This window comes from Argopecten irradians, chromosome 3 (genome assembly GCF_041381155.1).
Source record: "Argopecten irradians isolate NY chromosome 3, Ai_NY, whole genome shotgun sequence".
Classification (NCBI taxonomy): Eukaryota; Metazoa; Mollusca; class Bivalvia; order Pectinida; family Pectinidae; genus Argopecten; species Argopecten irradians.
The window spans coordinates 37,363,298-37,507,476 of NC_091136.1; the positions used below are offsets into that span (position 1 = coordinate 37,363,298).

Sequence of the window (144,179 nt, forward strand, 5' to 3'; positions counted from 1 at the left end):
CGTGCTCTAGGGTTATTTAGATGTATATAATTTGAAGAATCGATATCTGGGTTTAAAATGAGGTTAAAATCACCACAAATAATAGTGTGAGGAATATTGAATTTGTTTAGAATTTCTTGTAAGGAGTTAAAAAAAGTAGGGTCATCATTATTTGGACCATATCTATTTATAAGAGTAAATCTATTCTTTTCATTAGTTAAATCAACTGCTATCAAGTTACCCTGATTACCTTTTTGTGATTCATGTATTTTGAATTCAAAGTTATTTCGAAATAGTATACATACATCCCTGGCATTTGAACGGTAGGAACTAAAAAGGCACTGGAATCCCCATTTCTCTGTGATTTTCTTCTCTAACTTTTGTTTTGTTTTGATATATAAAGTAAACATATATAGACATATTTAAGCTATCACGTGACAAAATATCATTGTAATTATATATTTATTTGTTCGGAAAGGACGTCAGTAAGTTGTAATAACTTTTTCCCCAATCCATTTGTATTTTGTTACAATAAAATTGATTTAAACTAACTAAGTTCACAATTGATGTACTTAAAAGGTAGGGAAATAACATTTAATTTCTGGTCACCCGCCAATTAAGATCTTCGGTGAATATGTCGCCATGTCACAGCTATCAATAAAGTGTTTCTACTTCATTTCATGTATCTACACACAAATGTGTACTGTAACTTAAACCATTTAGGATAACATACTACACTGTAGAATTACTCTGAACTACAATGTAGGGGTAATCATCAGATGACTGAAAAGATTTATAAACTCCTCTTTACAGGGTGGGTGTGTTGTTTGATGTCTTCGGCGGCATGCTTCAATGACATGGCATTGTAAAAAGGGCAAGGGTTTCACTATACAAGAAGACACAACATATTCATACCACAGTCTCTTACGCAAAGCAAATGTAATAGTGTAAATCTTGTCTTTTTTTGTGCTCTCTCACTAAAGCACGCCGCCAAACCCACCCGGTTACATTAAACTGACAACATGCAAACCACTTGTCCCACTCCCTTAATGCTGAGCGCTAACCAGGAGCAGAAACTACCACTTAAAAAGACTATATGGTGTTTTCCGACCAGGAGATAGTTCTAACCCAGAACGTTATTCACGGGGACATGCCCTCAGCTGAAGGCCAAAACTGTGGTAGACGTCAGGAGAAAGTAGGAAGAAAGGAAAAAGAGAATATCCTAAATTTAGTCGCCTCTTACAATCATGCAATAGAGGCAGCAGGCAAATGTAAAAACAGCTTCGATAAATAAGGCGATTGTATCTCTTTTAAGCATTCACATACATTTTTTTTGAAAAACTGATCTAAATACAATATGTCATAGGGCAGTTACTAACTGACTACGGTACAATGCTAACGAAAATAATATCTGAAGGTTACTTGATAATATTTATCAAAAAAGTCTTTATAACTTTTCATTACACAATGATAAACATAACTGAATGTATTGATAAAAACCTTAAAGTTAAACCTTCCTTATTTTAATCAGACAAATATCAACCAACTTATTTTTGCGGCGACTCAGTTTCGGGCTTTATATTTAATGACATTCTCACGGCTAATTGATATGTAGTCGTTGTCAAAACTTTAAATATTTCACTGAGCGAATTTTAATTACATACAAAAACGTGAATTTTCATTTAACGCCAAAATCGTTTGGTTTATAGTACTGACTTTGATATTTTACTGTATATAGAGGTTCCTCAACAAGTGACTGTTGTTTATCATGTTTATCAAACCCGAGTTAATTAATTTTCAAACACACGAGTTTTAGCGAGTGTCTTTTAAAAATTTGAAGATTAACTAACGAGAGTTTAGATAAACATGATAAACAACAGTCACGCGTTGGGGAACTTATCTATCCCATAACTTTAACTCTATATTTATACCGTGGTGACCATTTTCTCGTCTTCATTCAGGGAAACTTACCACCATACTATGCGTAGTGATAACTTCCCTTCATAAAATATAGTGCATAAATAGAGAGCCAATATTCTATTGTTTAATACTTTGAATAAGCAACTACCTGTTAAACAGTAAATACAATGATATTTAAAAGAAAACGCGCTGTGAAAAGTAGCCCAAATTTGAGAACCAATCGGAATCAAGAGATGTTGGAGTTGACCAATCAGAGGCGCCGTAGGTGTTTACACACTGGGGTGTGTAAAGATAAACGATAACCAACTGCTATGAAATTTATCACATGGGTTTTCCATTGTGATACATGCATAGTTATGGGATACATGTCAATAGCGAATCTCTATTAGGATACATCCGGACACTGAACTGAAATATGCGACACTAGAAGATATAAACGATACTTGAACGCATAATTACATGTATGACTTATGATAGGGTACACACTTAATCTTTGCCTATGTATAATAATTGTCCATTGTTATAATCAGAAATGAATAAAGGATATTTGTATGTATAACGTTACAGCTTATTAGTAGATGTCAGGGTTAACACAAGCTCATGCACCATGGGAGAGACCTGAATGAAGCATTTGACAAGATGGTAAGCATATTCATTGGCATGAATTTAATATTTGACCGAATGCATGATCAAAAGTATAGAAACTACATGTATATTTTGATGATGCACTCATTTTCGTAGAAGTAAAACATAATTTTCTGAAACATTTTTATTTTTATTTTTCTCCCTCTATCAACCAATTCATAACAACCTGTTATTATATTTCTAAAACAAAAAGTGCCAAATTCCTTTAAAAAGACGAATGGTGCCGAATAGCTTATTTCTTATAGCATATATAAATGATGATATGCAGACCAGACAAAAGAGTTATTTAATGCTAGTGTTATTTAGCGACACGTCACACGGAATGATTTTAGACTCGGTACATTTGGGTATCGTGAACACTATTTTCATTCATTACTACATTCGGTAGAACCGTAAGATTGAATGATAAACACCAGAAAATGTTGCGAGTGAAAGGCCAATACAATAGGGATTGTAATAAAAGAAAACCCTTTAAAGTTATATGTGCCATAACTGGGCCAAAAATGATCTGTGTTTAGATCGATGCATGCCTGCAGAAATCTTTCCACGATTACTAAAAAATACTATAAAAATGTGAAATGAAATTGTAGACCACAACTTGGCTTCTTGGGCTGACCGTATACTCATTACACTCCGTGGTAGCTGTAAATATAATTTTCAACTCTTATCTGAACTTGTAAAATAAAACCTATCCATTGTAAGTATAATAATTCTGAAAATGCTGGTATCTCTTGGTGGTGAACAACAGGTTTAAAGTTCTTCTTTCTTCGTGAGTATGACAACTACGGCACATATAACTTTAAGATTAATAAAAACAATGATGAAACTAAAAGATGTAAAATTGAGAGAAATCTTTCAGATTTTCTTATGTATGAATGTAGTTCATTCAATTTAATTCAACTTAAATGTGAAAGTTTGATCAATATTACGATGGAAACCAATTTGTAATTTTTACGTACATGTATATATCGTGACGCCACCATAGGGTCACTGGCTTTAGGATTTGTATCTTTTTATCTGATGGTATTTAGTACACAATACACAAAACCGGATGACATTTCTACACATTTTCACTCCGTGTCGTAAAATAATGACCGAAACAAAACATTTGCATAATTTGTTTGCTGTATCCTCAAATAAATATTAATACAAAATATAAAATGAATGAACATTGTAATTTGCTTTGTTCGTGACCTAATTCTAAAACTTACAATATATTTACAAAATATTTTTCTGATAACGTTATGAACATATTGTTAAAACAATGTTGCAGCATTATAAAAACAATTCTCCTGCCCCATTATTAGCAGAAAACAGACAAATCAAAATATGCATTTATACGTACAATCATAGAATTGCAGAAGCGGAAACAGAACAATACATATTTTGTCTTGGGTAAATATATGATTAGCCAACAAGGTAAGAATTCGAGAAATAAAACAAATAGAAGGTTTAGTTTGGGTAAAATACGGGATTAGCCAACAAGGTAAGAATTCGAGATATAAAACAAATAGAAGGTTTAGTTTGGGTTAAATACGGGATTAGCAGACAAGGTAAGAATTCAAGAAATAAAATAAATAGAAGGTTTAGTTTAGGTAAAATACGGGATTAGCCAACAAGGTAAGAATTCGATATATATAACAAATAGAAGGTTATTTTGGGTAAAATACGGGATTAGCCAACAAGGTAAGAATTCGAGAAATAAAACAAATAGAAGGTTTAGCTTGGGTAAAATACGGGATTAGCAAAAAAGATAAGAATTCGAGAAATAAAACAAATAGAAGGTTTAGTTTGGGTAAAATACGGGATTAGCCAACAAGGTAAGAATTCGAGAAATAAAACAAATAGAAGGTTTAGTTTGGGTAAAATACGGGATTAGCCAACAAGGTAAGAATTCGAGAAATAAATCAAATAGAAGATTTAACTTGTGTTAAATACGGGATTAGCCAACAAGGTAAGAATTCGAGAAATAAATCAAATAGAAGCTTTAACTTGGGTAAAATACGGGATAAGCCAACAAGGTAAAAATTCGAGAAATAAATCAAATAGAAGGTTTTGCTTGGGTAAAATACGGGATTATCCAACACGGTAATAATTCGAGAAATAAATCAAATAGAAGGTTTAGCTTGGGTAAAATACGGGATTAGCCAACAAGGTAAGAATTCGAGAAATAAATCAAATTAAATTAAATATGGGATTCGACAGCAAGATAAAAAGTTAAGCTGAGTTAGGAATTGTGTACTTACGGCGACAGCACTGCCGCTACTAATGTTTCAGATGAGGGTGATAATGATGGCCGTTTTACATTACATGATTGCTACTCTCGACTCCATATACTGCTATAAGGACTATTGTTTTTCAGTACAACAACCGCTTACGAAAGGGATATTGGAAATGGACGTAAGTATTTACTATCACTATTTTCTACTTATGGCACACAAACATGTCTGCCTGTGTTATCACACTAATCTTGCGTTAAATGATAGCATTGGTATTCATAGGTACGCACTGTCAGGGCAATGTGCTCTTACGAACAGGATACCTTTCGGCATGACATTGACATTGCTTCTTAATGCAGTATCAGGATTTGAACATCTTTTTAAATTTAAATAGCCTGGACGTTAGTGTTGAAAGTCCCGACTGGTGTCCTGGCTCCCGGATACAACAGTATAGAGGACCTATGGAATTCGGGAAACATGTTGAACGAGAACGACATTGCAGCTGCGAATGACTTCAGCTCCAGTGGTTAAGTCTACAAAGGAAGCATTTCTAACGACTGGGGCACCAAAACAGTCGTCTCACATGTATGTAAATTATTACCAAGCAAAAATGATAGTAACTATTTACAGTTATCAGTGATCGTGTAATTTCATGTGCGGCAATGTTTAGCTTAAAACTAGCGAATTTCAGTAAATTTGACCTCAACAGTATGGTATTAGTCAGAGGAGCTGTATGATATCGGCTTAATTCTAGGATGAATAGTACCGATTCGCATATCGTCTGATTCATTTGATGAAAGACAACAGCGTTCAAAAAACGAAAGGCGGAAGGGAGATCATTCAATCTTAGTAACTTGACACACAAGAAATTAACGCTTGGTGGTGCGTGTGTTGATTTTATTTGTTATTTCAATGTTTACAGAATCAACCATTACCGGGAATAATTTTAACATCTTGAATATTATTCGAATATCAAGCATTCATTAAGACATGTGATAATTTTCGTTATTTTGAAATAGATCGTGAAATGACGGCTGTTTCATTTCCCCCGTAGTAATAATCTTATGATATGACCGATGGCAAACAAGACACGTTTTCTCCATTTTGGCTGAACATTTTTATATAAGTAATTCAAATAGTTGTCTGGACATTGATATTCAGTTCAATTTATTTCATTACACATAACTATTTTAAATATATCTTTGGAAAAAAATTCCACGTGGGTTTCGACTTACAGCCAACAAGTTGGGGTGAGGTGATGATGATGGAAACTATGTAAGTCGTATGATTTTAAGCCTACATAGGCCTATTGCGCAAGACTACAACAATCAATAAGTAGTAGGGGTACAACATTCATAGATAAGGATTGTCTTTTTTAAATGTTAAAACATTATGTAAACTTGCTAGGAACCGTGGCTTTTGGCAAATACACATGCATGACCATCTAGAGTCATACAAAGTCATTGTCAGTTAGTCAATATAAAGTGCATAAAACACGTGTCAACTGGTCCACTGGCGATATTTGTCAACTACAGAGATACTCGAGGTATCCCGAATACACACACCATTCCAATAATTGAGGCAACTCAATCAAACACTTTTTCACTAGAATATTGTTGTACACACACACACCCACACTACCACACACTCACAAACACTCTCACCATCCCTCACACACACATAGATAAACATTACGTTTTGTATGTCATGTCATAATAATTGTAGCATAGCATTAAATGATCAACCTGTATCGTTTATTATAATCGTCTTATAATAATACTACTAAACTAAGTATAGCCTAGACCTACATCTATAACAACTTGCACATTTTACGAATATGGTTTCATAACAAGAGTACAATACATATATAAGGTTTTATAGCGCGCTAATCAGATTGTTAGGGATCTTATTAATACCAATTTCACATTAATAGTGCATAAGTAATAAAGGCTTCTTCGAGGTTCGCTGATTCAAACTATCGTTAAATCCAATACTTGTATATAGAAATTTGTATAATGTCAAGAAAAATCGATACCACAATTATTATTATTATAGATTAATTTAAAATCTTCAAATGAGATTTAAAGGTACCTCAAAACTAAGGATGAATTTAAACTATTAATTCTGATTTTATCTTTCTGATTAACAGGTTAAACTGTCTGCCTTCAAAAATGGTATCGAGAAGGCTTACATTGTCTTTGATGCCTTCGGCAAATCAAAGACTACCTTCATGGATTGTAACAAGATTGTTCATTCTTCGTGGAACGATCTCAAAGGCAACAAATTTAACTATTGTAATATCCCGTAAAGTCACGAGGGTTCATTGTAACCTCGATTTTAATGAGATAACGCTTTATGACGTTATTTACAAATCACAATTAAAAAATATGGAATTTTCCTAATAAAATGTTTTTTTTTAATGTTCTACAATGTCATGTACTTTTGGTCAGTTGTATCATATTTAAATGCTAAAATGATTTCATTGTGTTGATATAATCAACCAACTCGATAGAGTACTTTGATGACAGGGTGGAAATTCTTTATTTTATACGGATACTTTGTTTGAAAAGATCGATTAATTCTTCCTACTTGAATAGACATTCTATTGACAGATCATTCAATATCCATTCTTGGTAAATTAGCTTTTAATATCTTGATAACCGTTAACTTTCCCGTTGTGCATATACCTAAACATGTATATGAAATTTGTCATCTTCATATATGCTGTTGATTTTTAAATTTCATAATCATTTAATTTGTTAAGTTTATCTTTTAACATCATTAACGAACTCTAAAAATATTTAAACTGAAATATAAAACGATAATATTTCAGAGGCGACACTAGGGGTGCTCGTACGTTTTTCATCAATAGAAGTTACGCCGGCTGTAACAATGACTTCGGATTTATACTTAAAGACAACAATTCATATATTGGCTGCAGTAACTTGGATCCTGCATCTGGCAACCCCAAGGTCATGTACTCTGGGGACACCACTTACATCAACTTACCTACATCAGCTAGCTGTCATAATAACTTTTTAAATAATACACTAAACGACGGGCTTAATTTTCACTTGTAACATATTTTTATAAAATGAATTCCAAAGTTGAAATATAATCAGGTCTCAAAAATTATAATGGATGTTTAAAAAAACACATTAAATACCCTAAAAAGTCTTTCATTACACAATAACACCTGGGAAGATATTCAAATTTCTCAAAAGACACATTGATAAGTAATTAATAGCTTTCATTTTCGAAAATATCATTTCAAATTTCAGGAAACAGACAGACAGGCGATTCTTTTGCCATATTCGTTCTCGGTGAGTACTTTTTCGTCAGTATCTGTTATTCTGTATTGAGAAATAACCGAGGTATCTGAGAATGCATCCTCAATATTCCAGGGGTTACTATCACTGACGTTACATCCACCCATGGACTATCTCGTAGTCTAGGTAAATCTGAAAGCAATGGAAGACACAGGTAATTTGAACCTTCGCCTTAAATGATGTTTGGGTTTTGGGTTTTGGCCCGATTAACAGCCATGATCATGGAAAGACGTGCCAGGTTTGGTGGTGGAGGAAAGCCGAGGTACCCGGAGAAAAATCACCGGTTGATATAGTACGTTAATAATTACTTTTAACTATACATTGTTCCGCTCAAAACATATCTTGTATCTTAGGAAAGGCCTATACGTGTGAAGTACATATATTAAACAAAGAAGTTTAAACAATATAATACATTGTATTCCTATTCTTTATAGAATGGAAAATGGTGTTCAAAGGTGTCGACGGGGTAGAGACAGCAGCTGGATCACTGTTGGAATTATGGGATAGTTCTAACACCGAAAACGGAAATGACGTCAATGCCATCACCGTTACCAAGGCACCAAGCAAAACCTACAAATCATCCTTGGTGGAGAACTGGTCTGCATAGCTTGTCGATCAAGTGAGACATGTTTTACTCTATTATGATTTCAAACTGAAAAGCTAATGAAGCAAACCCTGGTTTTTAAAAGGTCTAATTTATTTTAACTTTTGTTATCTTGTTTTTGAATAATAATATGGATACGTTCGTCCCTGTTGAAGGTCCGTTACTCCTACTTTACCGGTGGTAACGAAGTGGCCTACACTGTGTTCAACGGACGAGAATCTGGCAAAAAGTCATGGTTTTCAAATGCCAACATCATCTACTCTAAGTACACCGACATCCAAACCAAGACTAAGGTCGCCTGTTCAATCGACGGTTAAATTATTGCAATTTTAAAATATATATTTACATTCACTTGTCACTTCTACTATATAAACTAACCAAGGCAAATGAAGTCTGTGACGGTATAATTGACATCCAAATCGTCACCATTATGACGTCTCTAATGTTGAGATGGTAACGTCAACTTATCACCATCATAATGGCTGTTCCATCTAGTGAATTAAATCGTCGTTGATAAACGGTTTTCACGGTCTTATTCAAACAATGTTAGGCACCCAAAATGAGTTAATAATGTAAATATAATTTATTAATCTATCATCCTATGGAATCCATGGTCTATATAGATGCCAGAGCTTTCAGAAAATAATCTCATATTGCGCTAGCCCGCATTATGAAGATTGTCTGCAAAGCTGTGGCATCTATGTAGACCATAGATTCCATAAGAAGACAGTTCAATGCTTAATGTTAATGAAAAAAGGCATATCAAAGAAACAAAATTTAACAAAGGATGACAATTTATTGACTCGTGCCCTATCCGGGCCTCGAACTCACGATCTACGTCACCCAATCGCCTAGCCAAACATATCTACGGCTTCTACCACCGCGCCACATCCACGTCCCCAAAAAAGGACGTTTCTATGACGAAGTGTTAGTCGGTTAGATATGCTGACATAATCACTGTAGAAATTGTCAAATTCTACCTTTGGATCAACAACACATAGTACATATGATACGTTGTGTTTAGTAATTATGACATATTAAACAAACACAATTTTACCAAGAATGACAAATTATTTCGTAATGAAAATAACAACAAAATGTTCTCACGTTTTGATCCCAGGAACAGGAAAAGGGGCGCCACCACTCCGTGAAAAAAGGCATAGATATTCTTACGAAAAGTATGAAACATGTTCTTATATTAGGTTTGATTATAAACATATTTATTAATGTATTTGGTTTTTATCAATTTACTTATTTATTTCATTTACCTATTCTGTTGAAATATTTTCATCAACTATTTATTTATTATATACTAATTCCATACCAATTCCAATTACAGAGACAACAGCCGTAAGTTCTCCATACACCACATGACGGTTGTCCCAATGACGAAATCTGGATGCAGATTCTTGGTAACCAGGGTGGTGGCGTCCCCTGTTCATGGGATCAAAACGTGAGAACACGACCGTATTTCCTTCTACAGCGCTGGAACAACGGTCGCCAAGGCTCATTAAGGTATGAGTATCAAAGAAACAACCGTCGTCGTCATGGCTCAATTAAACACGTTGCTGAAACGATGCACTGATGTAAATTTTGTTGTTATTTTCATTACGATTTGTTAATCATTAATTAAAAAGAAAATGGTGGATGTCATTGTTTGAAATTATTTGTTTTCCTTGTTTCCAAGTTTCCTTGTTAAAAGAGCACTCTAACAACAAAAAATCTAATTCAATAAATGAAACAAAATTATCTTCACAGATAATGCTACGACAACTTGATTTACATATAAAAACTTTACTTACCAAATGCCTATTCATGATATTGTTCCATAGGAGGTAATTGGAACAGCGTAGGCTTCCCGGCAGCAGAGGCGATGGGCATATTCATCACAGATAAAAATTTAGTGTTTTCGTTTATATACATATACATGGACAGCTTTATCGGTAATAAATGATCTAATTGATGGCAAATGTTGGTATATTATTGCAATAAGTATATCTCAAATCCTTCTCTATTTCAAATGCTCGAAAACCGTGATTTTACATAACGTGATTTAAATTTTTAATTTGCTTGAATTTTCTTATTTTAACCCAACAAAAGTTTGACTTGACCACTTTCTACTATCATTTATTGTACCGTTAAAGGCTGGACTCCGGTGATGAAGCTGGCTCACGGACAGGGAGTTGGTGGAGCCGGTGACGTTCGGGACCTGTGGAAAGGCACCTACACAGTCAACGAAGGGGACGCTAACGCCATGTCAATAGCGGCAGGAACTAAGGCCTACAAGTCTTCAATCGTAGGTAACTGGTCCGACTACTACATTAGTGCTGTATGTCAACAACCTATTACAAATAAATGTTTTAGAACAAATTATAGGACGTATGTAATAAGTAATGATAAACTAATGATAATAATAGGAATGCTAATGATAATAATAGCAAAACTAAAATTCATAAAACATACTGTATGAAAAGAACACACATTTAAAATAAATTTTATCACATACTACAGCAACCTACATTTCGAAGAAACTCTAAATGTATAGGGAAAATCCAAAGGATGCCGCTATCATGACACGCTGTCCGCGAAATCCAGATGTCCTGCCATTTTTCCTGACGTCACTTTATTTTATTTGTCATGACATCATAATGATGTACAGCCGATGGAAAACTCTCTAGTTGACACTAGTGACATACGCGAAAACCTTTACACAGGCGAAATCACTAATTGATTGAAGACGATGATAATGAACTGTTATTGTTTACGACAGGTTCGTGTATCATTTATTACCGGTGGTAAAGAGAAAGCCTTTGCGGTATTTGATGCCCACGGTGCCGATAAGAACAGCTGGTTTTCCAAAGCCCGTGTTCTGTACTCGTCTTGGAATGATCTCAGTCCTACATCAACCACAAACTATGATGCTATAAGACGGGTAAGTTAATGATGATTAAATAATATATTATCAGGAATGTGATATTATGTCGGTTTCAAAAGATCTTGTTTACCAACTTTCTTGCGATTTCGCGATTATAGTAAACTTCGTAAAAATAAAATTTTAAACTTGAATAGGATTTATTAATATCGTCCGAAATAATAAGAGAGGATGATTTTATTCAGTTTTCGTAACACGTACAAGTAAAACTCCGCTTACGTGTTTTGCAACAGAAATAGCAAAACATATAAACCGCGCAAAAAAGCTGTATTCTTGTGTGCATTAATAATGCAATAATACACCAATTATATTTCAATTTTGAAAATAGTAGATCTATATGTTTTTGTTTAGCCATCAGCCCTATGGACGTAATTTCTACAGAACTATAGTAGTATCAAACCATACTTCTTATACAGTGACACAGCAGGATATGAATACTCGAACAGCGAGTTTTCCGCTTTTTCATAATTACAGAGTTACCACCTTTGTGGGTAGCTATCCATAGTGACGTCATTATTTTGTGTGCGAGACGTTTCGCTGCTAAACACATGATGTCTATATCAATATCTTCCCACAAGGGCAGATAACTATGTAATATGCAAATAGAGAATTAAATATCTTGACTGAAGACAACGAAATTACACTACTTAATAAAGATGTAGAACCAACTCGTTGCTTTTTTCGGGTTTGCCGCATGACTATCGAACAGGAAAATATGGAGTAAAATTACAATATATGTATATGATTGTTTAAGTAAGTAGTTAGAAAGTAAAGCGTGGATAGATAGCGGAGACATATTATACAGAAGTATAGTAAGTAAGATTACAAAACTCATTCAATCTGTCGATAGATAGATTGAGAATGCAGGTATTAGACTAGAGAATATATTGCAGTAATTATTTCAATAGATTTTTTGAGATTTTTTTTACATTGTTAAAACATATGAAGTAAAAACAAAAGAAAAACATTGTACCATGTGTCGGTTGTAATAACGAGTGATCTAAACTATCAAAATACTATTTAGTTAAACTTTTCCTATACACTATCAATGACACTTCCCACGCTTATAATGGTAAAAAAGTAATGAAAAAATGTAGTTAATCGTAATGTATCCGATATTGGTTTAATATTCGCATCAGGCTTGTATCCATTACATGACGGTGGCTAAGTGTTTTTAACTGCTTCAGATCTCTATTGTGAAGGGAAAAAAATAGAGAAAATGACATGTTTGCCTTTTTAGCCAATAAAACTTATTTTTCTGACTTTAATTACTTTACTTTTAATGGATTAAAGATGGCAAAATATTACAAATAGGATCGATATTCCGATTCAATAACTCTTTATCTTTATTATTTCTGCAGATCAAGTGATTGCTGAAGTGTTTGCAGTATCGGTTTGTGAGTATCAAATAATTGATGAACAAAACCTTTACACGGTTTTATTGTTAAAAACATTATTTGATTTGATAACTCCAGTAACTAAACGTTTGGCTCATTATATAACGTCATCAACAATAAATAATCATGGCCTTGTTTCGACCTATTTAATTCATGAAAATGAACTTAAATGACTAAAACTTCCTTATACAATTATGCAATGTATTTACACTATAACTATATCTCAAAGCTAAATATGATCACATATCTATACAGCAATGGACATGTGTAATCCAAATCGCGGTAGAAATGGCGCCACCTGCATTGATCTCGGAGCTACATACGAGTGCGCATGCGCCGGAAACTACTTTGGAATCAACTGCGAAAACTGTATGTTCTCAACTTTCAATCTTAGAAAATGAAAGGTGACCACATATTATAAGAAATGCATGAAAAATTCTAATCATTGTTATCGGTATGTATCGGTGTATCGGGACGACTTTATTGATTACTTGTCAAACAAACTTTTAAAATGTTTTATAATTCATTACATGTTTAATGGGTTATTTTAATGTATTACTTTCTTCAAACATCATTGTATTTCTATTATTATTTAACAGTAAACGGTGGATATTCAAACTGGGGAATTGTGGAAATCATGTACGGCGACCTGTGGAGGTGGAACCAAGACAAGAACAAGGTCATGTAACAATCCAACACCTGTGGGTTCCGGAGCAGCTTGTGCTGGCAGTTCCTCAGACACTACTTCCTGTAATACCGCGTCATGCACAAGTGAGTTTCTTAGGGTTATGATACATTTTGACGTATCATTTTTAGATCTAGTATTAAGATATGCACTGACGTATTAGATCGTATTGTGTATACTATATTTGTTTTATATCTTAGTGGTCTTCTCACTAATCTTTCATTCAAAACTATCCATAAAGAAGGATGTAAAAATAAACATATATCTTAACTTTATCACTGAATGCTGTTTTCACTAAACCCTCTAAGGCTTAAATCAGTTTTATCAAGAATGCTATTTTGTGCATTTTAAACAAATATTTGGATTTTCAAAACTTTAATATAATACGGTATACTCCAACATAACTACAGTTGATGGAGTATGGAGCGCGTGGTCAGCATATGGAGCCTGTACAAAGACATGCGGCACGGGCGTCTACTCGAGGTCAAGGACATGTGATAACCCACTTCCGGCCAATGGTGGACTGCCCTGCTCTGGAGTGTCAAGTGAATTCACTGACTGTAATACCATTGCGTGCCCTTTGGCTGCAGCTGGCGTTTATATACAGGTTTGTGAAGACACAGCAACTGTAATCTTACCAAAGTTTTGACCCTTACATTAGATCTTTAGTCCCCTGCTGCTGGTAAAACATGAGAGGACTATAGTGTTAATTTCCGTTTGTCTGTCTGCCTGTCTGTCCGGATGTTGGTTTGCAGACGAGAAGTTTTTATTGAAACTTCATACAATAATAGTTTCACAGCATGGGATTGAATTCTGTATAAAAGATCTACTATATTGGTCACTTACTAAAATATGTTTTTTTTTTTTTTGGTTTGGTTTCCTGATGAAACACTTTGATTGAATTTTTGAAAACATGCAATTTTAGTTTATAAGGTAAAACGTGCTAGGATTTAATTTGGGGTAAAACAACTCAACTACATTTTCATTATAATGTACAAAAGTCACTGTTACTAAAATTGTTTTTTGTTATTATAGAAAATCATAGTTAGAATTCTGACATCTCTTTTTAAAAAAAATCATTTAAAGAAAAAAATCAGAATATTTCGAATATTTGATTATTTGAGCTTCATTATTGTCAGAAAAAAGGTCAAGGTCTCAATTGCTATTTTTAGAAAATGTGGCCTCATGTGGTTTCTTTCTCAAGTGGTTTTATCTTTACATCTTGCAGCTACAAATGATTTGGGGCTAATTGGGATTTTATCAATGTAAAATCAAGATTAAGGTTACATTAATGATAGCTTTCGGGGACCGAAAAGGGACTTGTATTTCTTCACTCATAATGCTTGTTCATTAAGGTAATACAATTTACATTTCCTTTAGTAAAAATCACTATGCATGTTCACTAATATATTTTTGAAATGTTTTGCCTTTTTACACTAACATCTAAATCACATTTCCGTAATTCTGTAAAAACCACTATGCATTTTCACTCTTATACTTTTGAAATGTTTTGCGTTTTGTGGAAAATAAATCCTCTCTTTTCTGACATTGCTAGGATGTTGTCATCCTACTGTCAGGAGTTTGGTATTATTACATCATTTTAATATAGCCTGATAATTAATGGAACATTAGTGTTACCCATACATGACATTGTTTTTTTTTTTTAGCTTTGTCAATCCAACTGGTTTACGTGTGAATCAGGAGCAATGACCTGTATCATGACAAGTATGAAGTGCGACTGCTCCAAAGACTGTGAGGACGGAAGTGACGAAACGACCGGATATGCCGGATGTGACTCGGAATTGCTGGCCATGTGCGAATCTGGTGCAGGTAATGATAATAAAAGTGTCTTGAAGGTTTTTATTGTATTCTTGCGTTTACGTAAGCCGTTGGTAAAGTTATATTGGAAAGAGAAAACGGAAATGTAAATATTCTTATAAATACCTCATTTATAGAATAAAAAGAGTGATATGAAAATAAAATAATGACTTCGAGCTGTTTAGCACATGATAGTTACAACTATATGTATAAAATCTGGCTTTCTCTCTGTTTCAGAACATGTACTGGCGTCTGTCACCCTACTGGTCATGTGTCTGTTTGCTGCTATATATAAGAATGGGTAAACAGTCAAATGAACAAGAACAATTAACACTTCAAAGAACAATAATGATAACAGCTCGTACGAGCCCTGTCCTGTTTCGAATGAAAATCAGTTGTTGGATTTTATAAGATATTTTATATTTACTTTTTATCCGATGCAATTTTCATCAATTTTTTAAACGCAATCTGGAATACTTTTTTTTATAATCAAATTGATTATAAACGGATTTCACTTTTAAACAAACGATACTATTTAAGGATTACAGTTTCTCCCATACTTCACAGGGATATCCCGCAGTTGCTAGGGAAAAGATATCTCTATCTTACACAGGGGGGGGGGGGTGTAAGACAGCTCACACGCGCTAGACAATAACATGAGGTCATCAATAGATGCGGCGTGACTGCGGCGGGCATTGTAGATGACGTCATAAATTTTGACGCATAACGACGTTCATGCGATAATGTCGCGATGAAAACCTGGAATTCAAGTGGAATATCATCATTTTTTACTAAGTATGGGAGAAAAAGAATTTCGTGAAAGATTTTGGCCGTCAACCCTCGGCAAGCCTCGGGTTGACCGGCCAAAATCTTTCACTCGGGTTGAGATATCCCTGTCCACTTCACAGACCCATGTAAGATTCTATTAATCTTTTTGATGGTTTAATCGAAGGATAAATGTGAGACAGGTATCGATATTTGGAATGGACCACGGTCCATGAATTCAGTTCAAGTTTTGTCTTTATCCATTATCGCAGTGCAGGTCACTATTTTAAGGTCACAGAAAGCAATAACTGATGTAGTGGTCGTTTCTAAGTTTTATCATAATGTTCATGTTTCATTGATTAAAATTTCATTCCATACCTATTTGTGTTTTATGATTCTAAGTTGTCTTAATTTACTCTGTCTGTCAAGCTATTCGTTTGTGTCTATATGCAAATACATCACGTTCTCCATTAAAACAAAATAGTGATAGAACTTATGGAGATATGAATGCCGATAAACTACTGACATACATAACAGGACATTTTCCTGAATTTGTACCCAACATTCGCCAATGACAAAATCATCCTTGAATGATATAGAAGGCTCATTTTCGAAATCAAAATATATGAAATTGGGCAAACTTACAGAACTTAATTTACAAATTATACTGGCTCTGTAATCGAACGACTTCACTTAACTGCATTTATGAAAATAATCAACACAATTATAGCTAATGCGAACATCGAATCGATTAAACAATGACAAGCATACACAAGTTATATACCTTTGAGAACTGCAACAGGGGCACTGGGATGAACATGAGTAAAGTGTCACTAAAGGTTAAAGCTATATGTGCCGTAATTAAAATACTCATGAATCAAGAAGAGCTTTTATTATTTTATTCACCAACAGAATTTACCAATATTTTGAGAATTACAATACAAAACAATGCATATGTTTTAAATTAACAAGCACAAAGAAGTGTTGAAAATGATTTTTGGCAGTACTGCCAAAAATCATTATATTTACATCCACGGTACAGTGAAATGAGTACATTCGGTCAGACCGTGAAGCCAAATTGTGGTCTACAATCTCATTTAACATTTGTACAGTGTTATTAGTAATTGTAAACTGATTTACGAAATTATGTTTTCATCTAAACATAATAAGACAAAACTAGAATCTTACATGTACCTTGCATAAATCTCTATTGTAACTAATGGTGAAAAGGCATTATGTTTGTCTGTCTATTTGAATGATATTCACAGCTTAATTCATCAAACCTGATGGTTATCAATAGATTACTGAAGAAAAAAAAATAACATGTCAAAATGTTTGCCTAGATACGGCACACATAACTTTAACATCGATGATACTCGCTAACAATAACACAATATGATCAGATATGGCCTGTTTTGGGATGCCTGGATGAGGCTTTCCCAAAATAGATAAATCAACTGTTGAAACTGAAATATCACGACTGTTACAAAACATTTTCGTTTCAGACTGTCCCTATTGGGTATATAGGCATCATTGATGTAAGCAAGCGATAGATGATCTCGTAAGATATCTTCATTTGGGTTATAGGGTATCTGTAATGAAGATGATCGAATATGTCAGTCACTTCAGTATTTTGCTTGTGTCCAATAAGTTTATTATTTACTACAATATACATTAGACTCAATGAACGTGATCTCTATTTTTTTTTCTTTCTTACATCTTTGTAATAATATTTGCGTCAGTTATGTCCACCGAAATCCTGATCACTGTGTGTCTAATACCTTGTATTATGGTAGGTAGGACGTGTGTGGTAGAACCTATATGGTATGTGTGACCTATATAATAAATAATGTTGTGTACTACTTACAGAGATTAGTGCCATTACACAAAATCTTTTTAAAAAACAAACTGGCTAGCCCAACAATTCAATCCAAATGTATTATACATTTAAAACAATTCATTAAGGTTTAACATTCGAGAGGTTACATGGCTGGCCGAAATCATTTGGCTAAGAAGCTTAAAGAGTAACTTTATTTAACTATTGACCATTGTTATGATCATTTGCGAATTAGAGGAGCATAAGGTCAGGTGGAATATCCAACACGGCCCGCCGTGTGTCCTGGTCAAGTCCTGATAGCGTCATTTATAATGATGGTAAGTTATCTGATTTTGTATGCATTTATTTATTCATTTCCGTTACTTCTAAATACTCTATTGCATAAGATATTCTATGACTATAAAAACTAGACACTACCACTAGCGCCCTGTAATATCGTTTTAAATACTGAAAAGGATGCAAATTATTGTGCCCTTTTTGGGCTTGAAAACGTTTTTGAATAAAATATGATTTAGTAATCAAATTGTTAGATTGGACAGTATAACACCATATGCATATTAACCGAAACAAAGGCCCCTAATTTTTATATTAGATAGAAGTTTCTATGAAAATGTCAATAGGATTATTTGAGGTGTTTGTTACTAACGAGAAAAGGGATGGCCATAGGACACTGCCCTGATGAACTCATTATTTTGAACAGTGGAGTCCAATATCTATGCAACTATGACGTCACAACAATGATATTAAGTTGATGTTTCTAAAAATGAAACATCCTAGTTCATATGCTATACATCGACCTCTCATTGATAATGTGATTTGTGGATAATTGTATCTTATAAAGATGATTACAAAAACACATAATACTTTTGGATTTCCAACAATTGAATGTCACATCAAGTAACGCTAACGTTGAATAAAATGCTTTGTACATCAACGGGTCTATTGGGAAGTATGTATACTCATGGGAGTTATTTTAGCAACAGTATAGATACAAGTAAAGATAAATTGTGCTTCTTATATTTTGTGTGTAAAAACGTAATCAGTAGTTATTTTAAAATGAACATGAAAATGATGTGGATGCACGGGAGTATGGGAGTCTATGATAGCTACGCGCCTGAAAGTTATTAAGAACAAATCAACTCTAAAGCGGTATCTAAAGCGACTGAAATGAACAAACGCTGTTTCAACATTTATTTTGGATGAATTTTAAAATTCCGGACAACGCCATGTATAAAAATGACAGATTTATTGCTCGACCATATTAAATGTGACTTACGGAATCAAAATGTGGCTTCCGACAGCTCAAACTATGTAATATATAGTATTTTTCGTGTTATAACGCGATTGTTCCGCGCAATAACACCAACGTTTCGCGTAATACAACTCCAAAGTTTCGCGTAATACAACTCCAAAGTTTCGCGTAATAACGCAAATGTTTTTTTCTTCCACCAAATTAGCCCAAACGGCTTTCGTATATAGACCTTGAAACCGAGATCACAAACGATTGTTCCGCGCAATAACACCAACGTTTCGCGTAATACAACTCCAAAGTTTCGCGTAATACAACTCCAAAGTTTCGCGTAATAACGCAAATGTTTTTTTCTTCCACCAAATTAGCCCAAACGGCTTTCGTATATAGACCTTGAAACCGAGATCACAAACTTTTTGAATAACTGTATTTAAGATAACACATATATCCTTTTTGTATTCCAGGATCTCTACTCCCCACTTCCACATTTGTTGCTTGGCTTTTTGTTGCTGTGTACAGCAACTGCCTACGAAGGCGATATTGGAAATGGACGTGAGTTGTTTTATTGGAATAGTAATACAATATCTTAAATATGCGCAACTGAGGTAATGTTTATTATGCTAGGCAATAGATTTTATCAATAAGAATAATAGTACTTTAAGTGCAGTACAATAATAAAGCTTCACAGACTTAACTTAATAAAGTTTCACAGATATCTAATTGACATAGATATTAGCGTTTAATTATTAAAATTTTTTTATGAAGAATGATTTAAATTCACCAGCCTGGAAACTGGCATTGAAAGTCCCGACCGGTGTCCCGGCTCCCGGATACAACAGTATAGAGGACCTATGGAATTCGGGAAACACGTTGAACGAGAACGACATCGCAGCCGCGAATGACTTCAGCTCCAGTGGGAAAGTCTACAAAGGAAGCATTTCTAACGACTGGGGCACCAAAACAGCCGTCTCACACGTACGTCAAATTATAATTAACATGACGTTTATTGGTCATCTGCTCATGAAGAGACAAAAAAAAAACCTAAGAAATAAACAAATCAAATATACACACATGGAATATCGATATTTTGACACTAATTTGTTTATTAAATATATTCATATATTTATTTATTTATTTACTGTTTTTTATTTTATTAGTAATATATTTGGGAATAGTTAAAGCAAATATATTGCAGATAAAAACTATATCTATATCTACGTTACATATTCACATCTATGGTCAATGGTTAATCCCAGGTTTCATTATTTATGATAATCGGCTTACAATAATAAAGTACGAATTACCTTATTGGAATGCTTTTTGATTGACAGGTGCAATACTGGGATTATGATTCATAACCGAGTAACAATTTAGGAATTAGGCTTTGAAATGTGGCCAAATACTACAGGGATTTCGAAATCTCAAAACGACCTGAGTAAAAGGACTATTATCGTAGATTAGTCCCACCATTGACACAAAAATAACGTCAGATGATGACGTCAAAATCACCAGAAGGTGGGATTAATCGACGGCAAATAGTACTTTACGTTGGGATATCGAAACCGCGTAATTAAACTGTCCCAATGATCTTAAATTCAATGTTCTGAAGCACAAATTTGCATAATGGTAAGAGTTAGATCATAAAAGTTTAAATTAGATAAAAGAAAAGAATGTAAGATACAAGCCTTTTCTGTTACTTCGAAGTATTAGATAAATGTTAATAGTACGGGATATATAGTTTTGGCTTTCTCGGACCATAAACCTATAAAGCATCATTTCACACATCTGTCTTGTTTAGCTTACGTTGTTCTTCGCTAACTTTAGATCGACTTGCTCCCATTACTATGTCTTGGCTGTCTATAAAACCGAGGGACCAAGACTGAAATAATCTTTATAACCTAGTAACATAGTCTTTATACACGGAGCAAAATGTAAATTGGTCATTTGAGAAAGTAGTCGTATTAAGCAGGTCGTGTTTATACTAAAGCCCCTTTCCAAAGGATGAGGTGCCGGATCAAACCAACCATAAAGACCAATTGATTAAGAAGACTTTTTTATCCTTGGTCCCTTAATAATTAAATTAGTTTTTATAGACAGGTTTGACTGTATACATGTGCTCCTAGAAACTACGGATGTTTAATGAGTTGAGAAACATTGTGATCATTACAGAGTTAAAGGGACCTAATTAAAAAGCTGGACAGTGCATTGTTTTTTGGGTATACGGAGGAAAATGCAATGACTTTTATGCATACTAATAGGGTTGTCTGTTAATAAAAGATCCGTCCATAGTGACAAATATAACTCAATGATTGTGTAGCAATCTGTTCATCCTCTAAGGAGATAATCACTGTTACAATAAGACTTTATTAGAATATTTCATTGGGAGTTACGTCCTTTATATTTAAACACTCTGCGGACCAACAAAATATCAGCAGATTTCGATATACAGTGTACATACATTACAAATACTGTATAGGAACATTGATGGAGATTATAACAATTAAACGTGTTTTACTGTATAATAGTGTATTATGTTCTATGAAGTATCTAATGACGTGGTGATCTCCTGTTCTTGGATTTGTTTAGGTGAAACTCTCTGCCTTCAAAGATGGTATCGAAAAAGCTTATATTGTCTTTGACGCTTTCGGCAAGACAAAGACCACATTTATGGATTGTAACAAGATTGTACATTCTTCGTGGAACGATCTGAAGGGCAACTCATTTAACTATTGTAATATCCCGTAAGTCCTGGTCTTATGTATATCCTCGATTGTAAAGAGATAACGTTCTGTGACAAATATTTCCGAATAAAATGTTTTTCATTGTAGTTTCAATATTAAGAATAAGATAGATGAAATACATCTTAAAGTACATTGCTTGGATTTTCCACAATACCAACTACTTCTGGCGTGTTGTCTTATGTTTAAATGAACAAATGATTGTTGTGTTATTTTCTCGGAAGCCAACGATTGCCAATTATTGATGAAGTCAATATTTCCTTAATTAAAAAAAAAAAGAAAAAAACGATGTGATGTTGAAAAATATTAATTTTGAATTATATTATGAGATTAACAAATAACAATAATAATTCCTATAAAGATAAGAAACGCCGTACTCTGCAATAATCGATCTTGTCGTGAACTTAATAGTTTGATAACCAAAAGACTTTCTGATGGTGATATTTCTGCAGTTATTAAGTTGCCGGTAACGTCTTATATATATTTTAGGGCTGAAAACTACTCTACTAAAATGACATTGCAAAATTCATCTCCAAATATAAACACTGTATTTGGGTGCTAAATACTGCCTTGCATGTGGACTGTTGCCCGCCATCATTTTGCAATAAGAATGAATACACAGCAACGCCACAATCCAAAGATAGCCGTGTAACTGACGTCATCGCATTCTGAATTTCACCCGGAAACCAAAGTGTGCAATTATTGATGAGCCCCAGACGATGTATTTTTTTTTCTAAATGATTGCTAATTACAAATTCATATGTTAAACCATTCCGTAATCTTTTAATTCCTGTACCACTTGTTTAATTTGTCTTCTAATATCATTGAGTAATTCAAGAAATAGTTTGACTGAAATTTAAAACATTTTTACAGCGGTCATAGCAGCATCGCCCGTACGTTTTTCATCAATAGAAGTTACGCCGGATGTAACAATGACTACGGATGGTTTATACTTAAAGACTACGACCAGACAGGTGGCTGCAGTAACTGGGACACTGCAACTGGCAACCCCAAGGTCATGTACTCTGGGGACTCCACTTACATCAACTGGGGATCAGGTAAGTACTCTTTTCTACATCATCTACCTTGTTTTGGCACAAAAATTAAACGGAGACTTAAGTAATATTGGGAATTGGGCTGGAAATGGTATATAAAATTTCATCCAAATGAAACAATATTTTTTCTTATATATGTAATATTAATCACCAAATTATTTATCTTTTTATAATGAACCTGTTAAAACTGAAAGATAAGCAGTATGTATTATTTTTTTATTATTATTAAATGTTAAGTAATACTCGGTTATAATACTTTTAACAAATGTCTATACTTTTTTATGAAATGCATTTCAATGGTCACTCTCGTGAGATATCACCAGGCCTCAGACATTATAACGAATGTCGAGAAAACATCTTAAATGCCCTTTATATTCTTTATTTACGCAAACAGATTTTTCAAAGGACACATTGAAAAGTAATAAATAGCTCTCATTTCGAAAGTATCATTTCAAATTTCAGGAAACAGACAGACAGGCGATTCTTTTGCCATATTCGTTCTCGGTGAGTACTTTTTTCGCCAGTATCTGTTATTCTGTATTGAGAAGTATTCGAGGTAGCCGGGAATAAAACACTCAAAATTGATTAAAATTAAAATTAAAATTAATTTTCTATAACGCTTAAGAGAAATATTTTGTTAAACTGTATAAATGAATATAAATTACCTTATTAATGCCTTGAGGCGTGACGTACATACCGTAAAAAAGTATGTTTAAACAATCTAATTTCCCTATTCTTTACAGAATGGAAAATGGTGTTCAAGGGTGTCGACGGAGTGGAGTCAGCAGCTGGATCACTGTTGGAATTGTGGGATAGTTCTAACACCGAAAACGGAAATGACGTCAGTGCCATCACCGTAACCAAGGCACCAAGTAAAACCTACAAATCATCCTTGGTGGAGAATTGGTCTGCACAGCTTGTAGACCAAGTGAGACATTTTTAACTAATATGATATCGTATGTTTTCGAAATAAAATGTCGCTAGTAAAGCAAATCTGCTTTTTAGACGTTTGATTTTCAACTTTTGTTAACTTATCAAATTGGGAACAAAATATAATATTGATACGTTCGTCCCTGTTTTAGGTCCGTTACTCCTACTTTACCGGTGGTAATGAAGTGGCCTACACTGTGTTCAACGGACGAGGATCTGACAAAAAGTCATGGTTTTCAAATGACAACATTATCTACTCTAAGTACACCGACATCAAAAGCAAGACTAAGGTCGCCTGTTCAATCGACGGGTACGTGTTTGCAATATAAGTTATGCAATTATATATATATTCATTAAAATATTATACGATAAGTATGAAATAGTCGTTCATTATCTTTGATTTTAAATCAATCAGAAACATATTTGATTTTTATCAATTTACTTACATATTTCGTTTATCTGTTCTGGAGAACTATTTTCATCAACTTCTGTATTCATTTATTATATACTAATCCCATGCCAATCCCCATTACAGAGACAGCAACCGTAAGTTCTCCATACACCACAGATATGACGGTTGTCCCAATGACGAAATCTGGATGCAGATTCTTGATAAACGGGGTGGTGGCGCCCCCTGTTCCTGGGATCAAAACGTGAGAACTCGACCTTATTTCCTCTACAGCTCCGGAACAACGGTCGTCAAGGCTGAATCAGGTATGTACACCAAAGAAACAAATCGTCAAGACTCAATTAGGTACGTACATCAAATAAACAAATCGTCAATGCTCAATTAGGTACGTGCGTACAACACAATAACAAAGGTTGTAACGGCTCAAATACATAGTCGTATGCCACAAAAATAACGATCGGTACGGCTCAGTCAGGTACAAACATAACTAACAGACGTCAGGGATAGGTTTGGATCATACAATGCAGAAAATAGTGTTGCTTCCTTCCCGTTTAGATGACAAAGTAAAGAGAAAAAAGGTAATCACATTTGATTTAGTACGTACTGGTAAGAACACAATGACCTTCACAACTCAGTCTGGTATGGAAACTAAGGCGATAACGGTCATTGCAGTTCATTATCAGCCTATACAATTGCGGTAGACCCAAGTAGAGCAGAAACTTTCCTAGACCTGCATCTCTCGTCTTTACAGTTTCGTAGTTCCTGAAACGATGTCCTGGTGTGAATTTTGTTGTTATTTGCATCATGATGTGTGAATTATTAATTAAAAAATAAATTTATGATGGTCTTTGTTTGAAATTATTTCAGTATTTGTTTTGTAACTTCTTCGTACAAAAAAGTTTCCTTGGTAAACAATACTCCAACAAATTAAATACCCAATGAATGAAGCAAAGTTATCTTAAAATCTCATTGTGTTTTGACAGTATAAATAAACGTTCTACAAATTAAACATTAATACTCCTTATGAATTTATTTTCAATTAATTTTGTTCAAATCGTCACAGTTTCAATAAAACAGAGTATTTTAAAATGAATAGAAATATAAATTGTATATGTACTCGTCGGAAAATATCTTATGAGTCACCAGGTAAATCTGATTGACAGTAGGGGGTAATTTAGAACATGTACTCTCTGGCTGTCGTACCCAGGGGTACATATTGTAGATCGAAAAATTGTTTACTACATACGGAGACATTTACCAGTAATTGCCTAGATTAAATCGACTACCATCTGATAAAAACTAAGATGACTATTCATTGTGATCGGCAATTATATATGAGGTCAAAGGTAATACTGATTGGTCCTTATGTATGTCTATATATGGAGTGAGGCGAAAGTAAGGAATCTCTTGAAAACTGATGTAAATTTCTCCATCATCGTTACCTGATTAACTTTTATATTTTTCATCTAGTACAGCGATACCGCATGTTATCTCGCAAAACTTGTAACGGTAAATAGTTTGGATCCCTTTGATCTCCCACACAGCTCAGCGACCATCAGTTTGCAAAACTTTTTTTATTACCATATACATGTATCAACTTTTGAAAATTTGCCTAAGAAGTTAAAAAGCTAATACATCAAGTGAAAATGATTTACGAAAGAAAATAATTTTTTAACAGTTTATCAAAAATAGTTCAACCAATCATTTTTGTTGCTAGTGAATATGATTTGAAAATGAGGAACTTTCGGAATATTCAAAACATGATGGGAATTTTAACATTCTCTAACAGATTACATTCAAATGTTCAATATTTCGACAGTAATGTTGCATGTCTGCCAAGGATATTTCATGCAGAGCTTCAGAACTGCGTAAGCAAATGTGAACATACATGTATATGTATATCGTTCCTGTTTGGTTACATATTTCAGTTTGCAATAAGCCTTTTAACTGGATTAAAATCTAGGCTATAAGTAAGCAGAAGGAAGAGAGAAAACAATCAGCAAATCATTCATTTTTCTGATATCGTGAAATTATGTGTATCTTTGGTACAAACAAGGACGTAGATCATCTTGATACAAACTATTTAATTGAAAAAATAGCGACGAACAGTGACCCCACCTTCTTCCCAAACTATTAGTCAATCAACTCACGCCGATACTGTTCCCTGATTGGTCGGCCAATCAGAAACGTTTTGCAAACTGATCGTCGCCGAGCTGTGTGGGAGATCAAAGGGATCCAAACTATTTACCGTTACAATTTTTGCTAAATAACACGCGGTATCGCTATAATATCGCCATTAGGATATATAGTTTATCATTAGGCAAAATTTAGTATTATTTACAATGAAAAATATAATAAGATATAATGTGGCTTTAACATTTATTGACATATAAAAACTTTACTTCCAACAGAGATTTAAATAGTAATTAAATCATCTATGTCTCTGCTTGCAAGACGTTAACAAAATTATAATTATAATACTGTTTCAGGAGGTAATTGGAACAGCGCGGGCTTTCCAGCAGCTGAGACAATGGGCATATTCATCACAGGTAATAATTTAGTGTTTTCATTTAATTAAATGAACAACTTGGTCGGTATTAAATGATCTAATTGTTGACAAATGCTTGATATATAATTTCTATAAATAGATATAGAATCATTTAAACCGCTAGAAAACTGTGATTTTGTATAACGTGATATTGTATATTTGTATAACTGGCATAAATACCTATTTCTGCTATCATTTGCTGTGTTGTTTAAGGATGGACCCCGGTGATGAAGCTGGCCCACGGACAGGGAGTTGGTGGAGCCGCTGATGTTCGGGACCTGTGGAAAGGCACCTACACAGTCAACGAAGGGGACGCTAACGCCATGTCAATAGCGGCAGGAACTAAGGCCTACAAGTCTTCAATCGTAGACAACTGGTCCGACTACTACATTAGTGCTGTATGTCAAGAATCTTTAACAAATACATCTTTTTGAAGAAATTATAACGATATATAATGAGAAAATACCGGTAATTAATATTGGAATGCTCGAAAAAATAAAAACGTCTTATACTCGTTTTAAAAAAATCTCACGTAAAAAAAAAGCATTACGAAATTCCAGAGGATGGCGCAATTTTGTCCCGCCATCCTCGAAATCCTGTCATGTCATTTTTCCTGACGTTATTTTATTTTTTTCTGTCATGACGGCACTATGAATTTTCAGCCAATAAAAACCTTTCCTGGTCATCTTAGACGGGTGAAATCACTGTATATCAGGCAGATTATGTGAAACATTTATGACGATAATTTTGAACTGTTATTGTTTACGACAGGTTCGGGTATCCTTTATTACCGGTGGTAAAGAGAAAGCCTTTGCGGTATTTGACGCCCACGGTGCCGATAAGAACAGCTGGTTTTCCAAAGCCCGCGTTCTGTACTCGTCCTGGAATGATCTCGGTCCTACATCAACCACAAACTTTGATGCTATTGATGGGTAAGTTAATGATAAATAAATAATATATTGTCAGGAATATGATATTATGACAGTTTCAAGAGATATTGTTAACTTGTTTAACAACTTTCTTGCGATTTCACGAAATTTGCAAAAAAAAAAAAAAAAAAAAAAAAAAAAAAAAACCAAAACAACTTTAGAATTCATAAATATCTTCCAAAATAGTACTGAAAGGTAATTTCAGATTTCATTCTGCGAAAGTAAATCTCCCCGTACGGAAATGGCAAAAGATATAAACTGCAGGGAAAGTTGATTTGCGTCAATTAAATTGAGTTTTCTAGTACATATTAAAGGGACAATTCAGTGAGGCTAATTCAGTTACATAACCACGAAGCAAAATATGACATAAATGTTTTGTTCTACATTCCTTATGAAACATATAACAAGAAATATTGACACATTTCACGACATTATTAAGTATTTTGATTGATACCGTTGAAATTTCAAATCGTTGATCAATAGGATTAAGCAGGTACAACATGTACGCTGTACCCATACCCGAGCCAAACATTAAAAACGCCAAACGTTAAACAAATGCAATGCATAACCACTGAAGAGTTTATGAAATTATTTTTAGACAAGAACAGGCATTTAATAAGGTAAACTGACTACTGTAAGAGCGATTTGAGTAGTTCTAGACAAAAAAAAAAAAAATCTGGCAAGGGCCAGGGTTCGGCATACAAGACATCCGACCATTTTATGTAATGGCGGGCAGCAAGTGAGATTGAATATTTCACATACATTTCACTACAGTGGGCTTTTCTGGCATATCACAGTAAAACCAACTAATCTAATTTCTATAAGAATTGGTTTGTTATCAAAATATGTGCAAATTGTTATGTATTAGACTGAATCCCTTTAATATTGCCATAATACAACAATTTTATTTCAATTTTAAAAATAATAGACGTGTTACTATTTAGCGATCAGCCACATGGACGTAATTTCTACATGAACCGTAACTATGGCGGATGTCAAAATGATGCTGGCTGGTTCATTGTTTCGGAGGTGCAGAGTTATGGATGTAGCTGGGAAACGAAGACCAATATCAAACCATATTTCTTATACAGCGACGCAGCTGGGTATGAATTATCGGATAGTGAGTATTGATTATTTGATGTTAATATTATTTCTTAAAACTGAAAGTAACAAAATGACATTAGTCAGTCAAGCTTTACAAATATCTCGTTGTGTTTTCGTTACATTTCTAAATGAAGGAAAATTGCTTGTTATAAGCATAACTAATTCATCCGTAATGTATCTGATATCGCTTGTATTTAATGTGACAATGGTTTCAAATGTTCGAAACAGCTGCTTCTATATTTGGAGGAAAAGATTTCCTCTATGGTTAATACAACACTGTTTGTCCGACTTCGGAAGTTGGATTATTTTACATTTAATTGATTAATGTTGGAAATGTATTGCAGGATAATATTGATATTCTGATTCAAGAATTATTCATTTATTACAGCTCAAGTGATCGCTGAAGTGTTTGCAATATCTGTTTGTAAGTATCAAATAATTGATTAATAGAAACTTTTACACGATTTTATTGTTTAAAATAGTATCTGGTTTGATAGAACCAGTAACTAAACGTTTGACATATCTTGTTCAACGTTATAAATAATAAACGATCATAGCCCTATTTCGACCTAAGTAGGAAAATGAAACAAAATATATTTATATATATATATCTCAAAGCTAAACATTGCCGTCTATCTTATATATATCTCAAAGCTAAACATTGCCGTCTATCTATACGCCGATGGCCATATCTATACAGCGATGAGCATACTTGAGTAATGTATTGAAACTTTTCTCAGATTATCATATTGAGCCCATTTCATTACTTCTACAGCAATGGACATGTGTAATCCAAATCGATGTGGAAATGGCGCCACCTGCATTGATCTCGGAGCTACATACGAGTGCGCATGCGCCGGAAACTACTTTGGAACCAACTGCGAAAACTGTACGTTCTCAAGTTTAAAATATTATAGGTTTAAAACACCAATACAAGGTGACAATTGATTATATGAAACGTATAAACACTTTGGTGTATCAAAACGACTTTATTGATTACTTGTCAAAAAATTTAAACAGTTTGATGTTAGCTACATTTCATAATCCCATTTACCGCTGTGTTTTTAAAGTCATTTCGTGTTTAATGGTCTATTTCAATGCATTACTTTATTTCCATTGACCACTTAATAGTAAACGGTGGATATTCAAACTGGGGATCGTGGACATCATGTACGGCGACCTGTGGAGGTGGAACCAAGACAAGAACAAGGTCATGTAACAACCCGGCACCTGTAGGTTCCGGAGCAGCTTGTGCCGGAAGCACCTCAGACACTACTTCATGTAATACCGCGTCATGCGCAAGTAAGATTCCTGCTGATGCTCTTATGGCTTTACAGCGTTTTATCGTTTTACTAAATAGGATTTGTCTGAACAATATCCTTTATTTCGTGAACATTAGTATGTGTATAAACAAGCAATCATGACTTCTTTGGTCACCCCTTTTACATTTCATCAAATTTTCAAATCTCAATATTGAATCTGTGTTTCATTTAAATGCTATTATTCTTCTCTATCCGTGTTGTGGGAACATTTAGATAAAAAGGTACACCACCGAGTATTCTCAGATTATTCTTCTCTGTCTGTGTTGTGGGGACATTTAGATAAAAAGGTACACCAAATAGTATTCTCAGATTCTTCTTCTCTGTCTGTGTTGTGGGGACATTTAGATAAAAAGGTACACCACATAGTATTCTCAGATTCTTCTTCTCTGTCTGTGTTGTGGGGACATTTAGATAAAAAGGTACACCACAGGCTATTCTCAGATTATTCTTCTCTGTGCGTGTTGTGGGACATTTAGATAAAAAGGTACACTACAGACTATTCTCAGTTGTACGAATCATGTTTTTATTCATGCTTTTGTTGACGGAGTATTGACGTCTGTACTAAAATTCTTTGACTTAGACCTTGATTACAGGCGAAAAAAAACGTTTTGGAAATGGGACTTTCATCTATGGCAAAGGAATTGTGTGCGATATGTTACGCTGCATATTTAAGAAAATTTTGTTTTCATTATAAAGTAAACGGAGGCTGGTCCAACTGGGGAGGATGGGGCACCTGTTCAAGAACTTGTGGAGGAGGCACGCAAGAGAAAACCAGATCATGCACTAACCCTGCACCTCAATATGGCGGAGCCAACTGTCCAAATTCCGGAACGGCCACACAATCCTGTAACACTGCAAGCTGTCCAAGTAAGCCATTAAATATACCTACTGGGCTTAGTCGTTTCTTTTAAAAATTGTCTCGCAGAGGAAAAAATTTGTTGAATTTCATACAATTTCATGCGAAATAAACAGAAAGATATTTGTATCATCTACGTCAAAAATAGCTTACACTACTTCCATGAAGTCAAAACATGAAATAGATACAGAGATCTCTCTATTATCTTCAATTCTTGACATCGTGTTATTGCTCATAATATAAAGTCCCTACACGTAAATTGGATAACTATTAACCTTATTATCGTGTCGTCAAATACAGAAAGTAGGTCACCATATTACTCTAGAATTTACTCGCTTGATATATGACAAAAGCATGTAATTACAAAGGACAACATTAACACGGGAAGAACAGAGGCAGACACGTAAATATACCCCAAGTATTTCAGAGAAGAACACACCCTTTTCATGTCGTAATTCAAAACAACAAATCCCTTTTCAGTCGACGGCGGTTGGTCGTCGTGGAGTGGATGGGGATCCTGCTCTGTAACATGCGGTGGTGGGACTCAAGGGAAAACCAGAACATGTACAAACCCTTCACCACAACATGGCGGTGCCAACTGTCCCAACTCTGCATCAGCTAGCCAAGCCTGTAACACACACAATTGCCCGAGTATGTACTGTTTTAACTGCTTCTTCTGTATAGAATATATAAATATATCATCGATATTATTAAAACGAGATATGACAAAACTTTAATGAAAAGAACAAATTTTGAAAACACGTTTTTTTCTGAATTCAAATGGTCATAGGAAGTAGGGATTAGTACTTTTATTGCGCAATTTAAAGTGATACATTATACATAATGCACATTATTTATTGACAGTTTGATTGACAGTTGGCGATCAATTAAAATAATATGTGTCATAAATAGTATTGTAATTCTTAAAATGTTAAAATTTGGTGGCGAATAACATTAAAACCCTTCTTGATTTGTGATTATGAATATAACTTTAAGAACAAAAAAACAATCCGATAATCAAATAAAATTATTAAATTGTTCAACAGTCGATGGCGGTTGGTCGTCGTGGAGTGGATGGGGATCGTGTACAGTGACATGTGGTGGTGGAACCCAACAGAAAACCAGAACCTGTAGTAACCCAGCTAGACAATATGGAGGTGCCGACTGTGCCAACAACCCATCTACCGCCACAGCTACCCAGACATGTAACACACATAACTGTCCAAGTAAGTACTCCTCTCTTATGACCTGTATGACTCTACAGAATAAGGAATATGCTTGAAAGATAGTTGTATCAATTTATCTATATAAGTTGCAAATAACGTAGGCTAAGCGTAAATCACATGGACTGATGTGACTTAGTTATTTCAAAACCATATATTAAATAATAGAGTTAAAAGAAGTTATAAGAGCTTGTGTGAACCATAATAGCTCGCCTTCATAACTGTTATATAAATGTGTAATCAGTTGACGGTGGGTGGACATCATGGGGAAGCTGGGGTACCTGTACCGTGACCTGTGGAGGTGGATCACAACAGAGAACTCGCTCCTGTACAAACCCTGTAAAGCTGTATGGAGGAGCGGACTGTCCAAACCTCAGCACCGGACACACGTCAACACAAGCATGTGGCACCATCAACTGTCCAAGTACGTAACGATAGTTTACAAGTACAACTTCAAATTGACTTGAAACTGCTAAATTGTTTTGAAATTTTCAAGATGTTGAGCTTTTTATATATCATATTGTTAACACATTACAAACTAAAAAAAACCTTTTCAAGAAAAAACAATATTAAAGGATCATTAAGGAATGTATCGAAAATTCTTAATTTATAGAATGGAGGAGCATTTACACATTCCTCCTTATTTCGTTTTCAAATGATGATGTGTTTGCTGCACTGTTTTAATTACAGTTGACGGTGGTTGGGGAAGCTGGCTGGCGTGGGGATCCTGTTCCGTGTCCTGTGGTGGAGGTACACGTAGTAGAGAACGGCTCTGTGACAATCCTTACCCTCAATACAACGGAGCACAGTGCGTTGGAGCGGACACCACCAGTGAGACCTGCAATACACAAGTCTGCATCAGTAAGTTGTCACGTGACAGGTGGCATTCAGTTTACAAAATATGGTGTACAATTTGTAATTGTTAATTTTTAAAACTCATATATATCTTTCTGTTAATATCGTTATATCGTTGCGCTTTCTAAAAAGGATACATTTTGACGCATCATTTTAGATATAGGATTAAAATCAAATCAGCACTGACCTCTTTCAGTTAATACTATATGTGATATATCTTGTGTAGTCTTCTCACCAATGTTTCATTTTACTATCCCGCCTCAAACAAGAATCTTGCATTCCTATTGGTTGAAATGACGTCACATGATATCCAAGATATAGTTGTATTAGATTAGTAGAAAAAGTATTAGGTTTGGACGATAAAGTTATCGTTCTTTGCCCCTAACGTCATTAGCAACAAAATGGCAAGTAACGCTTCGCGACGACGGCACTTAAAGAGTTGGAAACAAAACGTGTGAATGATAACGCTGATGACTACTTTTAAAAGCAAAAGGACATCGGCAAGGCTTATTTAGGATTATTTAACAGAAATGGACAATTGCAACGTATTCGAGGCATTCAATGAAGTGAACATTGCTTACGTTCTCAGTCATTTTGGTTTCCATAATAATGTATTTTGTAGTTATTTAATTAAAAGAGCCTCCAATGGGATAAATCCGTTACACAGTTTGTTATTACCTAGCTAATACAGAAAATATTGTGTTTAAAATAAACATGTATCAGGTTATTTTAGACCCAATATTTTTCCGTATTAGGTTTCTAACAAACTGTATAACTAATAAACTATCCATAAAAAGGATGTAAAAATTAATATATATCTTAACAGTTACCAAAACCCTCTAAAGATTAAATCAGTTCTTCCAAGAAGGAAAGTTATCTTGTGCATTTCAAATAAATGTGTCTACTTCCAGAACGTAGTATTAAAACTTTAATATAATACCTCCACTATAACTACAGTTGACGGAGCATGGAGTTCGTGGTCAGCATATGGAGCCTGTACAAAGACATGCGGCACGGGCGTCTACTCGAGGTCAAGGACATGTGATAACCCACTTCCGGCCAATGGTGGACTGCCCTGCTCTGGAGCGTCAAGTGAATTCACCGACTGTAATACCAATGCTTGCCCTGTGGCTGCAGCTGGCGTTTATATACAGGTTTGTGAAGATACAACAACTATAATTTTACCAAAATGTACATTAGATTATGAGAGGACTGTAGTGTTCGTATCCGTGGATGTTGGGTTGCAGACAATAATATGAGAACTGAATAATGGATTTTGTTGAAACTTCACGCAACTTTACTGCATTGGTCACTTACTAAAACTATATTTTACTACATTGGTCACTTACTAAAACTATATTTTACTACATCGGTCACTTACTAAAACTATATTTTACTACATTGGTCACTTATTAAACTATATTTTACTACATTGGTCACTTACTAAAACTATATTTTACTACATTGGTAACTTACTAAAACTATATTTTACTACATTGGTCACTTACTAAAACTATTTTACTACATTGGTCACTTACTAAAACTATATTTTACTACATTGGTCACTTACTAAAACTATATTTTACTACATTGGTCACTTACTAAAACTATTTTACTACATTGGTCACTTACTAAAACTATATTTTACTACATTGGTAACTTACTAAAACTATATTTTACTACATTGGTCACTTACTAAAACTATTTTACTACATGTACATTGGTCACTTACTAAAACTATATTTCACTACATTGGTCACTTACTAAAACTATATTTTACTACATTGGTCACTTACTAAAACTATATTTTACTGCATTGGTCACTTACTATATTTTTGTTTTGGTTTCTTGATGATAACTTTGGATGGATTTTGTAAAACTTCACACAATGTTAGTAGTATATGGTAACATATGCTAAGATGGAATTTAGTGTAAAACACATCAACTACATTTCAATTATATCGTAGAAAGGTCACTGTCACTAAAATAAATGATTATTATGTGAAGTTCATTGTTTGATTATTGGCTTCTTCATTAATGTGCAAATAAAGAATCAAAATATTTTGGATGCATTTGAATTGGATGAATGTTAGACAAAGATCTCTATTGCAATGTTTAGAAAGTCTGGCCTTTCTTTGTTGGTTTATTCTAACATCTACAAAGGACTCGTAGGCCTAGTTTGAATTATTTTCAACGCAAGGTTACGTGTATGATAGGTTTTGGCGACCGAATGGAGTTTTGTATTGCCTCAGCAACACTCAGAATGCTTGTTCATATAGGTTATATTTTTTACATTTCCATTCAGGCTTTTCTTCCTCCCCATTTTTGTAAGAACCACTATGTATGTTCACTCATACTTTTGAAATGTTTTGCGCTTTGTAAACAAACAGCCTCTCTTTACTGGCACAGTTTCCTTACAATCATGAATTGCTAAGATGCTGTCACCCCACTGTCAGGAGTTTGGTATCATTACATTATTTCAATATAGCCTGATAATTAATGGAAAGTTAGTCAGATTAATCAATTTCCATTACACTAGAGCGGTGGTCTATGTTACCCATACACGACATTGGTATCGGTATTTAATTCAATTGGGCTTTTTTATTCTCTTTTTTTAAGCTTTGTCCATCAAACTGGTTTACATGTGAATCAGGAGCAATGACCTGTATTATGACTAGTATGAAGTGCGACTGCTCCAGAGACTGTGACGACGGAAGTGACGAAACGACCGGATATGCTGGATGTGACCCGGAATTGATGGCCATGTGTGAATCTGGTGCAGGTAATAATATTAAAGATGACCGAAAAAGGTTTATAACACGCGATGTATGGGAAGAACAGCACAACTTCTGCATGTGTAGGAAGCAAATTGATCAAAGCTGATAAACGTATTATGTTGTTGTCAGGAGAGCGGTCACATATATATGCTCGTATATATATATTATCGTTAAGAACATATTATCATGGTTTTGATTTGTGCGGATATGCAACAATATTTCGATTTTAAATTAAAATTCAATATCTGGCATAAAAAGCCAAGTTTAAGGCAATCTTACCTCACAAGAATGACATCAGTCAGAGAGATGCATGATATCGTGACAATTTTTGCATCAATGATTTTTTGTGTCGCTTGCAACGCAAGGGCGACACTTAGGTATCACTATGTCAGCGTCGACGTCGGCGTCGTTATCGTCGGTGTCGGCGTCGGCGTCCGGGAAACGGTTTCCGTGCGATAACTTAAGTATTTATTGTCCGATTTCAACCAAATTTGTTATATAGCTTTATATCAAGGAGATCTCGGATGAGTTTGATAATGGTCATAATCTGTCAATACTTGCAAGAGTTATGTGACTTTAAAATTGTCAAAACAGATAAATCCATGGTTTCCGCTCGATAACTTAAATATTTATCATCCAATTTCAACCAAATTTTATAAATTGTTTAATAGCAATGAGATCTCGCATGAGTTTAATCATTGTTAAAATCCGTCAATATTTGCAAGAGTTATGGGACTTTAAAATCGCCAAAACAGATAAATCAATGCTTTCCGTTCAATAACTTAAGTATTTATTGTCCGATTTCAACCAAATTTGGTATATTGCTTTATATTGATGAGATCGATGCTTCTTAAAATCCATCAATATTTGCAAGAGTTACAGGACTTGATTACTTCACTTAGTTATTAACAATATTTTCAGCTGTAAATAACTATATTTTGTGATGCTGTGCAGGCGACATTCACTCCCGTGGAATTCTTGTTTGGAAGAAGTATTTCAAATATTTATCTTTCTATTGATACCAAATCTGATTTATTCCATGAACATGGTACATAACTATTTTTAATATTTATAAATATATATTATATGTTTGATCGTCTTTTTAACAAAATGTCGCCGGCCAGTACTTCATTTATAAAAATGATAATAATAGTAAAATCAATAATATGAAAATAAAACAATGACTTCGAGCGATTTAACACGTTATAATCACAGCTATGTGGAACTATAAAATGTTGCTGTCTGTCTGTTTCAGAACATGTACTGGCGTCTGTTACCCTACTGGTCATGTGTTTGCTGACAGCTTTATATCAGAATTGGTAAACGACACAATAAGCCAGGACAATTGTCGTGGAGATTAACCATTTAAAGACCAATTAATGATAACAGCTCGTACTATCTCTATCCTGTTTCGAGTGAAAATAGGTTATTGTATTTTGTTCATACTTTATAGTCGATGCAATTTTCATCAAATGTTTAAACACAATCTGTAACTACACTTTCAAACTTTTTATTTTACTTTTAAACAAACGATGACATTTAAAGATTAAATACTTGTTCTGGTTGTTCTGTCAAAGGAGAAATTTGAGTAGGGTATGGATATTTGGAATGAACCGCGAAGCAGTCCATGAAACAAGTTTTTACAAGTTTTGTTTCATTTACTATTGAAGTGCAGATCACTATTTTTTAAAGTCACAAGAAATAAAAAAAAAACATATATATACATGTAAGTTCTCGACGAACTGATAGAGTGACCGTTTCAGTTTCAGTTTTCATCAGAATATTCATGTGACGAATTTTCTTTTCATTCATTAAAATTTCATTCCATACCTATTTATGTGTTTTGTGATTCTTAATTTAATTTTTTCTGTCAATCCATTCGTTTGTGTTTCTTAGTTTAATTTACTCTGTCAATCCATTCGTTTGTGTTTATATGCAAATACATCACGTTCTCCATTGAAACAGAATGTGATAGGAATTATGGAGAAAGGAATGCCGATAAATACAGATTTTGACATTTCGTTTGGTAAAATACATAAACATACATATCAGGACACTTTCCTTAATTTGTACCAAACATTCGCCTTGACAAAAAAATTCTTTCCAATCTTTTGAATTGAAGGCTCATTTTCGTAATCAAAATATTTGAAATCGCCAAATTTACACATATCGCGTCTCAAATGCGGACATAGACAATAAAAACTATAAAATATATGACTTATATATTACATACATTTTAGTTTTTAGAGCAGAACAAATCCACCGACATAATTCCATTTATGAAAATAATCAATACAATTACAGATAAAAATGGTAATACAAACATCAAATTGATTTAACAATAGCAAAAATACACAAAGTATAGACACTTGAGATCTGCAACAGAGATACTGGGATGAGACTAAGTAAAGTGCCATTAAAACTTAAAGATCAAGCACTGCCCGATTCATCGACGATACTCGCTAAGTAGATAAAACCAGGTGAAGATATAACTCGAAAAGATAGTGACAACGGAGCGACAGGGCTATTTAGTAATCATCAGAGATTTATCACAAAGGAAACATGATCTTTGGTGACGTCATTAATTTATATGTTAACCGTAATACATATAGGCTCTTAATTGAGTGTTCATTTAATACGACATTTTATGAAATGAATCAAAGAAGTTTTAATTTGTGATACTTTTTATCACATAAATATAAAAACCCATAATGTTTTTGCTCAAATACTGAACAAAAGTATGCGCCTGATCCGATAGCCATTTATTATTATTATTTTGTCTTATTATGTATTATATCATACTATTTAAAATATTTCATCGATACATTTATCTTCATATTCATTATTTGCTAATTGTTATAATGTTCATTATTTGCATACTTTAAAGTAATGACAAGTGTTAATTTAGATCTATATTATTTCAAATTTCTGCTAACAATTGTCTCCATCACAAAACATAAATGCAACAGGCATGGAGAATTACTGAATCCCATAGGTGGATGACCACCGGTATATTAGCCAACATGGACTTTCTGGTCTGTACCCTGTGGGTGAAGTTAATTCCTTCATGCTTGCTGTGATATCATTTCTTTATTATTATACTACTTGAAAAACAAAATTACCATCCTTATATTGATATAAAACCTGGTATTGTTATTTCTTAAGAATATGTTTTACATATTAACTTTCTGAAACTAAACTATACTGTTATACCATTTAAAAATGTTCACTTTATTTGTATATATAGAGGTTCTCCAACAAGTGACTGTTGTTTATCATGTAAATCAAACTCGAGTTAGTTCAAAAGACACGAGCTTTAGTGTCTTTTAAAAATTTGAAAATTAACTAACGAGAGATTAGATAAACATATCCCATAACTTTAACTCTATATTTATACCGTGGTGACCATTTTCTCGTTTTCATTCATGGATACTTACCACCATACAATGTGTAGATATCCGCCATAAAATAAAGTGCCTAAACAGAAAGCCAATATTCTTTTGTTTAATACTTTGAAGAAGCAACTTACGTCGAAATGTATTGCAAAAATTTACCGGAGGCAGCCATTTTGCCCCACCGTCGTCTCCGAAATCATGACATGACGTCATTTTTTTCTTAATGTGCTTTCATCGTTTCTGTTTTGACGTCATAATGAATTTCCAGCAAAGGAAAATAATGAAAATTACACAAGTGACATATGGAAACATATTACGCGAGCGAAATCATTGAATATCAGGCACATAATGTGATAAATATACAACAGTCCCCATACCTCATCACCCTGTATCTTTCGATCCGTAAACTGCCCACAAAACACTGGGTTTTCAACTCCACTCAATTCTAATGCTCGATTATACATGTATTTTAGTTTGAATCCTAGGCTAGTATCGTGCATTTAATAAAAACACAAATTATCAAGTCAAATTCAATTAATAATATAAAGAAAGCTTGTGCACTCGATCCGTTTGTAATTTATCCCAATAGTAATAAACAAAACAAATTCACGAATATCATGATAATAGGATCCATGCAATATTATATATAATCAGATATAGCGTGTCTTGGGATGCCTGGATGAAGCTATCCGAAAATGGAAAATCAACTGTTGAAACTGAAATATCACGATTGTCACACAATATTTCAGTTTCAGGTTTGGATATCTTCATTTGAAGTTATACGGTATCTGTAATGAAGATGATCGAAAGTATTAATAAAATATTTTGCTTCTGTCCATTGAATTTAATATTTACTACAATATACATTACACTCAATCAACGTGATCTCTATTTTATTCTTACATCATTGTAATAATATTTGCGTCTATTGTGTCATGTCCATTGTAATCCTGATCACTGTGTACAATGAACTGTAATGACAAGTGCTTTATACATATACCTTTGTATTATGGTAGGTAGAAAGTGTGTGGTAGAACCTATATGGTATGTGTGACCTATATAATAAATAATGTTGTGTACTACTTACAGAGATTAGTGCCATTACACAAAATCCTATTTCTAAAAAGAAACTGGCTTGCTCAAACATTTAATCCACAGCTATTATAATTTAAAACAATGCATTAAGGTTTAACATTCGAGAGGTTACATGGCTGACCGAAATCATTTGGCTAAGAAGCTTAAAGAGTAACTTTGTTTAACTATTGACCATTGTTATGATCAGAAGAGAATTAGAGGAGCATAAGGTCAGGTGGAATATCCAACACGGCCCGCCGTGTGTCCTGGTCAAGTCCTGATAGCGTCATTTATAATGATGGTAAGTTATCTGATTTTGTACACATTTATTTTTTTTTGTTTCATTAGAACCAAATCCTGAATAATCTACTAATACACTACATATGTTTATAAAAAACTAGACAATACCACTAGCGCTCTGTAAAAATAGATTCGAACACTCAAAAGGACTAAATATTGTTTGTGCCATTTTTGTCGTCAAAAATGTTTTTCAGTCATTATATTATTAATAATCAAATCGTTAAAGATTCTATACCGCTGACGAATGATATATTTTTTCTGTATCAAAAGCTGGAACAAATGAATTAATGTGTTAACAGTTACAAAATTTTCTCACTTAACACCGTCACCACCTTTGAAAAGTTAGAGCTTCTTATCTCATTTTATGATTAAAATATTTAAATAATTTAAATATTTAATTGTATTCCGAAAAAAATCATGGCCCTATATGGGGTTAAGCACTAATTACTCATACACCAAAAGCAAAAATAAATTATTTGATATGTGTTAGGTGTTAATTAGACATATATAATATACAAGATTAAACATCAGTAATTGTGCAAATGATGAATATGGTTTATGCTCTGTCGGCAATGGAGCATCTTTGAATTTGAAACAATGACTACATCACTACATCCATTGATTATGCAACTAGAAAGTATAGGGCGCAACCTTGGAGATGTATCCTATATATATATTCCCAATAAATATTAAGTTTTTTTCAAGATTGTGCGCTATTGTTTTTACTGGAAACATGCAAAAAAATGACATTTTTCACATTACATGTAGTTTAATTTATACATATGTTGTGCGATAATCATAACAATAAAAAATACTATTACAATTGTGTTAAGGCTGTAGCAAATATTACACCTACAATACTTCTATTGGAAAACATTTATTGTCTTAAAAAATGTTGGGGTGTCAAAAGGGCTAGGTCACCGATAGTTTGTTTGTTCATTGGATATTCATAAAATATACGGTAAAACAGATGACGTTATATAACGATAACCCTTATATATCGCATTTATATAACCATTCGAAAATACAACATTTTTCGATTATATAAGTTGAAATTTCAATTAAATACCAGTGAAATATTATCTCTTCTTCAAAATTTGAAATCTTGCGGGCTATGTATATTTATACAATATATTACATTAATAATTATATGATTTTAATTTTTTTTTCTCAAAGTTTCCGGTTTATAACGTCCCTTTATATTTCATGCATTTTACAATTTATCTTTAAAGTGTAAACAAAATGTCTGCCATCAGCGATATACTTTCGCGATTTTCGCTTCTTTCATTTTTTGTATGGCATCGCGATATTATTTTCCTTATTTTTGTTATAATATCACTTTTTATAATCATTTTTAACATGTCATTGTCTTAATGTCGATAACTGTAAAAGTATTTTGCCCATAGAAGATGGTGGCGGTTTGGGAGAACTAGGAGTTGATAATTAGCTGTTTGACAATTTTCTGTTGTAAACAAGCTATTTACGGGAACTTTTACGTTTATGCTGAACGACTTTTCATGCAATCAATGGTTTATTTTCATGATTTTTACCGCCTGATCGTAAATATTTGGAATTACGGAAATTATTATCCCCGTAAATAACTGCATTTAAGGTAACCCATATATTTTCATATTCCAGGATCTCTACTCTCCACTTCAACATTTGTTGCTTGGCTTTTTGCTGTTGTGTACAGCAACTGCCTACGAAGGCGATATTGGAAACGGACGTGAGTTGCTTTATTGGAATAGTAACATTAAGTGACTTAAAGATAAACCGAGCAGCTGCCCGACTTCCATACACTTTTAAGCATTAATTAATATCTTTTTATATGGGGAGTAAATTTTGTTGGACGCAAAATGTTATAATAGAGATTCATTGCGCAAAAGTAAAATACACAGTGTTTAGTTTTCAATGTATTACAAAATATATATGATATACGCAATTAAGGAAATTTATATTCGGCTAGATGACATATTTTATAAATAAGAATATTAGTACTTAAAGTACAGTAAAATAATAAAGCTTCACAGACATAAGATAATTTTCTAAAATCTTAAAATAACTATTCATCTAATTGACATAGATATTAGCGTTTAATTCTCAAAACTTTTTTATGAAGAATGATTTTAATTCACCAGCCTGGAAACTGGCTTTGAAAGTCCCGACTGGCGTCCCAGCTCCCGGATACAACAGTATAGAGGACCTATGGAATTCGGGAAACACGTTGAACGAGAACGACATCGCAGCCGCGAATGACTTCAGCTCCAGTGGGAAAGTTTACAAAGGAAGCATTTCTAACGACTGGGGCACCAAAACAGCCGTCTCACACGTACGTCAAATTATAATTAACATGACGTTTATTGGTCATCTGCTCATGTAGAGACAAATAAAAACTTTGTTTAGAAACAAATAAACAAATCAAATATACACACATGAAATATCGATATTTTGATACTGATTTTTTAATTTATTCATTCTATATTTTATTTATCATTTTTATTTTATTTTATTAGTTATTTGTTTTAGAAAAGTTTAAAAAATATATTGCAGATAATTACTATATATCTACGTTACATATTGTCCTTTGATCACTGGTAAATCGCGGCTTACATGAAATATTGATATTTTGATAATGATCTGTTTATTTTTTTATTGTATTTTTTCTATATCATATTCATATTTTTATTATCTTTTTATTTGGCAAATGTCAAAATGAAAGAAAATACATATTGATATATTATATATATCTACGTTACCTATTTACACCTATGGTCAATGATTAATCGCAGCTTACATTATAGTAATCGTATTACAATAACAAAATACGAATGACCTTTTTGGAATATACCTTGACTGACAGGTACAATACGGGGATTAGGTTTCATAACCCAGAAACAATTCAGAAATTAGGTTTTGTAATGTGTCCGAATTAAAGTGACCCAGTTACCTTAAAATACAATGTTCTGAAGCCCTTCTTTACATTATGGTATACAAAAGTTGAAATAAAAAAAGAAATGACTGTTAGATACAAACTTCTCTGTTACTTCGAATTATTTATATAGATGTTAATACATGTAATACCGGGTATATAGTTTGGGCTTTCTCGGAACATATATCTATAAAGTGAATAGTGCAGTTACAATTCAGATTACATATCTTTCATACACAATTGAAATATCAAAAGTATTGAGATTTAACGTAAACAGGTTCTGACTGGTTTGCTTTACGTTGTTATACATAATTTATCTTAATCGGTAAATGCCAATACAATTTTACCCCGTGTATAAAGACCACTATGTTACAGATTATTTTATGGTTGGTTTTTATAGATAGGTTTGACTGTATGTGCTCTTGGAGACTACAGATGTTAAATCGGTCAATAACTATTGTATAGTTTAGGGGACCTAAATAAAAAGCTTGACAACGCAGTGCTTTTTGCATACACAGAAGAAAAATGCAATGACTTTTAAACATACTAATTGGGTTTTCTGTTCATGAAATATCTGTGCATAGTGACAAATATAACGCAATAATTGTGTAGCAATCTATTCAACCTCTAAGGACATAATCACAGTAAAGTTCTTTGTTAGAATATTTCAGTATGAGTTTCGTCCTTTATATTTTAACACTCTCTATATAAATGGATGTGAGTCTTATTTACTGACACCATAATAGTCCGCGCGGAAAAAATGACATTGTAGTGGAATTAACCAGTTTCGTTATGAAAATATAAAAAAAAAACTTTTAAATGTCTGGATAACTGAAAGTAAACTGAAAAAATGTTGTCTTTCCAATTATTTATAGGGACTATTTTTTATCACATTGAACTTGGCTGTTGAGGTTAAATGGCTGAAGCGGGAATTTCAAATGTTTACTCGCATCTAAATTATGTTTTACTTTGAGCTAGAAAGTAAAATGTAAATATAACATTTAAAGGATTGTTAGATTGCATTCATTGGAGATTTAAATGCAATCTGGTTGGCAGATAAATATTCATTCTATTTATCTATCACCCAGATTGCATTTATATCTCCATTAAATGCAATCTAACAATCCTTTGGTTTTTAAATTTTTACATTCGCTTGTCATAATTACTACATAAACTAACCAAGACGATGCCGAAACGTACGTGACCATTATGACGATATATGAAGGTTACTGTTTTATAAACGTGCTTTACTGTATAACAATATATCAATGTTTAACTTGAACTTCAACGACATCTGTAATGGCTAAGTAGTCTTTCTTTTTATGTTTTTTTTCTAGGTGAAACTCTCTGCCTTCAAAGATGGTATCGAAAAAGCTTATATTGTCTTTGACGCTTTCGGCAAGACAAAGACCACATTCATGGATTGCAACAAGATTGTACATTCTTCGTGGAGCGATATCAAAGGCAATACTTTCAACTATTGCAATATCCCGTGAGTTCAGATCTAGAAGCCGTTACGTTGGTCTTTGTTTGTTTTGCATTTAATCTGAAAAATTAAGGTCTATGGTAGAAAACAATCAATGTTAAATGTTATATTGAATATACCAATACATCTTTTTGGTAAGCTTCCTAGGTTCATAACATTTATGATACCTCTTGAATTGTTTTAACAAGTCCCATTTTACAAAACATTACGGCTCGCCAACAGAAGCCTTTTATGATACTTTACTTCGAATTTACCAAACAGTATCTTAACGATACATAAAAATATTTTCAGCGGCCACAGCAGCATCGCCCGTACGTTTTTCATCAATAGAAGTTACGCCGGATGTAACAATGACTACGGATGGTTTATACTTAAAGACTATGATCAGACAGGTGGCTGCAGTAACTGGGACACTGCAACTGGCAACCCCAAGGTCATGTACTCTGGGGACTCCACTTACATCAACTGGGGATCAGGTACCAAATTACACTACTTTATCTTCATCTATATTGAATCCTTCTTTTAACACTTTTCTGATTTACTTAATGATATACATATACATTGTATGATATATATATATATATGAATATAAAATTATGGCCCTCTTTGGATGGATACCGACATATAGGACATACTTATTAAGACCTATGAATATATTTCCCAAACAACGTCGAGCTGCAAAAAATAAGCAACTGCGTTGCAATGATTGGTTGACGTTGCAGATGACGTCAACTTCCGGTCACGTGCGGAGCTTCCAAGGGGTTATTTCCCTGGGATTATTTCCCTCGCCTTCAAATTCCGGTGAAATATCTAACTTATTCAATATCATGTGATCAAGTTTAATCCAATCAAAACTAGATGAAAGTGAGGTATAATAATATGTGTAATTTGTCATTAAATACACTGTACAGAAGATCAAGGGTCGTATACTCATTTGCCGCGCAACACAGATACACATATATACTATATAGTTTTCGTCCAGAGGAATAATCTAGGTCGTATAAGACAGAACGTCATTGAATTCAGGCGCTCGCTAAAACAATTATGATTGTATTTCGTTTAATTTCAGCTAATCTCTAGTTAATGTAATGATATTGAAATAAGAATATTCTTCTAATGACTGAAAAACTTATATTTTTTTATTCTTGAATAAATAGAATGGATTAAACAAGGCTGCAAAAATAATCTGTTCTGGTGTGTTTGAATGCATTTTGGGTTTCAAAAACTATTTGAAATTACATTTTAGGAAATAGACAGACGGGAGACTCATTCGCCATTTTTGTCCTTGGTGAGTAATTTTGCTGTAACATATGTCAATATTTTTATTGTTAAGAGGTAACTTAACACTTATTTTAGAATTCCCGTGTTACATTGAGAAACCAGAAAACAATCGCATTTTGAAAAAGGTCTTTTTATGAAATAAAAATAAGCATGTTAGGAACGAAAAAAGGTTGTTTCAATTTTACTTGTGTTGACAGAATGGAAAATGGTGTTCAAGGGTGTCGACGGCGTTGAGTCAGCTGCTGGATCACTGTTGGAATTGTGGGATAGCTCTAACACTGAAAACGGAAATGACGTCAGTGCCATCACAGTTACCAAGGCACCAAGCAAAACTTACAAATCAGCCCTGGTGGAAAATTGGTCTGCACAGCTTGTCGATCAAGTGAGATATCATCTTTAAAAAATATATATATTTAGACAAATCAGATAGCTAACTAAACATTATTATTTCCTAGATATACAATTCACAGTGTATCTGAATGTCATTAATTTATTATTATTATTATTGTTATTTTTATTAATATCTATTTATTTCGAAACACGTAATATCTACTTTAAATATTTTAAATAATTGCAGTAACTCTTTGTATTAGACATCAATATTTAATAGATTTAGGGTTTTAAAAATATGATCGTCTCTGTTCTAGGTCCGTTACTCCTACTTTACCGGTGGTAATGAAGTGGCCTACACTGTTTTCAACGGACGAGGATCTGACAAAAAGTCGTGGTTTTCAAATGCCAACATTATCTACTCTAAGTACACCGACATCAAAAGCAAGACTAAGGTCGCCTGTTCAATCGACGGGTAAATCATTTAATCTCTAAGATATTTTTTATGAGATAAATAAAAGTAGCCACTCAGGTAAAGCATTAGTTCGCTACATATTTTTAGCAGCGATATGTTTTTTAGTATCTGTAGTCATTTTATTTAGTCATTATACAACATCACATTGATTAATATAAAATTTTCATTTAATTACTGTTTTTCCACATTGTTATTTGGATTCATTTTCCAATCATTTCAACACTGAATTGATTTGGTCTCAACATTTTGTGACTATTACCTTAATCGGTATACTTCCAAGTATTATCATAGTGAATTATCATAATTCAGGAACAGCACTTGAAAATTCATCATATCTTAATAGATCTATACTTATAGGTTTTAAATAGACATTTAGAGACTGATATCTTTAACTTATTTTTTCTTAAATCTGAAATACCTATCCCCATTGCAGAGACAGCAACCGTAAGTTCTCCATACACCACAGATATGACGGTTGTCCCAATGACGAAATCTGGATGCAGATTCTTGATAAACGGGGTGGTGGCGCCCCCTGTTCTTGGGATCAAAACGTGAGAACACGACCTTATTTCCTCTACAGCTCCGGAACGACGGTCGTCAAAGCTGAATCAGGTATGTGATGAGACAACAGTTCTGATTGTTCTATCTACAATGGATTAGCCTGTTCAAAATCAAATACATCAAATACTATAACATTTGTGTTAGCGATGAGGGTATATCATGTACAAGAATCGATAATTTCGCACATAACAAACATATTAAATTTACCAATGTTGGTTACAGGAGGAAATTGGAACAGCGCCGGTTTCCCAGCAGCAGAAACAATGGGCGTTTTCATCACAGGTAACACACTACATCCCAAATATGAGATATTTTGTATTCTGTCTGAAGGATATATTTTCCATCTGGTGATTATGTATAGTGTCGTGTGTTGTTAAAGTGTACGGATGCCTGTTGTGATGTAAATGTGTCCCTCCTTTTGTTAGGAATGAAATACGTTTTGTTTCTATTTTGTTGTTTTTGTGCTCCATTTAATACCCAGACAATCTGTCACATGTTGAAATGTTTTGTGTGTTTAACTTGCGTTGCTGTCCAGTATATGTCCAATATTGTTTCGATAAATACTAAAACACATTTTTTTTAAAAGTAAATTATCTTGGCAAAGTAAAATTGCTGAATGACTGAATTTGCGATCCGCACTTCGGTCCTATTCTTACTGCATATTGTACTGAATATAAAAATATTCAGCAAAATTTGCAGCTAGAATAGGACCAAATTTGGGACGCATATGATAATTTACTTTGAAGAAAAAATATTCAAATACTTTCGCCTGTAGTTATTATTTTGTATTTAGCTTGTTCAGAACATTTATGTTATGAACTTTCGTCATTTCTGCATTATATTTATTTACATTTGATGTTTAAGGTTGGACCCCGGTTATGAAGCTAGCCCACGGTCAGGGTACTGGAAGCGCCTCTGACGCACGCACCTTATGGAAGGGAACATACACAGTCAACGAAGGGGACGCTAACGCCATGTCGATAGCGGCCGGAACTAAGCCCTACAAGTCTGCAATCGTAGACAACTGGTCCGACTACTACATTAGTGCTGTATGTCACCAGTATATTTAACTTGGTAGAAATTGTCACCAGTATATTTAACTTGGTAGAAATGATAGTCATTGCCGTTCTCGCATAAAATCCTCATTTATATAGTCGTCCCAACCTACTTGACAAAAACCACAGCATTACTTTCAGAAAAGCCCATGCCGCAAAAACAATGGCTAGTGATTTTTAACTCAGTTTTACAGAAAAAACTACTTTCGAAACATTTTCTCGATTTTGTGGATGATATCCTTGCTTTAAAACTGGATAGGACTAACGTTAATCTTCTGGTGGAGGGAGGGCTTAATATGTTACGTTTGTGACGAAAGGATTCCTTTGGCATTCACTTGAGATCTCCAGATTATTTTTGTCAACTTTTTGTGATTCATTTTAATTGCGTCACTTAAGAGAGAATGCTACAGAACACACCAATGAAAGTTCACTATTCAATCAGATGTTAATATCATTAGCAATGACCCAGTAGCACATATTTGCAGTTTTATTTTTCAACAAAGAAACCTAAAACACCTGTATTATTTCTTCTTAAAACATTTTATGACAATACGTGTGATACTTGGCACTGATCAAAAACCGAAATGCAAATTCAAAATTGAAAAAAACGAGAAACATCAGATCAGGATATTTATATACGATACAAAATACGAAAGACCGATCGAACATGATTAAAACTACGTAGTAATAATATATTTCTGTTTTTAGGTACGGGTATCCTTTATTACCGGTGGTAAAGAGAAAGCATTTGTCGTATTTGATGCCCATGGTGCCGATAAGAACAGCTGGTTTTCCAAAGCTAGGATTCTGTACTCGTCTTGGAGTGATCTTGGTGTATCTTCAACCACAAACTATGATTCTATTGATGGGTAGGCATTATATAAAACATAACACCATGAACAGAATTTTAACAGCGATAATACGTACAATAAATGACGTTAATATTTACATTACGCAATCAACATTTTGTTAATTGCAACCTTAGTTTATTCTTCATGTTATTTACATTGGGCCGAAAACTGTTTTTCAAATAAAAGGAACGCTTAGTGTTTCAGATCACAAAACTATAGTATTTTGTTATTGTAAATCTTAACATTGCTCAAAAAATATGTTTACGATTCCTTTGATTTATTTAGGGTTGATTTTTTTCCGATCAATACGCAGCATATATATGTCTATTGTGTCATCAGGATAATTTTGTTTTTGCGCCATTCTCCATTTTTTCGATACAGGTATAAAATAAAAATAATCGGCTAATCAGAAAAGCAGATAGGGCACGAAAAAAAAGAGAAAAAATCATTATTACAAATCTCATGGAAAATTAGAAAATAAAAGTAAATAAAAAAATTGTTTTATTTAGCCATCAGCCATACGGACGTAATTTCTACTTGAACCGTAACTACGGCGGATGTGGAAATGATGACGGTTGGTTTATTGTGGTCGAGAGAGTAGGCGCCGGTTGCAGTTGGGAAGAAAAAAGCAACACCAAACCTTACTTCTTGTACAGTGACCATACTGGTCATGAACTCTCAGATAGTGAGTACATAAAATAATAGTTTTGTTATGTCAAAGGGTTTTTGCATATTTCTATGAAATCAGCATATTTATAATTGATATAACTAAATGTCTCAAAATGCAATTTCGAGTCTGTCTGGGTCGTTTGTTCTTATGTACGAAAAACCAATGGTACGTTTTCAAAACATTTGTCGTTTTTTGTACTAGGTATCTACATTTAATGACATGTGTTTCAGCTAAAAACACTGGGCATTTCGGCACAACTCTAGTTTAAAAAGCGAAAAGAACATTGTATATAATATGATTGTCTTTTTCTTCTTACAGATCAAGTATTGGCTGACGTTTTCGTAATATCCGTTTGTAAGTATTACACCATTCGTTTTAGAGTATGGTAACGGAATTATTCATACCAAATTTAGCGTTAACAGACAAATAGTTGAAATTCCTGAAGTATTCCGATAGCGACGCAGGTAGCATTTGCCAGATATATTCGCTCATCCCTTGTGTATTGAGCTTCAACCTATGTTTAATAATAAACCTTGTGATATGATACAGATAATCATCACATTGCCCAATATTCTGATTTACACTCAACATGACCATCAATTTTATTAATTCATTGCGAAATTGCATCGGCCAATAGTAATTAACCTCCTAAAAGTTTTATCATTATGAAACACCTATTTGAGGAATGTATTGAAACTCCTCATAGATTGTCATAGTATGTATATCAAAATTATGCTACAGCAATGGACATGTGTAATCCAAATCGCTGTGGAAATGGCGCCACATGTATTGATCTAGGAGCAACATACGAGTGTGCTTGCGCCGGAAACTACTTCGGAACAAACTGCGACAACTGTGAGTCTGACATATATAATCACTTAAAAAGCACTAATTCAAATATTTTACGGATATTTATAAACCATTGTATCATTTGAAATGAACTGAAATATTGACTAAATTGATGCTTACACAATGGAGTAAAATTTCTTTCAACATAATTCAATTGATCATTTAATAGTAAACGGTGGATATTCAAACTGGGGATCGTGGACATCATGTACGGCGACCTGTGGAGGTGGAACCAAGACAAGAACAAGGTCATGTAACAATCCAGCACCTGTAGGTACCGGAGCAGCTTGTGCTGGCAGTTCCTCAGACACTACTTCCTGTAATACCGCTTCATGCGCAAGTAAGATTCCTGTTGATGCTCTGATGGCTTTATAGGGTTTTACCGTTTTACTGAATATGATTTGTCTGAACAATATCCTTTATTTCGTGAATAATTTATTTGTGTATAAACAAGCAATCATGATTGCTTTGGTTTTGGTTAAAATAATTTTGTTTTCATTATTAAGTAAACGGAGGCTGGTCCAACTGGGGAGGATGGGGAACCTGTTCAAGAACTTGTGGAGGAGGCACGCAAGAGAAAACCAGATCATGCACTAACCCTGCGCCTCAATATGGCGGAGCCAACTGTCCTAATTCCGGAACGGCAACACAATCCTGTAACACCGCTAGCTGTCCAAGTAAGCCATTAAATATACCTACGGGGCTTAGTCGTTTCTTTTAAAAATTGTATGAGCCTTTGCAGAGGAAAATTTATTTGAATTTCATAAAATTTCATGCGAAATAAACACAAATATTTTTGTATCATCTATGTCACTACTTCCATGAAGTCAAAACATGAGATAGATATAGACAGATCTCCATTATCTACAACTATTGAGATCGTGTTTTTGATCAAAATATGAAGTCACTACAAGTAACTTTGATAACTAGATCTACTGACCTTATTCCCGTGTCGTCAAATACAGAAAATATGTCACTATTACTGAAGAATTTATTCGCTAGATATATGACAAGAACATGTTATTACAATGGACAACATTAACACGGAAAGAACAGAGGCAGTAAATAATCCCCAAGTATTTTAGAGAAGAACGCACCCTTTTCATGTCGTAATTCAAAACAAAAAATCCTTTTTTAGTCGACGGCGGTTGGTCCTCGTGGAGTGGATGGGGATCCTGCTCTGTAACATGCGGAGGTGGAACTCAGGGGAAAACCAGAACATGCACAAACCCTTCACCACAACATGGCGGTGCCAACTGTCCCAACTCTGCATCAGCTAGCCAAGCCTGTAACACACACAATTGCCCGAGTATGTACTGTTTTAACTGCTTCTTCTGTGAAGAATACATCAAGATATCACCGATAATATTAAAACGAGACCTGACAAAACTTTGATGAAAAGAACAATTATTGAAAACATGTTTTCTTTCAGAATTCAAATTGTCATAGGAAGTAGAGATTTTTTACAGCGCACTTTATAGCGATAATTATACATTATTTATTGACAATTTGAACGTTCAATTAAAGTAATATGTATCATAATTAGTATTGTAATTCCCAAAATGTTGGTAACATTTGGTGGCGATAAGCATTAAAACCCTTCTTGATTCGAACATAAAAGCATTCCGATAATCAAATAAAATTATTAAATATTCAACAGTCGATGGCGGTTGGTCCTCGTGGAGTGGATGGGGATCGTGTACAGTGACATGTGGTGGTGGAACCCAACAGAAAACCAGAACCTGTAGTAACCCAGCCAGACAATATGGAGGTGCCGACTGTGCCAACAACCCATCCACCGCCACAGCCACCCAGACATGTAACACACATAACTGTCCAAGTAAATACTATTTTCTGTGCCTATGTAGTAGATATATGCGTATTTGGCGGTGATAAGTGCATCTGTTTAGGATAGTTCTAATGATACTACATATATTTGTTTAAAAAATGATCTAATTCTTTTTTCGACCGAAACTTTATATTAAACTAGCTTAACTCTGAGGGCCTTGGTGGCCGAGTAATTAAGATCTCTCGATATATTAAAAGCCCCCACCTCTTGGTTCGAAACTGGAGTAGTTGCCAGGTACTGGATTTGGTTTATTTATTTTTACGTCCTATTAACAGCCAGGGTCATGTAAGGACGTGCCAGGTTTGTTGGTGGAGGAAAGCCGGAGTACCCGGAGAAAAACCACCGACCAGCGGTCAGTACCTGGCAACTGCCCCACATGGGATTCGAACCCGCATCCCAGAGGTGGAGGGCTTGTGGTAATATGTCGGGACATCTTAACCACTCGGCCACCGCGGCCCCTGCCAGGTACTGGAAGCTGGTTTATGGTTTTTCTTCGGAAACTGCGGCTTTCCTCCACCAAAGAGTCTCTCATATATTTGCATGACCCTGGCTATTAATAGGACGTTAAACTAATAAAAATCTAACCCAAAACCCATAATATCTATAATTATTTCTATAAATACCAACGGAAGGCATTCTGTCAGAACTCAATTTGACATGATTTTAAAATCACATTTTGGTCATATTTTGATTTTATATATCATTATATATATAAAAAGTTGACGGTGGGTGGACATCATGGGGTAGCTGGGGTACCTGTACCGTGACCTGTGGAGGGGGATCACAACAGAGAACTCGCTCCTGTACAAACCCTGTAAAGCAGTATGGGGGAGCAGACTGTCCTAACCTCAGCACAGGGCACACGTCAACACAAGCATGTGGCACCATCAACTGTCCAAGTAAGTAACAATGGCTGTATAAAAGTCACATAATGATAGGTTAGAATTGATGACGGCTGCATTAAAATTATTGTTTGAAGATTTAATATTTGGTATCTTACATGTGCATGTGTTTATTGCTTACAAAAATTGAATAATGGAAATGTAGTTGTGAAATATGATATTGATCGGTTTTAAGTATGTCGCGATAATTACACATAAAAGATATATATTATCACATTACTGGCCCAATCAGCTTTCATATGGGAATATCATGGATACTGTAAGATACACGTGTAATATGTTTTGATTATATATGTCATATGATGTCATTGTCAATATATAACGTAAAACATCACATGATTGTCACGGTAAAAGGCAGCATTCAACGTTTTGTCTATACTTCTTTCACATCGCTACAGCTAGTGTATTGGGGAAATAGCTCTTATGTAGTCTGTGAAAAGGATAATCCAAAGATAGAATTTTCTATAAATACTGATTTATTACAGTCGAGTGCGGAGCGGAGAAAAATTCAACTCTTAACTTTCAAACCTAGCCCTAAAGTGAATATACAAGTAACACAAAATGATAATATACAAAACATACATGAACAAACATGTAAAAAACACTTAGTCTAAACGTGATATACAATAGTCGCTAATTAACTGACGCAAGCGTTACCGGCATTGAAAAGTACTAAGAAGGATTAGCTAAAGGAAACACAGGTAAATACATTTGCCTAGACATCGATGATGTCATCATTTTTATTATGACGTCATCACGCATACATGACAATGTAATCTTTACATATGTAAACAATTAAGTTAAAGGTGGATTCTTCTGTTTTTCAGATCATTTTGAATTTTCAAAAAAAGTTTAGTACCGCAAAATATATTACCTGTCAAAGTCGGGACATGTTTTTTGGGACACCCTGTATACAGTAAACATATAAATTAATATCCCCCGCTTCACTTTAAAGCAATATATCACAATAAAGAAACGGCTAATGTATTCAAAATGAAGCTTTGTATTTTACTTCTAAACTTAGATTATTAAGTATGTTCGAGTAGATTAAAACAAATAGATAATATCACAGATGTCCGAATAGGAACCTGTCATAAACCGCGTGACACTTCCATTAACACTAATCATGTCATAAAAAATCGTTAAACAACTCAGTTCAAGGGTTGCTTTACTGTTATCATGAATCATTGGATTTTTTCTCTACAGTTGATGGTGGTTGGGGAAGCTGGCAGGCGTGGGGAACCTGTTCCGTGTCCTGTGGTGGAGGTACACGCAGTAGAGGACGGCTCTGTGACAATCCTTCCCCTCAATACAACGGAGCACAGTGTGTCGGAGCAGACACCACCAGTGAGACCTGCAATACACAAGTCTGCATCAGTAAGTTGTCACGTGACATCAGGTGGCATTCAGTTCACAAAATATGGTGTAAAATTTGTACTTAAAGATTTTAAAACTTATATATCATGACATCTTAGTATACTTACTTATGATATGTTCACAATCCCTTCCGATTAAGCTTAGGATGTCCTACCGGCATGATTTTTAGCCTTGTCGGCATGATTCTCGGCCGGTGGCCGGAGCTCTCAGGCAGCATCGAGGAGATGTCCAACTTAAAATTTCTCCGGTGTCCCGTAAATTTTTATAACCGGCCACATATCCTTCACACATCGTTTGGTATCGTCCGTTATCCGGTCGCGAATCGAGCGGTAATCACGAGGCCCGACATTCGACCGCGCCTGGTATAGATATCGGTCGTAGCCCGTAAGATTCCCGGGCAATATTGGTACGATGTCCGGTTAATAGGTCGGTTATCGCCCGGGCATCATATGATAATCGGCCGATTAGCATTGGATGTTCGGTCGGTGTTCACTGCGTCGTCGGCCCCCAAGAAATTATCTTTGGAAACAGACATCGCATTTTTATGTAAATGGTGTGTGACAATTTTTTGTCGATGTTGTCCGATGTCGGAAAAATGGCCAAAACCAGCGATGTACTCCTCATTACCCTCTATTCCGGATATCGGCTGATAACTGTGACCAAAGCATAATAATTGTGAAATCTGAATATTTCCCTTAACCGTTCTATCTTTCCAAATTTAACATTCTTACTAGCTCAGTACTATGTGTTCCATATATTATTCTACATGTTTTTGTATATTATTTTCCATCTAAATCTGAACGAAAATGTTACAGTTGACGGTGGATGGGGTGCTTGGTCAGCATACGGGACATGTACAAAGACGTGTGGTACAGGCGTCTACTCGAGGTCAAGGATATGCGATAGCCCCCTCCCGGCCAACGGTGGACTTCCCTGCAGTGGATCTTCTAGTGAATTCACCGACTGTAACACCAATGCGTGTCCAGTGGCTGCAGCTGGCGTTTATCAACAGGTAGGTACTTCTGGAAGTTTCTATGAGGCTTGTCACGCCTGTGCTGTACTCTATGGGTGATACCGTCGTGTCCGTTATAAAATGTAGTTAGACTTCAAGAACCTAGAATATGTAGTCACGGCGAAATGAACCTAAATATCTTTCCAACAATTATGAACACTATATACTAATAATTAATGTCATTAAAGGTAGTTAATCAAATCGTATAAACTTATGTCCATTGCTCATTTGTTAAACTAAACGCAAAATAAATGTGTTTTTACATGAAATGAAAACGAAAGAAGAGCTCAGAAACACTGTTATGACCTTTCGTGTGATTATCTTATTCACTTCAAGAGCATCAATAAGATGGACAAACCATGAAAATGCGGAAAACAATTTGAAGATATACATGTGATTTGCAGGCAAGTAGGTCTACCGTATGACCACGTTAAACTATGCTTGTGATGGTTATCCAACCATGCCTATACATGTATTCTATTGCATCCGTTTGGAAACATGGGCCTGTAGGGGACTCTACTGTGACCCTTTAAGTTCTCTGATGTTATTGCAATCGTGGTGTAGCAAGTTATCGGAGGTTTAGTGAAAGACCTCTCCAATCGCAACTTACCCAAAAGTTCCTATTTCGTAACATGTATCTGGTTTTGCGCAAATGAAATGTTCAATATAGCAATAGAGTTCATTGAAGCAAATTGTTTTTTGTTTTTTTGTTGTTGTTGTTGTTTTTTTATATTTATTCTATTTATTTCTTATTTTTTTGTATTTGTAATGGAAACAATGCGGTTCTTAATTAAGGTGGGTTTTTTTCTTTTTCAGCTCTGTCCATCCAACTGGTTTACATGTGAATCAGGAGCAATGACCTGTATTATGACTAGTATGAAGTGCGACTGCTCCAAAGACTGTGACGACGGAAGTGACGAGACGACCGGATATGCCGGATGTGACGCGGAATTGATGGCCATGTGCGAATCTGGTGCAGGTAATGTACACATTAAAACTGATCAAATGACTTCAACTTATAATATACATCTATTCACTTTTGAGAATGGACCTCTCACGAGCGGTTCTAATTAAAATGAAAGAATTAGCCCAAATTAATATGGAATGGTTGAATTATTATATATATTGTGAAAGTCAGATCGCAAAAATAAATCACTATTCAAGGCTTTAACGAAAATGTTGATTCACGTAAATAACTGACTTTTAATTTACAGTATCAGACACCGATTGTAAGAAACATAAAGTAAATTGTACTGATTAAAGTTAAGACTGAATCTCATTTCGTGATTTAATCAAAAACTGTCTATATCCAATTTTGACTTAAGTTTCTTCCGAGAAATCGGGGCGTGGTAACAAGAAAAAACTCAGGAATCGCAATAAACGGGTAATAGTTGGCACAATGGCTTTCTACAGATGGACCACCTGTGTTTTCTTTCTTAACATGTTTGTGGATAGAACGGTGCTCTAGCGGAGGTTATAGCTATTATTGCTGCTGTCAGAGGATATAATATTGTTCAGGGACTCCGGAAAAAAGCTGTTTGACATTAAAACATGTGGTATTATAGTATCCAATATAAATTGATGATGGGAGGTTGTTTTTCACAAAGCATGGCTTATCGTTTAAGCTTTGATTATAATGTTTAAAATACATGAGACGTTGTTTTCTTTATATTTACAGAGCACGTTTTAGCATCCATCACCTTGTTGGTCATTTGTCTGGTTGCTGCCATTTATAAGAATTGGTAAGCATCTGATAGAACCGGTAAGCATCCGGTAAACATCAGAATGAACCGGTAAACATCAGAATGAACCGGTAAACATCAGAATGAACCGGTAAACATCAGAATGATCCAGTAAACATCGGAAAGAACGGGTAAACATCAATTGCAAAAAATCAAATTGAAATGGTCGTTACCATATTTTTTCAGGTGAAGGAAAATAATTGAATTTATATAATCATCATTTTTTTAAAGAATGAATTAAAAGCGAAAACAATCCTGATTACTAAATGTAATAATGCTGTTATGTAAGTTTTTATTGAGATATACGTAGTGTTATGTGCTTCCCTTTTAAATGTCTTGTCTTTAAATTTACTTAAAAGTTAGATCTATCAAATGTATCTTTCTCTCTATTTCTGCTAATCCATTATTGTGAAGTAATGTAGTTTTCATATTAATCATATTATCAACATAGTACTTGCGAATTCGACAAGGAATATATTCCAATTACATTTCTAAAATATGGAACACAATTTTGGTCTTACCTTTCATAAACATAATAAATGGTTGTGTGATCAACTAAAAGTGTTTATTTTGTTTCCACATAATAAATAAAGCAGAAAGTGATCTGATTATTCTAAGGAATAATCAACATCAAACCTTTGAAGTTGTATGGTCTATCACTTTCGCTCTTTTTGTTATAATAAAAACTGTATAGGTGCTATACACATTTTTCTCCGTCTGTCCGAGGTTTAAACTTTCTTATTTTACCACTTTTTATAAAGTTGCAGCACTGGAAGTATTTTAATTATAAAAGTGAAGAAAAATTTTTTTTTAACGCGTACACGTAAAAAATAGGCTCGAAAGATGCCGAATCAGTCCGAACTCTTCTGAACATCGTCGCGACAATCTCGAAGTAACACGAGAGTTGTGAAACCAAGAGAAATGTCAACATTTTTTTGTAAACAAAACACGTAGTCGACCTTAGCAGACTGGATCTACAAAGAAATTACACACAATATTGAATTACGGCAATGTGTGAATTAGATTTTCAAATACATGCGCTGTGGATATAAACCAGCACGATTTGCTCATATTAGCCTGAAGGAAAACGTAAACAAACACATGTGCGCTTACGCTAGTTACCTGGATCACCACGTGTAGGACGTGTGGACGTCAGTCACGTGATACGATTCGAAATTCCGACAAAACCCGAAGGTACTGAATATGGCGGAGATTGAAGGCGTTTTATTCAAAACCAGTAATATATGATCCCTAGATTTCGGCTCTTTGATAGACTGACATATGGTTTTGGGGAGCTAAATCATCAAGTTACATGTCCATATTCAAATATCAAATGTTAAAATGACATATGGTTACAGTGAAAATTACAAGAAATACAACTTTAAACAATATACGTCTCCGGTATAATACAGTGTATGTACACTTTGTGTCACCAGCTAGGATGTTTTCAGCGAGTATAGATCGAAGAAAACATATGATGTAATATACGATTGATCACCACACTTTAAGAGTAAATATTCTCTCCCTAGGAAAGCTATCGTTCTAAACAGTTTCAATTTATTAAGGAATATGAATATTAGAGGAACACTTGCTTTATAACATATTGAGAAATGAAAAAAGTCACACACTCGGTATTTTGATCAAACAACAAATTAAGTTGTTATATTCTGCCAAGGTTCTATTTAAATAGCTTGATATTTACCAATTGAAGGCGTACTCTACAGTCAAATCAGTAGCTTATGGTTATTGAATTTCATTTAAATATAATAGTGTACGTTACATTATTGGTGGTTACGAACGTACTAAAGATATAGACCAAGCCGATATTAAGCTTAGAATGATAATCAAATATTGACCTCAATACGCCAATGATTTGACAAAAGATACTTTATGTATGGTTTGTTATTTAAACGATCCACTTTTAAACTTAAGTGTCGATTTATCGAGTTAAGTATTTATATATCTACTATTGCTTTTATCATTAACTGGTAAATTACTAATTGACATACAAAACAAGGTTTTTGTATGTAAAAAGTTTTATTTAATCTTCACCTGTATGTAAACACCTGCATAAGTTGATTTCTTAGGTTGACATAAATGATTTTATGTTATCGTTTTATGTAACTTAGTGAATTTAGGTCATTTAGGTGTGAAAATATTTGACCCCGAAATGTATAACTACGAGTATGTGAAACCTTCGCTATATAATCAATTACTGCCTGTTTCACCCTACCAAATATCGGCCTTAGTACATTGTCAGTGTTATTTCTCCAGACAAAATACTTAGGATTATCATTATAAGTATATAAGCATTGTAATAATCTGGCTTCAGTGATAATCCATCTAATACATAAGACTGACCTTGGCCAAAATGTGATACGACTTATTGAACCCATAAGCTGAAGACATTCAATCCCACACTACGAATGATATTTATGTGGTTACGATATGCTCCTTGTTAATCACGTAGGGCATATCTTTATTTGACTTTTATGCATGCGATTCAAGGAAGACAAACGAAATGAAAACATGTGGATACAAAGCCGTATGAACTCTATAAAATAGAAAAGCCATATTACATGGTAAACGATTAAATACATCAAAAAATTATTATTTCTATCCTAGTTGTATAGTATTATATTTTAAAACATCGTTGTGATGTCATCTATTGTTGTTTCTGTATTTTAACTCCCGGATTACCAGATGATTACCTTTAACTGTCCTATATGTTACCTTTTACTGTCTTATATGTGACTCTAATATAAGGCAGTCACTTATAAGACAGTAAAAGGTAGCAAATGGGAGAGTTGCACAATACGGGTGAGTACATATCTCCAGGCATGTTAACACACAACCTGCTGGAATATTCCATTATCTTTAAATCAAAAAAAAAAGAAAAAGAAAAAAAAAATCCCACTCAATGAATATGAAGGGAATTTAATCCTCTATTGATGCGGAATCAAACACATTCACAGAATTTCTGTATATATCCCAGATAAAGTTTTCCTTTCACCCACTTTTGATTTTAGATATCCAAATCATCTACACTGTAGTTTTACGCATATTTTGATATTGTTTCAACAATATTTCAGAATATTATCTAAATTCCATTGGCTTGTTAAATGAAATTGCACATGGTATAAATAAATCCAAGACTGTCCCTAGAGAGGTCGAAATTTCAAATCCCGTGAATTCAATGAAAGTTCTTGGGGCACTGACTGTTTTGAACTGGCCTGGAAATCACTTTTATATGGGATCATTTTAGCAAGACGCTTTCAAACAAACGCCTCGATTGCTAGTCTAGTTTCATATGTCACATCAGACATTGGAAAGAAATGTCATTTTAGTAAAAGCCAACTTAATATATCGCTTAAATTGAGAAAATGATATCCCTCCATCACTGTCGGTGGACATGGGGACATGATGAAAATGAATTAACAGACAGGTGTCCACCCAAAAAAAGCATGCTTCATGTATTCCGTTCATGAATGCTATTCATCACATATAACACAGGCAAAGGTAATTCTATGTTGCAATTGTCTTTATCGAATTTGTCATGGTTGAATGCACATTGGAAGAGTTACCTTAGCTCATAGATAAAGGCAAAAAAACTGGCTTATATAAGAAATAATAGTGTAACTCATTAACACAAAGACTTGCTATGTTTTAAGTTAGAGATAAGCCTCAAACTGTACAATATATGGGATAGAGAACAGATCTCGGCTCTGACGGGCCTCGATATAGTTCTCTATCCCACATATTGTACAATTTTCGGCTTATCTCCATAACTGAAAGGGAAATAAAATCAATGCCACTTTTAGGTTTCTAAACTCTATATGGATGATTTAACTCCCATTGTACTTCGAAATGAAAGGATAGAGCGAATGAAACAAAGAACAAACACCTAAAATAAAGAATATTTCTCTTTTTGGTAATGTGGTAAACGGTGTCATATATAGTCACATCTTTATGGGAATAAGTAGTTATCAGAATTAAACATAAAATAAAATACCTAAGAAGTCAAGGTTTGTAGCGAGAAGAACAACAATTTGAAAACTTGATACCGATCCTATGAAATACCAAACTGAACCCAGTCTCACCAATATTCCTTTAGTAGCCAAAATGTGTAGCAAGAAGAACGAACAATTTGAAGATTTGATACCGATCGTATCATATGAAATATCTAAATGGGCCTAGTTTCATCAACATTTCTCAACTCAAAGGAATTATTTAATTCAAAATTTTCTATATCAAAGCAATACGACGTTCATGAAAACATCTTCAACTAAAGAGCGTTCCTTTACATCTGTATGATTTAAACATATTTTATTGCCAAATGTGCAATGGGAATGGGCACAAGTTGTACAATTTATATAAAGCCCGTTTCCAAAAAAATCAAAACATTTAGATTACAAAGACAAGATGGCATTTTATAATATAAGCTATACATTATATATAAACTTGTATCTGAGACACATAGATAGGGAGAGAGAGAGGGAAGAGGGAGTGAGAAAGAGGGGAAGAGAGAGCTATTTTATAACCAGTATGCTCCTCAAAGTGATAATTTCACCTCCAAATATACTATTATTTTAAAATCTGTCCCTCCGATAAAGACGACAGAAGTTCTAAACCACTGTTTATGACTTTCAACTGATCAATGTTCATATCATCCTTTCCTTCGTATGGCTTTCTCCTGTTCACTTCTAGGCTTCCTTAAAATATTCATTTCTCTTTTGTCGTCAGAATTGGAGGATATTACAAATATAATGTACTTATAGATACAAAACACAAAAGATGTTGGGAGTAAAACAGATAGGGAAATCTATGATAATGATAGAAGGACGAACTTAAAATCTATGAGTATCTTTGATATATAGCTGAGTGCGCATGAAGATTAATTCGTTTTCTTGTGTAGTTATGTTCTTATCTCCAGAAAGCAATAAATTGACGGAGAGTGGAATATATGAGTTAAGCTGTTCGAATAGAATTATTCTTGGGTCAATAATTGAATTACAATTTAAAAAGTAACGCTGTGGATCTTCAAATGGGAAGCCGCAATGACATTTTTGATCTGTTACAATATTAGCTCGGAATAAATGACTACATAAGGAACTTGAACGATTCCTTAACTTTGTGGGTATTATGTTTAATTTACGGTCACCAAAATAGATACAAAAAATAGGGAACTACAGGTACGTCTTGGTTCCGGATAGCATGTTTAAAGTTAGAGAATGACTCACTATGCCTAGTGTTTATAGGCAACTGGTTCCATAAACGAATGGTAGATATGTGAAAATTCAAGTCTATTATTAGGAAGTGTACATCTATAATGCTTTCCTATTTCGATTTTTAATTTAAGGTGCTCTATAAACTTAATGAATGTTGATGCGATTGGGCACAGATAGGATACAAATATATTTTTTCTAAAATGTCTTTAACACCAGCTTTGCGTTACGCGTTGAATATTTTCCAAATGAAAATCATCAAAATAAATAAGTCAAAATAAAATAAAACAAAAACATCACGTAAAAGATGATAGGTTAGGCAAATTTTAATATAAATCACACTGAAACATGAATCACTTTCTTGCACTTTAAAACACAATAAATAGCAATTGTGTAGTATCACAGTTGATGCATTAATACTTATATTATATAACACCCGTAAAACACAACACTGAATTCTTAAAATAGTCCTTTACAATGAAGGTATTTTGACGACATAGTGATTATTTGATATAAGATTGAGATGTACAATATATTGATTATCAATACACATTCTCAGAGCACTGTTAGTGTCCTTATATTTACATTTCCGTTTTCTCTTTACTACATATAACTTTACCAAACAGGAAACCGTTAACACTTGGATAAACGCAATGGTTTCCGTGCAAGAATACACAGACCGGGACACTGACTTCTACAAGTAGTGTGAGTGCGCATCAAATCATTGCATACTGTATCTGTATTGTCAAATGTTCAACATAAACATGGGTTTGAATGTAATGGGAATCTTAAATTATATATCAGTAAATAAAAGAAACATTGTGACAATGAAATAAAAAAAGGAAAATGTATATGTAATGTAGAACTATATTTTGTTTACTCTCTGAAATTGGCAACATCTCCCCCCAAATTGAAGTCAGCTATTCCGAGATTCCATCAATTGACAAGCTGTTGCATCAATCATATTGCGTAAAAAACCGTTTATTATATCGGAACAGAAAAAAACCCAGAAAGAATTGGCCGGTCCAATTGTAAATATAAGGAAACATTTATTTACTTTTTGTGGTTTACTAGAGTGTAAACTGCATTTTGACCAAAGTAAATTTTCATTGGTGAGTAAATACTTTACCTTGCAATTCAAGTCTATAAATAGAACATGACTCAAATATCCCTTTTTCTTCAAAATAAAATTTCAAAAATACATAGATATGTGTATCAAGGACATTTAAAAAGTTAGAAACGAAAAGCATTAACATAAAATGTTGACGCGACATATAATTATTGAGTAATCTCTTTCTCCAAATATAGAGTAAACGCGCATACATTGTACCATTAGCCATTCTGATTACAGCTCCTTATCATCAATCATCACACCGTTTCATAAAGCCTCTATGGGTGAGGATAGGATCTGTATTTTAATCAGATTGACCATCAACACTTACCAAATACATAGATGCGTAAACTAATAGGAGTATGATATATTGCAAAAACCAGCAGTACGGCACCATATTTAACTACATGTATGCAAACAGAATGACCCAGATATCTATAAACAGTCTAAGAGCGCTATTTTGTTATCGTTCGTGTCTCAATGTTTTCTGAAAAAAAGTGTACACCAAAATAATATGGTTTCTAAAAATAATATTTCAACTCGAAAATATATATTTGAACTCATTTAACCCCGTTTGAATAAATAAAGTATTATTCCTGTTGAATACACAAATACAAAAGGGAGTTAAAAACTTCATAATCAAAACCATTACAAATAGTCAGTAAAGTGACAAGACAGTATGCAAATCAATACTTGGTGAAAAAACATCTGCTTAATAGAATGTCTGAAAATAATGCTGAAAACACTTTCAACCCTTTTAGGCTATAACTTGATCCATATGATAACAAAGTTCCACCTCCATCCCTAACCTATTGGCATGGATTCAATATTTACAAAACGATTAATATCACAAAGCATGTGTTCGGAGACGGAGTATACTCTCATCAAAAGTCAGATAGACTTTGTTGAAGATCATTTCGCGATTGTGTAAGCTCCATACAGTTTTGTCCTTATTCTTTTTCTAAGCAGTTTCCTGTTCCTGTGGAGGCATGACAGGTGCCGGTGGTTCCTCGGACTTTTCAGGTTCCGGAGCTGCTTGTATGATCTTTCGCTGGAAATAAATATAGTGCAACCAACCGAACTCCGGGGACATACTAAGCGACTGTTTGAAAACAGTTGCTGGTGTTTGAAGGATCCGGACCACTTCCCAGCCGTTTTGCCCTTGTTGTGCTATAACACTATCCCAGTTAGGGGTGACATCAATGGTAGTTTTACCAATTCCAGCCATTCGCATTTTACCTGGTGCTTTGTATTCCACCATCTTGGCTTCGTACACAGGAGTATTGTCGTTTAGCTTGGATGCTGGCTTTTCAAAGATGAACATGGCGCCGACCTCGGAAGTGATTTTTGTGGCCATGAATGCATTATCGGAGAAACTTTTGTTGTTCTGGTCCAGAAATATTTCCACCAGTCTCCAGCCTTGCGCGAGATAAGGTCCAATGATGTTGACCCAGTCAAGCGTTACGGTCCAGGAGCCTCCGATAGCTCCTGTTAGAGTCTTTAGGATGGCCGTCATCTTAGCAGGCACTATCTGATAAATGTACTTCTCACCGCTCGGGGATGTAGGCATTTCATAGAAGATGTCAGCACACAAAACTGTGAAAATGAAAATAATCACTATAATTACACATCGCTAAAAGATGTTCTAGGTCTACACAAAAAACGTTTCGGAGAATGTGTCAAAAAATGATTACACCTTTTTAAACAAGAAAACATTGGCATAAGATTAGTTGTGATTGTGCTCTTTAAAAGTAGTAAAAAATTTCTAGTATTTAAAAAAATAATATTTTACTACGAATTATAGAACTTAGATAACAACCATCCTATGACGCCTATATATACTGGTTTTATCTTTAATGATCGTGATATCGTTAGAAACAGTGTCGCAATTGTATTATATCAAATTATCTTAACATCAGTAGATAATGATAATGATAACATATCCAAATGCACTGATGACCAGTTGACCTCACTGATGTCAAGATTTATATTAATCTTACGATTACAAAGAATAGTGACAATAACGAAAATAACGCTGTTTTGTTTCCACTTCACTTACGTGTGTTGGGGCTGTGCCCGTAGAGCATCATACTTGGCTGTGTACCCATCCCCATCGTCGCCGAGACAGGTGCTGCAGATGCTCCGGAAAACGATCCACCGGTAACCTCGATACCGATAAGACGACCACCATCACATGATATTTTCTCAATTGTCTGTAAGATGTGGATAGGCTGAGACGTAACCGTGCCTCCGATTTGTAAAAGACCCGTTCCAAACACTTGCTGGGGTATGCAGGTCTTCACCATGTTCAACGCCCACTTCCCTCTTTCCTCTTCGGGAACTTGATGAAATATTCCCTGAGTTTTAAGCTTAGACTCCACTTTAAAAGATACAAATCCTGAAGCAGTCATACTTCCGGGAGAGACATTGAAGGTCGACATTCGGAAACCAAGACCATACATATTAGTGAGGGCAGGAAGATAAACCGTTCCCGTGAGAGTCTTGAACTCCGTCTGTGGCGAGAAGATTAAGCCAGTTTGGGCTTCGTGAGGGACCTCGATATTAACAATGTTGTAGGTGACTGGTGGTCCGGCATATTTCGGTTCTTGTGGTCCCGCCACTGCTGCCCCTCCTACTGGACGAGGGGCTGCACCGCTACTACTTTGTCCACACCCCATACTCTAGCTCTGAAAAGACATAAGTATTGTCACAAAGAAAATAGAAATGGAACATTAGTAAAAGGGAATATAAATCTATATGAAGAGCTGTTGATACGTGCTAGCCAGAGTACACATTGAGGTCAATGAAAGCAGGGAGCGTTTTGGATGCGGAGTACATTTAACATTTAACATACCACAGGCAACACATTGGCGTAATAATGGGGCGGAAGCAAATGTCCTCAAAATTTCTAAAAAAAAACCTGCAAAATGAATCATTGTCTTGCTAAAACTTGTAAACAAATCAACTTTTAAGAGACATTTTTGAAAGAGTAGAATCCCTTGATGAACATTTTTAATCGGAGTATAGAATTTTTATTATTAAAGGTTTGCTCAATACGTGCTTGAACGTGAAAATTTTCTAAAATGAAGGAAGAAAATGTGCAGAAGGACCCTTTTTTCTTTCAGATGTGCATTTTTAGAACATTTCAGTTTTTTCAAATGTGCATTTTAGATCATTTCATTAGGCGAAAATGGGGGGAGGCCAAACAGACATGTTTGCCCCCCATCCCGTCCTGGAGAAGGAGAAGGGGGCAATTGCTCCTCCTCCCCCCACTCCACGCTTCTTACGCCCCTATTCTATGTCAACCTAGTAGTATATTTTGAGGCCTGGTCTGGACGGAAGCGCTCTTGGAATGTCTGAACTTGTGGAAGGAAAGTCTCCGGAGAATACACAGTGAGTTGGACCAATGCATTTGTAAAACGTTTCGATGACAGACAACGTTTTTTGTGCCACCTGAAATGACTACCCAATTAAAGTTTGCTATGACGATGGTGATTATTAAAATATCAGTAGTAATTGAATAGATATAATACAGTCACTTTGGGACTAATACTGTAAATGTATTGGGAAAGCATGCATTTTTAAAAGGATGCATTGTGTTCGGGTCGACAAAAACAGGATCAAACACGTCCGCGGCTATTTTGGTATTTGATCAAATATTTCTTTTAAAATGTTCGAGTCTCCTTTTGTAAAGTTGATCGAGTTTGAAGCTTGGAATGACCTGATATGTATACACCCACACACGTTACACAGTGTTTTACAATGTATTAAAATTGGTAATGTTCATTGGCATTAACGGTTATTGGTGGGTGACAAAGAACTGACTACCTGACAACTTCGTAGTTACGTATAGCAATAGTAGCTTTAACGACTAAAAGTATTTTAGATATACGGTACATAAGTACGTCTTAGTAAGTTGTCTATTATTATTAGGACAATAGGACTTTGTTAGTTAGTAATTCGAAGTATTAAACCAATTAACCAAGTAAGCTTTTAAATTAATCGAAAACACAGATAATTCGAAGTTTTACAGTGACCTTGTTGACTTCGAGATAACGAGATTTCATACTATATGAGAATATCATATAGAAATAAGAAAACATTTTCCAAATAAGAAATGTTACTCGCTATATGTCAAAAACAAATGGAATAAAATGACGTAGAATATTTCCATTTGCATATTTATGTATTATTTAACATTGTTGAATGACATATTTATGTATTATATATAACATTGTTGAATGACATGTATATGTATTAAGAACCTATTCCATGTAGACTCTACCCCTGGTCAATCAGACTTTCTTGTCGGGGTATTGTTTGTAATGTCCTTGGCAAATATCAATTAAAAGATATTTTACCAGGAAATCGAAGTCTAGATCGAAAATTTGACAAATCAAAATCAATATGAGTAGGTACATTATATAGAAAGTCCTCGCGAGGTTGTTGTGAGCTATGATAGAAATACATCGAGATATAGATGTACGTGTTTTGGAAAAGGGTGACAGTTTTCATCTGTCTTCCCCCATGCAGCCTCGTTGTTTTCATTGATAAGCCTCATCTAGTTATATGCTTACCCTGCTGTTAAAACAAGCTTTAGAAATTTTCACAAATCATCCCTACAAACCCATACATTAAGAAAAATAGGCCAAGTGCAATTCGATCAATTTTGTCGAAGTATTGAAAAATAAAACTACACTAAAGTTTTCATATCTGTTTCTTTTTTAAATCTTTCGTTTATGAGAAGTCTTAATCACTTAAGTTCCTGAAATGAGTAAAGATTGCTACATTTTGCATCCGTTAACAATATGTAGAGTAAGTACATCAGCTACAGCTTATGTTGAAACCATATAGTATAGTATAATCCGTGCATTTCCAATGTAAGCAACTTCAACGTTTAATCTAGGAAATAAAAAAAAAATATAGACTGCGAGTTAGATTAACCGGTTGTTGATATAAAAATCACAATGATACATGTATAAAATCTAAAACATCAAAGGTAATGGTAAATTATATTCATTATAAAACGCTTATCGGTTTGTCAAGCTGACAATACTCCATACAGCTGACACACAAACACGTACTTTATCTAATATACAAACAATGGTGTTGCTATCGAATAGCAATGACTATGATTTCAGCCATATTGATTTTCTTTTACATGTGGCGGACTATAATGGAACTAATAGTCCGTGACTATTTAGAAATGAGTATGGGGGATAATTCTACACCACAGAAACTTTAAACATGTATGTACAACTTACCCTGATAACAACAACTACATGCACGTTATAACTTAGAATCCAATAATGCCATTTTCTCATTACTTCATCATTAACAGATACATAATGTTCATATTTATTAGTGATATCGTGTCGTTATTAAAAACTTAGAGATTGATCAAAAACATTTAACCAAAAGCTAAGACGATGGACTCTTACACAATCTGTATACATATATAGATAACATAAGGATTTATCCACGGTTTATTAACATAGAAGAATTAAATTTAATCATACGCGCATACAAGACAATTGGTGGCTCTCTTTACATGGGGAGGAATCAACTGTAAAACACCTTTTTCCATCAGTTTTCACCTATGACAATTACCACATCGCACACACACATATATATATACATACCATACGATCACTTACTATAAAATCGGTCCGTATAATCCACCCGGTGTACTATGACTATGTAGATATATGTACAGTACTAATATTGAAAGACGTGACTTTAGTACATGATAGCGGTATAAAAATAGACAGAACTACAATTATACTATGGGGGATTTCGAAACAGACGGCAGTTTACTGTAGTCTTTTGTTTACAGCGGTTGCTACAACAAACAGGTGATGTGGGACACTGTGCAGATTTCCATGATCAGTGATACCCGGGATTAGATAACATGTATGGTTAGCTTAACAATACCATGGTTATCTACATAGGCTAGTCAGTACAGTACGAACATGTACATTGTACATTACAATGTGGACGTTTGGTGAACAGCACTGCGAAGCGTCCACAGTGCCATCAAAACTTTAATAGTGCAGCGGTTTATAAAATGGAAACAGGCCTGTATGCATGAAGCTCAATCACAATCTCGTCTCTGTCTCAATATCGATTTTAACAGGTACAATTTTTTTCGTCCTACTTGTGAATTATTTACAACGACATGTTTTTTACAAGAACATTCAATGGTATAGAAGAAAGTCGGAGTAACCGTTGATAGTACAAATGGTTGGAAATTAACTTGGCTAGGTGAAAAGGCGTGTGTAGTACAGTTTGCCACTTCACAGAAATTTTAGACGTCGGGGCATCATCAACTTCGCTACCAAATGGTATTCAGACTGAATCATAAAACTATTATTAATGTAATGTAATTCGTGTAGTGTTCTATTTCTAGCTGGTCACTTCGATACCATGAGTTCATAGCCCGTTCATGATGATAACAGAGTGCCCAGTCCCGTGTGTCTGATAGATATCAGTCACATTACTACTACAGATAGTTACAATAGTGTCCTTCGACATCATTTATTCAAATACCATTGTCTGCCTGACTCGTGTCTATAACATTATTGGTATATATTCCATACTTTGGTTGATAGGGAACACAGATATTTAGTGATTTGAAGTCTTATTCGAATGGGTTTTCGTTAACAACGTTACATTTCACCAGTAACATGTCTCCCGCAATTTGTATGTAATGTATAACACGCTCAGGTACAAGGATTTTGTTTTAATAAAATATAGCACTATAGATATCTTAGTAATATTAAAGCCAATTATAATTACCAAGACAGCTGTTAGATCATCATTTCTTAGATACATAATCTAAGGCTTTTATATCATTATTAATCAAAGTGTGTAAGAGGTACCCTCCCATGTTAGCAAGTTAGCAATAGAGCATTTACCCCCCCCAACCCCACCCCCCCCTCAACACACACAAAGATAGTATTGTGCCTATGAAAAGGGGGCGAACTTAATAATGAATAAAGTTAATAAAAACAACTTCCCAATGTTATGAAATTCAAAAAAGTGTGTGTAGAGTTTGCTTAAAAAGCTCCCCATTTGTTTTTGAAAAGTTGTAAATATCAGCTTTTCTGTTTTAAATGTAGAAATAAAGTGACAATTATGTATCATTTCACACTTTAATACTTAATATTGTGTTACCACGAACCTAGTAAAGATTTACAGCAAAAATTAGCTCGATACAGCTAAAGATGCTGGCGCAGTGATGATTTAAGTAAAAACAATTTCAGTCAAAAATGGTGAAACTTTGGCTCTACTAAAAGCGAAAAAAAGACATATTTTCAAAATGGCCGCCAAATTGGCCATTTTTTAAAAATCCCCTTCAAAATCTAGAAAAAAAACTCTAGAAATGTGATTTTTTGGCAAAATTTGTAACTTGCAACGTGCTATAGATAATGATAAATCGTGTTTGAAAATCACGAAACTTCAACGGGACTGAAGCCTGAGAAGAATGCATCCATAGTAATACAATTGAACACTTCATCAGAATAAAATTGTATTTTCATACTTATAAGTAATCAAATTTCGTGGTTGTTGAGTTATTGTTAACAGTAAATCAAAGATATCAATTTCTATTTTGAATTATTAGCTCCAAGAGGATATCATGTCATATGTATAATAAATACTAATGAGCTGAGGTCTTTGGTCACAAGACTTCAAATGTACATGATCGAAGGTCAATGGTTTCATTAATGTATTATATGTCTTTCATCCATTTGCTAAACCTGGCAAAGGTTGCTAGGCTTAACAACCTTTCATAGAGTATTCAATTGTCACAAAAATATAAATACCCCAAAGAAAAACTTTTATGAAAAAGAATGCAAAATTGAATCCAGGTAAGACTTTTCCGATAGAACATTGCTTGGTCGCCATGCAACGGTTGGCTACTAACTGATGAAAGTTAATCAAAATATAGTTCTTCATTGAAAAACAAATATTTTATCATCTTCATATGTATAAACATGTCTTTATCAGAAAAAATAGAAGCTCATTACATTCAAATGTATTTATGCATAATAGAAAAAAAAATGTTGCTCATCTATGGTTGCTATGGATTTAACATCCAATAACTTTTCTTTGAACAGCGACATATCATTTTCTTGTCATTTTTGAAAAGATATGAATGTCCTCTGAAAAATGAGTTTTTTTGGTAAAAAATTAATTATTTCTTCATATATTTTTATTTATGTTGAGAAATGGGCATGTCGTTTTACATTGTACATGTAAATATCAGTATTGAAAAACTGAGGGAGACACCTGTTAAATCGATGCTTATCAACAATATAATAGATCAGCCCTACATTGATTTGCTTTTTATCAATTTATTTTTTAATCTATTAAATTACATCTTTATTGTATCACTAAGCTAGGCTAATAATCTCGGGAGCTTTCATTTCAATGATTACATTTGAAGGCTTAAGAGACTATTGGCAGCGCATTTTTGCCGGAAGTACGTTGTAACTAACTTTTTAAACCCCCAAAAAATGTATAATTCTATATCTTAAGATATAGGTTTTACAATGTAATTATATACATTTCGTTCATTCATTTCGATCAACAATAGATCTGTGAATTGAATTGTTGGACTGATACTTGTATACCGAAGTCAGAAAGTATAGCAGTGTAAAACAATTCATGACCATGGATGGATCAGAATGAGTGTCAGTGTGGCGAAATAGTTCGGGAAATGCACATAGAAACTGATACTTTGTCCCATTACTGCCCATCACCATTATAAGGGTTTTAGTGGTCAAACCTAAAGATGCAATGCGCTACTACTGAGTTTACCTGCATCCCACATACTCAAGGGGTCATTATCACTGACGTTATATCTATCCTTTACAATTATAAGGAATCTTTGTATTATTATGTCAGATGAAATTGTGGAAGTTGAACAAAATTGTTTCATGTCTTGGCACGAAGGAAAGTATATATAAAAATCAAATATTGATTCACTACTTTCACTTTTACAAGCATTAAATGCGAAGACTAAATCCATATACATTATAAAGATATGCAATAATCATTGATATACGAGTAATGATACGTAGAAGAAATCGTCAACATTCTAAAGCCAAATTATATAACGCTCCTGCCTCATGGAACAAATTTAGAACCATCCCGAATCAGGTTATTTCTTCAATCCGTGATGCAAAAGAAAAATATCTATCTAAACTTCAGTCCTCTTTAATTGGTAAATCTATACCGCCTGGTAAATGGTGGCGAATAGCGAAGTCAGTTATGAATCTTAATAATAAAAATGAAACCGACGCTCCTCTGATTATTAATGGTGATCTAAAACTACATTCTATCGACAAAGCTGAATCATTCAATGAATATTTTACATCTATATCTGTTTCTAATAAGAATGTTGACGATTTACCTCCTGACAGTCCTCAGTCACAGCATACATTTTCAACTTTCGACATTACAGAACAAGACATAATTGATCAACTTCATCTTCTCAACACCAATAAACCATCAGGCCCTGATACTATTCCTCCTCAATTCATAAAGGTTGTCTCTTAGTCAATTATAAAACCTCTTCATGTAACATTTAATAATTCTATATCATCTGGTATGCTTCCTGATGTGTGGAAAAATGCCAATGTTACACCCATGTATAAAGGTAAAGGTTTACGAAGTGATCCATCTAATTATAGACCTATTTCTGTGACTCCTATTTTTAGCAAAATTTTGGGAAAAAAATGTGTTTAAAAATCTTTTTAACTACCTCAATCAGGATTTTTACCTAAAGATTCAACAACCTATCTACTATTAGCTACATATGACATAATTGTAAAACATTTGGATAATGGCAAAGAAGCAAAGCTTTTGATCGTGTCTGGCATGATGGTTTAATATATAAGCTTAAAAAATATGGAATCGAAGGTAATATGTTGACATGGTTTTCATCTTATTTGAAGAATAGGAGACAGAGAGTGGTCTTTGATGGATTCAAATCTACTTTTAAATCCATACAGGCGGGGGTACCACAGGGATCTGTCCTGGGACCATATCTCTTTCTATTGTATATTAATGATATTGGTGATGATATTTCTTCTAATGTTAAATTGTTCGCTGACGATACTTCCTTAATAAGTCTCATTGAAGGAAATAGACAGGAATCTGCCGAAATTCTTAATAATGATATGAGAAAAATGGGGCATACTTTTTAATCCTGATAAAACTGTATCTCTTCTTTTCTCAAGGCGAGTTGACTCCCAAATATTAATTCCTGATTTATTTTTCAACAATACAAAAATTAATAATGTTACCAATCATAAGCACTTAGGAGTATATTTCAATTCAATGGCAAATTGGTCTACCCATATAAATTATATATATGAGAAAGCATACAAAAGAATAAACATACTCAGATTACTGAAATTCAAACTTGATAGAAAATCACTGCAAACTATTTATACTTCCTTTATTCGACCCATTCTCGAGTATTCTAATATGGTATGGTCTAATTGCAACCAACTTGACAATGATATACCACTGACAACATAAACATTTTTGCAAGGCTCTGAAAGACACGATATAAACATTAATAAAGCTATATTGGATAAAGTTTAGTGCTTTATCAGAGATACCAATAGATTTCGCTGATTTTGTTGAAAAGATTTCGTTGAATTCGTTGAATATCTTGTAAAATCATTTTTTTCTATTTGTAATTATATGAAGTAGGAGACATTTTGTATATGATGTTTATTAATATCTAGCTTGATGTTTTAGGAAATCATCATTATTAAATAGATATAGCAATTCAGATTATTTATGTATATATCAATATTAATTTGTATCTACTGTTAATATCTAAGGAGAGGGCGTGTATAGGCATGTTGCCTGTTGCCCAATTTCGATTGTATGTAACATCTGACAATAAAATATTCTGATATGAAAATAATCATTGATAAAAACTTTGTTATAAGGGTAATATTTTATGGCAAAACTTGTCAGTTATATTGATAAAAAGCCTTGATACGGAGACCATCCTGTATGACAAAAAAACATATCATTATATAACTCAGCTAGACCATTTATTTCTATATTAAGATATTTTGTAGTTTACTAATTTATTATACCAATACTACACGTATTTAACTAATTCAATTTTCACACCATTGTCAAATATTGTAAAGTTTTACAACACTTACAGTACTATGATTTATCTAGACTCCTCAGATCTCTAAAAATGGTCCAAAATAATTAATATAAACCATGTAAACTGTACATGTATAAAAACCAAGACTCAGATACCCGTGTTTTTTACGATCATGACCGGTTTTTTAGGTCATCTGACTCGACGGGTCAGGATGACCTATAGTCATCATGTTTCGTCCGTCGTCGTGCGCCGTCCGCCCTGCGAAAACTTTTTTTAAACTTCCTCTCCAGTTCTACCAGTACGATTTGGCTGAAACCTGCCATAAAATGATGATTCCTGACATGGTCCCGACCAAGTGCTGTTATTTTTCGGGTCGATGTGAAATCCAAGATGGCCGCCAAATACGCCATCTTGAAATCACCTTTTGAACTTCTTCTCAAGTTCTACCGGTACGATTTGACTGAAACTTGCCTGAAATGATGATTCCTGACACGGTCCCGACCAAGTGCTGTTATTTTTCGGGTTGGTGTGAAATCCAAGATGGCCGCCAAAGACGCCATCTTGAAATCACCTTTTGAACTTCTTCTCAAGATCTACCGGTACGATTTGACTGAAACTGGCCTGAAATGATCCTGACATGATCCCGACGAAGTGTTATTACTTTGTCGCCACAGTCGCCATCTTGAAAACACATTTTGAACTTCTTCTCAATTTCTGCCGATGCGGTTTCGCTGAAACTTGACTGAAATGATCCTGACATGGTCCCGACCAAGTGTTGGTACTTTTAAGGTTGATCCAAAATCCAAGATGGTCGCCACAGCCGCCATCTTGAAACCACATTTTGAACTTCTTTTCAAGTTCTGCCGGTGCGATTTGACGGAAACTTGTCTGAAATGATCCTGACATTGTCCCGACCAAGAATTGTTACTTTCGGGTCGATCCGAAATCCAAGATGGCCGCAACAGCCGCCATCTTGAACACACATTTTGAACTTCCTCTTAAGTTCTACCAGTGTGATTTAAAAATAGCTGAAACTTGCCTGAAATGATCAATACATGGTCCCGACCAAGTGTTGTTATTTTTTGGGTCGGTCCGACATCCAAGATGGCCGCCACAGCCGCCATCTTGAAAAAACCCCAAAAACATTTAGAACTTTTACAGTTCTACCCGTGCGATTTTGCTCAAATGTGCCTGAAATGATCCTGACATGTTCCCGACCAAGTGTTATTATTTTTCGTGACGATCCGAAATCCAAGATGGCCGCCACAGCCACTATCTTGAAAACACATTTTGAACTTTTACAGTTCTATCACGTATTGTGTTTTGGCTGAAACTTGTGCGCAGGGGAGGTGCGTACCACTCACTTAGGGGGCACTTCGGCGGGGGCGAATGGGGTGGGGGGTTGTGACGGGAAGCTCAATGCGGTATACTCTTTTTCATTGCGATTATAGACAAATACATTGGGGGGGGGGTTAAAAACCAACAATTTTGCATGTACAATGATTTCATTCTATCATTGTGATTTGTAGTCCGCTAAACCTGCCTATATCATTATAGCTTTTTTTTCTAATATTTAGTTAATAATATAGGCAGGTTTAGCAGACTATGTGATTCGAACGATTCGTTCAAGCTAAGCCACATTTTAAATCATGTGCGATTAGGGGCGACGGTCTAACGTTAACATGCTAGTTTCTGGATAAAAAATTAAACAACTGTGGCCTTTTAAAAGTTTTAGGGTCACTGTATATAGGCCCAAAATTACTGGAGGTCATCAAATTATTTGCAAATCCACTTGAATTAACTCCCCTGATAATATATATTTCTTTAAATATATATGAAAATCTCGATTTACAACAGTTTATTTTGAACACATCTTTAAATCATTAATACATACTTTTATAATAACAATTCCATTTTGATAAATTTTATACTGTAAAATTACTAAATTGATGTATATTTAATTCACAGCATTTTACAAGACGTTATATGCTCTTGATATTTCTATAATATGATTTATCATCTAATGACCCAGGAGTTTTCTATTTCCTAGTGAAAATTTAATTTGTGACCCGGGCCTGTTAGGTCCGTTCCGCACACATATCTGTCTGATTACTTACCTCCGAGTTCGTCTGAAGTGTGCCCATCGTCGGGGATGCACGGGTGATCGAACTACACCACGCTACACTTATTGTGATGAGGCCTAAACTATGGATGGGGAAAATGTTGAATATCTCATGTGATATTGGTTTGTTTCAAGGCGAAATCGTTTCCCCGATTTTATTTTCACTCTGTGTAAACTATTGTGAAAAACACATTTGAACCGATAATTGTCCTACAGTAGAGCTGCAAATGTTAAATCTATTTCTATTAATGTATTCAGACGATACAGTATTACTAGCTGAATCTGCTGAAGGCTTACAGAAAATGTTAAAGTCCTTATTATATTATACTAACGAATGGAAGTTAACAGTAAATTAATGTTGAAAAAAATTAAGTTATGGTTTTCAGAAATGGAGGAATAAAATGAAAGACTCTGAAAAATGGTATTTCAATGGTTCCTTAATAGATAATGTTGATAGCTTTAATTACTTAAGGATTTTGATGAATATAATGGGAAATTCTTTATAACAAAAGAAAAAAAATAGCTGAGCAGGGGAGAAAGGCTATGTTTTCAATTTTGAATGTATGTAATAGGAATTATCTTAATATTGAAACTCAATTAAGTATTTTTGACACAAGCATATATATCAATCGATGAGGAATACACAAGTCTTTTGAAGACATTTCAAATTGATTTCTTGCTTGAATAATAAATCTATCAAAAGCTGTTTGAGGTCGTGATCGTTTATAAAAATCCTCATTTTCGGCATTACTAAGTTTACATTTTAAGTAACGTTAGGTATAAATTATTAACCTACCAACCCTCTCTACAAACATAGATATAAAGATTCTCCGTTCTCTGCGGTTATGCAAATTTTGTAAACAAATTGAGGATGAAACCCACCTCATTTTTAAGTGCTCCGTTAACTCTAAAGTGAGAACAATTTTCTTTAATAGTCATAAAGATGTAATTAACCACCATTTAACAGAGTTTGAAAATTTGATACGGCTCTTGTCTTCTAATGATCTAAAACTTCTGCAGGATTTAGGCCATCTTTCTTAAAAAGTCCTTTGAACTGAGGAAAGCTGGCTTGATAAATTTGTATGGATGTAAGGCAGCAATCAAGTTGAATTGAATTGAATTGAATATAAAATATCAAACAATTTCATTCATTTAAATTTACTTAAATTAATCTCAATATATGTTTTCTGTCATTTGCTTGCCTATATATAAGTGAGGCCGTTAATTTTGACTGACCAGTGCCATTTTAACTGGAACTTATTCGCAGATCCACTTGAGATACCCCCATCCAACTACATTTTCTGTTAAAGTGAGGTTCTGCATTTAAAACTTTCGAAATTTCTCCTCGGTGTACACAAAAAAGTACGAACTTTGCTGAACAACCGAAACTTGGACGCTTTCCGATCCATTTTAATATAATCAAGGGGATGGGCATGTACTGTTATTATCTTGAACATACAGCGCACCAATTTCCCCTGCTACATGAGGCTGTATCATGCTCTAAATCATTAAAAATCTTCATGGTTCAGTTGTATCAATTTTATCTTTTCAATGACTGACACAAATAAGAGTATAATCAGGTGAAATAAAGTTCTCTTCAGTACGCTTTATGAAGTTTGGACTATGCAGTTAGATCTCACTATAACAATCTGGTTTAAATTTCAAAGGATGGTTCTTTCACGCAGTGCTTAGGTTTGTTTTGAATGAATTAATGCTTTCCGAATTAATCGCTTTGTCCGATAAATTATTCCATATGTTCGCTACTCTTAAAGCAAAGGAATTACTCCTTTTAAACAATTTGTTGTGGACCTTGTTCTCCTATCTTCGTTCCGGGGAAGTAATCCATTAGCAGAATGATTCTAAACACTTGGATCATATCATATCGTAGTCTCCTGTATTGAAGTGTTGGTAGGCCCAAAAATTTCATTCTTTTCGGATATGGTGTTTCACGGAGTCCATGCACTTGTTTTTTGGCACGCCTTTGTACATTTTCTAACTCAATTATATCTTCTTCTTTTTCAAAATAGGGTTCCAAACTGTTACTGAGTATTCCAGTTGTGGTCGTATTAGTGATTTATAGAGTGGAAGAAACATATCCTTGTCCAACAATGTGAATGATCGCTATATCATTCCAATTAGCCTTTTTCACACAATTTGATACATGTAGATTAAACTTAAGTTGTGTGTCGAAAGGACTCTAAGGTCATACCTAATCAAATTCATGTAAGGTATACAAATAACCACTTGAGCTGATAATTGTTTTTTAAAGGGTAAGTTACATACATTTAAATATATTCACGTGTAATTCACAGTTAGATATACAGTAATGTAGTTGGCCTCGTTGTAAGACTTGTGATGAGATATATTCATATGAAAGCTTCGTAGAGAGTGTTTTCTTTTTTATATCAAGTTGAGGTGTTTAAATTCTATAGTACACAAACCTGCTACCTTCCGTCATAACTTGCTGACTAATGTCATAGTAGCTGCAATATTGTAGCTCAAAAGACTTTTTGACCGATAATGTTGTCGTCGAAAGGTATAGTAGGCCGGGTACGTATATTCGTTCTAATGTCATAGTAGATATAATGACGTCACGATAGATTATGTTGGCGTCACGATATTTGGAAAGGCCTCTTTGCTTGACATGTATTTATGTATGACCTGATACTGTTGGGAATTTTATGTCCACTTCAATACATAGTATGTAATTTTCTGGGAGATATCATGCTGTACATTGAATGTCCCCTATCTTAAACTAGGTCACAGTTACCGACTAGACAATGTGTGCAGATCTTTAGGTACCACTGCCCCTCTAAGTTTGGATCATAATGGACAGGTGGGATGGTCAGCATTTCCACAGAAGCTCAACTCGATTTGCGCTCTTTTAAGAAAAGTCTTCTCAGAAGATCTCCACTTTTATAGATGGAAGAACTTCCAGAAGCAGAACTACAAAACGAGTATAAAAACCATCGAAAACGTCCAACGAAGAGGCACAAAAAGACTAGTAAACCTCAAAGATCTCTCCTATCCAGACCGATTGAAGACCTTGGGTATCCCAACACTAGAATATAGAAGACTGAGGGCCGATATGGTGGAGACCTTCAAAATAATCAACAAAATCGATATTGTTACCAGTGAGAACATGTGTACTCCAATGAGACACACAGGTACAAGAGGTCATAATAAAAAAACTCTACAAGAAACCTTTTCGTCTCAACTCGGCAAGAAATGAATTCAGTAACAGGATAGTGGAGTCCTGGAATTCTCTCCCTGTTGATGTGGTCAATGCTGAGAATCTGAATATTTTCAAAAATAGACTAAACAAGCACTGGAAAAACCACGCCATGAAATTTTCACCATCAACCTAGGAAAGACAGTATATTATACATAAACCTAGGACATACTATTAAGGATTTTAAGCAATCACTTTAAATATTTTACCATTATTGTAAATATCACTATACATCTTTACAAGCCTTTTGTGGCTTCCCAATGATGTCGGACTGCTGAGAAACTAATGAGAAACTGAGAGTGCCTGGAAGTCAAAAATTCTAGAAGTAAAAGAGAGCAAATTGACTCCGACTAGAGACTCTTACACAAACAACCGTGACACATCTTATTTTGATAATTTGTAATGAGTCCCCGCGCTACAATGCCAGTGCACTACTGACAAATAGACCCAATATCCTATCCTATCAATCGTTAGGGCACAGTTATTATATAAAATGTAAAGGTCAATGTGTCTGACATACTTAATACTCTAATATTCTGACATTCTGAATATTCTACCATCTTTTGGCCACAGAGCCTGACATTCTACCACTCAATATGCCCTCCCATCTAACATTCACCAGTTTAAGATCCCCATATGTGGTATTGTTATATCATGACTTATGATTTATAAAGTTAGATAAAGTTTGAAGTTTATTTCAAGGAAATTTTCTTCACTACCGAAAACTGGCTCGTTCCTAAATAGGCTTTGCAATTTAGTCTGGTATAAAACATACACAATTCCTTGTTATATTTATCATTTATTTGGCAAAGTAAAGAATGAAATATTGAAAAGGAAAAAGTAAATGACATTCATCACCATCACGAACACTGAATATCAGAACATGTTGTTGTAAACTCACAGTGATGCTTATCACGTGTCAGACATTACAGTCTCCCGTACCACAGAGAAACAGTCACTCTGAAATTATTCTACAGACATTTTCATACAGACATAACAACAACTCACATCTATATCTCCATCATAAATCTTCATCACTTAAACAATTTAACAAGATAAACCTACCTTATATGTTTTTATAAATGCATATTCTATTTTCATCCAAATGTGATTTATAATGGCATTAAATGAACATTTCAGATCGATATGTAAAAATTATTCCTAAAGATAGGAACTATCTTGGCCATTCCATGGCACTTTTAATGATAAAATGTTTTGATGGTAGTAGTAAGAATTGAAAATACATTTTAAAGTCAGAAATCTGGGTTAAATCAAAGGGACCTGGCATGATTTTTTTAACCAATAGTATACATATATGTATTATATATATATATGTATACTGTTAGTTTAAAAGAATCGTGCCAGGTCCCTGTGGGTTAAATTGCATCCTTTAATTCTTTCACCATGTCATAAGAGTAGTAAATTTCTAAATGAAATGTACAGCTAGTTAGCTAGACAATTAACATTTTTCTTTACAGTTTTGTTGAAGATCAATTACGAATTTTAGAACTTATAGCCGAGAACATCCTGATAATCTCTAATGAGAGTCATGTACTATAGTATAGTAAGCTCTATAGTTTTTCCCTTTTGATGATAAATTTACACTTTTTTTCCGTTAATTTTGTACACTTAAAAACAAGAAAAATTGGTAAATCTGAAAATTGGTAAATTTTCCATGCAAGCTGAATAAATGAATTTTATTTTCCACTTATTGTAAATATGGATACATTGTATTTATGTAAGGGAAATTTTTGTTAAATAAGGGAAGGTTGCTTAATCATTTCCTCCTTACATAATATTTGTAACTATCTAAAAGTTTTTAAGTATATTTATCGCAAAAATAACACCACTTTGAAAATTTCATAATTGCAAATTACAAAATCAAGCACTCACTAAAATATTCACTTTGGGAATACACTGTATTTCCATTTCCATATTTGCATTATGACAATCCGTGATTCAGGAATATAATTATGTCTACATTAAATACAATGACTATGATTACAAGCTTTAGGTATGAAATGATGAAAAACCACATGCGCACGAATAAATCAAACGGAATGAACTGATACACTGACATCCTAAACCATCAACATGCATTTATCCAAAAAACAAATGAACACATACACAAAATGTAATTTGTGTTACAAATAGTCACAACTAGACCAATGTAAATGTGCAAACTATATAACCCAAACATGGCCAGAACACTAACAATAACACAAAATATGAAACAATTCTATAATCATAATTATATTATCTCTTTATAATATCGTATCTTTAAATACTGCAAATGTACTTATTTTAGTTGTAATTTTATTTAAGTGCTTTTTTCCAAAAAAAACCCAAAAAAAAACCAAAAAAACAAAAAAAAACACAAAAGGCGAAAAGGCTAAAGATTATGCTAATTAACTTATTAAAATATCTATGTAATTTTAGATATAACGATATGTATTTCATTGCTTTGTATTTTGTTTACAAATGTATGAGAATTTGAGAACACCAAAATATTAATATTTACAGTATCTCTTTATCACCACCATGTTTGCATGGCACTTATGGATTAATCAGCTATCACTTGTTTGTTGTTGGTCACCAACATCCCTCATTTTCATATACTGTATTGACGGTTATTTTCAAGAGTAAAATTTTTTTGTGTTTGGACAAAAATCAAGATAGTTTTAATTTTGAAATAACTATAATCAAAATTTTACAATCAAGGTGAAGGAGTATGTATAACTAAGCCATCACTTATTATTTCGTAGATTCAAATTTTGTAATGCAATAATGTCTGATGAAATTGTGAAACTATCATCCCCATAAAAATAACTGACTATACAAGCATATAAGGTAATTAGTGCCTATCACAAGAGTTTAAATCAGCATAAGTTTGTCATACACATATCTCACGTACTTCACAGGATGCTCAGACGTTTGCTAGGGAACAGATCAATCTCACACGGAAAAAGGAAGGACATTCGACACAAACTTAGATGTTTCTGACATATAACGCAATGTTATGAGTACACTACATCTTCAGTGATAGTAGTGATGTTGCTTTTTTATTCTAAATTGATGAGATATTTATGAAATTTTTTTGAGAAATTTGACAAATTTTCACTGTTAGTTTTAATTTTGCGAGAAAAATGTTCTACATATGGGACTATTTTGTCGGGAAAAATTCCCCAAAAACATAACGCTGGCCAGTACACTTTGATATCACTGTTCGTAGAAATGACAAATATAAGATTTTCTGACATCTGATTTATACTATTAAATTTATTGTAAGATGTATCGCTCAGTCAATCTGATTGAAATACAGATCCTTATAACCACTCCGTTCAATAGAGGATCTAAGAAAATCCGATTGAGGGTCATGTTCGGATGACCTTTATACCACGTGTAATTCAGATCAAATGCATTTTCTGCACGTTATTCTGTCAATTGACAACGACATTTTGCCCCAACATACAAATACGATTAGCTTTATTGTGCTCTTTGGGCGAGATGACTACCTACACTGAAATAATTCTGACAGATTTTCAAACTATTTCGTCCCATGAAATTCACTGTCTGAATCAGATTGATCGCTCAGTAAACCTCAAATCTAAACATTTATCTTTGATGAGACACTACACAGCATTGATGATTAGTTATTTATAATAAGAGAACTTAATCAAATATTAATTCATTATGCAATTTAACAAACAAATCTAAAATGAGATAATTGTGCTCAAAACGGCTTTTTTGTACAAGTTATATGTAAGTAATGGGTTTAAGTTTTTGTCTGTGTCATTATTCCGTCTTGGCATAGTACAGAGTTACCTCCCTTGTATATAGGTATCCATTGTGATGACATTTTTATATATTTCGTGATTGAAATTCACATTGTTTTCTCCGAAAAGTATGATGTTAAACTCGATAACACATGACGTAACAATCGATACCTACCCACAAGGGCAAATAACTCTTGTAATATGCAAAAACAGAATAATCAACACTGAACTCTTGCTTATTTATTATAAAACAATCAAATTATTTATGTTAAAGTATATTAAAATATGTCATAGTTCTGACGGAAAGGAACACCATAATCCAATTATATGTATTTTAATTAACGGGACTCCATGTGATCTTTACATAAATGCACCTTGCTGAAATTTAGTCTGAATAAATCGTATTAATTATACTCAATTAGGAATTCACAAAAAATGGATATTCACTGGACGGTACACTTTATCACTACCAACACAATTACTTATCGTTCTTAAATAAATGTCTTCAGAATTTCTAGTTTTACTGGTATTAAGGTCAATCAATCATGAGAAGGGAGGTAACTCAATTTTTCAAAATATTATGCTAAGCAAGGAAAATCCATTTTTAATTAAAAGTTTTTCTCTTTTATATGTAAAATATTTAAAGTAAATGTTTGTCATTGTTTTATCAGAACAGAACCACATAAAAAACAGCAATTAGCTAAAATACAGAAAGTTGAATCTAGCATTTTCAAGGAAAAGTGTTTAGAAATATTTTTTTTAACTGTTTTATGCACATAAGACAAATTTATTTTTATGAGAATTTTAATCAAGATCACATGAGTCTAATATCAGGTACATAAGAAAAGTCTATGTCACAGAAGTCTAGAGCATTTGAAAGTTGTATGAAATGGCCAACACAATGTGTTTACCAAATTTGTGCTTTTAAATGTTGTGGACAACATCACAACAGGCTGTGATTCAATGCTCCACTTAAGTACAGCAAAATATTAAATGTTTAAAAAAAATCAATGCTCTGGACAAGAGCAAATTCTGTGGGTTAACTATTTCCATCTATTTGTACACATTTACTACATATAAATCACTAGTATATCCACACAAATGGTTGTTCATCACAAACAAACGCTCCTACGACCCAGACTCTTCCATCAACATCAATGGTGGTTTGTATCCTCGATAACTAGAGCACCAGACGCATAACTAACAGACGAATCCCGCATGGTTTTACACTTGCTTGACTGCTCATATTTGACAAACTTGAAAGACATTTTAAACCCATTTCCATTCCTTTGTATAGTATTCAAAGCCTGAAATAAACAAATAACTTTATGACAGTGCATCTTCCAGACAATGTAAGAATGTTTCTATAATTTAAACATGAATACGGGTGGCTAAATTGCTTAAAACACGAATGACTTTCTTTTATCTTAATCATTTTTAAAATAGGTAAGCCAATTATCATTTATTTTATCTATATCTTGACCCTTTGCCTACATCAAAAAGACATTTTTGAAATTCTGAAAACCTTTTTGCCTATGAAATAAGGTCAAGTTCATTTATGAAAACAAACTAGAAGCCTTTGGTTATCGAAAAGAATTCTTGTGACAATTTTGTTACTTTTGATTCATATGACCTTGAAACTGGGACAAATCATTAACCGGTGCAAGATTTGATCTTTTTGTGAAAGAACAATAGACTACTATACCAAAACACTAGTTTGATATATATTTGATCCTGACATATGATCTGATAATAAATACGTTTTACAAGTTTCAATAAAATAGAATATTCAAAAGTAACAGTAGTATGCATATTCATTTAAGTTTGATTACTTACTCTATTTCTTTTTTGTAAATTCTGATGGCCACTCGTCATGATCAGTGCATGTCAAGATTGCATAGCCAATAGAGCCAACATGATAAGATTTTACACATACCGACCAGATTTTCTCAGGCCATTGGACCAGCTTTACTTTTGAACACTGGTTTATATTGATTTGAACACTTACATTAAGAAGCACACCTATTGGGAAGCGTCCACATATAGTGTTCTGGTATTTCTTGAGATATTCTGTAAACTTGACAGCATCCATTTTTTCTATTACTTCCATGCCCTGAATTTAAGAAAATTAGTTGTAGCTCTAACACTTCTGGAAGCTTTTCAGTGTATGAGGTAGAAGATCTTCTGAGAACAATACAAATCAAGTGGGCCATTGATATCATGTCAAAGTTCAGTTTAAAGTGATAATTCATAAATACAAGAATTCCACGGAAGTGGATGTGTTGCCTGCACAGCATCCCAAAAAATAGTAATACCGGTAATTATTTACAGTTGAAAACATTGTTAAAAATTAGGTGACATTATCTGGTCCCGTAACTCTTGCAAATATTGAAGGATTTTGACCAGTATCAAACCACTTCCGAGATCTCATTAATATAAAGCAATACACCAAATTTGATTGAAATCGGACAAATACTAAAGTTATAAAGCAGACACCATAAATTTATCTGTTTTGACGATTTTAAAGTCCGGTAACTCTTGCAAATATTGACCGATTTTTACCATTAACAAACTCATCCGAGATCACATTGATATAAAGCAATACATTAATTTGGTTGAAATAGGACAATAAATACTAAAGTAAACCTTTTCCTGGACGTAGATGCCGCTGAAGCCGACATAGTGATACCTAAGTGTAGCACTTACATTGCAGGCGACACAATATATTGCATATCTAAAATCATCTTCATTAAAAATATAACAACTTGTATATAAACTTTATTTCGTTGCAACTGCTCTTGCTGGTCTTGGTTACTCAAACTGTTTACCATGTTATCTAAGGCCTTGATAGACTCCCAAATTTCTCCATGTTGCTGGTCATAGGAAACGAAATGGAATCTTTGCCCTACAACGAGTTCATCATATACCTCTCAGTTAAACACGAATCAGTGTACAATCACAATTATTAAACTATTTAAAAGAATAAAATACATATGCAAACATCTTTTGATATTCTTTTTAATTTCTGAATTTTCATTTCATTATTAATTCCATATATATTCAATGAATATTTACTTTGTATTAAGTATCAGAATGAAATGAGTAACAAGTATTTATTCACATGAAACTTAATGTCAGAAAAATTACCAGTATATGATTCATATTTGCTACTATCTGTTTCAGAATTTTCTAACCAGTACATTAATTAGCATATGAGAGCAGTTTTGAACAGCATCAATAACAAGTGACAAATGTCAACATGAAATCTGTTAAAAAATCCTGTACGTTCAGATGAAACCAGTTGGTCAATACAGATATAAAATAACTACAATTTACCCCAGTGACAAAAGTCTGATGATATCACAAAGAAATTGGTTGGGTCTGCAAGGTATCTACTGAACAGTGCTCCATATTCCTGTTCTTTTTCTGTAGACAGTGATCCAACAAGAACTGGAATGATTGTGAATTGTCCTTTTCGCCTGAAAAAAAACCCCAACATCTGATTGTCACAAAATAACAATATGCATTAAAAGATATATGAAATACAATTGTGTAATCAATCACAAGATGTTGATTACTTCCTAATCTAATGTCAATTTCTTACAAAAAAATACGACCATCATGGATATGATAAGGGTACCAAATACAGACCATCATGGATATGATAAGGGTACCAAATACAGACCATCATGGATATGATAAGGGTACCAAATCGTACTCAAATAGTACAGAATATATAACCATGCTTCGTTAACAAGAGGCCAGGAGCCTTATCGATCACCTGAGTGTTTCAGCAAGGAACAATATATGCATTTTATTAGTATAAAACAGCTTGCAGCCATCCAGACCTTAGCTTATATACTCAAAAAGTCCTGGAGGTTATATTCAGGGCCAATTCAAATAGCATTTCACTGCTATCTAATACTGATAGTTCAACTTCATTATCAAGTTTGATTCATTTCCTATTGGAATTAATCAAATAATGCACAAACATGAGTAAACCATTAGAGTAAAATTGCCCATCTGGAAATCGAGGATGGTTTCATGGATTTGTCAATGAAAGGTGAGGTGATTCTCATTGCTTGAAAGTTGAAACCAATCAGATATAGCTGTTGATCTGTACCTACCGTTCCATAACTTTAGCTATGTAGGGTAAATGCATTTCTATACTATGTTCATCCTCATCTGTAGAAATCTTCATGGTTTCAAATTTCCCAGTTGCGTATAATTCTTGATTTACTACAAAATATATATAATATCAACAACTTGCTTTGTTTATTTGTATATTCTGGAATTGATCTTACATTTTTATGTCAGTGCAGTGACTAAAATCATCAGTTATTATTCTTATTCTGTTAAATCCTTGCATTTTGCCATGTCTGAATATCTGAAGGTATTGATATGCAACCAGATGATATTTGGCCTTAGCCAATCAGCTCACCATGGCCAGGTTGTCATGAACAAATATGGAAAAGTGTGGAGATGAATGCAATAGACTATTTGCTATACATATTTACACATCTTTTACTTAGTAAATATAGGTCAATTAAAGTGAAGACTAGTCAAAATTTACAATGATTTTTGAGATTCTTTGAAATGTAGGTTGTTGTAGTTATGTGTTAAAAAGTATCTTAAATCAAATTTTATGAGAACCGTCACAAAGTTTTATTTTTTGCTTGATATGTTAGACTCGTTCACAAAATCTCATATAAAAATGACACCCATTAAAGATCCTGACTAGACCTGTACTTACTTTGCTGATCAACAGTGAGGTCGTAAAGAGGGGTGGAATATATATCTGTAGCAGTCAGTGCACAACCAGACAGACGTACATGATGGGATGGTCCAAGGATAAACACACGACGCCTGTGAGGTCACAAAGTAACATTAATGTTACAATCCAGAAAAAGGCATTTCATGATCAAAGAAATTCTAAATATTACAATGATACATACACATCCTTGAATTCCAGGGCTTACCATGGCCAGCACTCATGATCTCCACACCCCTGGAATATATATGTCATAGCAAAATGGAAAGCTCTGTGCATGACATCAGATGAGCAGATACAGGATTTGGTCCTTTGATCGATATACATCAAATGGTAGATTGTATGGCTTTAAAGTTGAGTGTTGCTCTCTGTAAATCTTCAAACAAAGTCTCTGTTGGCTTGTGATTCTGGTAAACCTACTCTGATGTAACTGAGAGTAGGTTTACAGGAACAGTGTGGATATCAATTGCAAGATATGGTTTAAATCAACTAGTGTAACCCTTAGAAATCAAGGATGATACATACAATAATTGTCACAATCATATAGTTCAGTTAATTATGAATGAAAAAAAAATGAAAAAATATTATATACAATTGTATACAACTTCACTTTCATTATCAAAGTCCTTTTACAGATAAGACTGTTATAAAGTACAGAACAGGAAATATATGGTGGCCATTATGCATAGCATGCTGATCAAGAACCAGACTTGAGTCTTCTGAACTTAAGAATGTTGATGAACACTCTCTCACGTATGATTGCAATGTTATTGATCGAGACCCAATTATATATTGTTGTATATATACCACACTAACACTAGAGTGGGATCCACTTGTCTGTAGGCATGAGCACCACATCCACCACAGTAGTAGTAACCAGCATGGCTGAAATTACAATCATTCAGATGTTATACATGCTCTGTAATCATGCAATAATTAATCATAAATTAAAGCAGTAAAAACATTCTTTCATACCAATTTTCTTCTCAAAAAGAGAATATACATGATTTATTAAAGCAATTAATAAGGCACAATATATGCAAGTTTTCAGTTCTGTTTGTAATCACAAACATTTACAAGAAAATTACCACATTCTCTGTGCATGAAATGTTGACTAACGCCAGGTAAGATATTACTGAGACCAACTGTGAAGTTTTGAAAAAAAAAATATCAAAACATTAAAGATAATTAATGTGGCGCATACAAACCGAAACAATACGAAGAAGTTCACGGAAACTCTCGATTTCCGGAAAAACAAACATGTTAGCAACTGTACAAAATGTGTAGGCCTATACACAGGGACCTGGCATGACTTTCTTACCAACAGTATATATATGTATAAGGCCAAAAAAAATATGTCTGTTAAGGGTTACATTGGCAAAAAAATAGGGTCGGTAGGTCTGGAGGTGTTTTTTTTTCTTTTTTTTCTCATTGTCTTTCACTATAAAATAATGGCTGGAACCGGAGTCTATGATCGAAATCCCTACTTTTAATTATATTTTTTTCGTAGAAATGTGGGGAAAAGAATTAGGTTCAGGGGTAAAAAATTAGGGTCGGTCGGGTAACACTAAACAGATTTTTTTTTTTTTTGACCTTATAGTATAAATTATTTCTCTTTAGGTATGATTATAGATATGTAGAACCATTAGATGGTTGGCTAAAAATTATGTCCATTTTTCTCTACCGTAGAGTTCATACACTTAATGCTATAATAAATATTTATATTACTGTTGGTTAGATATTTGTACCAGGTTCCTTTGGACCTATATACGAAATGTTTCGGAAATTGTCGGTTTTGCAATTGCAACTGTTTCAAGATGGCAGGTATGTTTACAAGATGATTTTATACAGCTGAATATCATAGATTTATCTGCACAGAAAAATGTCATAATATACGTCTTTTTCATCTTTATTCTAGGTCACTGGTACAATTTTTGATCATTGTAAATGTTTGTGATATTACAAAAAATAATGAAAAGTTCCGTATATATGTTGTAAAATTTGGCATTGAATCAAATAATTAAAATTGATGGTAGTAACTTACGGAGCAATAATGGCACGAGCAGGTGCCTGGCTTACAGGTGCCTTGGACAACCATGTGGTTAGTTGAGAATCTAATTCCTTCCCTGCAAAATAAGTATTTTTTAAAATGTTTTATGTTTATGTCTTTTTCAGCCCTGCATTGTTTATAAATTAAATATTTTAATTTAAGTTAATTAAACTATTGTTTGCTGCACGAATGAGACGATTACAGTATTGTATAAGAATCCTCTCATTTTAGAGCCTGCTGGCTACAATCTTTTGTTGTTTATAATGTACATGTTTATCCATTGATTACTGATGATGACCCAAAGATCTAGAGTACAGTATATTGCTCTTCGTCTCTCTGTGCAGCAAGGCCTAATTAATCAAAGGTGCAAGTGTATCAAGTAAGACACACATGATCTCTGCTAAGATGGATAACTTAAATACAGAGACTTTTTTATGTGTATTTGGTCGAAAAGATAAATAATATCATATTTTTAAAGATGCTCCACCGCTGACAAATGGTGTTTTTTCACTATTAAAAACAGGGGCAGACGATTTAGTATTTTTCTTCAGTTACAAAAGTTACTTACTTTACACCATTACCACCATTGAAAGGTTTGAGCTTCTAATTTTACTTTAAGTTTAAAATATGAAAAATAATTAATTGCATCCCGAAAAAATTCCGTGGCACTATATCTTATATGGAATGAAGTAATGATTGCGCATGCACCAAAGGCGAAGTAAATTATTTCATGTTATTTTTTGTGTTAATTAGGCATACATATATATGATTCAAACCCAATTATTGTTCAAATGATGAATATCATTTATGCTCTGTCGGCGGTGGAGCATCTTTAACAAAAGTGAACATTTTATAAATTTCCCAAATGAACAAAATATAATACATGTACATGCTTTCCAAATTTAAAAGGTAAAGATCGAAAATTATCGAGAATGATGATCATAGACTGATACAGTCGGATGGTCTCCCCATCTGCCCCATTCATTCAACAGACCAGCTGATTCAGTTCGAAGTGAAAAGAGGAAATCTCATCTTTTCCTTCAACAATTTCGAAATAATCTTACCATCACTAGAATACCAACTCCCAGCATGCGTTGCCTGACGAACCTTGGCCATGTTTGAACCTATTTTGGTGTGATTTTGGATGAAATATTATTACACAGAAACTTCAATCTTATTTGTCAACACAAAGCCCATCCGGAAGTAATCGCTCCAGTCTTGCGCAAAAACTTTTTTAATCGCCCTACGATCTGTATCACACAAGCGTTTGAAATGCTTTGGTGCGTCCAATTCAAACGTTCAGAGCACCCGCAACAGCCCTCACATGAATGTCCTAAATGTGTAAATATTTGATGCACAATATCCATTTTATAGAGTATGTTACTTATGACATTACATGAAAGTTTTACATGTACACTTTAAATAAGGAAGAACACAGAAAGGACCGACTCGACAAGGATCAAGAACGATAACTGCCCCATTTCCGGTGATATTAAACTGCTGTGATTGTGCCTAACACTTACCAAGCTTACTCAGTACATGTCCCAAAGCATAGATGGCTGAAACATTTTCCTTCGATCCAGGTAAGTTTTGTCGTGTCATTCACATAATTGCAGACGAAAAACACAAAATCTTCTTTATCAGACTACTGGGCCATGGTCAACAACAAGCCAACTAACTGTATCAGTCTATGATCTAACTAACGAAACTTTATAGATTATTACCTGCAATGCTACATGTACATTATATTATACTGTATCATGTATGTATTTATTGTATGATTATGAGTCCAGTGTAGAGGACCTCAATCCTGTACTGGAAAATAAACTTAACTTAAACTTAACTTAAGCCAACTTCACTATCTTCGGCTGTTGAACAGTAACGTTACATGTGAGGCCTATTCAGTATTTGTAACTTGGTAGAACTAATTTAGAAATATGATTTAACTGGAACTAGATTTTGTAAGTATCCTTCAACACAGTCCAGCATATTATATATTGTAATACACGTGAACGTTTTATAAGTTTGCATGTGTACAGAAACCTGAAAATTATGTACATGTAGAATCATAGACCGACCTACTTGGACATGTACACTACACAAGTAAAATGAAAGTAAAAAATAATAAAATTATTATTTTCAGAAAAATATATTGTTGGTACTGGTTTTATAAAAACCAACGTTTTATCTTAATTTGTGTACTAACAGAGATTTGATACATTTACTTTATCATATAATCCGCCTGATATCCAGTGATTTTGCCCGCGTTATATTTTTGCAAATGTCACTAGTGTAGTATGACCTGGAGGGGTTTTCATTGGCTATAATATGATTGTGACGTCAGACAGAAAAATGACAAGACGTCAGGATTGCAAGGACTGCGTGACAAAATGGCGGCCTTTGCTGGATCTTTGGAATACATTTTGATGTGAAATTCATTGTTATGTAGGTATTTGTAGTTATGTGATAAAAAGTATCTTAAATTTGTGTTCATTTCATATGAGATTTTAAGAAACTCGTCTCGATGTTTTAACTTTTGCTCGCCAAGGCTTGCAAAATAAAAACTTCTTAGACTCGTTTAATAAAATCTCATATGAAATGAACACTCCTGTAAGATCCTATATGTATATATACATGTACACATATTACATGTACATGTATAAACATATAACTCAAATAGAATTGATATTCTTAAAAAACAGTTAAATGTCAGTAAATATGATTCGTGACTGAACATAACATTTATTTACAGATAAAAATTATGATGAAGCAACACTGGAACAGCAAAGAAAAATTGAAAAAGAGGTAATGCATTGAAAGATATTTTATTTAAAATCAGAGTTTTCCTTAATTCAGGTTTTCTGTATAACAATAAGAATCAAGATAATACATTGATGTTGGTTCTTAAAAACTGATGAGAGTCCCTGGCGCTAAGGTGAAAAAATGAACATCAAAACAAACTAGATTTTTTTATGATAAACAATATTAGGATTTTATATGACAGCTTATCAAATGAATAAAATCAGTTTAGTAGAATAACTAACTGTGTATACAAAATCTAACCCTAAAAAGTCAAAACTTTAGTGAAGTTAATTAGTGATATTTTCATTTTTAGCTCACCTGGCCCGAAGGGCCGGTGAGCTATGTCATGGCACGGCGTCCGTCGTCCGTCGTCCGTCCGTCAACATTTCCTTTAAATCGCTACTAGTCATAGAGTTCTGCATGGATTGTAACCAAATTTGGTCACAAACATCCTTAGGGGAAGGGGAACAGAACTTGTATAAATTTTGGCTCTGACCCCCCAGGGGCAGGAGGGGCGGGGCCCAATAGGGGAAATAGAGGTAAATCCTATAAATCGCTACTTGTCCTAGAGTTCTGCATGGATTGTAACAAAATTTGGCCAGAAACATCCTTGGGGGAAGGGGAACAGAACTTGTATAAATTTTGGCTCTGACCCCCCGGGGGCAGGAGGGGCGGGGCCCAATAGGGGAAATAGAGGTAAATCCTATAAATCGCTACTTGTCCTAGAGTTCTGCATGGATTGTAACAAAATTTGGCCAGAAACATCCTTGGGGGAAGGGGAACAGAACTTGTATAAATTTTGGCTCTGACCCCCCGGGGGCAGGAGGGGCGGGGCCCAATAGGGGAAATAGAGGTAAATCCTATAAATCGCTACTTGTCCTAGAGTTCTGCATGGATTGTAACCAAATTTGGCCACAAACATCCTTGGGGGAAGGGGGAAAGAACTTGTATAAATTTTGGCTCTGACCCCCCCGGGGGCAGGATGGGCGGGGCCCAATAGGGGAAATAGAGGTAAATCCTATAAATCGCTACTTGTCCTAGAGTTCTGCATGGATTGTAACCAAATTTGGCCACAAACATCCTTGGGGGAAGGGGGAAAGAACTTGTATAAATTTTGGCTCTGACCCCCTGGGGGCAGGAGGGGTGGGGCCCAATAGGGGAAATAGAGGTAAATCTTATAAATCGCTACTTGTCCTAGAGTTCTGCATGGATTGTAACCAAATTTGGCCACAAATATCCTTGGGGGAAGGGGAACAGAACTTGTATAAATTTTGGCTCTGACCCCCCGGGGGCAGGAGGAGCGGGGCCCAATAGGGAAATAAGAGGTAAATATTCAAATTCCTTCAGGAAAGAAACAATGAACCTGTATTCAGAACATAATTTGACATTACAAACCAGGTGAGCGATACAGGCCCTCTGGGCCTCTTGTTTATTGCTGCAAAACTGTAATTGTATCTTCAATTGAATATTGTATCTTCACTTAACGTAGACCGTCCCTTCTGTGACATATTAAAGTTTGTAACGTCTCTATCCGGATCCCGGCGAATGTATTACATTTCTCCGTACTGGACATTTTTGCTTGCTAAATAATATAAGATATAGCTCTTGTCTTAAACCAGAGTTTTTTTTGGTTTTTTTTTGCTGCATTTCGACAAATCTTTGGTTAGCATACCAAAATTGGTCACTCAGGTTAAGATATCCTTCTCCCCTTGACAGACCTATGTAAGATTCTATCAATCATCTACTTCAGATTCAATACAATATCTGCATGAAAAATTGTAACCATTTCTTCATCATTTTGCCATTTATTTTCCTTTCCTCTAGATTGCGGAGAACCAAGCTCTTGTTAGCTCCATTGTTGATTTTGACACCATCAGTGCAGAATATTCAAAAGAGGATGAGACATACTTAGGAAAAATTCAGGTCGGTATGTAAATGAAATAAAATACATTATATAATTAATTTAGAAAAAACAAATATATATGTTACAGTAGTTATTTCCCTTATCATATATCCATCAGAATTAAAACAAAGTAATTGTCTTCATATATCATCTTTAAGTTATTTTCAGAAATATTTTTAAACAGATTGAACAAATTGAAGCAATATTGGTCTTGGAAAAATATTGATTCGTTATATTATATAATGATTTTGGCAGTGAATGCTTATATCAATAAACAGCTAAAAAAAACCCACCCAACTGAGTTATAAATGTAATAATAAGAAGTATACAGATGTATTGAAGATCACCAGAACACTTTTGAATTGATTGTATTAATTTCAATTTCCAAATTTTTTCTTGATAAAAATGTTAAAAGTCTAATTTGACATCAGACATACATTTATATATAGGCTCCTCTCCTTGTAAAGGTGGTACAAACAAACAAAATAAAACATAAAACGTGTCATGTTTGGGTTTATGAAGGGAATGGTAGGTAACTGAGACAAATATTTTGTATACATACCAATTCAAATGTTCTTTCATTGGGAAAATATTTGTAATTTCAGGACTTGAAAAACAAGTACAAATGTGTAAGGAGAACAAGAGGTGATGGCAACTGTTTCTACAGAGCATTTGGATTTGCATACTTAGAACAATTGCTGACAAATAAAGAGGATTATCCAAGGTTTGTTGATTTCATTGGATTTTTAGCTCATTTTTAGCCCACCATCATCAGATGGTGGGCTATTCAAATCACCTTTCGTCCGTGGTCCGTCGTCCGTCCGTTAACAATTCTTGTTACCGCTATTTTTCAGAAAGTACTGAAGGGATGTTTCTCAAATTTCATATGTAGGTTCCCCTAGGGCCCTAGTTGTGCATATTGTATTTTAGGACCAATCAGGCAACAAAATGACTGCCAGGCAGCCATCTTGGATTTTGATAGTTAAAGTTTGTTACCGCTATTTCTCAGAATGTACTGAAGGGATCTTTCTCAAATTTCACATGTAAGTTCCCCTAGGGGCCTAGTTGTGCATATTGCATTTTGGGATCAATTGGTTAACAAGATGGCCAACAGGCAGCCATCTTGGATTTTGACAATTGAAGTTTGTTACTGCTATTTCTCAGAAAGTACTGAAGGGATCTGTCTCAAATTGCATGTGCAGGTTCCCCTAGGGGCCTAGTTGTGCATATTGCATTTTGGGACAGATCGATGACCAAGATGGCCTACAGGCCGCCATCTTGGATTTTGACAATTGAAGTTTGTTACCGCTATTTTTCAGGAAGTGCTGAAGGGATCTGTCTCAAATTGCATGTGCAGATCCCCTAGGGGCCTAATTGTGCATATTGCATTTTGGGACCGATTGATTAACAAGATGGCCGACAGGCCGCCATCTTGGATTTTGATAGTTAAAGCTTGTTACCACTATTTCTCAGAAAGTACTCAAGGGATCTGAATCAAATTGCATGTGCAGGTTCCCCTAGGGATCTAGTTGTGCATATTGCATTTTCAGACCCATTGGTGAACAAGATGGCCGACAGGAAGCCATCTTGGATTTTGATAGTTGAAGCTTGTTACCACTATTTCATAGAAAGTACTGAAGGGATCTGTCCTCAAATTTCATGTGCAGGTTCTCCTAGGTCCCTGGTTATGCATATTGCATTTTGGTACCGATCAGTGAACAAGATGGCCGACAGGACGCCATCTTGGATTTTGACAATTGAAGTTTTTTTTCCACTATGTCTAAAAATGTACTGAAGGAATCCCCCCAGATCTGTCTCAAATTGTATGTGCAGGTTCTTCTAGGGGTCTAGTTGTGCATATTGCATTTTAGGACCGATCGGTGAATAAGATGGCGGACAGGTAGCCATCTAGGATTTTGATAATTGAAGTTTGTTACTGTTATATATCTCAGAAAGCAGTCAAAGGATCTTTCTGAAATTTCATGTGTAGTAATATGTAGTAAAAGCTTGAAAAGCAGAAAAAAGATCCCTCTTTCCTTTGTCAGACAAAGATCGTTCTTAGGTGGGCGCCAAGATCCCTCTGGGATCTCTTGTGATAGTTAAAGTTTGTTACCGCTATTTCTCAAAAAGTACTGAAGGGATCTTTTTCAAATTTCATATGTAGGTTCCCCTAGAGCCTTAGTTATGCATATTGCATCTTGGGACCGATCAGTCAATCTTGGATTTTGATAGTTAAAGTTTATTACCACTATTTCTCAAAAAGTGCTAAAGGGATCTTTCTCAAATTTCATATACAGGTTCCCCTAGGACCCTAGTTGTGCATATTGTATTTTTGGACCGATCGGTATACAAGATGATCGACCGACGGCCATCTTGGATTTTGATGGTTAAAGTTTGTAATCGCTATTTCTCAGAAAGTACTGAATGGATCTTTCTCAAATTCCAATGATAGTTTACCCTTGTATCCTATTTGTGCATAGTACCTTTAAGGACTGATCCATAATGCCTTTTGGGACTGATCGGTAAACAAAATGGCCAACCGGCAGCCATCTTAGATTTCATTGTTGTAGTTTGTTACCACTATTTCTAAGAAAGTACTATAGCGATCTGTCTCATATTTTAGTGTGTTTGAAAAAGTTTGAAAAGCAGGGAAAAGATCCCTCTTTCCATTGTCAGACATAGACATTGGTGGGCGCCAAGATCCCTCTGGGATCTCTTGTAAATATTTTTAATATTCCTTTAGCATTTACAAAATAAATAAAAGGTAACTACATGTATATATGTTTTGTATTGAGACATATGTAACACCTCTGTATTGTAAGTTTAAGGAAGTGGCTACCAAAAGTAAAGATGAATTTGTCAGTCTACTTGTGTATCATATGTGATGTTCTGTATTATTGTAGGTTTAAGGAAGTAGCTACCAAAAGTAAAGATGAGCTGGTCAGTCTACTTGTGTATCATGTTTGATGTTCTGTATCATTGTAGGTTTAAGGAAGTAGCTACCAAAAGTAAAGATGAGCTGGTCAGTCTACTTGTGTATCATGTTTGATGTTCTGTATTATTGTAGATTTAAGGAAGTAGCTACCAAAAGTAAAGATGAGCTGGTCAGTCTACTTGTGTATCATGTTTGATGTTCTGTATTATTGTAGGTTTAAGGAAGTAGCTACCAAAAGTAAAGATGAGCTGGTCAGTCTACTTGTGTATCATGTTTGATGTTCTGTATTATTGTAGGTTTAAGGAAGTAGCTACCAAAAGTAAAGATGAGCTGGTCAGTCTACTTGTGTATCACGTTTGATGTTCTGTATTATTGTAGGTTTAAGGAAGTAGCTACCACAAGTAAAGATGAGCTGGTCAGTCTACTTGTGTATCTTGTTTGATGTTCTGTATCATTGTAGGTTTAAGGAAGTAGCTACCAAAAGTAAAGATGAGCTGGTCAGTCTACTTGTGTATCACGTTTGATGTTCTGTATTATTGTAGGTTTAAGGAAGTAGCTACCAAAAGTAAAGATGAGCTGGTCAGTCTACTTGTGTATCATGTTTGATGTTCTGTATTATTGTAGATTTAAGGAAGTAGCTACCAAAAGTAAAGATGAGCTGGTCAGTCTACTTGTGTATCATGTTTGATGTTCTGTATCATTGTAGGTTTAAGGAAGTAGCTACCAAAAGTAAAGATGAGCTGGTCAGTCTACTTGTGTATCATGTTTGATGTTCTGTATTATTGTAGGTTTAAGGAAGTAGCTACCAAAAGTAAAGATGAGCTGGTCAGTCTACTTGTGTATCATGTTTGATGTTCTGTATCATTGTAGGTTTAAGGAAGTAGCTACCAAAAGTAAAGATGAGCTGGTCAGTCTACTTGTGTATCATGTTTGATGTTCTGTATTATTGTAGATTTAAGGAAGTAGCTACCAAAAGTAAAGATGAGCTGGTCAGTCTACTTGTGTATCATGTTTGATGTTCTGTATCATTGTAGGTTTAAGGAAGTAGCTACCAAAAGTAAAGATGAGCTGGTCAGTCTACTTGTGTATCATGTTTGATGTTCTGTATCATTGTAGGTTTAAGGAAGTAGCTACCAAAAGTAAAGATGAGCTGGTCAGTCTTGGTTTCCCACAGTTTACTATAGAAGATTTTTATGAAACTGTAAGTATATGTAGCTACCGTACACATTTAATTTATTAGGCCAGAATTCCCTTTAGATTCAATCTCAAACTACAGTAAAACTTTATTATAGCAAATATATTTATACTTGTACAACAAATTCATGGTTATAACATAGAACTTTTCATTACCTGTCAAGGTTCCTTAATATGCTTATAATGAATAATTTTGTTGGTCGCTGGAGATTTCTTATAACCATGTTTTACTGTATCTGCACTATATATATATATATATATTATTTTTTTAAGCTGTATAAGTGTTGTTTTAAAGACTGCTTAGCTGAGGTAATTAAGACTTGTTTACAACAGGGTTTCATTTAGTGGTGACTTGTTTACAACAGGGTTTCATTTAGTGGTGACTTGTTTACAACAGGGTTTCCTTTAGTGGTTTTAGAATACTGTGTATGCTTTATAGGGAAACTTAAATAAACTGTAGATTTTAATAACTTTCTAGATTTAAGATATATCAATTAAAATAGATGGCTTTGCTCAAAATGCATCTCAGGTAACCATGATGGCCAATTTGTCAATGTAGGAGTTCAAATGGATGGTAGCTTTGGAATAAAGATAATATTTTGTCCCATCAACCTACCTGGCATAAGATGGTATGCATGTATAATAATGTATGTTATGTAGATGTTATAATTGTTAATCTCCCAGTTTATGGAGGTGGTGGAGAAGGTTGGGACACCATGTACAAGTGAAGAGCTACATGAAACATTTATCGACCAGGGAACTTCTGATTATCTTGTGGTATATCTAAGGTAAGTAAAAGCTACTGTATAACTATGCTACTCTGGCCATGTAATTAGGTATTTGTAGTTAATTGGAAGTATCAATAACTTTTTGAAAATTGTATGCTGTATATGATCCTGACAGTGATTTATAATGTAGTGTATGGTAAGGAAACACCAGTCAAGAAAACTAAATTGTAAAGTATAATAATTGTATGTTGGTGCATTTGTATTTGTTTTATGTTCACTGTAAACCTCTAATATGCTGCCGTTATTTTACTGTAGATTGTTAGTGTCTGGATATCTTCAGAAAGAGACAGACTTTTTCCAAAATTTTATTGAAGGAGGACGGACAGTGAAGGAATTTTGTAATCAGGTATGTTGTTATAGGAACTGTGTTTAATATTACATGAATGGAAATCAAGTTTCTATCTTAAAATGAAAGTTTTTCCTAAAATATCAATAATATATAAATATTATAATTGCCAAGATATCTATAAATATCCTCTATTACATGTATTATAACTTTAAGGATAATATTAACCAGGAGACATACGCTGTAGATGAGTTAAGTACTTTAATGTTTAAAATTCCTCAATAAATTATTTGCCAATGCATATCTTTCTGTCATGACCCTATTGATCAATTTGATCAGCTGACTTGAGTTCATATTCTCTGCAATATTGTAATAAAAAATAATGTTCTTTTTCATTAACACAGGAAGTTGAACCTATGGGAAAAGAGAGTGACCATCTACAAGTGATGGCCCTGACCTCTGCATTAGGTGTACCAGTGCGAGTTGTGTATATGGATCGTGGGGACAGTGGTCAATGTAATCACCATGACTTTCCAGAAGATTCCAAGCCTTCTGTGTATCTATTATATCGTCCTGGACACTATGATATTCTGTATTCCTGACAGCATAATTAACATTGTATCTCATCAAATCATCACTTTTCTCCGTTTCGCAAGACAGATTTCATATAAAGGACCTATGAATGTGTTTTACATGTTGGGACAGACACCAGATATAGACAATACCAAATAGGTACTACTACAGCAAATTTTTGAGACACTGCATGTACAGTTGAAATTTCTCAAAAAAAAGCAAAAAGTGAAATACATCTAGCTCTATTAAAGGTACAAAAGTTATGCATATGTGAGATATATCTGTCACACCATACATAGAACAGGCTGATGTACTAGACGGCAGGCACCCTATAATTATGCATATTGATATATAAACAAAAAATGAAAGTTTCCTAAAAAGAATAATAACATAAGAAAAAGAATATCTAAGACATAAGATGAGATTACAACACCAAAGAAATGCATGATTTCCTGAGTAATATATGTTAACAGTGAAGATTCATTTTGCTGTGTTGCCGTCTGGCACAGTTATAGTCAACTAACGCCCTGTGATTAGGACGACGATGGGAGTTATAAGATGACCCGCGTTATGAAAATTAACATCTGATTTATTGTAATTAAACTGTTTAGATGGTGATGATATGTGTGGTATTAATGGTAAGCTAATAACTTTGTCGAAAAGTTATCAATCTCGTTTTATATTCCAATTTCGAAAATTAAAAGTCGGAAAGGTAGTTGGCCTTTATACAGATAAAAACACAACAAAAACCATCAAAAGATTACAAAATTTTGTCAAGCAAATATCTTCAAGATGGTGAAAAAATTTGTCAAGCAAATATCATCAAAATGATGAAGACATCAAAATTCAGCAAAAAATGGTTCAGTGACCTCAGTATTTTTGCTCAACTGGAGGACTAATAAATATGCAAATATTGACAGAATATTGCTACGATGAACAGTTAACTGTCATGTTTGTTATTTCGAAATGCATGTGTAAAAAAATAAATGATAAAAGACAATAAATATACAAGGCCCAAGAGCTGGAAATTAAAGTTGATGCAAATTAAATTTTGATTTCTGTGTTAAATTTCTTTTAATAGTTTCTTTTCATAGGAAAAACAGTCCAGGTGTATAGACAGTCGCAGGCTTGGATAAATTGTAAAGGGTGAACAAAAGACATACAATTTTATACTTTAAAACTATAGGAATCCATTTCAATCATCTCAAATATGTCAATTCTATGGAATGAAGACTAGTTTTGAGGAAAAAATGTTTAATTGCTGTATTTTGGGCAAAACATGCAGATTTGTGGAAATGCACTTAAACTTTTAAATTAAAAAATTCTTCTTAAAAACATTATTCCCACTATGTTCAGATGACACTATAACCCTACGGCCTGTTAGTCCGAAGGCCTGTTAGTCCGAAGGTCAAATAGTCTGAAGGCCCGTTAGTCCGAAAATCAGAAAATATTTTAAGTGATATCAAAGGAGTTTGACATTCTGTCAATAATAAATAGTATACATATATAAAAAAAATATTTCATTCAAGGTCACATGGGTCAAAAAGGCTAAAATCTTCAAACGACTTCTTCTCAAGAACCTGAAGGCCCAGGGTACTGATATTGGGCCTGTAGCATGCTGGGATGAAGGGCTACCAAGTTTGTTCAAATTAATGACCTTGACTGTCATTCAAGGTCACAGGGGTCAAATAGGTTAAAATCCTTAAACGACTTCTTGAGAATAACTAGGAGGCCTAGAGACCTGATATTGGGCCTGTGACATGCTGGGATGAAGAGCTACCAAGTTTGATCAAATGAATGACCTTGACCTTCATCCAAGGTCACCGGGGTCAAATAGGCTTAAATCTTAAAATAACTTTTTGTGAATAACTAAGAGGCCTAGAGACCTGATATTGGGCCTGTGACATGCTAGGATGAAGGGCTACCATATTTGTTTTTAAAAAAATGACCTTGATCTTCATTCAAGGTCACAGGGCTCAAAATGGCTAAAATCTTTAAATGACTATGTTGTATTGTGTCAATAGTCAGATGACCGTTAAGGCCCGTGGGCCTTTTGTATATGTATACTATACTATACTATATATATTGAGAACGTCAAACTCCTGTGGTGATACCGTTGTTATAGGCCTAATTCACGTTATTTTTATAGTTTGATATGTTTTCGATGGGTTTTGATGAATACATTTTTTGGAACTGCTTTAAAGCAATTAATCAGTCAATTTATATGGACGACAAGTTGTCATTATTAATGTAGCATTGCATGATCAAACTTAATCAAAACTTCAAAAAGTCATAAAAAGCAACAAAATGTCTCGCATTGTATAAGATATCTCATAAGCATACATTCCATGAATTATCTTACAAATATACAAGCTTTAGATGTCCAAATGTAAACTCAGTTTATGTGCACTGTAATTTGATTGCAGTAGGATGAACATTACTCCATGAATGGATGATGTATATAAATTATCAAATCTTACCGAAAAAAAAATACCTTTATACATATACCTGTAAACTTCGCTATATTTTTCAGTTATGGAACCAATCAAAGGTTCTCGATTTCTATATCAGGTATGTTTTCCCTTTGATAAATGCCAAAAGAATTATCTGATGTATGTGTTCATTACACGGCAGGAAGAACGGCGGCTACAGGATGTCACCATGAAAAATCAACGTTTGGGTAATGACGTAACAGAAGGTATATTAACTCGATGTATTAGATATGCTCTGATTTTGCTCTTTTCCAATTGGTTAATGTATGGTCACATGAGGTCCGATATATACTATAGCATATCGACATGAAGTTTCCATTTTTAGAATCATCGAGTTAATATACCTTCTGTGACATCATTACTCAAACGTTGAGTTTTGCAGGGTGACGTCCTCTAACATGTAATTGATATGTAAATCGGAAAATTCTTTTGACATTTTTTCAAAGAAATAACATACCTAATATAGAAATTAATGTTCTCAGTCTACATCCTCGGCCATTATTTAATTATACCAAGGCGTTATAACACCATATATACCTCAACAAAGGTCCATAACTGCAAAATACATGTATGTACGACTTGTTTTCGCGTTTCCTTATAGCACTATAAAAAGGGGCAACAGTTCCATTATACAAGAAGACACAACATGAATATACTGCAGTCTCCCAAAACACGCACCTCGCACAACATACATGCAACATACCGCATACATGGGAGGTCGTCCTTACATGACCATAGCTGTTAATAGGACTTTTAGAATTAATCAAACGAACAAACAAACTCCTTTATTTGAATTATTCTCCCCTTACTGGATGGAAATTGTTCGCATAATGATAGTTGTTAGGGAATATGTTAAACAGGATTGCAGTGTTGAAATAGGAAATGTATATACGTTAACATCAAATACGTATTTCAAGATTATGCTCTTTTTTTTAAATTCGCTACATTTCGTTGTTTATTATCATTTTCAGTGTCAAATCTAAATAGTCAGATAAGTATATCTGAGCAAGTTTACTAGTCTTTTGTAAGGAAAACTGTTATAAATATTAGTTTTATTTTGGGTACTGTTCGCATATAGTTTAAAGTTACATTATCTGTTGTCGGACTATCGCGCCTTCGGACTATCGGGCCTTCGGACTATTGGGCCATAGGACTATTGGGCCGTCGGGATATAAGGCGGTCACCTATAGTTATTTGTTGACAAACGTGTACTGAACTCTGTTGACTTGCAATAAAAATAAAATATATTTTTTGCATATTTTGTCCAAATTAACAAACAACACAGCAATCTACGAGTCAACTTTGAGTAATATCTATGGTTAGGACGGATGCATAGACACTTCATAAGAAATTTCAACTAAGTTATGCTCAAGTACACCTAAGAAGTGACATATACATGTAGGCATAAAAAAATCACTAGTTTAAACAAGGTCTTAAACTTTTTTCTTTTACCTTTCCGGAGGAAAATTTAAAGGTTTCTTAAAAACATTAATAACAAAAGAAAATATTTATCAATGGCTTAAGATGACGTTACAACACCAAACATATGCAAGATTTCCTGTCTAATGTACGATAACAGTGGAGATTCATTTCGCTGTTTTGCCGTCTGGCGCAGTGATAGTCAACTACCGCGCGGCATTTAGGACGACGGCGGGAAACATAAAACGACCCGCGTTATGAAAATTAACATTTTATTTATTCTAATTAAACAGTTCTGAAGGTGATGATAAGAGCGCTTGTAAACGTATAGTTAATAACTTCTGCGACTCTACAAAATTCTTGATCTCGTTTTACATCCCTATTTTAAAATTAAAAGCCGTTTCGGAAAGGTAGTGGCCCTTTAAAACTGTATTTAACCCGATAATATCAACGTTAAATATGACTTCAATGATTACTGTGATGACAATTAGTGCGTTAAATGCTACTATATCGCATAGATAATTATTTTATAGCGTTAGCATTTAACAGGTCACATTTAACAGGTTAAATGTTAACATATGTTGTTCACATTTAACGGGTCACATTTAACAGGTTAAATGTTAACATATGTTGTTCACATTTAACGGGTCACATTTAACAGGTTAAATGTTAACATATGTTGTTCACATTTAACGGGTCACATTTAACAGGTTAAATGTTAACATATGTTGTTCACATTTAACAGGTTAAATGTTAACATATGTTGTTCACATTTAACGGGTCACATTTAACAGGTTAAATGTTAACATATGTTGTTCACATTTAACGGGTCACATTTAACAGGTTAAATGTTAACATATGTTGTTCACATTTAACGGGTCACATTTAACAGGTTAAATGTTAACACATGTTGTTCACATTTAACGGGTCACATTTAACAGGTTAAATGTTAACACATGTTGTTCACATTTAACGGGTCACATTTAACAGGTTAAATGTTAACACATGTTGTTCACATTTAACGGGTCACATTTAACAGGTTAAATGTTAACACATGTTGTTCACATTTAACGGGTCACATTTAACAGGTTAAATGTTAACACATGTTGTTCACATTTAACGGGTCACATTTAACAGGTTAAATGTTAACACATGTTGTTCACATTTAACGGGTCACATTTAACAGGTTAAATGTTAACACATGTTGTTCACATTTAACGGGTCACATTTAAACAGGTTAAATGTTAACATATGTTGTTCACATTTAACGGGTCACATTTAACAGGTTAAATGTTAACATATGTTGTTCACATTTAACAGGTTAAATGTTAACACATGTTGTTCACATTTAACACCTCATTTAGTCACAACATAAGCAACAATTAAAGTACATGAAGATATACATCTTTCTGTCATATAAAGGAAAATCGCGAAAAAGTATGCGAGATTTCAATATTAGGCCAAAAATATATATGTCTGTTTAGGATTACATTGGCAAAAATACAGTAGGGTCGGTAGGTCGGGATGTTGTTGTTGGGTTTTTAGTGTGTTTTTCACTCTAAAAAAACGACCGGAACCGGAGTCTGAGGTGGAAATCCCGACTTTAAAAACAAGAGATCCCAGAGGGATCTTGGCGCCCACCAAAGAATGATCTATATCTGACAAAGATTTGGATTCTTTGCTCTACTTTTGTAAAGATGGCTAATTCTACATTTCTCTACATTTTTATGAAACATATAACATAAAAATATTGACAAATTCCACGGTCATACTACATAATTAAATATTTGAAGACAGATTGATCAATACGATTTACAACATGGACCTTGTTGAGACAGTCACGCGTGTTAACAAATAAACTTCAACAGAAAGGTGATAAATATTTTTCAAATTCATCCAAGATGACACAACCTCTGGCGGCCATTCTTTTTGTTCAAGTTCGTTCCAACGGGTTCATTAATAGTTGCACAAACTAATGGGGCCCTAGGGGAACACACTCACAACATGTGAAATTTGAGAAAGATACATTCATTAAGAACTACTTTCTGACAAAATTTTAGCTTAGATGAAACTTTAAACTTTTTCAAACATACTGAATATGAGACAGAAAAATAGCGATAACAAACTTTAAAATAACAAAATCGGCATGGCTGCCATACGGCCAGCAATTTTTGTTGACCGATCGGTCCCAAATCACAATATACACAACTAGGGCCCTAGGGGAACCTACATATGAAATTTGAGACAGATCCCTTCAGTACTATCTGAGAAATAGCCATAACAAACTTTAACTATTGAAATCCAAGATGGCGGCCTGGCGGCCATCTTGTTCACCGATTGGTCCAAAAATGCAATATGCACAACAAAGGCCCTAGGGGAACCTACATATTAAATTTGAGAAAGATCCCTTCAGCACTTTTTGAGAAATGGGGATATCTATCAAAACTTCAACTGCCAAAATCAAGGTAAAGATGGCTGTCTGGCGGCCATCTTGTTTTTCCGATCAGCCTCAAAATCAGTATGGCACAACTAGGGACCAAGGTTAACCTCCATGTGAAGTTTGAACAAAATCCCTTCAGTAGTTCTGAAGAAATATCGATAACAAACTTCAACTGCCCAAATCAAAGATGGCTGTCTGGCGGCCATCTTGTTTTTCTGATCAGCCTCAAGATCTGTATGGCACAACTAGGGACCAAGGGTAACCTCCATGTGAAGTTTGAACAAAATCCTTCAGTAGTTCTCAAGAAATATCGATAACAAACTTCAACTGCCAAAATCAAAGATGGCTGCCTGGCGGCCATCTTGTTTTTCCGATCAGCCTCAAAATCTGTATGGCACAAATATGGACCAAGGGGACCCTCCATGTGAAGTTTGAACAAAATCCCTGCAGCAGTTTTTAAGAAATAGTGATAACAAGCATTGTTTACGGACGGACGACGGACCACGGACCACGAACGCAGGGCGATTTGAATTGCCCACCATCTGATGATGGTGGGATCAGATGGTAGGCAATGGTGGGCTAAAAATCCTAGAAAGTTGGAAAAAATAGGATCGGGGTAAAAAAAAATTAGGGTCGGTCGGGTAACCCTAAACCAAGGACGTATATGAGGAGGATAAGTCACACTGAGTTTTGGGCAAAGACAGCGCAGGCGCTTTTGTGTTTGTGCACTGACCGTGACGTTGGGCGACGACTGATTTCCTTTGATATCCGCCGCCGCAGCCTTTGATGTAGCATGGGGTGCGAGGGTTACCGTCTTACTTTCTGAAGCGTGCTACCATTTCATGAGCGGTCGTATTTTTTTAACGATAGTTTAAGACATTTCTTCTAAATCTTCCGTCTTTAAAGCAAGTTATAAACGTTGTGAAATTTAATTTACTTTACATTGGCGTTTCGTTTGATTCGATAAGACAAGTATTTGTTGAGAAAAACGGTTTTTATTCCCGGTTCATAAGCGTCTTGCGTGGTGTTTAGTAGTGTAACGTAAAGAGACAGACACGAATCCTTTCTAAATCCTTGCCTAAACAAATATTAATTTTAGCTCACCTGGCCCGAAGGGCCCTTATGTCATGGCGCGGCGTCCGTCGTCCGTCCGTCCGTCCGTCCGTCAACATTTCCTTTAAATCGCTACTAGTCATAGAGTTCTGCATGGATTGTAACCAAATTTGGCCACAAACATCCTTGGGGGAGGGGGAACAGAACTTGTATAAATTTTGGCTCTGCCCCCCCCCCCCCCCCCCGGGGGCAGGAGGGGCGGGGCCCAATAGGGGTAATAGAGGTAAATCCTTTAAATCGCTACTTGTCCTGGAGTTCTGCATGGATTGTAACCAAAATTAGCCACAAACATCCTTGGGGGAAGGGGAACAGAACTTGTATAAATTTTGGCTCTGATCCCCCGGGGGCAGGAGGGGCGGGGCCCAATAGGGGAAACAGAGGTAAATCCTTTAAATCGCTACTAGTCATAGAGTTCTACATGAATTGTAACCAAATTTGGCCACAAACATCCTTGGGGGAAGGGGAACAGAACTTGTATAAATTTTGGCTCTGATCCCCCGGGTCAGGAGGGGTGGGGCCCAATAGGGGAAATAGAGGTAAATCCTTTAAATCGCTACTTGTCGTAGAGTTCTGAATGGAATGTAACCAAATTTGGCCACAAACATCCTTGGGGGAAGGGGAACAGAACTTGTTTAAATTTTGGCTCTGGTCCCACGGGGGCAGGAGGAACGGGGCCCAATAGGGGAAATAGAGGTAAATCCTTTATATCGCTACTTGTAATAGAGTTCTACATGAATTGTAACCAAATTCGGCCACAAACATTCTTGGGGAAGGGGAACAGAACTGTGTAAATTTTGACTCTGGTTTTCCGGGGGCAGGAGGGGCGAGGCCCAATAGGGGAAATAGAGGTAAATCCTTTAAATCTCTACTTGTCCTAGAGCTCTACATGAATTGTAACCAAATTTGGCCACAAACATCCTTGGGGAAGGGGAACAGAACTTGTATAAATTTTGGCTCTGATCCCCCAGGGGCAGGAGGGGCGGGGCCCAATAGGGGAAATAGAGGTAAATCCTTTAAATTGCTACTAGTCATAGAGTTCTGCATGGATTGTAACCAAATTTGGCCACAAACATCCTTTGGGGGGAAGGGGAACAGAACTTGTATAAATTTTGACTCTGGCCCCCCGAGGGCAGGACGGGTGGGGCCCCAATAGGGGAAATAGAGGTAAATCCAATATAAATCACTTCTTGTCCTAGAGTTTTGCTTGGATTGTGACCAAATTTGGCCATAAACATCCTTGGGGGAAGGGAAACAGAACTTGTATAAATTTTGGCTCTGACCCCCTTGGGGCGGGAGGGGTGGGGCCCAATAGGGGATTTAGAGGTTAATATTAAAATTCCTTCAGAAAAAGAAACAATGAACCTGTATTCAGAACATTACTTGGCATTACAAACCAGGTGAGCGATACAGGCCCTCTGGGCCTCTTGTTTTTACTTATATCAGGAAAAAAAGTGTAGGTTTGTTTTCATATAAAATTACAAGGGGTTGATTTCCAAATACATGTATTACAATTACATCTCCTCTATCGGGAAAAAAAATAAATTGATAAAAATGAAAACATGAAAAGTTGTGACACTTTAAAACTTTTTACAACAAAAAAGGTTTACGATAGTTGGCTACAAGCACGATCGAACTATTAGGGTTACATTGGTCGCCAAAACGCTTAACTTGGTAAATAAAGCGTAATGTCTTGTTTAAGCATCTTATTAACACTGATGAGATGAGCTGGCTGGACTGAAAAACAACAATGTCAACGAAAGCTTACAGTACCATTCCTGATTTGATAAGTAGCAGTGTATCTCTAGATTTAGGTACCGTATACATTATTGTTGAATACACATATGTCGTTTGTTTGTTACGTAGTCGAATAGTGCGTTTGATAATGTCTGTATTTCTGCATTAGGCCCAATTCAGGTCTTATTTGGAGAAGACACATACAGTATCTCATATCACAGGGGTTTGCACTCCAACTTCCCTGTATGTTAGAGGTACTACGAGACACTTTTGAAACATTACGTTGTGTCGACAGTCAGCAAAATAACGTCTGATAAGAAATGGACTGACCAGCCGATTCTTAGCACACTCCCGCATATGGTCATTACCCATGTCCGGGAAAACCACTATCGTGCTGAGTATGGGTTTGTTACTAAAATAGTCTGAATTGCTGATATTTCAAATTTTACTATGCTTATGCCCAAGAATAAAGTACGATTTACTTGCGTTTGTTACTTAGGAACATGATGCAACCTTTCTCAAAGTGTAAATTAAATACCAGGCTCTGTTTTCTCGAAACCAACTTATAATACCCACATAGATTAGTAGGGGTAGGCTAATATATTTTTTTTCTTAGCAAGAAACAGACGCTGTGCCAGGATGTTATAATATAGTTTTACGATCACTAATACACCCCCTTGAATACATGAGACTTCAAAACAAAGCCGAAGGCTCTGTATGAGGCAGGTAGTTTTTTCCTTTGATGAACATCAAAAGAATTGAATCATCAGAGTTGGTTACAGGCACCAAATATAAATGTTAAAGGGGCGAAAAAAGCACAGCCAGATCGAGAGTCCTCCGAAGAGGTGGGGGTAAAGACACTAGCCAAAGTGCTTGTACCAATGTGAGCTACCTATTACCAGAGATCAACCCAATCGAGAGCTGTTACAAATCAGTGTATGAAATATCCCAGTCTAATCGGTCCGAACTATAACAACACGCTCCAGAACAAAGGAATATTGTGTAAACTTGTCCGTTAGATGTTAATTACCCTGTTGTCGATAAATTAGACTGAAATCTAGATTTGGTCAAGTGGCTTTCAACAGTGATAGTTTCTTGCCAAGCCTAAAAACTCATTACTGATGCATTATGTTCTGCAATTGAACAGAACTAATTTCATTAATTGTTAGTATATACCCTGCTAACTGTCAGTCTTACTGTTGATATGTATTTCATTTTGTGAAGCTGCGATGTAAAATACAGTAAAATATGAGGAAAATTTATATTTCTGGAGAAGACATAGAACTCGTGTGAATTGCATTGATGGGAACCAATAATCATGCCATCGTGTTCAGCTTGTGAATATGCCAGGTGAAGTTAATATTACATGTTGTCTGATTGTTTACAGGGAACCATATACCCTCTGGCTACCACAACGATCCTTTTTGAGGACAATATTAACTGAGCTTCAAAATGTGATGCGGATAAAAGCGGTAAGTTTTAATCCAGAGCACTAGTGTATGTAGAATGGTATATATCAGTAATGTAATTGGTGCCTTTTATTTTCATCTTCATTTATTTGTTTTCCTGCAGTATTGTGATTTGGACCCGATAAATACCATTTGATATCACACATTTATAATTATGTGTGGTTATGTCCCATTCCATCCTTGATACTCCAGGGGTTCTGATCACATGTGATCTTTATAGCCCTTGACTACTCATAGTAAAACTGGAGGTTACAGAACATAACAGGTAATTTAGTCCATTGATGGAAATCAAAAGAGACATATAACAGTACAGTGTACACTGTGGTTGAAGTTTGGCATCACTCTCTCTGTAGTTTTCAAAGGAAATTTTTGCTGGCCTGTGATTGGTTCAGATTTTGAGCCAACCATCATCAGATGGTGGGCTATTCAAATTGCCTTTCGTCCATGGACCGTGGTCCGTCCGTCAGTAAACAATTCTTGTTACCGCTATTTCTTAGAAAGCACAGAAGGGATCTTTCTCAAATTTCATATGTAGGTTGCCCTAGAACCCTAGTTGTGCATAATACATTTTGGGACCGATCGGTCAACAAGATGGCCGACCAGCGGCCATCTTGGATTTTGATAGTCAAGGTTTGTTACCACTATTTCACAGAAAGTACTGAAGGGATGTTTCTCAAATGTCATATGTAGATTCCCCTAGGACCCTAGTTCTGCATCTTGCATTTTGGGACCAATCGATGAATAAGATGGCCGACTGGCAACCATCTTGGATTTTGATAGTTAAAGTTTGTTACCACTATTTCTCAGAAAGTACTGAAGGGATGTTTCTCAAATGTCAAATGTAGATTCCCCTAGGACCCTAGTTGTGCATATTGCATCTGATCGGTCAACAAGATGGCCGCCAGGCAGCCATCTTGGGTTTTGATAGTAATTGCTATTTGTCTACAATTACTGAAGGTATATCTCTCATATTTCATGTGTGATTTCCCCTTGGGCTTTAGTTGTGCATAGTACCTTTGGGACTGATTGGTCAACTGGATTTGACTGCTGATTCTCAGAAAGTAATAAAGTGATCTGTCTTAAATGTCATAAGTTGTATATTTGAAAAAGTTTGAAAAGCAGGGAAAAGATCCTTCTTTCAATTGTCAGACATAGAATTGTGGGCGCCAAGATCCCTCTGGGATCTCTTGTTTCTTCTGAGCTGCCTTCAGTTTGCATTGTGATAGTCCAGGGGTGTAGAGATCATAAGTCACTGGATCTCCTGGAGTATTGAGGATGGTCCCATTTATATCATTTATTTTCAATATTGTACTCTGACATTTTTTACGCGAAATCTGAGATTGCCCCCAGAGTTAAATCTCACGTCAGGAAATATTTCTGAACATTTCAAGTCCTGGAAAAGGCAAGTACAAATATATTTACTCGCGAGTGGTACACAACAACTTCAAAACTCTGTACAAACAGCGACAATTATAAGCTGTGGTGGAGAACGGTTGTTGAAAATATATGACCATTTTGAGTGGAATGATGGATGAAGATAAGGATAACCCTGACCATGTTTTCCAAAAGATCGAACAATATTGTAATCCACGTAAGAATGAAGTGGCTGAGTCTCATAAATTCTGGACTTTGAAATACTTTGAACCATTCGACCAATTCCTTACCGAGTTGCGTATAAAAGCAGCATCATGTAATTTCCAGGAGGAGGATAGAATGCTAAGAGATAAAATTGTATTCAGTACTTCTGGAAAGGTTCAGCAGCTATTACTTAGAGATGATGATCTTGACTTGAGAAAGGCTGTGAAAATCTGTCAATCCTATGAGCAGGCAAACAAGCAAGCTCAGGAAATGAAGGAAGAAGGTGCAAAGGTTAACAAAGTAAACAAAGCACATGGAAAACAGAAGAAAATACAACACAACAAAACATCTGAAACTCGTCAACAGAAACAAAGCATGCCTAGTTATAGAAGTAATCTCAAACCATGTAAATTCTGTGGAACCAAGCATGAATTTAAGAAACATTTGTGTCCGGCATGGGGTAAAACATGTAATGCATGTCATGGAAGGAACCATTTCCAAAACAAATGTAGAAAGGTAAATACTGTTGGAGCCCAGGCTGAAACTGACACATATTCTGACTCTGATAGTGATGAAGTTTGGTTAAATGCTGTCAGCAAGAATACTCCTGAAAGGAAAATAGTCACTGCACTGATGGAGGTCAATGAGTGCAAAATTAGATTTCAACTAGACAGTGCGGCTGAAGTCAACACTATCTGCAGAAAATTTGTGAAAAAGGATCAAGTACGAAAGAGCACTACAATGCTGCGGATGTTCAATGACACAAAAATGAAACCATGTGGAGAAACAGAACTATTAGTCAAAAATCTGAAGAATGGAGAAACCAAATTGGTTACTTTCGTGGTAGTCTCTAACAAGCTACAGTGTCTCCTTGGATTAAAAACTATACAGCAAATGGGTTTAATCACGGTGAATGATGAACGATTCATCGCAAAAGTCAAAACCAGCTCAACAATACTTGGTGACCTAGGGGAAGCAACACTTACTGTTGATCCTGACATTACACCTAAAGCACTACCTAGTCGCAAAATTCCTATAGCTTTGAAGGACGGTGTCAAAGCAGAACTGGATAACCTTGTGGAGAGAGGTGTACTAGCTCCGATAAGCACACCAACGAGATGGGTGAGCCAGATGGCGGTAGTTCACAAACCAAATGGAAAACTACGTATTTGTATTGATCCCCAGGCGCTGAATGCTGCATTACTTCGGGAACAGTACGCACTTCCAGTATTGGATGATATTCTACCCAAGTTACAGAAAGCCAAGATATTTAGTAAGCTTGATGTCAAAGAAGCTTTTTGGCACGTGCGCCTTGATGAAAAGTCAAGCGAACTGACAACAATGATAACACCATTTGGGAGATACCGATGGAAAAGACTACCTTTCGGTCTTAAGGTTTCGAGCGAAATTTTCCAACGCAAGCTTACAGAAGCATTAGGCGATCTGGAAGGAACCTTCGCGTTAGCTGATGACATCATCGTAGCAGGATGTGGTGACACTGTCGATGATGCGAGGCGAGACAATGACCTGAAACTTGAAAAACTCTACAAGCGTTGTGATGACGTCAACATTGTACTAAATGACAGCAAAAAGGAAATCGGTTTGAGTGAAATTACCTTTCATGGTCACAAAATTACAAGTGAAGGTGTGAAGGCAGATGAAACTAAAGTGGAAGCGATTCTACATATGCCTAGTCCAACCGATGTCCCAGCTGTGAAGAGATTCTGTGGAATGGTTCAGTATATGGCAAAGTTCATTCCTAGTTTATCATCAAAACTAGACCCTCTTCGAGCACTTACGCGCAAAGATGCAGATTGGAACTGGACCTGTCAATGTGAAGACGCATTTAGAGAGGTGAAACAAATGCTGACTCAAACACCGGTGCTCGCATATTTCAGCCCTGAAAAAGAGCTAGTGCTACAAGTAGATAGTAGCAAGGATGGACTCGGAGCTGTATTGATGCAAGATGGACGCCCAATCGAGTATGCATCCAGAGCTTTAACCACAGCTGAAAGGAAATGGGCCCAAATTGAGAAAGAAGCATTATCTATCCTACATGGACTACAAAGATTTGACCAATATACCTATGGGAGAAAGGTTGTAGTGGTGAATGACCACAAACCATTGGAAACCATACTAAGGAAACCATTGTCGTCTGCTCCTCGTCGTCTTCAGGACATCATGATGAAGCTTCACAAATATGATATAGACTTTCGATTCTTAAAGGGAGAGAAACTAGTGATCGCAGATACTCTTAGTAGAGCTTATGGCGTAAACGAACGTCCACGAGTAATGATGCTCAATGAAGACATTCCGAAGGAAAGGCTTGATGAGATACGAATCGAGACTTCGAAACATTTGAGTGAGCTACGAGACACTATTGAATCTGGATGGCCAAATTCTAAGGATGCCTGTCCTGACACATGTAAGCCTTTCTATGATGTCAGAGACACCCTCAGTGTATACGATGAACTGATAGTAAAAGGGGAAGCCATCGTCATTCCTCAATCATTGAGGACCGATATAAAAAGGCAATTACACAAGTCACACCTGGGTTACGACTCGATGCTCCGTCGGGCAAAGGAAACAGTATACTGGCCAGGTATCAGAGCCGACCTAAAACAAATGGCAGATTCTTGCGAGGCATGTCAAGAACTAAAACCCAGAAACTCAAATCATCTTCTGCAGCAACATGATGATGGAGGAAAACCCTGGAACAAAATTGGAATGGACCTATTTGAGATTAACCGTAGAACTTACCTGGTCTGCGTCGACTACTACACTAACTTTATTGAAGTTGACTATTTACCGAATACCACATCTTCACAGGTAATTAGTGTGCTTAGGAAGCAGTTTGCTCGTTTTGGCATCCCGAGCAAAATAATCTCAGATGGAGGACCTCAGTTTACCTCATCAGAATTTCACAATTTCACAAAGAAATGGGAAATCTGTCATACTTACTCCTCTCCGAATCATCAGAGAGCGAATGGCAAAGCAGAGTCAGCAGTCAAAATTATGAAACATATGATGATGAAGTGTAACAAGGACAAGACTGACCAGTATGAGGCACTCATGGAGCAAAGGAACACTCCTCGACAAGAAACAGGACAAAGTCCAGCACAAATGATGTTTGGGAGACAAACACCTCGACAAGAAACAGGACAAAGTCCAGCACAAATGATGTTTGGGAGACAAACACAAACACTTGTGCCACATATAGATCGGAAACGCGAGTCAAAACTAAAGAAACGTGAACACAGACGTCAAACTATCAAGCGTTATCATGACAAAAGGGCTCGCGATCAGACACGTTTGAGAATCGGCCAGCCAGAACATCTACTTTGAAAGGAAATCTGGTGAACGTTGGATTCTGGGAAAGGTGATCAATGAACTTGGATCGCATACATACATCGTAAAATCTCAAGATGGTGGAACATACAGACGAAACAGATTACACATTCGTCCAACAAAAGTTGAAGCATACTGTCGCGATCAATCACCAATACGATTTTCTGAAAATTTGGCACCAGCGCCAACACCCATATCCAATCCAACAAAAGGTGCTGACATAACTACCTCACCTCAACCAAACAGTCAGCCTATAGCGGAAAACGATACAGGCAATCCGAAAGACAAGTCTACGGTTGAAGAAAACATCATAACAAGAGAAAAACCAATTCCAGCACCACGTCGTTCAGTCCGTCTACGCCAGGCACCTACATATTTCAAAGACTATGTTCGGCATTGATTTGTTTTTCAAAAACAACAAACTGTAAATACGTTCAATCCATGTTTATTTGAACTGTTATGAATTATTGAACGTTCGTGCTAGTATCATAGAACTCATTCGACGTTTTAGCTTAACCAAAGTATTTTCATGGACACTTTAAATCAAAGTATTTTCATGGACACTTAAGTCAAAGTATTTTCACTTTTATTAATTCAATTGGAATTAGAGACATTATTCTAGTCAATCTATTAATCTAGTCAGTATCAATATCTGCTGGTAATATGTTTTTATTTTTTTTTTAAAGAAAAGGGGATGTTGATAATATAGAAATAGTAACATTATTTCGTTCCGCATATAACATCACCCATTCCATAATATTACGTAACCTTGTTTACTATTGTGTGTACTTCCGGTTGTTCGAATACAGCATGGCGAGAACTAGAAGATGAGTGTTTGTTATGATTGAAACACGATATAAATCAAAGTGGTCAACATTTATATATGCCAAGATAAAGTACGATTTACTGAAATGTGTGCAGTAGAAGCGTTTGTTACTTAGGAACATGATGCAACCTTTCTCAAAGTATTACATCTATTATTAATTATTAGCCTGATTACCAGGCTCTGATTTCTCGAAACCAACTTATAAGTCAAAAAATATAATACCCTAAGTCTTACCTCTACTATATGAACATAGATTAGTAGGGGTAGGTTATTATATTTTTTTCTAGCAAGAAACAGACGCCTGTGCCAGGAGTTATATATAGTTACGATCACTAAGTTACACCCCCTTGAATACATGTGTATGTCATAACAACGCGGAAGGCTCTGTATGAGCAGGTAGTTTTTCCTTTGATGTACATCAAAAGAATTGAATATCAGAGTTTGGTTACAGGCACCAAATATAATGTAAAGGGGCGAAAAAAGCACAGCCAGATCAGGAGATCCTCCGAACACTAGCCAAAGTGCTGTACCAATTGAGCTACCTATTACCAGAGATCAACCCAATCCAGAACTGTTACAAAATCAGGGCAAGAAATACCCCAGGTCTAATCGGTCGAAACCAGTAAAATATGCTCCAGAACAAATGAAAATTGGTGTAAACTTGCCCGGTTTTAATGTTAATTACCCTGTTTTGGATAAATTAGACTGAAATCTTAGATTTGGTCAAGTTGTTTTCAAAATAAGTTTCTTGCCCTGAAATGAAAAAAGATTAAGATTTACAATGTTGAAAATTATGTTCTGATGCACATCATCATTAGACAGTACAATTGAATGTTTCAAAAGTGTCTTATCATGCTACACCTGTAATATTGTTGGGGTAATATACATATTTCTACCTTGTAGTCCACAATATATAACAACAACTAAACAACAAATTTACATATATAGATAAAGGTTAGGCAGAAGTCAAAGAAGAACTAAATAACATAATTGCATCCAGTTTAAGTGTATATTTTCATGTTTTCCCTCCATAACTGGTATATGTAATAACTGATTGATCGTTATTAGTCCAACAGCAACTATTCAGTTGTTATCTGTTTCTACCCAAAATTCATTGTTATTCACTTAACCTGTATATAATTATCATATCTAGATATGTTTATCATAAATATTCAACTTGGATTTAAATTGCAATGTTGATACTTTTCAGATATTAGAGATGATGGAGGAACAAAATTCTATACCAGTGTAAGTATTTTATTTTGTGAAGAGGTTCATCTTAATTTCTTTAATTTATGCCACATCATATGACTCAAAGATGTTTAATTAAAAGTATTTAATTTGTTTTGACCAAACTTTTCACTTTATGCTCCTGGTGTCTTTGATTTGACCAGTAAACATTTTGAAGTTAATATTACATGTTGTCTGATTGTTTACAGGGAACCATATACCCTCTGGCTCCACAACGATCCTTTTTGAGGACAATATTAACTGAGCTTCAAAATGTGATGCGGATAAAAGCGGTAAGTTTTAATCCAGAGCACTAGTGTATGTAGAATGGTATATATCAGTAATGTAATTGGTGCCTTTTATTTTCATCTTCATTTATTTGTTTTCCTGCAGTATTGTGATTTGGACCCGATAAATACCATTTGATATCACACATTTATAATTATGTGTGGTTATGTCCCATTCCATCCTTGATACTCCAGGGGTTCTGATCACATGTGATCTTTATAGCCCTTGACTACGCATAGTAAAACTGGAGGTTACAGAACATAACAGGTAATTTAGTCCATTGATGGAAATCAAAAGAGACATATAACAGTACAGTGTACACTGTGGTTGAAGTTTGGCATCACTCTCTCTGTAGTCTTCAAAGGAAATTTTTGCTGGCCTGTGATTGGTTCAGATTTTGAGCCAACCATCATCAGATGGTGGGCTATTCAAATTGCCTTTCGTCCATGGACCGTGGTCCGTCCGTCAGTAAACAATTCTTGTTACCGCTATTTCTTAGAAAGCACAGAAGGGATCTTTCTCAAATTTCATATGTAGGTTGCCCTAGAACCCTAGTTGTGCATAATACATTTTGGGACCGATCGGTCAATAAGATGGCCGACCAGCGGCCATCTTGGATTTTGATAGTCAAGGTTTGTTACCACTATTTCACAGAAAGTACTGAAGGGATGTTTCTCAAATGTCATATGTAGATTCCCCTAGGACCCTAGTTCTGCATCTTGCATTTTGGGACCGATCGATGAATAAGATGGCCGACTGGCAACCATCTTGGATTTTGATAGTTAAAGTTTGTTACCACTATTTCTCAGAAAGTACTGAAGGGATGTTTCTCAAATGTCAAATGTAGATTCCCCTAGGACCCTAGTTGTGCATATTGCATGTTAGGACTGATCGGTCAACAAGATGGCCACCAGGCAGCCATCTTGGGTTTTGATAGTAATCGCTATTTGTCTACAATTACTGAAGGTATATCTCTCATATTTCATGTGTAATTTCCCCTTGGGCTTTAGTTGTGCATGGTACCTTGGGACTGATTGGTCAACTGGATTTGACTGCTGATTCTCAGAAAGTAATAAAGTGATCTGTCTTAAATGTCATAAGTTGTATATTTGAAAAAGTTTGAAAAGCAGGGAAAAGATCCTTCTTTCCATTGTCAGACATAGATCATTCTAATTGTGGGCGCCAAGATCCCTCTGGGATCTCTTGTTTCTTCTGAGCTGCCTTCAGTTTGCATTGTGATAGTCCAGGGGTGTAGAGATCATAAGTCACTGGATCTCCTGGAGTATTGAGGATGGTCCCATTTATATCATTTATTTTCAATATTGTACTCTGACATTTTTTACGCTCTTTAATTTATTTGATACAGTCAAGGAAAATTGTACTGGTCCTTGGGCTGAATGTATTGGGATCGCTCCTCCTGTTGATATGGTGCCATGGATCGGACAGCATGGGTAAGGGGAGATAGTTATCTCAATGCTCATATTGCTTTATTATTATATAGCTTAAACAATATTCAAAACTTCCCTTTAGTACATTAATGATCATTTGTCAGAAATTGTCCCTTTGCCTTCTAAACTCAGCTTCTATTGCAGCTAACTGCTTACTACAAGTACACATGCTGGTACAAAAGAACTAAGGTACATCTACCAAGTGTTATATGTTTCTCCAGAAACTAAAATTGCATATTGTCTTATTTGTATGTATTCATTTTCCCAGGAAGTTACCAAAAAAAAGTTGAAAAGAAAATTTACTTTGAACGTGAAATTGAAAACAGACCTGATGAAATAGATAGTCTAGATATCTATGCATGTGTTTTGGTATAATTTACAAGTTACCCAATTATGTATGTACCCTTTATATGCCTTATTATATGGGCTCAAGAAAATTTAACAAGGCCAACTGTACATCAAAACTACATAAGATGTGTCATATGTACGGTTTCCTTTCTGTTTCAGCTCTCACTGCCTACACTTACCTGACTCTCTATGACATATTCACGTAAGTTTTTAAAGTGACCAAGACCATCTGACCGAAGGTCAGGATGACCTATTGTCATCGTGTTTCGTCCGTCGTCGTGCGCCGTGCGCCGTCCGCCGTCCGCCGTGCGCCGTGCGTCGTGCGTAAGACTATTTATACAAAAGCCTACTCCTCCTTCATCCTTTGATGGATTTCATCCATATTTGGTTTGAAGCATCATTAGGGAAGGACAATCATATTTTATATAAATGAGCCTGGTCCGACCCCTAGGGGCTGAGGGGTGGTGGGGCACCAAAAGGGCGAATTTTCTTATTTTAAGCTTTAAAATCCTACTCCTCCTTCATCCTTGGATGGATTTCATCCATATTTGGTGTGAAACTTCATTGGGGAAGAACAATCATATTTTATATAAATGAGCCTGGTCTGACCCCTAGGGTCAGAGGGGCAGGGCCTCAAAAGGGCAAATTTTCTTAATTTTAGCTTTAAAATCCTACTCCTCCTTCATCCTTGGATGGATTTCATCCATATTTGGTGTGAAACTTCATTAGGGAAGGACAATCATATTTTATATAAATGAGCCTGGTCCGACCCCTAGGGTCAGAGGGGCGGGGGGCCACAAAAGGGCAAATTTTCTTAATTTTAGCTTTAAAATCCTACTCCTCCTTCATCCTTGGATGGATTTCATCCATATTTGGTGTGAAGCATCATTGGGGAAGGGCAATCATATTTTATATAAATGAGCCTGGTCCGACCCCTAGGGGCTGAGGGGTGGGGCCCAAAAAGGGCGAATTTTCTTATTATAGCTTTAAAATCCTACTCCTCCTTTATCCTTGGATGGATTTCATCCATATTTGGTGTGAAACATTATTGATGAAGGACAATCATATTTTATATAAATGAGCTTGGTCCGACCCCTAGGGGCTGAATGGTGGGGCCCCAAAAGGGCAAATTTTCTTAATTTTAGCTTTAAAAACCTACTCCTCCTTCATCCTTGGATGGATTTCATCCATATTTGGTGTGAAACATCATTTGGGATGGACAATCATATTTGATATAAATGAGCTGGTCCGACCCCTAGGGGCTGAGGGGTAGGGCCCCAAAAAGGCAAATTTTCTTAATTTTAGCTTTAAAATCCTACTTCTTTCATCCTTGGATGGATTTCATCCATATTTGGTGTGAAACATTATTTGGGACGGACAATCATATTTTATATAAATGAGCGTGGTCCAACCCCTAGGGGCTGAGGGGTGGTCCCCCCAAAGGGCAAATTTTCTTAATTTTAGCTTTAAAAACCTACTCCTCCTTCATCCTTGGATGGATTTCATCTATATTTAGTGTAAAACATTATTGGGGAAGGATAATCATATTTGATGTAAATGAGCGTGGTCCAACCCCTAGGGGCTGAGGGGTGGGGCCCCAAATGATCAAATTTTCTTAATTTTAGCTTTAAAATCCTACTCCTCCTTCATCCTTGGATGGATTTCATCCATATTTGATGTGAAACATCATTGGGGACGGACAATCATATTTGATATAAATGAGCCTGGTCCGACCCCTAGGGGCTGAGAGATGGGGCCCCAAATGGGCAAATTTTCTTAATTTTAGCTTTAAAAACCTACTCCTCCTTCATCCTTGGATGGATTTCATCTATATTTAGTGTAAAACATTATTGGGGAAGGATAATCATATTTGATGTAAATGAGCGTGGTCCAACCCCTAGGGGCTGAGGGGTGGGGCCCCAAATGGGCAAATTTTCTTAATTTTTGCTTTAAAATCCTACTCCTCCTTCATCCTTGGATGGATTTCATCCATATTTGATGTGAAACATCATTGGGGACGGACAATCATATTTGATATAAATGAGCCGGGTCCGACCCCTAGGGGCTGAGAGGTGGGGCCCCAAATGGGGAAATTTTCTTAATTTTAGCTTTAAAATCCTACTCCTCCTCCATCCTTGGATGAATTTTATCCATATTTGGTGTGAAGCATCATTGGGGAAACACAATTATATTTTATATAAATGAGTCTGGTCTGAACCCTAGGAACTGAGGGGTGGGGCCCCAAAATGGCAAATTTTCTTAATTTTAGCTGGCTCACTTCCTGTTTTAAGGTTTCAGTCTCCGATCTCAATGAAAATTGGTCTATAGGGGTTTTAATTGATGCAGAACAACATGCAAACATTTTCGTAAAGATTTTGGTATTCCAAGATGGCCGCTGGCCCACTTCCTGTTTTAAGGTTTCAGTCTCCGATCTCAATGAAAATTGGTCTATAGGGGTTTTAATTGATGCCGAACAACATGCAAACATTTTCGTAAAGATTTTGGTATTCCAAGATGGTCGCTGTCCCACTTCCTGTTTTAAGGTTTCAGTCTCCGATCTCAATGAAAATTGGTCTATAGGGGTTTTAATTGATGCCGAACAACATGCAAACATTTTCGTAAAGATTTTGGTATTCCGAGATAGCCGCTGGCCCTTCCTGTTTTAAGGTTTCAGTCTCCGATCTCAATGAAAATTGGTCTATAGGGGTTTCAATTGATGCCGAACAACATGCAAAAAATTTCTTAAAGATTTTGGTATTCCAAGATGGCCGCTGGCCCACTTCCTGTTTTAAGGTTTCAGTCTCGGATCTTAATGAAAATTGGTCTGTAGTGGTTTTAATTGATTCAGAAGGGTGAACTTTAGGTAAGGACAATCATATTTTATAAAGGACCGAGGTAAGACCCATGGGGATAGTATGACCGAGGTCCAAAATGGGAGCTTTGCTGAAATTTGGCTTTAAAATCTGACTCCTCCTTATATTAATCCTTGAATGGGTTTCGACCATATTTGGATGAAGGGCTACCAAGTTTGTTCAACAAATGACATTTACCTTTTTCAGAAACTTACATATTCAACTAAGGAGTTCCTTGTATTGTTTTATATTAATCGTTAACCAATACTTTATACTGTGACTTTGTTGTTTTGTGCCATGAGTCAGATGACCGTTAAGGCCCATGGGCCTCTTGTTAAAGTGACCAAGTAGTTAAGAAGTCCTGACATATTACCACAAGCCCTCCATCCGCTAGTCAGTGGTTTTTCTCTGGGTCCGCCGACTTTCCTCCACCAACAAACCTGGCACGTCCTTACATGACCTTGGCTGTTAATAGGATGTTAAACTAATTATAATAAAACCCAAACTCTTCTAGAGAAAAAACTTTAAATTTGGAGTTATCTCCCTTCATTTGAATTAGAAGTATCTTTTATACTTAGTACATGTGTACTGTACATGTTGTATATGGATTTGTAACTTGTACCCCTGTAATGTGTAATTGTTTTGTCAATTTTTTTTTGTTTTCATGTTTTGTCCGTCGTCGTGCGCCGTGCGTCGTGCGCCGTGCATCGTGCGTAAAACTATTTATACAAAAGCCAACTCCTCCTAAACCCTTGAATGAATTACATCCATATTTGATGTGAAAAATCCTTGGGGAAGGACAATCATATTTTATATAAATGAGATAGGTCCGACCCCTAGGGGCAGAGGGGCGGGGCCCCAAAAGGGGAAATTTTCTTAATTTAAGCTTTTAAATCCTACTCCTCCTTCATCTTTAGATTGATTTCATTCATATTTGGTGTGAAACATCATTGGGGACAAACAATCATATTTTATATAAATGAGCCTGGTCTGACCCCCAGGGGCTGAGGGGTGGGGCCCTAAAAGGGCAAATTTTCTTAATTTTAGCTTTAAAATCCTTCTCCTCCTTCATCCTTGGATGGATTTCATCCATATTTGGTGTGAAACATCATTGGGGAAGGACAATCATATTTTACATAAACGAGCCTGGTATGACCCTTAGGGGCTAAGGGGTGGGGCCCCAAAAGGGCAAATTTTCTTAATTTTAGCTTTAAAATCCTACTCCTCCTTCATCCTTGGTTGGATTTCATCCATATTTGGTGTGAAACATCATTTGGGACGGATAACGATATTTTACATAAACGAGCCTGGTATGACCCTTAGAGGCTAAGGGGTGGGGCCCCAAAAGGGCAAATTTTCCTAATTTTAGCTTTAAAATCCTACTCCTCCTTCATCCTTGGATGGATTTCATCCATATTTCGTGTGAAACATCATTGGGGAAGAACAATCATACATTATATAAATGAGCCTGGTATGACCCTTAGAGGCTAAGGGGTGGGGCCCCAAAAGGGCAAATTTTCCTAATTTTAGCTTTAAAATCCTACTCCTCCTTCATCCTTGGTTGGATTTCATCCATATTTGGTGTGAAACATCATTTGGGACGGATAACGATATTTTACATAAACGAGCCTGGTATGACCCCTAGGGGCTGAGGGGTGGGGCCCCAAAAGGGCAAATTTTCTTAATTTTTGCTTTAAAATCCTACTCCCCCTTCATCCTTGGATGGATTTCATCCATATTTGGTGTGAAACATCATTGGGGAAGGATAACGATATTTTACATAAACAAGCCTGGTATGACCCTTAGAGGCTAAGGGGTGGGGCCCCAAAAGAGCAAATTTTCTTAATTTTAGCTTTAAAATCCTACTCCTCCTTCATCCTTGGTTGGATTTCATCCATATTTTGTGTGAAACATCATTGGGGAAGGACAATCATATTGGTAGCAACATTTACACTAGGGGCTGAGGGGTGGGTCCCCAAATTTTCTTTATTTTAGCTGGCCCACTTCCTGTTTTCAGGTTTCAGTCTCCGATTTCAATGCAAATTGGTCTGTAGGGGTTTTAATTGATGCTGAACAACATACAAACATTTTCGTTAAGATTTCGGTATTCCAAGATGGCCGCTGGCCCACTTCCTGTTTTAAGGTTTCAGTCTCCGATCTCAATGAAATTGGTCTGTAGGGGGTTTTAATTGATGCCGAACAACATGCAAACATTTTCGTAAAGATTTTGGTATTCCAAGATGGCCGCTGGCCCACTTCCTGTTTTCAGTTTTCGGTCTCTGATCTCAACGACAATAGGTCTATAGGGGTTTTAATTGATTCAGAAGGGGGAACTTTAGGCGAGGACAATCATATTTTATAAAGGATCAAGGTAATACCCATGGGGATAGTGCGGCGGAGGTCCAAAATGGGAGCTTTGCTGAAATTTGGCTTTAAAATCTGCCTCCTCCTTATATTAATCCTTGAATGGGTTACAACCATATATGGATGAAGGGCTACCAAGTTTGTTCAACAAATGACCTTTACCTATTTCAGAAACTTATGTATTCAACAAAGGAATTCCTTGTATTGTTTATGTTAATCATTAATCAATACTTTAGACTGTGACTTTGTTGTTTTGTGCCATGAGTCAGATGAGCGTTAAGGCTCATGGGCCTCTTGTTTATAAATTAATTTATTTAACTAATAAACTTCTAGACATTAACAGAAAAGCCATAAAATATATATACCGGGTTAGATGTTGATGGTCATCAGTTGTTGAGTAAGTGTCAAAAGATTTTCATTGTTTAAAATTAAAATCATATGCATTGTATATAGCTCTGTGGATCAGCATTATTTATGTGAGCCCCACCTATATTCTTCTCATACTTTATATTCGGACCATAATTTGCTTTACTTTAGAGTTTTGATTTGTCTGCTGAGTGTATGGGTCCAGATGCAGAAGCCTACACCAGCATACTCTTTTGGGTAAGATCATTGTGTAATTCAATCAACTATTTACCACATAAATCAAAGTCATTTAATTTATATTGTGTAAATGTTGCTACCAAAAATTAAAGGCCAAATATTCTCTGAACCATTCTTATATTTGGAAAGAGAATGACAAACACTTTCAAATGTTAATTGTAAACCAAATTCTATGACATTTGTTCTGATTTCTCCCTATATTTAACATTTTTACTTTTATCAGATATGAAAGATTTGAAGTGCTAGCAGTGTTTGCCTCTACAATGTTAGCCCAACTTGGAGCTTTATTTGTTATCAAAGAAAGGTTAGTTGGTTTATTGTGGCTAGTTCTTTTGACCTTTAAGTATCCATTACAAATTCTAAATTAATATTGTAAGTTTGAGTGATTAGTTCATGAGAGAAACATATCTGTTACATTGTTTTTGTGTCGCCTGCAATGCAATGGCGACACTTAGGTATCACTACACCTCGAGGTTGATGTTGATGTCAGCATCTAGGAAAAGGTTTGCCTGGGATAACAACTTATCCCGGATAAGTATTTTTTGTCCAGTTTCAACCAAATTTTTACTTTATATTAATGAGATTAAAGTAAGTGATGCCAGGTACATGTGTACTGATGTTTGTGCATGTACATTTAGAGTTATTTCCCTTACAATAAGAAACATTTATGTTTTTCAGCATAGAAAGACTTATACAACAGCCTGACATTCATACGTAAGTTTAAAGTTTTAATATCCTTTTGACTCGGCTATTGCCAGCTGATATCACCAGGATTGGATGATACATTTCAATCAGATTTTGTGAGTTGTTGGGTGTGTGACATTTTTTCATTTTAATAAGTAATATTTTGTTATACATGTAGTTATCTCCCTTCCTTTATTGATCAGTATTTGATTCATGTCTTATCTAAATAGTTTCTTATACATTAACTAGGAAAATATTTCTGATACACTTATGGTCAAATTAACCAAAGAAAGGTGCAACTTAATCCATCAAGTTTTTATCATTTCTTATTCAATGGCATGGCGTTTAACGTTGTAATGGCACATAAGGACGAGGTTATTGAAAAGTGTGTAGTGAATCAGCTTCCTATATATAATCAAAGTGATACTAAATGTATGTCTGAAAGAAAAAATACAATCTGTGCACATACCAAACTTTTACCAAAATGTAAAAATTTTAAGTTCACAAAACAATTATGTGCAGCAGTTCCTAAAAGTCTCCCCCTTATCAATGATGCCTTCTGAAAGTTGAACCAAAAGGTTTCCGCCAAAACAACCAACTGACTCACCTAAAATGCGAAAGGAAAGGCAATGGAGCAGCGACAATCCCAACAACTGACTCGGTAAACATTACGACGCATGGAGAGTGTTAATACAACTTGTTATAGGCCTAGTGAAGAGAACAGTTCAAACGAGCACGCGGCTCCGGACCGCTACTGTACGTACAGGCCTACTACCCGGTACTCCCTGCTCAGCTGATAGTGAGTGAGTCTTCGTATTTTGATCATTATGTAAATAGTCCCTAGCAGTATTTTTTCATAAAATGAGTGATCACATATGGTCACATGTTTCATACCTGTTCCCCAATCGCGTAAAAACATAACCCTGGGGTAAATAGCGGTTCTTTCGTGGGGCCTCTTTAGGGGTAATGAATGCCCTGTATTTTTTTATAAAATGTACCGTTGTAATGCATGTACAGTTAGAATGTAACCGCTAGTGCATTATCAAGCTAAGATTTGTTTCAATTAATCTATTAATATATATGCTACCGGTCAATTCATACAGTTCTGATGTATATATTTATAGATTTTTAATTTGTAAATTTTTGTTCTGTACATGTTCTGGTAGTGTTCGTTATACACATACATTGTATATAGGATTTACATTGTAGGTTAATTGGTAAAATTGTATATGTTCTGATATATACATATATACATATGTACATGTAGGTTTTAGCTTGTTCTTTAGATATATTTGGAGGACACATACAGTATTATTTCTGGTCATAATAATAAATAGTGTTTGTATATTTATTACAACTGTACCTGGTTCATGTGTATGTACTGCAGCCATGTATCATTTATAATTATTCTGAATTTTTGTTGGAACTATAGATAATGAATTTTGTATCTTTTTTGAAACAATATTTGATTCTATCAAATGCATCAGTGACACATTCACAACTTATAAAATGTTTTCTCTAAAATAAAAAAAAAACTGTAGAATGAACCTACATTTATTCATTTATATATATTTGAAATTGATCATTTCAATTTTTGTCATTTTCAACAGATATAAAAAATTGTTGGTTCTTTTTTTCAGGCACCATGCATGCATAGTGACATGAATACAGAAAGTTCATCCCTTGGACCTGTATACAAGTGTATGTATACATATACATACAATTAGCATCATATGAAGACTGAAGAATGTTGATATGATCATGAGTGCTCTTGAAAGTAAACTTTTCCAATATGGACCTAGAAGATCATGAACAGAACATTTAAACAGTATTAATTTATTAAATGTTCCTTTCAACTGTAATCATTAAATAAAATTATGATGCAATACTTTTTCATTGTTTAACTTTGTAGAAATATTTGTTTATATTAGTCCTCTAGATCCAGTGATTATAATTCTTGCATCCATATGCCGGCCCATTTGTTTGTCAGGGCTTGTGAGATAGCTTTTCAATTACTTTTAAAATATAAGGATTTTTTTTACATATAGCAATATAGATACCATTGTCTTAGGATTTCTAAATTCTACTTTACAAGAGAGTAGACTCAACATATAAATAAAACCATAAAACTAGCAAGTTATCTGAAATGTTAAAAATCTTTTTGTCTGAACCAAATTTCACATTTATTGTCTATGTGTAACTTGTACATAGACCATTTATGTATTAATACTGTAGTAACAGTGATTACAAACACATAGACTAAAATGTAGTATGTAGTACTATGTACATCTGTCTTTGATTTGAGTTCTAAACAAAAAAGTGGTACCTATTGGTAAGTTGTGACTTGGGCGGAGGGTGAAATACAGAAGAAATAGCTACACATGGAAAAAAGAAAGATATACAGTACCATATGGATTCAAAGTTGCTCCAAAATCAATGAGACTAAATAACCAAAATAAAGCCATGTAAACCCCAAATATGCAATGACCAGATCAATGATAAAGCACCCTTCCACTTCCAGTTATCTGTAGCTATTTCTTCTATATTTCAACCCCCCACTCAAGTTACAACTTCCCAACCTCATGATTCTTCTGTCTTTTAGCCCCCCCCCCCCCCCACCCCCCAACACACACATACCTGATTGATTGTCATGTTATTTCAGGTTCCTATTCAGGTATTATTCCTAAAAACCAAAAAGGGTATACACACTGTGTACTCTCAAAGGAGGGGAACCACTTCATTCAAAAATGGAATTTACAATTCATCTTAATTTTGAAATTTTCAATTTAATTATTAATTACTGGACTATTAAAACAGTATAGAACCCTCGGCTACAGACAAAGTACTGTGGTACACATTTCTCTTAATTAATTACTATTCTTCAACTCAATCATCTTTTTCTCCAGAGCACAAAAAAGAACAGGAAACAACAGAAAAGGAAAGTAACATACATGTAGGCCTATATGTTTTCTGGAAATATATATGATGTGTTAATTCTCACAGCACAGGCCTACATGAATGTGAAGAATTAAATATTATCAATGTTTGAGAGAATTTCCTAGTTGTAATTCTATAGCAGCTACATGGAATGTACGTTTACATATATACATTATATGATACATATACATCATAAAAGTTTCTTTCCTTCCAGCTGGACATTCATGTCATCTCTCTCCAGAACTCAAATATTGTTTACAAAAAAAAAAAAAAAAACCAGAGACATAGATAATTTAATTAAATCTCTGCAAAAAACTACACGAATAATTGAACACATATATTGTACTTGTAAAATATCTATGACTCATCTTTGGCTATTGCATGGACGTTGGATCGATTATTCTATGGAAGCTGATATCACCAGGATTGGATGATACATTTCAATCAGATTTTGTGAGTTGTTGGGTGTGTGACATTTTTTCATTTTAATAAGTAATATTTTGTTATACATGTAGTTATCTCCCTTCCTTTATTGATCAGTATTTGATTCATGTCTTATCTAAATAGTTTCTTATACATTAACTTGGAAAATATTTTTGATACACTTATGGTCAAATTAACCAAAGAAAGGTGCAACTTAATCCATCAAGTTTTTATCATTTCTTATTCAATGGCATGTAACGTTGTAATGGCACATAAGGACAAGGTTATTGAAAAGTGTGTTGTGAATCAGCTTCCTATATATAATCAAAGTGATACTAAATGTATGTCTGAAAGAAAAAACAATCTGTGCACATACCAAACTTTTACCAAAATGTAATTTTAAGTTCACAAAACAATTATGTGCAGCAGTTATCTCCCCCTTATCAATGATGCCTTCTGAAAGTTAAAATAGTGTTTATAATATTATAGGTATAAATGATGTATCCATATCTTTATGGTGTTGTCAGTACTTATACATGTAGCTGATCTTTGTGTTTTTTCTTGTTTTTATAGTTCTTTTGTGACATTATGTCTCCAAAATGTATCTCAAAGTAAATTTGAACGTAAGTGATTGATATCTTTAACTTTTTATCTTACAGGGGAAGACTGTTGGTAGGAACAGTGTTTGCCTTCACATTACACATGTTTGTTGCATACAGTGTAAATAATCGTGCTATGAACCACGTCATTGATGCTTCTAGTTCTAGTTGGCTGCAGGAACATATGACAGATATGAGTGAAAGGTAAATATGGTAACAAATATATATATATGTAATGTAGCAAAACCGCTTACTGTAGTGATAAAAAATAACACTTATTGGATAAATATTATATTATATTCATGTATATATAATGATGACTTGTGAATTATGCAAACGTTTTCTTATTGTAGTTGAGACCCTTAATTGTGGCTAAATATATTAGATAGGAAATCACTTGACTTGTGGTTCTATATTTTTGGCAAGATTGAATCTAAAATTGATACATGTATTTCTTTTTAGACATATTTCTGATCAACAGATATTAATATTTTCTTGTTTACATATTACTTCAAACAAATATATAACATAAGGTTTTTTGGTTCTCTCACCAACAGTAAATTATTTAGGTACTTGTCTAACGTGACCATACCCCATTTGGTACACGACCCCTTTTGGTACAAAATTCGGGTTTTCCCCTCTAAAATCCTAGTTACTGTGTTTTGTTATTTATAATATTGTAATATCAAAATACAATATATAAAATGACAATTTAAGCTCAAATTTGACTTCGATCGTCTAGATTATATTCGTATACACCTACATCGAAATGGGCGAAAGGGCCGTAAATGTTAGCAGTGGGTGCCGTAGAGCCATTCGACGGCTATTTTATGCTACATTGTAATCCGTTTTCATTTAAAGTAAACGCATTAAATGAATCACTATATCACTAAAATACTTCGGATATCATTATCATAACGATACCTCTTTTATTAGCGCAGATATGCCACTTTTCTGAGTATAACACCGCAATTCAAACATCCCGCTTCGCCATTTTTGTTTTTACTACCAATGCGCATGCCTCAATGTTGCTGACTAAAACGATCTACCAGGCCAGGTGCTCGGTTGGGGGTTTAATGATCCGGATTTATAGCAAAGATATATATTATGTGTTGGTGTCAATTATTACTTTTTTGTTTATTAATCACTAAGATTGTAAGATAACCTACATGTACAATATGAATGTACTTTTGTCTTAAATCAAATGAGATAATCAAACAACAGACCAGTGACATTTCCCCAAGACAATGACATACAAATGTACTCCGTACAGATACATGTAACTTACATGTAAGCAGTAGCTCAGTTGATTTTTTAAAGTGGTTCCTCAAAATTATGAAATGACTTAATCCAGATTTGCAGGCAAATACTATTTCATAGTTAATAGAGTTCATTACACAAAAAGAGCAATAAACTGGATCACCATGGGGATTTAATGTCACATGCAGTCATGGAAAAAATATAACATTGAACTTACATGTACATCCTAGATCTTATTATTATTATACTCAATTTTACAATAAAACCATTTTCTGAGACATTCACGCCTTCATATAATTATGAGGACTTTTCTTAACCTCTTATTTGTGGTCTTCCAGTAAAATTGGACAGGATATATCATTCCCAATTTTACCATTTTACAGATAAACTCCCAGGTAAAAATGATTTACATGTAGCTAAATAATTACATGTCATAAGTTAATAGAAGGAAGGATATCTAGTCATTAATATACCCAGTAATTGAATATAATGGTATTTTTAGCCCACCATCATCAGATGGTGGGCTATTCAAATCGCCTTTCGTCCGTGGTCCGTCGTCCGTCCGTCCTTCCGTCCGTCCGTCCGTCCGTCCTCCCTCTCCGTCCTTCCGTCCGTCCGTCCGTCCGTCCGTTAACAATTCTTGTTACCGCTATTTCTCAGAAAGTACAGAAGGGAGCTTTCTCAAATTTCACATGTAGGTTCCCCTAGGGCCCTAGTTGTGCATATTGCATTTTGGGACCAATCGGTCAACAAGATGGCCGACTGGCGGCCATCTTGGATTTTGATAGTTAAAGTTTGTTACCGCTATTTCTCAGAAAGTTTTGAAGGGATCTTTCTCAAATTTCATATGTTGGTTCTCCTAGGGCCCTAGTTGTGCATATTGCATTTTGGGACAGATCGGTCAACAAGATGGCCGACTGGCGGCCATCTTGGATTTTGATAGTTAAAGTTTGTTACCGCTATTTCTCAGAAAGTACTTAAGGGATCTGTCTCAAATTTCACATGTAGGTTCCCCTAGGGCCCTAGTTGTGCATATTGCATTTTGGGACCAATCGGTCAACAAGATGGCCGACTGGCGGCCATCTTGGATTTTGATAGTTAAAGTTTGTTACCGCTATTTCTCAGAAAGTTTTGAAGGGATCTTTCTCAAATTTCATATGTTGGTTCTCCTAGGGCCCTAGTTGTGCATATTGCATTTTGGGACCAATCGGTCAACAAGATGGCCGACTGGCGGCCATCTTGGATTTTGATAGTTAAAGTTTGTTACCGCTATTTCTCAGAAAGTTATGAAGGGATCTTTCTCAAATTTCATATGTTGGTTCTCCTAGGGCCCTAGTTGTGCATATTGCATTTTGGGACAGATCGGTCAACAAAATGGTCGACTGGCGGCCATCTTGGATTTTGATAGTTAAAGTTTGTTACCGCTATTTCTCAGAAAGTTTTGAAGGGATCTTTCTCAAATTTCATATGTTGGTTCTCCTAGGGCCCTAGTTGTGCATATTGCATTTTGGGACAGATCGGTCAACAAGATGGCTGACTGGCGGCCATCTTGGATTTTGATAGTTAAAGTTTGTTACCGCTATTTCTCAGAAAGTACTTAAGGGATCTTTCTCAAATATCATATGTTGGTTCTCCTAGGGCCCTAGTTGTGCATATTGCATTTTGGGACAGATCGGTCAACAATGATGGCCGACCGGCGGCCATCTTGGATTTTGATAGTTAAAGTTTGTTACCGCTATTTCCCAGAAAGTACTGAAGGGATCTTTCTCAAATTTCATATATAGGTTCCCCTAGGGCCCTAGTTGTGCATATTGCATTTTGGGACCAATCAGTCAACAAGATGGCCGACCGACTGACGGCCATCTTGGATTTTGATAGTTAAAGTTTGTTACCGCTATTTCTCAGAAAGTACTGAAGGGATCTCTCTCAAATTTCATATGCATGTTCCCCTTGAACCCTAGTTGTGCATATTGCATTTTGGGAGTGATCGGTCAACAAGATAGCCGACTGGCGGCCATCTTGGATTTTGATAGTTAAAGTTTGTTAACACTATTTCCCAGAAAGTACTGAAGGAATCTTTCTCAAATTTTATATGTAGGTTCCCCTACGACCCTAGTTATGCATATTGCATTTTGGGACAGATCGGTCAGCAAGATGATCGACAGGTAGCCATCTTGAATTTTGATAATTGAAGTTTGTTACTGCTACATATCTCAGAAAGTACTGAAAAGATCTTTCTCAAGGTTCATATATAGTATGTAGTAAAAGTTTGAAAAGCAGGGAAAAGATCCCTCTTTCTGTTGTCAGACATAGATCATTCTTTGGTGGGCGCCAAGATCCCTCTGGGATCTCTTGTTTTACCATAAAAATATCTATATATGCTATAAAATAATAATACATGAATCACATGTATTTGAATCCTCTTATTAAATTGATATGGAAAAATTTAAATATGTAATGTTTTGTAATGCAAACATTTTAAAATCAAGAAGGGAAGATTATAAATAAATTGACAGAGTTGTAAAAAAAAATTAAAACAGAAGAGTATATAAATTCATTTTGTAATGTTATTTATAAAATTATCTTTAAATATCATACATACATAATACATTAAAACATTTTTAATTACCCAATATACTTACATGTATATATCTATGATTTTGTTTAATTTTTTCATATAAATAACAATTATAAACAAGACCTCAACCTCAAAATACAGTTGCACAAGGTTATATACATATTTTACATACAAACAGTTCTAAACAAGCTCTTTGTCACAATATGTAATGTTCTCTAGCTACATGGTACAATGAATAAAATGATCTTATAAAACAAGATACCATATCTTATAATTATGTTCTATTTGCGTTATTTCTAATGCTTCATATGGAGAATGGATAGATCTATATTATAGGCCTAGTTATAATATGGACTGTTTAGGCATGTTATATCAAATTTTATATGCAAATGAGCAGGTGCTTGTTTCATTTTGATAACATATTTTAAAAAGTTTGGAAAATTGGTATTTACCGGGAATGTAGATTGCAGAATACTCTAAAAGAGGTATGTTCTGTTTTGAATAAGTTTATATGAAGAAGTGTAGTGGATATTCCCATATTTTAATTGTAACACCAAACCGTCTTTCAATTTCACTGAAAAATACGGGAAATGACTCTCCAGATTAGGTAGTATTTTGAATGGTGGTACTTTTTAAATAATTGTCGGTAAATATCAAAGACAGTCATACATAATGATAAATGAATACCATACCTTTCGATCAAAGTGCATTAATTAAATTTCAGCACACCAATCGAGAATCTCAAAGCAAAATGTCCCGTGTACCAAAAGGGGTCTGCTCGCTGTATTAAAACCGGAAGTGACGTATTGAGGAATAAAACCGGTCTATTTTTAGCTTGCAGTTACGACGATAATTTTTTTAATGTGGACGTACACCCCAAAGGCAGTCTTTGTCAGAAACTGACAAACATTGAATCACAAGGAATGCATATTGAAAATATCGCAAAAAATATGTCAAATTTGTACCAAATGGGGTACAGTGACGTTATATAAAAAAAAAGCAGTGAAAATTAAAATATAATATTAAGTTAATTAAATTTTTAATTGATATGAATGCTTTACTTTTTAGTGTGTGCCACATCATACCTGGTCTAAGTAAGCTACTATTACCCAGGATAAATCCACTGGCCCTGATTGGCTTCACAGGGGGCCTGGCAATCTGTATCACATATATCCTCATAGACACCAAGTAAGTCACATGTTTCTTGTCATAACTAGAACATTTAAAGGATGTTCTGTTCATTGTTTACCAACAACTGAGGTTAAAGATTTTATCTTATGGATATTACTAATCCCTTGAGATAAAAAGAAATATCATAATTTGTATCGATAGTGTTAAGCATTGATGTAACTATTTTTTTAACTTCATCAGGGTATGAAAGAAATTTTGTTTGCAAACTGTGTGAATCCATGTAGTGGATTTTCACAAAAGTTTGCAAACAAAATTTATTTCATAACACGATGAAGTTAAAATTTTTTTACATTAATGATTATAATCAATTTTTTCAGACTACTTGATAACATATAATATGATAAAACATACAATCCATTGATTTTCCAAAGGATTTTTTTTTTCTGAATCAATACACAACGTTGTGACGTCATGTTAACATTGGGTTTTCGCGCCATTCTCGGATTTTTCTTCACAGTATTTGAAGAAAAAGCATCTGCCAATCAGAAAGTCGGATTTTAGCATGAAAACAAATAAAAATTAATTATTTCAATTTGAAAAATCTAGACAAACAACTGTAAGACATTGGAATTTATTTATCAACCCAACAGAGAAATGTCCTTGATGTTTATCGAGATCAATATGTGATCTCTGACTTGAGATATACGTAGTATGTGTTAAGGTAATTTGTGCTCACACTACCCAGTCGCATTTTCGTTATTAACAAATCTTTCTGGCTAATTGCAACAATAAATTCATCCTAATTTGCAAATAAAAAATTACAAAAGTTTTTCTTCACTTGCCCAATATCCAATCACGCTGACACGAGCTCCAACATCGGTGACATTTCTATGCACATAATACAATTTCAATCCAATTTTACTCCTGTCGCTTATTGACTACTTTTCCCTTACATGCTTTTGCTGTATATACATTCTGTTTTAGTCATGTCGCTTTCATAGCAAGTCTAAAACAGTCGATAAGTTAATCAGCTACAGTACCATATATGTTTTAAGGTTGAAGGAATGTCAACTAACACACGAGAGAGTGTGGTCTAACAAATGATCAGGATTTGTATGTAATGTGCTTTTCAATTGATGCATACAAGACATTATTTAGTGTTTCTAAGAGATTTAGTGTTTTTCATTAAGAATTGCTGCGAATGCACAATTTGCTAAATGAAGTTCTTAATATTTGCTAAAGAGAACAGACTTATCTTCACAACTTTTGCTAAGCTAACTGGAAAGCTAGTGTGAACCCAGGTAATGATTATCATATGCAGTCAAACCTGTCTATAAAGATCACCTAAGGTATAGAGGAATTTAAGATTTTTGTGATAGCCTTTGTGTGGAAACATGGTTAAGAATGAAGTGATCAGTATTTGTATGTGAATGTTAAATGCCAATATCTCTTCCACAGAATGTACTACTCTGCTGATACCTGGGCTGCGATATCTATTGCTGTTATGATTTGTGGCACTATGTTTCCAATGAGTGCCTACACTGGCAAAATACTTCTACAGGTAAGTAAAACAGACCAAGAAAAAAAGGGTCTATATTACCTAGTTGTGTTGATACACAGGTCAAATGGTGTTGCAATTGACCACTTGGGACCCTGAGAGAGTGATCTTATTAAACAGGTGGTTTTATACAGAGATGGTTGCTAAGGCTGTTTTCACTGTAGTGTAAAGCAAACTTATTTTCATGACGACTAATTTTGCACATCATTTGTTCATGTCTTTTTCATGATGATTTATTTTCACAATTTACAGTTAAAAAAACCTTGTTTGACTTGTAATTGAAATATTTTTGTGGTGATTCATTTTTGGTCATTTAAATAGACTGTGAAATATGTGAAATTCAGTTGCATACAAAAAAAAGTTTGCAATACTTTTAAGACTATCATGCTGCAGATAACTATTCATATACTATAGAAAACCAAGTAATATTGCAACTTACACTTGTAATACAGTTTAACAGTATTAAAATCTATATTTTGAAATGATCATATTTAATCAGTGTTTTAATTTATGACTTTTTCTTTCTACAGACGTCTCCAGCTCACATTCTTGGCCAACTAGACAAACTCCTCAGGGAAGCCTCAACATTGGATGGTGTATTGGAGTTCAGACATGAGCACTTTTGGACCCTCTCGTTTGGTCGTCTGGTAAGTGTAACTGTAGGACCATTGTCATGTTGTAATGGAAATCTTTAATTTGTTGAGCATTATGATAACGTTAACATTACAAAGCTGTAGAGTGGTTCACCTCTCCATCTCTGTCATTTCAAGGTCTGTGTGGGGCAATTCTAAAGATATGAATGCCGTTAGATAAGTGAAAGTATAGTTTTTCATCACCACTATTCTTGGTATGTTCTTCCAAAATGTTGACATGCTTTATATAACACATTATAGGAGTAAAGATTTTACGCATGTGGTCCTGTTTTACTCTGATATGTAGTTTTAATATGTTACTATTTTCACTTTTTCTAGGCTGGTTCAGTACAGGTTCGTGTACGTCGCGATGCTGATGAACAAATGGTGCTGGCACATGTGTACAATCGACTCTCAAACCTTGTGAATCACTTGACTGTCCAGATTTTTAAAGACGACTGGACACGGTCAAGCTACAACATGGGTACCCAGGGATTCCCGTCATCTTTTTCTTCCTCGTCCATAGGACAGCCGCGGGGCCCTTCCTCAGATTCATTTCATACTGCAGGGAAGCTACCTCCCTCTCCACTTTCTGTGTCTCCGTTTGACAGTAGCAATAGGGGTCATTCCCACGATATGAGTGGACATTCTCACAGTATTGGATCTCATCATGATTTTAATTCCTCTACTCCTCTCCGTGCCAGTAATTTTACACCATCTACTGGACAGTTTTCTTTGAATTCTCCAACTTTTGGTTCCCACCTGAACCAGCATTAAGGTTCATGAAAAACTTTTAATGGCTGTGATACTGATTTAGTTAAAAGTGAAACATTTGTGAAGTCAGCAAGATTTGGCCAGAAAATTAGCGTGTAGGAAATTTGCAGAAAAAATCAACAATTAGCTTCAGTGTATTTGTGTTACTGGTAACATTTCACCAGATTTTATTAATGCCACAAATATTCAATGTCGATAAGTCAATTTTTTTGAGATTTGGTTACCAAATAGGCAATTTTTACAAAATAAAATTTAATAAAAAAAAATGCTTTAATCTCATAGCAAAGGTCACAAGAAAATAAAAAAAAGATGCATTTACATAAACTTTATGTTGAATGAGTGAATTTGATGTATCAAATGGGATATGAATCTGATAGAATTGTTTGATGTGGCAAGTGATAAGTGTGAGTGAATTCATAATTATTTGTTGATAAGAGAGTAATTTTAGCATTGAAAATGCAGATTATAATAGCCTATCATCTAGTTATAATTATGTTTGGACCACTAAGTGATATAGAACCTGAACATTTTATCACAAGTTCTCTACCCGAAAGATTTCTGGTTCAAACCTAAGTCAAGGAAGGTAGTAGCCAGGTAGTGACTTTAGGCCTGTGGTTTTTCTTTGGAACTCTGGCTTAAACTCCAAAATCTGTCCTTACATATGCCGTAAAACATATAGAACAAACAAAGCATTACAAAACTGACCATTAATTATGTATAAAATAATTTAATTATTCTATTGAAAGACTAATATGTACATGAACTTCATTTCATAATATGTGCTTTTAGTACCAGTATATGTGTATGTGGTCTGTGTGAAGCATGAACAATTATGAATATATTAAATCTTCATATTTCTTGTTGTGTATTCTGAACAGATTAAAATTAATTTGATAGACACTGTTTCCTTGGATGTGTGATTTTTAGGTCATCTGACCCTTTCTGGAATTACCTTTAGCTATTCTGCCTCGCCCATCACAGTCTATCCATAGACTTTTCACAGTTTGAATTTCAAGCTCCTCTGGTGTGGTTGAGCTAAAACTGGTCATGAATGATCTCAAGATGATCCTGTAATTTTCAAGAGTCATTCCAAAAAAAATTGAAATGGCTACAACATCCGTCGTTTAGAAAAAATTAAAATGTTAATGTCTTTTTTTAGTTCCTCTGGTGCAATGAGCTGAAAATTGGTTTGGAGGTAAATGAAGGGAAGGTAATAAAGATTTGTTTTTGGCTTCGAAAAAAACTTTGCTACATATATGTCAACTATAGCAGCCATTTTAATAATTATCAATATTTCGTTTTCTCTCAAATTTCTCTTGTAGAATTAAGGAGAAATTTCCCTAGAATAGAGATGGTCTTGACGAATCAGAGTGTTAATTTTCAGTTTGAAATGCAAGATGACCACCTCAGTTGTCATTTGAAGAATACATTTTAATTATTTTCTATCTATGGTTCATATGGTATGATTTAGCTAAGAGGTATTGAAAGGAAGAGCCGTCCTTAAAGTTTTATGGAGATACTATGGCCATTTTGTATCATTATAGTTTCCAGTGCGAGTTCTATTGTGGGATTGTGCTGAGACTTACCTAGAATGAGAGATGCTTCAAGTGTTGTTATTTTTCAGATGATTTCAAGATGTCTGCCAATAATGTGTTTTAAAACTTTTCCAGCTGCACTGTTTTGATTGAACTGATAAACGGTGGTGTGAAGGTATTTTTTCAGCCTTGGAAAAGAAACTATGCCATGTCGCCGATGATTTTGTAATATGATTGCACAACCACAGTTTTCCTATAAATGGTTGCACGTGATTTAGATGTAAAGACTGCCCATGCAGCGTTATTTTTTCGGCCTCCAAAATCGTTGACATGGCAGCTATGATATTAATTTTGTAACATGATTGTGCAATCATGGTTTTCAAGTGCAACACCTGTTTCAAACTTGTCTAGCGTTCTGGGGGAGCTAAGCCACCTGGAGCACAAGCTTTTGGCAGTGACATTCATGCTGCATGTGGACAGGTAGACGAATGTGGGCCACCTCAGATTTGTGTAGGGTTAATACCCTTACCTTGAAACAAGCACGTTATAGAAGTATCAACAACAAGGAATCAAGATATTAGAGACATTGGAGAAGAAAGGTATGCAGTACAGAGACGTATAATGCTATGTAGTGAAAGCCGAAAGGAAACATGCTCTCACTGCCTAGGAACCATGTAACTCCAGCATCATGATCAAGTTCAACATCAAGAAGAACATCAAGTAAGCTAAACACTATCCTGAGAAATGTTCCTGCAAATGATGCTGAAGAAGAGAAGAAATTTTACTTTTACGAACAGTTACAATCGGTAGTAGACAGAAGAGGAAACAAGGATTTGACCATATTCATAGTCGACTTCAACGTCAAGATAACACATAATTAGATATCATGGAAGAACACGGACTGGGACCAAAGAACAAGCATGGGGATCAGTTTCCAGGTCTTTGTACCATCAGATGGTTATAGGAAAGAGTATCTCCGCATTAACGGATCTACATGAAGATCCTCTGATCATATTAATATGGAGAACCAGATTGACCATATCTACATGAGTCGTAAGTTCAGGAGATCATGCCAGGCTGTAGGAGACTCTCATGAGGTGATCTTATGTACTATCAGACCACCACCTTCTATTGACTACTGCGTAACTTGGTGAAAAGGTATATTAACACTGGTCATACGCGAAAAAGACTCAATGCTGATCAAGGACATACATGCAGTACGAGTATTCAAACCGGTTCCAACCTTTTCTGGATATGATAAAAGACGATGGAACAGACGTTGAGACACAATGGCAGAACACAAAACTCTGGCACGAAGAAATTTTGGGGAAGAGGATCCAACATAAGGAATGGATCTCTGCTGACAACCTTCGCAAATTAGAAGCTAGGAAAGAGCTTGATTCAGTCATAAAACGGACAAGGATATCCCAAAGCAAGAACTCAAAAAATTACAGCAGCCAATAAAGGGATGAAAAAAAGCACCAGGAAAGACGAGAGAGACGGCGTTGATATTCTGGCAAGTCAGAAGAAGGAAACCTGAAAGACCTGTTACCAGGTAAGTTCCAGTATACAGAGAGACCAGTGGAGTGGAAATATCACCCTTTTATCGACTTCAAAGACTATGATAAGGCATTTGACAGTTTAGACAGGGAAACACTATGAAAGCTGCAGAGGCATTACGAAGTTCCGGAGAAGATTATCTTACTCGATGGTACATACAAGAGCTGCAGAAAATCCCATGGTGGTCAGTTGTCGGACAACTTTCAAATGAGACTAGAGTTCGTCTAATCTGATGTCACCATTTCTCTCCCTGCGTTTTGTCTGGATACGAAGAAAACTCCAGGACGAAACAGTTGGATATAGTGGTCGCTATTTATACAGATGGATGACATTGACTTCGCATATACGACATTGCACTCCTGTCACGCAACTACAAGAAGATGCAGGGCAAACAACTCACTTGGAGGTTATATCAGCTGGGACTGGAATTAGAATATGTAAGAAAAATGAAGTAATGAAAATCAACACCGCCACCAGCATACCAGTTACAGTGGAGCCAAGCTAGAAGGTTGATTCATTTTGATACTTGGGAAGTGTGGTTGGTTGACAAACAAGGAGGAACTGTTTTTTTACCCCTGGAATATGCCATAGCAAAACCAATTGCAGTAAAGGAGAAAACGATACTGACCAATTATTGGTCTATAAAACTTCCTTTGGGGGTTACAAAGAGAGCGACGATCAACTTCAAAGACAGAAGTTACCACAGTAAAAAAAGAATACTCTATTCGCGGTTTATATAGGGTAGACTCAGATTGTTATGTTATATCTCCATAACATAA

At 34.9% G+C, this 144,179-nt stretch overlaps 6 protein-coding genes and 1 long non-coding RNA gene across 10 annotated transcripts; 5 read left to right on the forward strand and 2 right to left on the reverse strand.

Annotated features, from left to right (window-relative positions):
- Positions 1-2,440: 2,440 nt before the first annotated feature.
- LOC138318460 (uncharacterized) lies at positions 2,441-12,008 on the forward strand. Of its 2 annotated transcripts, XM_069260821.1 has the most exons (9): positions 2,441-2,541; positions 4,907-4,944; positions 5,158-5,645; positions 8,045-8,086; positions 8,527-8,711; positions 10,036-10,211; positions 10,841-10,992; positions 11,467-11,628; positions 11,980-12,008. In XM_069260821.1, exons 7-9 carry the CDS (start codon positions 10,855-10,857, stop codon positions 11,998-12,000), a joined length of 321 nt encoding a protein of 106 aa, XP_069116922.1. In that variant the 5' UTR covers positions 2,441-2,541; positions 4,907-4,944; positions 5,158-5,645; positions 8,045-8,086; positions 8,527-8,711; positions 10,036-10,211; positions 10,841-10,854; the 3' UTR covers positions 12,001-12,008. The 2 variants fall into 2 exon arrangements, with proteins under 2 accessions (XP_069116922.1, XP_069116921.1); XM_069260820.1 differs by having other exon boundaries at positions 10,036-10,992.
- Positions 12,009-13,282: 1,274 nt separating this feature from the next.
- LOC138319662 (SCO-spondin-like) lies at positions 13,283-57,832 on the forward strand. Its single transcript, XM_069262808.1, has 49 exons — positions 13,283-13,394; positions 13,629-13,796; positions 14,121-14,317; positions 15,378-15,540; positions 15,766-15,829; positions 16,481-16,487; positions 19,844-19,931; positions 20,164-20,354; positions 21,966-22,120; positions 22,991-23,175; positions 23,635-23,676; positions 23,916-24,100; positions 24,255-24,412; positions 24,638-24,816; positions 27,001-27,060; positions 27,273-27,457; positions 27,831-27,991; positions 28,933-29,108; positions 29,481-29,516; positions 29,868-29,981; positions 30,224-30,394; positions 31,111-31,281; positions 31,751-31,921; positions 32,317-32,496; positions 32,738-32,917; positions 33,184-33,354; positions 34,306-34,502; positions 35,968-36,130; positions 42,588-42,620; positions 43,033-43,223; positions 45,161-45,315; positions 45,601-45,785; positions 46,788-46,972; positions 47,238-47,395; positions 47,829-48,007; positions 48,179-48,238; positions 48,821-49,005; positions 49,720-49,880; positions 50,372-50,547; positions 50,851-50,886; positions 51,274-51,387; positions 51,551-51,721; positions 51,888-52,058; positions 52,520-52,690; positions 53,042-53,221; positions 53,950-54,129; positions 55,339-55,509; positions 56,325-56,521; positions 57,338-57,832. Exons 1-49 carry the CDS (start codon positions 13,283-13,285, stop codon positions 57,593-57,595), a joined length of 7,347 nt encoding a protein of 2,448 aa, XP_069118909.1. The 3' UTR covers positions 57,596-57,832.
- Positions 57,833-63,799: 5,967 nt separating this feature from the next.
- LOC138318461 (uncharacterized) lies at positions 63,800-70,411 on the reverse strand. 2 transcript variants are annotated; one of them, XM_069260823.1, is made up of 3 exons: positions 70,257-70,411; positions 66,659-67,286; positions 63,800-66,195 (listed from the first exon to the last, which is right to left on the reverse strand). In XM_069260823.1, exons 2-3 carry the CDS (start codon positions 67,275-67,277, stop codon positions 65,561-65,563), a joined length of 1,254 nt encoding a protein of 417 aa, XP_069116924.1. In that variant the 5' UTR covers positions 67,278-67,286; positions 70,257-70,411; the 3' UTR covers positions 63,800-65,560. The 2 variants fall into 2 exon arrangements, with proteins under 2 accessions (XP_069116924.1, XP_069116923.1); XM_069260822.1 differs by having other exon boundaries at positions 70,242-70,395.
- An 11,471-nt stretch (positions 70,412-81,882) lies between these two features.
- LOC138318462 (protein MEMO1-like) lies at positions 81,883-92,921 on the reverse strand. Of its 2 annotated transcripts, XM_069260824.1 has the most exons (9): positions 92,761-92,921; positions 91,691-91,772; positions 90,463-90,531; positions 89,629-89,741; positions 89,003-89,114; positions 88,212-88,354; positions 87,704-87,780; positions 86,884-86,988; positions 81,883-86,182 (listed from the first exon to the last, which is right to left on the reverse strand). In XM_069260824.1, exons 1-9 carry the CDS (start codon positions 92,810-92,812, stop codon positions 86,030-86,032), a joined length of 906 nt encoding a protein of 301 aa, XP_069116925.1. In that variant the 5' UTR covers positions 92,813-92,921; the 3' UTR covers positions 81,883-86,029. The 2 variants fall into 2 exon arrangements, with proteins under 2 accessions (XP_069116925.1, XP_069116926.1); XM_069260825.1 differs by lacking the exons at positions 90,463-90,531; positions 91,691-91,772; positions 92,761-92,921 and adding an exon at positions 89,855-90,442.
- Positions 92,922-93,020: 99 nt separating this feature from the next.
- Positions 93,021-103,226, forward strand: LOC138318463 (ubiquitin thioesterase OTUB1-like). Its single transcript, XM_069260826.1, has 8 exons — positions 93,021-93,279; positions 94,449-94,501; positions 96,323-96,421; positions 97,007-97,125; positions 100,453-100,537; positions 101,215-101,318; positions 101,574-101,664; positions 102,009-103,226. The coding sequence occupies exons 1-8, from the start codon at positions 93,252-93,254 to the stop codon at positions 102,204-102,206; spliced, it is 777 nt and encodes a 258-aa protein (XP_069116927.1). The 5' UTR covers positions 93,021-93,251; the 3' UTR covers positions 102,207-103,226.
- Positions 103,227-111,318: 8,092 nt separating this feature from the next.
- On the forward strand, positions 111,319-141,208 carry LOC138318464 (zinc transporter 6-like). Its single transcript, XM_069260828.1, has 13 exons — positions 111,319-111,452; positions 119,807-119,844; positions 120,036-120,119; positions 121,481-121,565; positions 122,070-122,112; positions 127,664-127,729; positions 127,953-128,033; positions 128,408-128,443; positions 132,433-132,576; positions 137,279-137,398; positions 138,800-138,902; positions 139,430-139,546; positions 139,871-141,208. The coding sequence occupies exons 1-13, from the start codon at positions 111,389-111,391 to the stop codon at positions 140,306-140,308; spliced, it is 1,419 nt and encodes a 472-aa protein (XP_069116929.1). The 5' UTR covers positions 111,319-111,388; the 3' UTR covers positions 140,309-141,208.
- Positions 128,988-130,690, forward strand: LOC138320037 (uncharacterized). The gene is made up of 2 exons (XR_011208073.1): positions 128,988-129,212; positions 130,054-130,690. It is a non-coding gene; the product is annotated as an uncharacterized lncRNA (long non-coding RNA).
- Positions 141,209-144,179: the final 2,971 nt, after the last annotated feature.

Bases quoted from the DNA above. Each gene is read 5' to 3' on its own strand.
- LOC138318460 (XM_069260820.1), top strand. From the start codon at position 10,855: ATGAAGCTGGCTCACGGACAGGGAGTTGGTGGAGCCGGTGACGTTCGG. The intron at 10,993-11,466 runs GTAGGTAACTGG...TGTTTACGACAG, and splicing joins AGGCCTACAAGTCTTCAATC to GTTCGTGTATCATTTATTAC. The intron at 11,629-11,979 runs GTAAGTTAATGA...GTTTTTGTTTAG, and splicing joins ACTATGATGCTATAAGACGG to CCATCAGCCCTATGGACGTA.
- LOC138319662 (XM_069262808.1), top strand. From the start codon at position 13,283: ATGGACATGTGTAATCCAAATCGCGGTAGAAATGGCGCCACCTGCATT. The intron at 24,101-24,254 runs GTGAGACATTTT...TCCCTGTTTTAG, and splicing joins CTGCACAGCTTGTAGACCAA to GTCCGTTACTCCTACTTTAC. The intron at 36,131-42,587 runs GTAATAATATTA...TGTTGTGTACAG, and splicing joins CATGTGTGAATCTGGTGCAG to CAACTGCCTACGAAGGCGAT.
- LOC138318462 (XM_069260824.1), bottom strand. From the start codon at position 92,812: ATGGCCAAGGTTCGTCAGGCAACGCATGCTGGGAGTTGGTATTCTAGT. The intron at 91,773-92,760 runs GTAAGATTATTT...CTTATTTTGCAG, and splicing joins GAGTTGGTATTCTAGTGATG to GGAAGGAATTAGATTCTCAA. The intron at 88,355-89,002 runs GTAGGTACAGAT...GTTTTTTTTCAG, and splicing joins ATAGCTAAAGTTATGGAACG to GCGAAAAGGACAATTCACAA.
- LOC138318463 (XM_069260826.1), top strand. From the start codon at position 93,252: ATGGCTGAAACATTTTCCTTCGATCCAG. The intron at 94,502-96,322 runs GTAATGCATTGA...CCTTTCCTCTAG, and splicing joins AAAGAAAAATTGAAAAAGAG to ATTGCGGAGAACCAAGCTCT. The intron at 101,665-102,008 runs GTATGTTGTTAT...TCATTAACACAG, and splicing joins TGAAGGAATTTTGTAATCAG to GAAGTTGAACCTATGGGAAA.
- LOC138318461 (XM_069260823.1), bottom strand. From the start codon at position 67,277: ATGGGGTGTGGACAAAGTAGTAGCGGTGCAGCCCCTCGTCCAGTAGGA. The intron at 66,196-66,658 runs GTAAGTGAAGTG...TCATTTTCACAG, and splicing joins CGGGCACAGCCCCAACACAC to TTTTGTGTGCTGACATCTTC.
- LOC138318464 (XM_069260828.1), top strand. From the start codon at position 111,389: ATGTCAACGAAAGCTTACAGTACCATTCCTGATTTGATAAGTAGCAGT. The intron at 128,034-128,407 runs GTTAGTTGGTTT...TATGTTTTTCAG, and splicing joins TTATTTGTTATCAAAGAAAG to CATAGAAAGACTTATACAAC. The intron at 137,399-138,799 runs GTAAGTCACATG...TCTCTTCCACAG, and splicing joins TATATCCTCATAGACACCAA to AATGTACTACTCTGCTGATA.